The following is a 144179-nucleotide window of genomic DNA, read 5'->3' on the forward strand; positions in this document are numbered from 1 at the left end:
GCGGAAGAAGGCCTAACGGTGTGCGGGACCGTAGCCCAGCTTCATGGAGACGGTTGCGAATGGTCCTCGCCGATACCCCAGGAGCAACAGTGTCCCAAATTTGCTGGGAAGTGGCGGTGCGGTCCCCTACGGCCCTGCGTAGGATCCTACGGTCTTGGCGTGCATCCGTGCGTCGCTGCGTTCCGGTCTCAGGTCGACGGGCACGTGCACCTTCCGCCGACCACTGGCGACAACATCGATGTACTGTGGAGACCTCACGCGCCACGTGTTGAGCAATTCGGCGGTACGTCCACCCGGCCTCCCGCCTGCCCACTATACGCCCTCGCTCAAAGTCCGTCAACTGCACATACGGTTCACGTCCACGCTGTCGCGGCATGTTACCAGTGTTAAAGACTGCGATGGAGCTCCGTATGCCACGGCAAACTGGATGACACTGACGGCGGCGGTGCACAAATGCTGCGCAGCTAGCGCCATTCGACGGCCAACACCGCGGTTCCTGGTGTGTCCGCTGTGCCGTGCGTGTGATCATTGCTTGTACAGCCCTCTCGCAGTGTCCGGAGCAAGTATGGTGGGTCTGACACACCGGTGTCAATGTGTTCTTTTTTCCATTTCCAGGAGTGTATATGACCTGTGTGTAGACATCTAATGCCACGTACCTCCAGAAACCTACCAACATACTGTCGGATCCCTGATAAGCAGTATCGGTGGTGTATTTCGTTCCAAAGACGGACAAACATCCTGTTAAGCAGGCAGTCATAATGTTTTGGCTCATCAGCGTGTAGGTTGTTTAAAGTTGTTAGATGCCTGTTTCGTTGGTAATCCTCAGTTTGACGTCATTTGAGCTTGATTTATGTTTCTGTAACCAACTTGTTCCTTTTTTACTGCGTATGTCCTTTTAAGATTCGAAGCAAGAATTTGCCCCTTTGAACAGTGGTTTTAGTGGCTGATAAAGACCACTGACAATTTTTAAGCAAGTTGATGAGCAATTAGGTGAAATGAATTAATTCTTTGCATTCCACTCAGTTTTAATTGATTGCGAAGCTGCACTGGTGTTTCACTTATGGTATTTTCCAATGTACATGGTTTTTGAGCTATTTATTCGGCATCTTGTTGTTTCTGTAAATTTGTTCTATTCACGTACTAAGAGCTTACTCGTTATTTCGTGTTCCACTAGTTCTTTTTCTGAAGATACAAATGCCTTAAAATATGCTTGAAACTTTACTGTATATTTGACTAAATAAATGTCGTGAGTTTGTTCAGATCAAATACAAATAATTTTAGCAAGGGACAAGAACCATTCACAGCTCAAATCAGTGTTACCACACCCTCTAGCGATATATCATCGTTGACTTTGTAATTGGGCACAATAGTCAGGAACTCTTGCCAACTGCCTCTTCAAATCTAAGGAGCTGCAATATAACCACTTACATTAAATTCCAATAAACACACCATGGCCCTTGGTATAAGTGGAACTGGGGCACGGATGTGGCAGTAAACTGCACCGACGATACCTTCGACTAGATGCCGGAAGCTGCAGAGAATATCCCGCCGACTGCCGGGGCGTGCACCGCTGACTGCTGGCTGCCCAGTCAGCAGCGGCATCGGCGCGGCGTCGCCGCGGGCCACCAACTCGAGACTCCTTTCACGTGCTGGAGCGCGGCGCATAACGAGCACACAGCCGGCGGCGAGCGGCGCGCGCCAGTTTGAATTATGAAGGAGGCGCCAGCCGTAGCGGCTGAATACGCAATCTGCGTTGCAAATACGAGCTCGGTGGGCAGGTTAAGCGGCGGCTGACACGTGGGACCACGGCCGCCGGCGAGGGAGCGCTTGTGCTTGTGGTTAGCCGTCGCCAGTCACACCCCAGGCCTCTGCGGAGCAGTTACCATGTTGCTTACTGGAAAACAACAAACCAAAACCTCCGTGTATGGAATCGCTACACGCGCACGATATCTGGTGATTGTTATCCAGCAGGACAAACAGGCAATCTCACCTGTAAGACATCCAACTTGCAAGCAGCACTGCACCAGAATTACAGAAACTACCAACGAGAACAACATAGCGATTACTACCTTCCACTATGTCCCAAAGATAAAAGTCATAATATTATCTGTGTGTTACATTTTCTGGCTGATATGTTTCGATGAAAGTGAATTTCATTGAAAGATTGCACATTTTCAAAAAAAATAATGTGTTAGGTAATTCTTTTTTTTTTTTCTCGAGCATGTTCGTAATGAACGGCATGAAAAGTTTCAGTACTACAAAAGTTTGCAGACAAGATGCATGCAGGGTATTACAGTTAAAGTGTTTTTCTCTAAATTACGACATATTGGGTTGGTACATAACTTCGTAGCGTTTTTCCACAGATTTATAAACACAACAGATGCACGTAACACAGACGTTAGTCGTTAATAATACGTTATCCTTCATCATTTCCAAGAGTCTGCCAAACCTGATGTAACTTTTCCATTCCGCGATTGTAGAAATTACGTGGTTTACAGGTGAAGAACTCATAGAGCCATATTCGGAACGCGTTTTCATCCGGGAAGAAAGTTTCATGAAGGTTGTTCCAAAGAGAGGACAAAAGGTGAAGAACCGAGGGCGCAAGATCAGGTGGACAAGGTGGGTGTGGAATAACTTCCCAATCCAACTCCTGTATAGAGCTTTTTGTCAGTCTAGCAGAACGCAGGCAAGACGTTATCGTGGAGTAGCATCACTTCACGATATCTACCTGATCACTGTTCATAGACTGCGCCTGCGAGATGTCTCAGTTGTTAACAATAAATGGCAGCCGGCCGGCGTGACCGTGCGGTTCTAGGCGCTTCAGTCTGGAACCACGTGACCGCTACGAGCGCAGGTTCGAATCCTGCCTCGGGGTTGGATGTGTGTGATGTCCTTAGGTTAGTTAGGTTTAAGTATTTCTAAGTTCTAGGGGACTGATGACTACAGATGTTAGGTCTCACAGTGCTCAGAGCCAATTGAACCAATAAATGCCAGTAGCGATGGTCACTCCTCGGGGGTTCAACTTGTAATACGCCACACAGCCGCTGATCAACCAGATGCATCACGTTATCTTTTGAACACGCGCGCAAGTCTTTGTTCAGAGAGTTGCTGCTTTGTTTGGGATGAACCATTCCTTAGTTTTTCTTATGTTAGCATGAAGCCACCATTTTTCATTACCAGAAACGATACACGGTAGGAACGATCAGTGTTTTTCCAGAACCAGTTGGTGATGAGCAGGCAGAGATTTATCCCCATTGCATATACACTCCTGGAAATGGAAAAAAGAACACATTGACACCGGTGTGTCAGACCCACCATACTTGCTCCGGACATTGCGAGAGGGCTGTACAAGCAATGATCACACGCACGGCACAGCGGACACACCAGGAACCACGGTGTTGGCCGTCGAATGGCGCTAGCTGCGCAGCATTTGTGCACCGCCGCCGTCAGTGTCAGCCAGTTTGCCGTGGCATACGGAGCTCCATCGCAGTCTTTAACACTGGTAGCATGCCGCGACAGCGTGGACGTGAACCGTATGTGCAGTTGACGGACTTTGAGCGAGGGCGTATAGTGGGCATGCGGGAGGCCGGGTGGACGTACCGCCGAATTGCTCAACACGTGGGGCGTGAGGTCTCCACAGTACATCGATGTTGTCGCCAGTGGTCGGCGGAAGGTGCACGTGCCCGTCGACCTGGGACCGGACCGCAGCGACGCACGGATGCACGCCAAGACCGTAGGATCCTACGCAGTGCCGTAGGGGACCGCACCGCCACTTCCCAGCAAATTAGGGAAACTGTTGCTCCTGGGGTATCGGCGAGGACCATTCGCAACCTTCTCCATGAAGCTGGGCTACGGTCCCGCACACCGTTAGGCCGTCTTCCGCTCACGCCCCAACATCGTGCAGCCCGCCTCCAGTGGTGTCGCGACAGGCGTGAATGGAGGGACGAATGGAGACGTGTCGTCTTCAGCGATGAGAGTCGCTTCTGCCTTGGTGCCAATGATGGTCGTATGCGTGTTTGTCGCCGTGCAGGTGAGCGCCACAATCAGGACTGCATACGACCGAGGCACACAGGGCCAACACCCGGCATCATGGTGTGGGGAGCGATCTCCTACACTGGCCGTACACCTCTGGTGATCGTCGAGGGGACACTGAATAGTGCACGGTACATCCAAACCGACATCGAACCCATCGTTCTACCATTCCTAGACCGGCAAGGGAACTTGCTGTTCCAACAGGACAATGCACATCCGCATGTATCCCGTGCCACCCAAAGTGCTCTAGAAGGTGTAAGTCAACTACCCTAGCCAGCAAGATCTCCGGATCTGTGCCCCATTGAGCATGTTTGGGATTGGATGAAGCGTCGTCTCACGTGGTCTGCACGTCCAGCACGGACGCTGGTCCAACTGAGGCGCCAGGTGGAAATGGCATGGCAAGCCGTTCCACAGGACTACATCCAGCATCTCTACGATCGTCTCCATGGGAGAATAGCAGCCTGCATTGCTGCGAAAGGTGGATATACACTGTACTAGTGCCGACATTGTGCTTGTTCTGTTGCCTGTGTCTATGTGCCTGTGGTTCTGTCAGTGTGATCATGTGATGTATCTGACCCCAGGAATGTGTCAATGAAGTTTCCCCTTCCTGGGACAATGAATTCACGGTGTTCTTATTTCAATTTCCAGGAGTGTATATTACGCACGATGGCGGAATGATCTTGTCTAATCACATATGCCAGTTCCCGAGTGCAATGACGTGGATCGTTGTGGATTAGTGCGTTTAAACCACATTCATCAAAACCCGAAGGTTTTCCTGAACCTGCAGAGTCACTAATGTCAAAACGAACCCTCCATAAAACGATAAAACCATTTTCTTGCCGTACTCTGTGCAATGGCATTATCCCCATACAAGGCGCTAAAAGGCTGCCTCCTCTGCTGTCACTCCTCTACTGAACTTAAACAGAATAATATATCGAAAATGTTCCGATTTTCCAACTTGGTATTCCATTTTCTAGCGTCCGCGGCTCCAGCCATTATCTCTGAATAACAAAATGACAAAACAGCAACAGTGAACTACCAGAATGACAATCGATAAATAAACCCATATCAACCGAAATAGCAACGTGCAAAACTAAAACATAACGAACTAACGGACCAGCCTAAAGTAAGTGAATGGAATATTTATTTCGACACATAAATGTAAGAAACGTTGCTCTTCCTGTGGAGTTCTGAACATAAAATTCAGGGCCTGCTCTTGAGCAGGCCCTGAAGAGAACGCGATACTCGACCGACTGCCGTGTCATCCTGAGTCATTCAGCATCAGATGTGGAACGGAGAGGCATAGTGTAAACACACAACACTCCTGGCTGTAGTCAAAGTTTTGGCGGCGTTGGAGCCGCTATCTCTCAATCACGTAGCCCTGAAGAGAACGCGATAGTCGACCGACTGCCGTGTCATCCTGAGTCATTCAGCATCAGATGTGGAACGGAGAGGCATAGGGTAAACACACAATACTCCCGGCTGTAGTCAACGTTTTGACGTTGGAACCGCTATCTCTCAATCACGTAGCCCTGAAGAGAACGCGATAATCGACCGACTGCCGTGTCATCCTGAGTCATTCAGCATCAGATGTGGAACGGAGAGGCATAGGGTAAACACACAACACTCCCGGCTGTAGTCAACGTTTTGACGTTGGAGCCGCTTTCTCTCAATCACGTAGCTCCTCAATTGGCCTCACGAGGCAGAATACACTCGGGTGCAATCATCCAACCAAGGAAAAAAAAAATCCGTGCCAGCACTTTGCGTCGAACCCGGGACACCGTATGAGTTTCTGCCGCGTAGATCACTTCTTTTTTATTTATTTACTGACAAAAAACTAATCCGTATTTTTCATGGCTTGTTCTTTTTTTCACTTATTTATTGAAAACAAAATAAATCCGCCTATTCCATGACTTGTCTCTGTCGCCAAGATTTCGTAAGAACGGTACGCACTACTTGCGTGAAAGAAAAGAAAACAAATGTTGTAGCACTTCTGGAAAACGCGCATACGACATTGATACTACACGGACGCCGTCACCCCATTTTCACGGCATTTTGAAGAAGAAGATGAACTTCCGATCTACAAAATAGGTAACTACTATAAATTAAGAGTTCAGTAACATCCTAAAGAGAGTCTTTATAGGGTCGAACCTCGCGCTATATTCGGGCATTCTGTTCATTTCACTTTAAGTTTTCTGCTAGTAGAACAGCAGGTTTTCTTAGTACTTGCAGATGAACATAAACAATCTCGACCGCAGGAAACCTTTATTCTTGTTTTTATAGATATCGGTCAGTTACTGACTGTCTTTAGACTTCATACTGAAATATGAACGTAGAATGGATTTAGAGGGATATTTGAAAATAGTAGTAACGTGTAAATTACATCTTATGTAACAATCAATAAAAGGAGAAGTTATACCCACGATGGTAGGCGGTGGCGGAGAACGGAGCAGGATTTACAAACTCCACGAATGTCAACCGCTAAGGAGAGCAGTGCAGCTGTTGCGATGGTCCACCCACTGGACACAGAATAACATCACCAATAGCAATCAACAGTACAGGACGTAAAACAGTTGTTATAATAAGGTATGTACAGAATGGTAACACAAAAGCTAATAACAAATGAAAACATAGGTGCCTCATATCACATAAAGTGACTGACATAAATACCATTTATCAGTCTGTGATAAATATGTATATAAAAGAGATGTTGTTTTAGTCTTCAGTCCAGAGACTGGTTTAATGCAGCTCTCTATGCCAATTAATCCTGCGCAAGCTTCTTCATCTCCGAGTAACTAATGCAACCTACATTCTTCTGAAACTGCTTAGTGTATTCATCTCTTGGTCTCCCTCTACTATTTTTACGCTCCACGTTTTCCTCCACTACTAAATTAATGATCCCTTGATTCCTCAGAACGTGTCCTACAAAACGATCCCTTCTTTTAGGCTGTGGCACAGATTCCTCATCTCCCCAGTTCTACTCAGTGCCCCCTAATTAGTTACGTGATCTACCCATCTAATCTTGAGCATTCTTCTATAGCACCACATTTCGAAAGCTTCTATTCTCTTCTTGTCTAAACTATTTATCGACCATGTTTCACTTCCATACATGGCTGCACTATAATACAAATAGTTTCAAAAAAGATTTCCTGACCCATCTACACAGGATGTTAACAAATTTTTCATCTTCAAAAACGATTTCCTTGTCATAACCAGTCTACATTTTATACTCTCTCTACTTCGGCCATCACCAGTTATTTTGCTCTCCAAATAGCGAAACTCATCTACTACTTTATGTGTCTCGTTTCCTAATCTAATTACCTCAGCATCACCTGATTTAATTCGACTACATTCCATTTCCTCGTTTTGCTTTTATTGATGTTCATCTCATATCTCCCTTTCAAGACACTGTCCATTCCTTTCAGCTGCTCTTTCAGGTCCTTTGCTGTCTCTGAGAGAGTCACAATGTCGTCGGCAATCCACAAGGTTTTATTTCTTCTCCATGGATTTTAATTCCTACTCCCAATTTTACTTTTGTTTCCTTTACTGCTTGCCTCAATATATAAATTGAATAACATCGGGGATAGGCTACAACCCTCTCTTACTCCCATCTCAACTACTGCTTCCCTTTCATGCCCCTCGACTCTTATAACTGCCATCTGGTTTTAGTACAAATTATAAATAGCCTTTCGCTTCTTGTATTTTACCCCTATCACCTTTAGAATTTTAAAGAGAGTATTCCAGTCAACATTGTCAAAAGCTTTCTCTAAATCTACAAACGCCAGTAACTTAGGTTTGCCTTTCCTTAGTGTATCTTCTAAGGTAATCGTAGGGTCAGTATTGCCTTGCGTTTTCCAACATTTCTACGGAATCCAAACTGATCTTCCCCGAGGTCGGCTTCTACCAGTTTCTCCATTCGTCGGTAAAGAATTCGTGGTAATATTTTGCAACTGTGATTTATTAAACTGATAGTTCGGTAATTTTCACACCTGTCAACACCTGCTTACTTTGGAATTGGAATTATTATATTCTTCTTGAAGTCTGAGGGTATTTCACTGTCCCATACATGCTGCTCACCAGATGGAACAGTTTTGTCATGCCTGGCTCTTCAGTAGTTCTAATGGAATATTGTCTACTCCCAGGGTCTTGTTTAGAGTTGGGTCTTTCAGTGCTCTGTCAAATTCTTTACGCAGTAACATACCTCCCATTTTATCTTCATCTACGTCCTCTTCACGTTCCATAATACTGCCCTCAGGTACATCGCCCTTGTATAGATCCTCTACATACTCTGAGCCGTGTGGCTCGATCAGCGATGTTTCCGCCGCCGGTATGGGTCATTTTCCGGTGGTGTGGGCAGAGCGCGCTGTAGCGCCACCAACCGGGCCGATCTGGGAGCGAGAGGTAAGCTCTAGCAAGTAGCGAGGATTTTGCTTTGGGACGCCTAGCAGTAACGTCGTCTGAGAAGTCTGGCGGACAGTACAGGCGCCGTGCGAGGCAGCAGGAAGAGCACATCTAAAAGGGGCTGTTTACCCGGGTGACGGCGCCGTAACAAATATCGCCGGCGTGGAAGCAGTCACGTTGTTGGGAAGCCGTTGGAGTATTTCGCTTCCTGCATGTTTCCTGGCACCGGGATCTGGAGCGGCTGGCTTCGTCGAACAAGCAAGGGGGTCTTTCTTGTGCTGTAAATTGTGGCCGGAATCGACTACTGGGTTCAGTGCTGTTGACTTCATTTTCTTGACCAACAGTTGCTACTCCTACTGAGTCTGTCCTCGAATGTGTTAAATTTAACTTGCTTAGTACTCAAGGTTCTAGTGAGAGCTGTATGTGACGTGAGGATTAGCATTTACTAGGGCTTGGAGAGCTGATACATTCTGTTTACAAACTGCTACTGTCAGTGTTAACCGCCATTGAAAACAGTTTGACTCGTCCTTGTCTAAGTGCCGCCTGGTTATTGTATTTATATTACACGACGGAGTTAAGATGCCCAATTGCCATAGATATACATGGATAAAATTTTCCCTGGATATATTTTGCTGCGAATTGCAATAACATTACTGTTACGTTTCTATGTGCAGTGACAGTGTGTCTGGGATACACGTATCTAACTCTAAATCAGTAGTTTCATAAATTCTTACAAGTTAAAACGAGGCCAGTTGTTATTGTGTGTTTAAATAGTTTGAAACTGATTCTATTAATGAAAGTACAAGAATTCCTTCAATGACAGTATGTGGATATGGTAATTAATTCTGATTTAATCACAAATTTAAGTGTGGCTATTTGCTGTAAGTCGTCTTGTGTTTTGCATCGGGGGGGGAGGGGGGGGGGGGGAGGAGGTTCGATATACCGTTAGCCTGCACGCTAGTTACTTGCATTTGATTTCGTTTTTTTGGGACTTCTGGTGTTTGTCTTCGTAGCGGGTGCGGCGTTCTGGATTGCGTCCTGCTTGTGCTGCTATGTATTTTCCGCCCCCTTTGCCCGCACGTACCGGCTTAATGTATAATTGGCCTTACACGCATAAGATAATAGATTTGTACTGCATAGCTGATGACCATTAACAGGTTGATTAATTCTAAACATGTGAGCTGTAATGAATTATTGTGTTTCTAGTTACTTAAGGCAGATGTCAGTCTGTTGCAGATACCCACTAGTTCTGGGATTTTTCGTGCCTGTTAGTGACCATTGCTGTTCCTGTTTGGGAGTGGGCGGGCGTCGGCTTCTGGGCGTAGTTTGTTCAATCCCACGAGGTTGCTTGTTCACATGAAATTTTATATTGTATATCCTACATAATAGGATGCCTGCCATTTAAGTAACGTGGTTGTGTGCCATGGTATCCGACATTTTATTGCCTGAATTACTTTTGGCAGTACCAATCACTGCAGTAACGAAAGACTAAATTTCATTTCCTCATTAAATTTTAGTAAATTGTTCTTCAGGTTGATCATAGTTTTTCAGTAAATAATTTTTAACTTATTTCACTAAATGTGTAATAGGCCATAACTGCCGTGGTTTATGAATGTTTAAATTTTGAAGTAACTTGCTCTCACCAAAATGGTAATTTTAAAAATGTGTTGGTTTTATTTGTTATTTGTCTTGTTTAAATGGGCCAAATAAATGTTCATTGCACCTGTCGATGGTGATTGCCTGATCTATCACTTGGTCCAGTCCTATCGCCCCACAGCCAATTGTGCTGAACTTGTCGTTGTGTAAAAGTTGAATTCCATGCTGTGCTGACACATCATACTCCTACCACCTTTCTGCTTTCCCTTGTTTGCTTAGGACTAGTTTTCCATCTGAAGTCTTGATATTCATACAGATGGTTCTCTCTTCTCCAAAGGTCTCTCCGATTTTTCTGTAGAAGTATCTATCTTACCTCTAGTGGCATATGCCTCTACATCCTTACATTTGTCCTCTAGCCATCTTTGCTTAGCCATCCTAGCGACATATGCCTCTACATGCTTACATTTATCCTCTAGCCATCCTTGCTTAGCCATTTTGCACTGCCTGTAGACCTCATTTTTGAAACATTTGTGTCCCTTTTCGCCTGCTTCATTAACTGCATTTTTATATTTTCTCCTTTCATCAATTAAATTCCATATATCTTCTGTTACCCAAGGATTTCTACTAGCCCTCTTTACCTACTTGATTCTCTGCTGCCTTCACTATTCCATCTCTCAAAGCTACACATTTTTTCTACTGTATTTCTTTCCCCTGTATTTATCAGTCGTCTCCTAATGCTCTCTCTGAAACTCTCTATGACCTCTGGTTCTTTCAGTTTATCTAGGTCCCATCTGCTTCACTTCCTACCTTTTTGCAGTTTCTTCAGTTTTAATTTACAGTTCATCACCAATAAATTGTGGTCAGATTCCACATCTGCCCCTGGAAGTGACTTACAGTTTAAAACCTGGTTCCTAAATCTGTCTAACCATTATATAATCTATCTGAAATCTTCCAATGTCTCCAGGCCCCTTCCACATATACAACCTTCTTTCATGATTCTTAAATCAAGCGTCAGCTATGATTAAGTTATGCTCTGCGCAAAATTCTACCAGACGACTTCTTTCATTCCTTACCCCCAGTTCATATTCACCTAGTACCTTCCCTACTATCGAATTCCAGTCCACCATGAATACTAAATTTTCGTCTCCATTAACTATCTGAATAATTTCTTTTATCGCATTATACATTTCTTCAATCTCTTAATCATCTTTGGAGCTAGTTAGCATATAAACTTGTACTACTGTCATAGGTGTGGGCTTCGTATCTGTCTTGGATACAACAATGCGTTCACTAATATTTGTGACCCTGTATTCGCCTGACCAGAAGTCTTGTTCATCTTGCCACCGTGCTTCACTAATTTCCACTATATTTAACTTTAATGTATTCATTTCCATTTTTAAATTTTCTAACCTACCTGCCCGATTAAAGGATCTGACATTCCAAGCTCAAATCCGGAGAACGCCAGCTTTCTTTCTCCTGATAACGACGTCCTCCTGAGTAGTTCCCGCCCGGAGATCCGAATGGGGATTATTTCACCTCCGGAATATTTTGCCCAAAAGGACGCTATCACCATTTTAGCATACAGTAAAGCTGCATGCCCTCGGTAAATATTACGGCTGTAGTTTCCCTTTGCTTTCAGCCGTTTGTAGTACCAGCACAGCAAGGCCGTTTTGGTTAATGTTAAAAGGCCAGGTCAGTCAATCATCCAGACTGTTGCCCCTGCAACTACTGAAAAGGCTGCTGTCCCTCTTCAGGAACCACAAGTTTGTCTGTCCTCTCAAGAGATACCCCTCCGTTGTGGTTGCTCCTACGGTACGGATTTCTGTATCACTGAGGCACACAAGCCTCCTCAGCAACGACAAGGTCCATGGTTCATGGAGGGGATAAGAGATAACCAATCATAATTGGTTATGAAAACACTGATAGTCATCTGTGTGTAGTTTATCGAAAACTCATAGATTGCATGGCAGCAAAGTTGGCGGTTAAACGACGATAATGGTTGCCATGGAGATGGTGTTGTCGGTTGTCGCATCGATGTGCGCCTTGCAGCAGAAGACGATTTCAATGTTGCGACAACGACTAATTGTTACAATACAATGGCGTACAAGTCGTAACATGTGTCGGATTCCCCAGATGACACTGACCAAGCGACCAACTAGACAGTAAGTAAACAGGGGTACATAATACGTAAAGCACGGACAATACAAGTTACATCACAAGAACTAATGAACAAAATATCATTGACCCATCGAGGTAGTCATGAAGATAAAATAACGAACATAATAAAACTTTTAAGTCATTCGTTATAGATCCTTCCGGCTGACTGTAATCTGCTAGGTTCAAAAAAATGGCTCTGAGCACTATGGGACTAAACTTCTGAGGTCATCATTCCACTAGAACTTAGAACTACTTAAACCTAACTAACCTACGGACATCACACACATCCCTGCCCGAGGCAGGATTCGAACCTGCGACCGTAGCGGTAGCGCGTTTCCAGACTAATCAGCTAGGTGTTCGTCAAATATTGATTACGAGACATACTTGAAATGTGTTCCTTGTGAAGTTCCTATTTGTCTGGTCAGTGTACTATTTGTCGCAATCTTTACATGGTATTTTATAAACACCAGAATTAAGACAGATATTGTTGCAGTTTCCATTTGTACATTTCAGCCTATTCTGCAAAATGTTATTAGTAGTAAAAGTTATTGTAATATTGGTGTTCTTCAAAGATTTATTACTTTTGTCAGAAATTAAGCCCATTTATGTCATTATGGTAAATTTGCTATTGGGAGTAGTAAGATTGTTTTCGGACTGTTGCAATTTACGAAACAACTAATCAGTTTCATAGGTGCTTAAAACAGTTGGCTTTGGCGATTTGCTTTAAAATGTTTAGTTCTTTTTCAATTGCATCCGGTACCTGATGTAATTTAAGTATTCTGTGAATCATAGATTTGAAAAAGGCTTTTTTGTATTGTATTTAGAACGATGACATGAATTTGTGTTAATAATTATATTAGTGGCAGTCGGCTTCCTGTAAATGGTAAAACAATGTTCACCACTACAATTGTAAATTGTTAAATCCAAATAGTTAATGCTGTTGTTTTCGTGTTTTACCGTGAAAACAAGATTAGGATGGATTAGGATGGACGTTATTTAAAATGTTAGGTGAGCCCACCTCGTCTCTGGAGTATTTATATGGTAACAAAGTGTACCTCTTATTATACAAAATCTTATCCGTGACCTGTGGATTGTTTTTCAAAATTGTAATTCTACATTATTAACAATGATGTCAGGTATGGTACCTGCCACTGAATTGCGCGTTGCTAATCCGTTTTTCTTTTTGTTTTTTTAAAATAGATTTTGCTGTTGAATGAGACGTAGAGTATTTTCGAGTACTTATAATCTTATTTTGATGTAAATTACATTTAATAATTTCGGTGACTGGTATGTTACTGAACAGGTTCGTAACGTCTAATGAGACAAATCTTGCATCATCATGAATTTCAGTGTTTTAGATTGACTGTGCTAGTGCGTAGCTGCTCTTTACGCTAAAATACTCTGAATAAACATAAAGACTTTTAAAATATCACACAGTCTTTTGTGTGACATCCAGCCGCTCTCGCAGCTCTGAAATCGTCCACTGCTGGATGTCGCATCGCTTAACCACCACCTCTGCTGCCATGCAACCTACGAGTTTGCCACAAATTCCCCACAGATGGCTATCAGTGTTCTCATAAACGATTAAAATTGGTTGACTTTCACTGTATAAATATTTTTATTACAGCTTGACGAAATGATGTTCATGGCGGTCACTTTATATAACATAAGGCACTATTTCCTTATTTGTTATTAGTTGTCATGTAATCATTCTGTATATACCTTATTGCAACAACTGTTCTACGTCCTGTGCTCCTGGTTGGCTATTGCTGATGTTATTCGGCATGCAATGGGCGGAGCATCGCATATTTAAACAGCAGCTGCATTGCTCTCCTTAGCTGTTTACGTTCGTGGATTTCGTAACGCCTGATCTGTTCCCCACCCCCATCTGCCATCACGGATATAACTTCCTCTTTTATTATTTGTTATATAAGATGAATTTTACACGTTACTACTATTTTCAAATATCCCTCTAAATCCGTTCTGCGTTCATATTTCAATATGAGGTCTGAGGATAGTCAGTAACTGACCAATATCGGTAAAAACAAAAGTGAAAGTTTCTAAAGGTCGAGACTATTTAAGTTCATTTTAAAATGGTTAAAGATTGGCGGGCTTCCAATTTGGAACTAAAGAAAGACATTTTTGGCCATTCATTTTAGGGCTAAGTCCTACAATGGCATTTTCAGAGGGTGATCCAGCGAAACGGTGCAGCTACCACGGCTTATGCAATAATGGGTACGACTAGTTTACGTGACAAGTAGAAAAAATTGTGTATTGAATGGAGTTGTTCATAAATCCATCATCGCATGAAAGTTGCACCTAACAGTATATATACCGTGACTGGCAGCCAGTGTGAGGCTACGTATCGGTTACTACAGTGTTCAGGGAAGATTTACTTAAGATTGTTGTGGGACGACTACATCTGTAGAGCTTCGCACTGTCTTGTGAAACGCTTTCTTCCCGCATGTGCATTGAGTGTCTTCATTTTGTCGGATAAATTTTTGTAATATTGTTTAGTAGCTGACATTGGTCACCCTAACAGTGACACCCATGTATTAAAAACATAGGGACTCACCACGAGAAGAACCACGTGTTCACAGTGGAGCTGAGGAATGGACGTTCATGAAGTTCTCAAGGATATTTGTCAGATCTGTGTCTGACATTTTGTTTATTGACTGCTTCTGGAATATGAAAACGAGCTTAGTCTTAAAAGTAACACTGCTACGGGATGAGTGTCTGTAAGTATTCCTTGACAATCAATAAATAAAGCTAATAAAATAAAATTAGTGCTAGAAAAGGCTGCATCACGAGGTATGAAACATGGAGAGTAAGACACAACCAATTAAAAGAAGAGACAGTTATCAATTTACGTACAGAATACTAAGGAACTTAAGCAATATCAATAAGATAAACAGAAATATATAAATTTAGGAAAATGGAGGTGTTTGAGGGGACCTACAGTTTGAGAGTGTGGTGGTACTGCATTTTAACATTAACATTATAATCAAAGCAGTGGCTGTGTACCAGTTTTCACTAAATAATTTTAATATCTGAAACTGATCAAACGTATAAGAGTAATCTGATTTATAGTAAATCCATCTTGTGTTATATCAGTATCTGTCATAAGATTGTATGTACAACACGGCATGTAAACTAAACTAGTTTCTCAACTATTCCTGATTATCATTGTTTGTGGTTCACTAGAAGGTAGACAAAAGCATTACATTTCTCAAACACAAACTCTGAATATGTTCACAAGGCACAAACACAGTACACTATATATGGGGCTGTTACCTCGAACCTTGGTTCAGACCTTCAAGGAGTGTGGTTACTGCTTCACCGTGTTGGTGCCTGGCCGAGTGGTCTAGTGGTGAGGCCTCGTAAATGCACCACAGAATACCTCAGTTTGCCTTGACTCGGCCTTCACTTCTAAATGACGACACGCGGGTTAGATTCCACACTAAACTGTAGGACCCGTTTTCCTGGTAGGATTACTGGGGCAGATTCGGACACGCATGTCACCGAAGTGACGAGGCGTATGAGCCACGCGGAATTATTGTTGCTGCGTTGCAATGTTCATAGAATTAGTAAATGGTCAGTTAGAAATGTGCATACCAGCTCAGTTAAAGAATTTGTCGTTATTGGGTTTTATGATCACGTCAGCACCGCCACAGTTACTTTGAAATTAAAAGTAAATATTCTCACCACACTCACTTACAACACTGTGATCGTTCCTAGCCGTTACTAGTGCACATTATTCTTTTTCTATTAATGACAGTCACTTCGAGCGTGTTATCTTTATTTAAAGAATTCGTAATCACGATCTAACAGATATTATGCCTAAATTCATGGAACTAATGTCTAGAGAAGTGTTAGGGATTTTACTAGTGGTTTTATGGACCAGGTCAGAATTAATGGAAAAGGTCAGGAAAATTTCTTTTTGAAGACATTAATTGAAACCATCGCTTTGCGTTGCAATAGCCATGGGGTTTAGTACTGTTAAAGTGTGGAATCGACAGCAGTGCAGCTGTCAGCTTCCACAGCAAAGTTTGCCTGGGACAGCTGCTGAAAAATCTCCGCTCCCGCTCATGGGCGAACATCGGTTTATGGTTTTTGAAGGCTCTGTGTGCACAGCCACAACAAAATCTCCTTGCCAACCACAGGGTAATCCTCTTTGCATGGAGCGCTACTCGCGGCCGCTCGACACAGCGAATCGTGCAGACCCCCTGTGCGGCAGCAAAACAAGCGACCGAGGCTGCCTGCAGGACCTCGCGACGTCGGCCGTGGACTGTATTACGCGGTGCAGCTGCGTCCCGCGTTTAGACTGTCCATTCACGATCGAATGTTTCGCTGGCTTCAATCAAGCTGCAAGAGAACGGCGCCATCCTCTCTCTTACTCTCTATTTCAACCATTTTTTATTGGTATACTGAGAGATTCACAACTTACGTCTGTCGAAAGCTTCAGGAGTAGCCAAAAAGTAAAATATTTGCATTACTTGGCGTCCTCTGTAATGATACTTTCGGAACATGAGTTGTTCTAAATTGTATAATGCTAAACACTGTGGCAAAAGTCTTTGTTAAAACGTAGATACAAATAGTTATTTTCTAGCCTCTCTGTAGAACATATTGAACAAGGAATCCTTTGAGTGTGAGGTCTCAAAAGGCCAATGATGACTACGGCATTCGCTGCTCCACGTGTTGTCCACCAAACAACCACAAAATTGGTTGTTGTTGTCAGCAGGGGGCGGGACTGGAGGTATCCAATGGTGAGCACAGCATGAGGCTACGGAGCCTAATTGAAATGTTTAGTCGACGAGTAACTAACAGTGCTACAGCGCTAATGGTATTCAAACTTAGCAGAGCAATGGAAACGGTAAACAAAACAAACATTGCATTCTTTCTACAACAACAGTTGTGGAAGTTGACATTTCGTCAGAAAGTAAACCAAGGAATTTCGCAGAGTGAGAAAGAAGTGACAGATGACATATTAGCCTTTCTGCAAGATGAGTCAGGTGAATCTGTGGGGTTGTATATGCCCGACTGTGTGCACAATGTATGTACAAGAGGAGTTCGATGATGATGATGATGATGATGATGTGCTTAACAAGTGAAAGCAATATTAAAACAGGTGTCGAGCCGTGTTGTTCATCATCCTTGTCGGCCAGGGAGCCACAAATCTCTTCTCCAGTGAAACGTAGTGGAAGACAATTGTTGTCCAAGGAGCGGGTATTAAACAAAAAGTTACGTACGAGGGAGATCATAACAGATTTCGAATAATTCCGCGGCAATACGGCCGTGTAGTGCATAAGACGAACTATAAATATTGAAGAGAGGACTAGGCACATTTGTTATAAAAACTGGTTTTTGCGCGTTTCAGGGATGCTCGATACAATTTACAAGATGTACATAATAACCCACTACGTTAAGCACGTGAAACTGTGCGCGACATAATTTACAGTGATTTCAAGGGAATCAGCGGATGATGGCGTTATTTCAAACTGTGCTACGGAATTGGGTCAGATATCGAAATTTCAAACAAAACGTCAACTTGTCGATGCACAGCAAGCTGCGAAATCAGCCCGAAAATTTGTAGATGAGATAAACTTATGGCATCGATCAGAAAGTAATTTGTTTTCTGTTCTGCCCAACCAGGTTTCGAAAGGAATTACGTATGAAAGTAACTCTGGAAATCAGAGGTACCAAGACAGTTGTAACAAGATCACCAAACATCAATGCCTTACCGCATTCGTATATTATGCCGAATTTTAATCTGGATGGTAAATTGGCTAGAAAGTTATTTATTGTGCTGCGAGAAGTTGGAAGTGCTCTTGCAAGGGCTGTAGGGAATATTTACGTCAGAGTACGTAAGAGTGAGGAAATGGGCGTAAGAAAACAACTATGCTACAAATACTATTTTTGGCCAATAGCTTTTCAAAATAACTCTATTTTGTAATTCTTCAGGCTTTCCCGGAGAGGAACTGTCATGTTGAGTAATAGGGTTTCTGCGGGTTATTCGCGTCTTTATTGCACGATGTTTCGACTGCGTGACTCGCAGTCTTCCTCGGGTGCTGTCTGGTGATGATCCCAGTGCGGAATGAGTCCGGTATTTATGTCAGTGTTGCCTACGCCAAAATAGGCTGTGCGGAACGAGTCCCGTATTTACGCCTATATTGCATATTCCAACGTAGGCATAAATACAGGACTCGTTCCGCACTGGAATCAGTATCAGGCAACACTCAAAGGAGTCACGCAGTTGAAATATCGTTCAGGAAAGACGCGAATAGCCGATAGGAACACCACTATTCAGCTCAGTTTTGGTTACTCCTGGTCTTCGTTTCAAAATCATATTCTTTTAGAGCAAACGATCCCTCCTGAAAAGTGTGTGACATTGCAGTTCATACCGCCAGGAACCACTGGACAAATTCAGCCTCTGAACGTTTGTTTTTTTCGTGCCTACGAAACATATTATCGCACTATCTGCAGATAGGTCTTAAAGGACAGCCAGATTCACTACAAGCTCCACGACAGACTATTTCGCATTTGGTTGCATGCCATCAATTCGCCGGCCGCGGTGACCGAGCGGTTCTAGGCGCTTCAGTCCGGAACCACGCGGGTGCTACGGTCGCAGGTTTGAATCATGCCTGGGGCATGGATGTGTGTGATGTGCTTAGGTTACTTAGATTTAAGTAGGTCTAAGTTCTAGGGGACTGATGACCTCCGATGTTAAGTCCCATAGTGCTCAGAGCCCTTTTTGACTGTTCACATAGCGTCGTTTGCAGTTAGTTGTCGGCTGTTGGGATATTCCCGCAAGCAACAACGTGTGTTTTCAATTCCGATGAAGTTAAACTGTTCTTGGTTATTTGAATTGAAGTGCACCGGCAGAGTCGTCTGCCTTGTAGCCGTTAACATTCCGGTCGTCTACCCTGGCCGTTGACGTAAGTTCCGGTTACCTGCTCTGGCTACTGACGTAAATTCGGGCAGTGTATTTTCCTCATTGTGTTGTCGCTGTCCACCACGTTGTGTAGTTTGACAGCTCAATGTATAATTGGTTATGGCGCCAATACCTTCTACGTTGTTCCATTGAACTCCCTGTTGTGTGTGGTCGGGTGAAGCGGAGGTTATCTTGTCGGTGAGTTCGTTGACTGTCCGTCGGTTGGGTCGTCGTTGCATCGTCAATGGTTGGGCCGACTGCCTGCCTCACCTATGCGAGCGTTAGTGTTTGAATTCCAGGCGGACGCTCGGAACTTCTGAGCGTCTTTGGGTGTACCGCCTTTTCTTGTTTGTTCTTGCTGTTTGTATTTGTATGGCTTCTAGCCGATTTTTAGATTAAGGTTGTTTCGCCCTTAAGGCTTCAGATGGTTTGAGACTTCAGCCTAATTTAAGAAATGTTTTACGTAAGGCATTTCGCATTTTTAAAATTAATTTTATTGAGTCTTCAGTGTTTGAATTTCAGCCAATTTTGAATTTATGGTTTTGCTCTTAAAGTGTCAGCTTCTTTGGGCGTTCAGCCTAATTAAGGAACTGTTTTAAGATAAGGCTTTGCCTTTTAAATTTCTGATTTTGGTGGAGCTTTAAGTTATTAGCTTTCAGCCGTTTTTTAAATTAAAGTGGTTTTGCCCTTAAGGCATGAGATTTACGGCGCATTCAGAAGCTAAATATGTGCCAAAATTAAAGCAGTGTTTTTGAAAAAATTTCTTGGCTCTTGTAATGTTTGATCAAAAAAAAAAAAAAAAAGAAAGGTTTATCTTCGAGTGTAACTGACTGCCGCTTTCCACGACTTAAACTACATGTCCTGTCCTGCAGGTTTAGCAAGGCGTCTCACTAATATTTTCCTTGTATCAACTGTTAACACAACACACTCCAGTGAGCCTTGCTAAAAATTGAACTACTGCAGAGATTTTGATACGGATTTCACTAATACACTCCTGGAAATTGAAATAAGAACACCGTGAATTCATTGTCCCAGGAAGGGGAAAATTTATTGACACATTCCTGGGGTCAGATACATCACATGATCACACTGACAGAACCACAGGCACATAGACACAGGCAACAGAGCATGCACAATGTCGGCACTAGTACAGTGTATATCCACCTTTCGCAGCAATGCAGGCTGCTGTTCTCCCATGGAGACGATCGTAGAGATGCTGGATGTAGTCCTGTGGAACGGCTTGTCATGCCATTTCCACCTGGCGCCTCAGTTGTACCAGCGTTCGTGCTGCACGTGCAGACCGCGTGAAACGACGCTTCATCCAGTCCCAAACATGCTCAATGGGGGACAGATCCGGAGATCTTGCTGGCCAGGCTAGTTGACTTACACTTTCTAGAGCACGTTGGGTGGCACGGGATACATGCGGACGTGCATTGTCCTGTTGGAACAGCAAGTTCCCTTGCCGGTCTACGAATGGTAGAACGATGGGTTCGATGACGGTTTGGATGTACCGTGCACTATTCAACGTCCCCTCGACGATCACCAGAGGTGTACGGCCAGTGCAGGAGATCGCTCCCCACACCATGATGCCGGGTGTTGGCCCTGTGTGCCTCGGTAGTATGCAGTCCTGATTGTGGCGCTCACCTGCACAGCGCCAAACACGCATACGACCATCATTGGCACCAAGGCAGAAGCGACTCTCATCGCTGAACACGAAGCGTCTCCATTCGTCCCTCCATTCACACCTGTCACGACACTACTGGAGGCGTGCTGCACGATGTTGGGGCGTGAGCGGAAGACGGCCTAACGGTGTGCGGGACCGTAGCCCAGCTTCATGGAGACGGTTGCGAATGGTCCTCGCCGATACCCCAGGAGCAACAGTTTCCCTAATTTGCTGGGAAGTGGCGGTGCGGTCCCCTACGGCACTGCGTAGGATCCTACGGTCTTGGCGTGCATCCGTGCGTCGCTGCGTTCCGGTCCCAGGTCGACGGGCACGTGCACCTTCCGCCGACCACTGGCGACAACATCGATGTACTGTGGAGACCTCACGCCCCACGTGTTGAGCAATTCGGCGGTACGTCCACCCGGCCTCCCGCATGCCCACTATACGCCATCGCTCGAAGTCCGTCAACTGCACATACGGTTCACGTCCACGCTGTCGCGGCATGCTACCAGTGTTAAAGACTGCGATGGAGCTCCATATGCCACGGCAAACTGGCTGACACTGACGGCGGCGGTGCACAAATGCTGCGCAGCTAGCGCCATTCGACGGCCAACACCGTGGTTCCTGGTGTGTCCGCTGTGCTGTGAGTGTGATCATTGCTTATACAGCCCTCTCGCAGTGTCCGGAGCAAGTATGGTGGGTCTGACACACCGGTGTCAATGTGTTCTTTTTTCCATTTCCAGGAGTGCAGATAGACCGATCCACGAAAAAGGTTTGTGTATATAGTTTATTATCGCTACCTCATATAAGTCGTCTGGTCGTAAATATTTTGTGCTGTCCGTGCGAAGCCGGGACGGGCAGCTAATAAGATACACTATGAGATCCAAAGTATTCGGACACCCCAAGAGCATACGTTTTTCATATTAGGTGCATTGTGCTGCCACCTATTGCCAGGTACTTCATATCAGCGACCTCTGTAGTCATTAGACATCGTGGGAGTAATATGTGGCGCTCCGCGGAACTCACGGGCTTCGAACGTGATCAGTTGATTGGGTGTCAGTTGTGCCATACGTCTGTACATCCGTAGGTCCACTGTTTCCAATGTGATAGTGAAGTAGAAACGTGAAGGGACGCGTACAGCACAGAAGCGTATAGGCCGACCTTGTCTGTCGACTGACAGACCGCCTACAGTTGAAGAGGGTCTAATGTGCTATAGGCACAGACCAGACCATCACACAGGAATTCCAAACTGCATCAGGATCCGCTGCAAGTACTATGACAGTGAAACCTTCCCGTCTAATATTGGACGAACGTTGGCTTGCTGACTGAACGCTGCGTCTCTTAAAATCTTTTAACTGCTGCTCTGTCAAGACTACCTGCTGATTATTACGACGAAACATAAAATGTGTTGTCGCCGTGGCCCTCAGTCGTTACCTGAAATTATTAAGACTGATTCTTACCTTTAATTATTTATACTGGATCGCCATCTGACTGCTACAGCAAACTGTGGAATGAATATACGTACTTCTCATTAACATAATTATAAGCTGCTGGTGGAGTTTCATAATACTTTGTGACTGGAATTCTTTAAGTTGAAGTTAATTTAGATTTGATAAAAGCTGAAGCTCAGTTTAGACTTTTCTTTTAAGATAACAATAAATTCCGTAAAGCATTTACGTGAATGATTTTGGGATAGAAAATTCTTAATGCATTTAATCTGGTAGAAGTTAACTATATTCTGAGAACGATCTTGACAAACAATTACAAGGGGTATAGTTCTTTACAAAAATTCTTAAAAAGTAGCGTTGCGCTACATACCTAATTTTCCATCAAAATTACATAACTATATTCTGAGAACGATCTTGACAAACAATTACAAGGGGCATAGTTCTTTACAAAAATTCTTAAAAAGTAGCGTTGCGCTACATACCTAATTTTCCATCAAAATTACATAACTATATTCTGAGAACGATCTTGACAAACAATTACAAGGGGCATAGTTCTTTACAAAAATTCTTAAAAAGTAGCGTTGCGCTACATACCTAATTTTCCATCAAAATTACATAACTATATTCTGAGAACGATCTTGACAAACAATTACAAGGGGCATAGTTCTTTACAAAAATTCTTAAAAACTAGTATTGCGCTACATATAGCGAGTGGCTGGCGAGCACACCGCTTCTTTCAAAGTGTTAATTCATACCTCGCTTACAGCGACCTCCTCTTATGTCTCGCTAGCTACGACTGCCTCGTCTCACATCTTACTCGCAACTGCTCGCTTCCAACGCTCAATGCTACAAAAGTGCGGTCTCGCCGCCAACAATGGTTTTTGGTGCAGACAATCCCTGCTACCATTACAGATGTATTACTGCGCGCTGTTTCCCGCTCTTTCTCAAAATGTATCTATGCGCGGTTTCCCGCTCTTTCTCAATAATACACAATGCAATTTAATTAACAAAACAATTTAAATAAGAAACAGTTCAGAGAATTACATGCTAAAACAGTTTAAATACGCCTATTACATAATTACATATGCCGCTACTCGGCTTTCTTAAAATTTTACTACGTTGTTGAGTCATATGGACTCAACATAAGTATAAAATTTGATTATAGAAAATAGTTTGAACAAAGTGTATACACAAATGCTGTCATACGAAATGATTTGTCTATCTCTAATAAAGAGAATATGTAAATAGAAAGGGTTTTAGTAGGAATTGTACATCAAGTAAAATTTGGTTCCCTTAAATTTAACAACAAGAATAAGAGTAAATGTGAAAATCAATATACAGATAATATGAAGCAATTGAAACTTTACATTATGAAACATTTAATTCAAATTGGCATCTCCTAGTACCACAATTAAGGAAGGTACAAAAGGAATTGGATAGCATGGTCAAAGCACTGGCAACTGTCTGTGAATGCACTCAAAAGTCTGTTCCTTTCCCTCACATAGCACAACACCAGGTTTCGCCATGTGGTTCCATCATCGCCTTGCTCCATAGTTTTAGTGTACCCAAACACTAAGTACGTCGTCGAATAGCCTGAGTTGCCGCAGCCACATCAGGATTAAGTTCCATCTCCAATGGTCCATTAAGGTTGGTGGTGTGCATCTTGGTATGCAAACACCTATTGTCGTACATCATACTGTGGTGTGTATCTAGGTATGCAGGCACCAATTGACATACATCGGGCTGTGGTGTGCATCTAGGTATGCAAACACCTCGTCGAGAACATCATTGGTTGAAGTCACGTGTTTCACAATTCACTGATTCTGTGCTCAATAACCATGGGGATGCACAGGAATTAAGGTACGGGTAAAATTGTTTTGGCAATGGGTTCACGGACATTGTTGGTACCATAATTTGACTACCAAATAATTTTCCCTATGACAAAATATGTTGTGTCGTAATTTGTAACAATATGTAGTTTTAATTTAAGAATTCTTCCAGAAAATTATTCCCATATATAAAAGACAAAAGTTCCTACTTATTCAGTATTTGATAGTATACAGATTTGTTATAGACAAGTACATTATTACTTATTCTGTATTTACATATCTTAGTTTCTTACATCATTAATTATAAATTTTGTTGACAATGCAATTGCTTTTGCAAGCAGGATACTTTCTCCAGCAGAGCGCAGTTATTCTGTAACAGAATTAGAGACACTATGTGTAATTTACGCTTTTAAGCGATTCCGTCTTTTTCTATATGGCCGACATACAACAATATATACCGATCACCGAGCAATCCAGTTTTTATTGTCTGCAAAACTTACGCACGATAGATTAAGCCGCTGGAAATTATACTTACAAGAGTTTGATTTTACCATTATACACATTCCAGGCACGCAGAATACTGTTGCTGACGCATTGTCGAGGTCCATTCACAATAAACGCATGGAGAAAGAAAATACCTTTTGCTACAACAACCATAGTATTATGTATATTAAACAAGTAGCTTTCGAAAACTTTATATCAGCAGCATTACAGGATATAGAGAGAGAACAGCAGAAAGATGAAACACTGAAAGAGATTGTAACGCTTTTGAAAGACAGAAGTAACGCTACAGTCAGACTTCATAACACTGTACATCAAAATATACTCTTTATTCGATCATACCGAGACGGTAATAATTGGCTTTTATGCATTCCGGAAGGGATCGTAAATAAACTGATATGGTATACACATCTAAGTTATGGACACTACGGAGCGAGGAAATGCTTTCTGATTCTGCGACAAAATTGCCACTTTAATAACATGGAAAAACACATAAGAAAAGTAATAGCATCATGCAAGATATGTCAAAAAGCTAAATCATCAACAGTGTCACACATTCCACCATTGTATCCCATCATACCGGTTAAGTTAAGACACATGGCAGCAGTGGATCTTTTCGGTCCAATCCCCAGAACAAATAATGGTTATAGTTATATTTTTGTAGCTGTAGAACTAACATCCAAATTTGTAACATTTTCTCCACTAAGGAAAGCAACAGCAAGAACAGTATCAAGAGCGTTTGTAAGAGATTTTCTATCAGTAGTAGGACGTGTACAGAAGGTTATTTCGGATAACGGTCCGCAGTTTAGGTCAGACGTATGGAAGAAAATGTTAGAAAGTAAGAACATAACACCTATTTACATATCAAGATATCACAGTTCTTCCAACCCATCAGAAAGAATAATGAAAGAGATCGGGAAGTTATGCAGAATTTATTGTCATAAAAGACATACAACATGGGATAAATATATTTTACAGTTTCAAGAAGTGATAAATGCAATACCCAATGAATCTACGATGCTATCACCAACCGTAATACTGACAAATAAAGACCCACCGAACAAAATTACCGAACTAATTACTTTTCCTAAGACGCGTAGGCTTCGGCATTGTGAAATAATAGACACAGCATTAGCAAACACTAAAAGAGCTGCAGATCGGCGGAAGAAACAACAGAAGCAGGTAAGTCGACTACAGAAGTACGAGATTGGCGACAAAGTACTGATTCGCACTCATTTTCTTTCCAACAAAGGTAAGCACAGATGCCGTAAATTCGAACTTCTGTATGCAGGCCCTTACAGAGTTCGTAATATTCCACACGCTAATGTAGTGCATGTGGAAACGCTACGTAAGAAGAAATCATTAGGGAATCATCATGTATCCAACGTGAAACATTTCTTGACTTAAATTTTTGCATTTCAGCTGACGAAAGGACGGCGTGACACGTAAGTATGCAACAATGGTAGTTTCAGCGCGCTTCAGTAACAAACAAAGCCGCGACACGCAGCGGGCCATTAATATTTCACCGTACCTTAAAGAACACAGCAGTACTTAATGATGCTACGCCAGCCAAGACAAATAAAAACACGAGAAACATTTCCTAACTTAAAGAGAACATGCAGACAACGACACGACGTATGAATTTGTGCACTGAGAGCTCATAAATGAAAGAAATTTTTTTTATAACGTGACATAATTACTTAAGAAAATGTCGATTTTTGCCATAGCTAAACTGATAATATAGATCGTTCATTAATCAATTATTTTAGTGGTAACATTAACATGTACTCTTTATTCAGAATGCAGCATTGTTGTCACACGTCATCAAAATGAAACGTAGTTTTAGTTAGAATAAGGATGTGAATCTTTAGGTCACGCAGATAGCTGACGCTAATTGTCATTACAGAAATTTTATAGGTCATGCCGGGAGCTGACGTGATTTTGCAGCAGTTAATATTATGATAAAGTGTTTTATAGGTCATGCCAGGAGCGGACGAGAAGTACCAGAAGATGTTTATTGAAGTCATGCCGTGCACTGACGATAACTAATACTGAATGTTTTATAATAAGTCATGCCGTGCGCTGACGTTAATTAATGCTGAATGTTTATGACAGGTTATGCAGAGAGTTGACACAGATGCAGAAGAAGAATGTGTATGTTATGTTAGTATATAAGAAATGTATAATGTTAAGAAATAATTTTGCTAGCATGTGACACATTGCAACACTATGGATGGGGACCACACATTACAATGTCTAACCAGAATAATGTTTACCTTAATTTTCAGCTGCAAAAGAATACTTTAAATAATTTTATGACAGTAATTTTATTGTATATTATGACCTGACATTTGACGACTCATAACTGACGACTACACCCCTGAATGGAAGATAAAATTTTAGGACAGTAAGTCAAGAAATGCATTGTCAACAAAATTTATAATTAATGATGTAAGAAACTAAGATATGTAAATACAGAATAAGTAATAATGTACTTGTCTATAACAAATCTGTATACTATCAAATACTGAATAAGTAGGAACTTTTATGTCTTTTATATATGGGAATAATTTTCTGGAAGAATTCTTAAATTAAAACTACATATTGTTACAAATTACGACACAACATATTTTGTCATAGGGAAAATTATTTGGTAGTCAAATTATGGTACCAACAATGTCCGTGAACCCATTGCCAAAACAATTTTACCCGTACCTTAATTCCTGTGCATCCCCATGGTTATTGAGCACAGAATCAGTGAATTGTGAAACACGTGACTTCAACCAATGATGTTCTCGACGAGGTGTTTGCATACCTAGATGCACACCACAGCCCGATTTATGTCAATTGGTGCCTGCATACCTAGATACACACCACAGTATGATGTACGACAATAGGTGTTTGCATACCAAGATGCACACCACCAACCTTAATGGACCATTGGAGATGGAACTTAATCCTGATGTGGCTGCGGCAACTCAGGCTATTCGACGACGTACTTAGTGTTTGGGTACACTAAAACTATGGAGCAAGGCGATGATGGAACCACATGGCGAAACCTGGTGTTGTGCTATGTGAGGGAAAGGAACAGACTTTTGAGTGCATTCACAGACAGTTGCCAGTGCTTTGACCATGCTATCCAATTCCTTTTGTACCTTCCTTAATTGTGGTACTAAGAGATGCCAATTTGAATTAAATGTTTCATAATGTAAAGTTTCAATTGCTTCATATTATCTGTATATTGATTTTCACATTTACTCTTATTCTTGTTGTTAAATTTAAGGGAACCAAATTTTACTTGATGTACAATTCCTACTAAAACCCTTTCTATTTACATATTCTCTTTATTAGAGATAGACAAATCATTTCGTATGACAGCATTTGTGTATACACTTTGTTCAAACTATTTTCTATAATCAAATTTTATACTTATGTTGAGTCCATATGACTCAACAACGTAGTAAAATTTTAAGAAAGCCGAGTAGCGGCATATGTAATTATGTAATAGGCGTATTTAAACTGTTTTAGCATGTAATTCTCTGAACTGTTTCTTATTTAAATTGTTTTGTTAATTAAATTGCATTGTGTATTATTGAGAAAGAGCGGGAAACCGCGCATAGATACATTTTGAGAAAGAGCGGGAAACAGCGCGCAGTAATACATCTGTAATGGTAGCAGGGATTGTCTGCACCAAAAACCATTGTTGGCGGCGAGACCGCACTTTTGTAGCATTGAGCGTTGGAAGCGAGCAGTTGCGAGTAAGATGTGAGACGAGGCAGTCGTAGCTAGCGAGACATGAGAGGAGGTCGCTGTAAGCGAGGTATGAATTAACACTTTGAAAGAAGCGGTGTGCTCGCCAGCCACTCGCTATATGTAGCGCAATACTAGTTTTTAAGAATTTTTGTAAAGAACTATGCCCCTTGTAATTGTTTGTCAAGATCGTTCTCAGAATATAGTTATGTAATTTTGATGGAAAATTAGGTATGTAGCGCAACGCTACTTTTTAAGAATTTTTGTAAAGAACTATGCCCCTTGTAATTGTTTGTCAAGATCGTTCTCAGAATATAGTTATGTAATTTTGATGGAAAATTAGGTATGTAGCGCAACGCTACTTTTTAAGAATTTTTGTAAAGAACTATACCCCTTGTAATTGTTTGTCAAGATCGTTCTCAGAATATAGTTAACTTCTACCAGATTAAATGCATTAAGAATTTTCTATCCCAAAATCATTCACGTAAATGCTTTACGGAATTTATTGTTATCTTAAAAGAAAAGTCTAAACTGAGCTTCAGCTTTTATCAAATCTAAATTAACTTCAACTTAAAGAATTCCAGTCACAAAGTATTATGAAACTCCACCAGCAGCTTATAATTATGTTAAAGAGAAGTAAGTATATTCATTCCACAGTTTGCTGTAGCAGTCAGATGGCGATCCAGTATAAATAATTAAAGGTAAGAATCAGTCTTAATAATTTCAGGTAACGACTGAGGGCCACGGCGACAACACATTTTATGTTTCGTCGTAATAATCAGCAGGTAGTCTTGACAGAGCAGCAGTTAAAAGATTTTAAGAGACGCAGCGTTCAGTCAGCAAGCAAACGTTCATCCAATATTAGACGGGAAGGTTTCAACAGTTAGGCGGGAGATGAGAACTTGGATTTCATAGTCGAGCGGCTGCTCATAAACCACACATCTTATCTCTAAATGACAAACGTCGCCTCGCTTGGGGTAAGGGGCGTAAACATTGGACGATTGAACAATGGAAAAACGTTGTGTGGAGTGAGGAATCACGGTACACAATGTGGCGATCCGATGGCAGGGTGTGGGTATGGCGAATGCCCGGTGAACGTCATCTGCCAGAGTGTGTAGTGCCAATTCGGAGGCGGTGGTGTTACTGCGTGGTCGTGTTTTTCATGGACGGTACTTACAACCCTCGCTGTTTTGCGTGGCACTATCACTGCACAGGCCTACGTTGATGATTTAAGCACTTTCTTACTTCCCACTGTTGAAGAGCAATTCGTGGATGGTGATTGTATCTTTCAACACGATCCAGCATCCGTTCATAACGGCTTGCTTATTCTGCCTGTGGCAGAGTGGTTACACGACAATAACATCCCTGTAATAGACTGGCCTGCACAGAGTCCTGACTTGAACACTACAGAACACCTGTGGGATGTTTTTGAACGCCGAATTCGTGCCAGGCCTCGCCGACCGACGCAGATACCTCTCCTCAGTGCAGCACTCCGTGAAGATGTGCTGCCATTCACCAAGAAACTTTCCAGTAGCTGATTGAACGTATGCCTGCTAGAGTGGAATCTGTCATCAAGGCTAAGGGTGGGCCAACACCATACTGAATTCCAGCATTACCAATGGAGGGCGCTACGAGCTTTCATCCAGGTGTCCGCATATTTTTTACCACATGGTGCATAAGACATTTACTTGACGTTATTTTTCTTTAACACATGTTATTTCTGGTATTGTCCAGAGATCGTGGCGCCACACCAAAGCCGGCAACGCGATCCAGTACCACAGAAAGTAGCGAGGGCTTGCCGCAATCCGCTACAGCCAGTGGGAGGCACTCCAGAAGACACGTCTTCCCTTTCAGTATAGCAGTGCCCTCGCACTGAGGTCCGTGTACTGTCGAGCTTGCAAGAGCTCTGTACTAACAGTCAGCATCACAGTGTAGGACCAACGAGTTGTCAAAGTTTCTGATGAAATTTACATTAGTAAAGGTTAAACATTGTACCTCAAGAGAACGGTTAATTAATTAGTACACCTGGTGACCCTTTAACAGTCACTGGCAGTTATAAATTATCAAGCATTCCAGGGACAAAAAACTGTGCAAAGGTAAATATATATTTTATTCGTTTCTTTTATTCATTTACGTAATAAAGTGAACTAATATTTCTTGTGTTCTAATTTAATCATTCTTCTCCAAGACCAATCAGAGAACCCACAACTAAGACTCGACAAAAGTAGGTTCGTCAGGTCACAACATTGTTTCCCGACAGTATGGGTTTCGAACATTTTGTTCAATGTCAGGTGGCTGTAATGTATTTAAAAGTCGAGCTGTTAGTCAGACCACTAGAATAAGAAACACGTACAGGTCACCTCTGTTGAAGAAACATCGTGCGATACATTTTTCCTTCTATATCATTCAGTGAAGAAAGAAAAGCTAGAACTTGCAAGATTGAGGATTATATCCGATGATGTATCACTTAACATTGCACTTCAGAAAATGGTTTTTCGGGCCACAACGCTCTTTTATGATATTCAGAAGTACTCTGTAAACACTGCCAGTCATTACAGATCTCAGCCTAGCCTCCCTTCAGTTGCTGTTGCACCGAAAGGAGAGAAATATCACCACGTATCTGTGATGTATTCACGAATTCGCAAAGGAATTATCACTTCACACGAGAGGATCACGTAATGCTACACTAGGCTACTTTTCGAACTTACATGAAACTCGTTTTGTACCGTGGCCATGCTAAAATACTCTCCACACAATGCACAAAAATATTTTCCCTCAGAAGCTTCACTTTTCAAGGAGAGCAGTGTAGTTTCGCTTTTGTAATAAGTGCTGACGACGTGATCAGTTTCATGTTAAGAATTTGTGGGTTGCAACGGTGTACCTACGGCGAATTGTGCCTGAAGATCGTGTCAGCTGACTGAAATACAGTGAAGCACCAAAGAAACTGCTGTAGACTTGCCTATTCAAATACAGAGATACGTCAACAGGCAGAAACGACGCTGCGGTCGGCAACCTCTATATAAGACAACAAGTGTGTGGCGCAGCTGTTTGATAGGCTATAGCTGCTACAACGGCAGGTTATCAAGAATCAATTGAGCCTGAACGTGGTGTTATAGTCGGCGCACGAGCGATGGGACACAGCATCTCCGAGGTAGCGATGAAGAGGGAATTTTCCCGTACGACCATTTCACGAGCGTACCGTGAATATCAGGAAGCCCGTAAAACATCAAATCTTCGCTATCGCTGCGGCCGGAAAAGATCCTGCAAGAATGGGACCAACGACGACCGGTGAGAATCGTTCAACGTGACAGAAGTGCAACCCTTCCACAGATTGCTGCAGATTTCAGTTATGCACCATCAACAAATGTCAGCGTGCGAACCATTAAACGAAACATCATCGATATGGGCTTTCGAAGCCGAAGGCCCACTCGTGTACCCTTGATGACTGCACGACACAAAGCTTTACGCCTCGCCTGGGCCCATCAACACCGACATTGGACTGTTGAAGACTGGAAACATGTTGCCTGGTCGGACGAGTCTCGTTTCAAATTGTATCGAACGGCTGGAGACAATCTCAAGAATCCATGGAACGTGCATGTCACCAGGGGAGTGTTCAAGCTGGTGGATGCTCCGTAATGGTGTGGGGCTCGTGCAGTTGCAGTGATATGTGACCCCTGATACGTCTAGATAAGACTGTGGCAGGTGACACGTATGTAAGCATCCTGTGTGATCACCCGCATCCATTCATGTCCATTGTGCCTTCCGAAAGACTTTGGCAGTTCCAGCAGGACAATGCAACACGACACACGTCCATAACTGCTACGCAGTGGCTCCAGAAATACTCTTCTGAGTTTAAACGCTTTCGCTGGCCACCAAACGTCCCAGAGATTAACATTACTGAGCATATCTAGGATGTCTTGGAACGTTCTGTTCAGAAGAGAGCTCCATACACTCGCACTCTTACGGATTTATGGACAGCCTTGCAGGATTCCTGGTGTCAGTTCCCTCCAGCACTACTCTAGACATTAGTCGAGTCTTTGCCACGTCGAGCTATGGCACTTCGTGCGCGCAGGGGCCCTACATGTTATCAGGCAGGTGTACCAGTTATTTTTGGCACTTCAGTGTATGGCAGTGTGAAGTAAACAGTAAACACTGCCATTACGCAGATACTAGGAATCCGTTAGGACATTCGACTAAGACATTCAGCATTGTTTCCCAAAATATCACCGGTAGTATTGCAGAGCACCCTGGTACCAATCGTCATGTAATTGTTAAGTACTGACGAAACTCTAAGACCAACTGAACGTGTTGTCTCTTGGGTCCTTCACTCCTAAAATGCCATGCTGGCTACAAAAATGGCCACACCAGAAAGGCGACATACAACGAATGTCAATCTAGCGTGAAGTGCATGCTTGGACATGCAAATGATTAATTAGCATTTCAACACAAACACACAAAGTAGATGGACGCAACGCCATCTGAACTACGCAGTGGATTTCTCATTTAGTCATTCGCAAATCGCATCTTACTGTTGTATTTTAGGAGATCGTGCTATGCTTCGTGTAACAGGAAACGTCTACCGCCATTCGGCAGAATGCGACGGCATCAGGGTCGTGGCCTGTTGAGATAGGTTTTTCGTTCATTGTTGCTCACGTTGGTCAGAATCTCACAATTGCCACGGGTAAACTCGACGCCATGTAGGTTGTTAAAAGTTCCACACGGCTAGCGCCCGAAGGGAAAAACATATTGTTCGTTCGGACATTCTGGATCACACACCTTGAGTCAGATAATGCCCTTATTTGCAGCAATGCCTTTATCCAAACTGACAGTCACTAGATTTTATAGCATTGGATACAGGAGTGGCACCACATCACCTTTTCAGGTGAGTCACAGTTCTGCGTATTATATCAACCCAATTGACGTGTCCATGAGTGAGACTCTGAGGGGAACGGATGTTACCAGATTGGATTTGTCGTCATAATACAAGCACAGCACCTGGCATGGTGTGCCATTGGGAATACATCATGATCACCGTTGTTCGCGTAGCCAATAATTTAGACAGGATGTGTTTCTTTTTTGTCGTGATGGTATCCTGCCGTCGAAGTCTCTGTGACGCTATGTTTCAACAAGATAACGCAAGTCTGCACATTACCTGTGCTGCCCTGACCTGCTTCGATGAAGAGGGTGCATAACTGTTTCTCTGACTAAACTGTGGCCATGGATTGTCAAGAAGCTGACATGTCACCTCTTATCAGCGCCTGCGATTGATGAACTCTGATTCAGACTAGAACCAGCATGGAATGACATACCTATATCTGTCAATCAAGCTAAGTTCGATTCGATTCATAGCCTGCTTGGTGCCTTAGCTGCTGCCAGAGATAGCAGCTCCATATACTATATTAACATCCTGTGAACCTCCAGATCATGTGCATAGTCATATGCTCTTCACGCATAATAACTAAAATTTCGTTATTAACTATTGACCTGTGTCGCGCCACTTTTAGATTGAGGTTGTAGCGAGTAAGAGGGACTTGATCGATGGGTGTATCTTTGGTGGATGTAACCAGTGGGTAAGCGGATGATGGGGGACGTAGGGGCGCGCATGTGCGGGTAGTGTTCTGCGGCGACAGCGGAGTTACAGGGAGTAGTGATTTGGTCTGCTAGCACTGTCAGCACGGTGTGCTCAGCGAGAACGCTCAGCTGCTTCCGGGTTTGTCGGAGTGCAGGAGAGTACAGGTGCAGCGTAGAGTGCAGATGATAGTCGGCAGTAAGCAACAGGGCTCAGTCTGCCGTCAAGAGCAGTGATTCTTCGACAGGGTTCGTAGCCGGGAGCATAGCGGACGGATTGACATCTACAGTGGTGTCTTGGTTGGGGCTGTTGCCACGACAGCACGGCAGTTGAGCCGTTTATTCAAAGTCACACTCACTCTCGCTGTAGATCCTACAATGGTATTTGACCAGCTTACTTCGAGAGGATTACGTCGTTGTTAGAATAAATCTTTCAAGAATTTACTCGGTTTGTTCTACGTAGCCTACCAGTCTATGTCAGTCTGGTTTCCTATCTGTTATACTGTGCTTTACCAAGACCTCACTGAGAATGCAGCGCAACATAAGCCGTATTTAGAAAATGTATAATATAAAATAATTTATAGCGCGGCCTTACACGTAAGAAAGCGTTGTAATTTATTAAAAGTTGCTGTATAGTTCTGACTCTAGTGAGGACGAACACCGTTGCCATTGTTTCTTTATTTTTTTAAAAAAAAAGCATTTTTTGGATCTGAATGCTTATTCTTTTAAAGTTCATCAGTATCATTTGCTGTACAAATCATTTAAATAGGTCAAGATTAACAGTGACCTTAATAATTGCTTTCGGTTGGAGTTGTTTCTAATTAAATTCATTCTGATCAAGATTATTATTTGCTATAATCCACAGCGGACGTGTTTTATCACAAAAGAAATAACTTTTTATTTAAAATGTTATGGTTTTTGTTAACGTCCTCCGCCCTACCACTGCACCATCTAGTCTCTTAGCATTTCAGCTATCCTACATGACGTCGCAATTTTAGTAATAAGCCGTGAACTTTACGGACCAATTCGTCAAGAGGAGTTTAATGGATGGAAGTCTTACCTGTTCATCTTGAGAAATGCTCGAAATTTGGACAGACGCACATAATCCGACGGATTAGTCTCTCAGAAGTCGATAAACCTTGACAACGTATTCCATGACACATCAGGAGAGACCTATGAACCAGTTCTTTGTGCACAGTGGAGCCTTTCCAATATGACCTTAGCCCCATGCTTTTGTAGCTCTGTCAAGTCACCCGCGTTGCAAAGAATTAACATTGCAGTCATTCATTCATTCTTTCATTGGTGGACCTATCACCTTTTACAGAGTTAGTTTCCATACCACCTGGCAGTGCTGTTACACAATGTACCTCCCGCAGATACGTATTCTGCCGACAGCCAACACTCCAACGGCAATGCCTTGAGCAAGAGTGGGTAATCAACAAATGAACAAAAGATTCCAATTTTCTCGTCAAGTTGTTGGAGCTGCAATAAACTTTTATTTTCAGTAAAACATGTAATTGAAATGTTATTCTATTAGCTAAATCGAACATACAAATCTTTTGGAATTTAATTTTGATACTTACGTTATTTGAACATTGTAGTATTTACCACTGTTATTACTTCTACGTACACCTTTATAAAGTTCATCTCCCTTTAATAAAAATTAAGTTAATTACCAAGGTCTGTATCTATTCGATGTAAAGAAACACCACGTGTCTCTCTCATCTATTATTGGAAAAGTTTCACGTTCTCTGTGCCCTTCAGTCAGAGATTCCGCTGTTCATTCCTCTGTGGAATTCTGGCGAAGGAGTTGGTATTTAATGTCTTTGGCCATTACGTTGCCCTGTGTTTGGTAATGTAGTTCTCTACGCTCTACTATGACATTCTCAGAGCACGCCTCCTTCATCTAGTCGTAACATTTTACATTCCAAAAAAAAATGGTTCAAATGGCTCTGAGCACTATGCGACTTAACTTCTGAGGTCATCAGTCACCTAGAACTTAGAACTAATTGAACCTAACTAACCTAAGGACATCACACACATCCATGCCCGATGCAGGATTCGAACCTGCGACCGTAGCGGTCGCACGGTTCCAGATCGTAGCGCCTAGAACCGCTTGGCCTTTTACATTGCAGACTCAGTGACAACGTATTAAAAGCACAAAAACAAACTTTAGAATCAATTTTTTGTTCTTCGCAAAAACTTTCGTCACTCATTCCCAAATAAAAGTGAAAAGAATGATAAGATTTTAGGTAATATTTACTCACGTCAGGGCAAGGTATGACATGATAGTCCGAACAGATTGGTTCCCGTCAAGTGGGTCATTCTTCCGAGGCTGGAACGTCTATCAACATTACCGTGCTTCTGTGAAGTGAAGAGGAGTGACGCTGCTCTTGCCGCACTCTAGCCTTCAAGCTAGAACGGATGTGACACCAGAGGATGGACAACCTTAATATTCTATCGCATTACAAAACTGAAGAATGCATTGTAATGGATGCACTATCATCTCCCCCTGTAACTACAGCAGTACACTGTTAGGCATGATCCTGCTAGATTCCTTCCTCTGACGAAAATCTTGTAATATTTATACAACTCGCAGGTAGCTAAATATTTTACAAAAACATGTTTCAGAAATGCGTCTTGTACGACAACATTTGGCTATCTAGCACGCAGGGCAGGAAGAATTATGGAAATCTCTAACTGAATCTATATGTGGATTGAGAAGGAGGCCAGAAAAAGAATAGAATTTTGGTGGGAGGAATCGTTGGCCAAAACATTCCGATGGAAGGAAAAGGACAAACGACGATTCTGTACACCCAATAATTTTAGAAATTCCTCGCCGATTAAAACTGTATGCTTGACTCGGGACCTTCTTTCTGGAAATAGTAATTTTACATTGAACAAATTTATATAGAAAGGGGAAGAAGCTTCACTAAGACATTCATACTGCAATTCGCGATTTTCAACAGGTTTTCTATCAGAAAATAGGAAAAAGCCGTGGAATGTAATTAAGCAAGAATTTCCGAAGCAAGTGATAGAATCTCCCAAAGTCTTTATACTAGTACTATTATCTGAGTAAAACTAGAAGTACACCAGTCACAGGAAGTTAGAACTAATCAAAGCCTGAAGTGAAATTGTAGTGTCGTTCTGACATTATGGAACATTTACACTGATTTTGAATGTTAGGCCAACCGTGAGTGTCAACTGAGATAAACAACTGTAACGAGTCCAAATATTATCTCCCAGTGGTCTTTATCTAAACGGGATGTTAACTCCAGTGCCTCAGTGTGCCGGCCAAAGATGCTCGTACTTCGTTTCATGCCCAACAACAACATGGCTAGTGTCGCTAAGAAGGAAAAGAAAGTAATTTCGGGTCCTGCAATCACAAGAGCCTCGCACATGGCATGTGCCAGACTTCTAGAGAAGAAAAAGATGACTTGCGAGAAAAACAGATCTGTTGTACCATTTCAAAAATCTCGTGTGGCATGACATGCTGATAACAAAACTGGTTCTACATTATTTATGTTCTACATTACTTGTGATTTACTCATACATCTCGATATCGTACAAAAGAACTCCGTGAGATACAACGGAAACCAACAAATGACTTAGAGGAGAGCGTAGTAGTTTCGAACATTTTAACCCCTTTCATATAAAATCAATATATGTTCTTGTCCCAATTTTAAATGATACAATTGATTTTCGGCGTGCTACTGACTTTTTCTGAAATTAAATAAATTACCCAGAAAAATAAGGTTTTTCAAACGTGAAAAATGTTCGAAGGTATAATATGCTCATGCGCTTAGCGACACGTATTTAAACATAAATTTAGAAGCGCTACAATCGAGTAAATCTTACCAATACTGTTTTTAAAAGTCTACCTGTTACATTATTACTCTGCTACGTACGAATTAAACTGTTGCAGATGGAGAGAGGGAACTAGGAGTAATAAGGAGATAAAGATGGGAGCTGTGACGTGACACAGAAGATGTAAGTCATAGGCTCTTTCCTTGCACTGTATAGGTTGAGATCAAATAAATCAATAGGTGTAAATGGAATCTCCGCAGAACATCTATAAAACAATATAGACAACATCAAAAGTAAATTGTTTACTGTGGTATCTAAAAGTTATGAAACGGGTATCATATCATGGTTTCATAAAAAAGTAGTGTAAAAATTATTAGTGTTAGTAACAAAAGGGAAGATTGAAAACCAAATATATCTGAACTTAGCCAAAGATCAATATGCCTTCAGATCAGGGAAAGAAACAAGAGATCTAATACTGGCACTGGCAGTTTTGGAAAGAAGTTTAGAAGTAAACAGAAAAAAAATCATATATAGCATTGACAGACCTAAGGGAAGCATCTGATATGGTTGATTAGGAATTACTCCTTGTATATAGAGTAATGCGCAAAGGAAGACTTGACTGGAAGGACAGGCTATTTATTATTGAGGGTATAAAAAAGTCAAGGTACTAAATTGGACATCATTTGAAGCAATAAATAAGCAAAAATCAGAAGTGAAACAGGGGTGCCCTATATCACCTTAATTCTTTAACATGTTCACTGAGAAGGCAATAACATCAATGACAGAAGACAACTCGAATCAAAATTATATTATTCACGTTCACTGCGTCACAATTTTCCGCTGCAATAGTGACAGACTCAGAAGAACTACTAAATAAAATGCTTAAGGTCTTAAATCAAGAGATAACAATACTAAATAAGTACCAATAATCCAAACTCATGGTTGTAGACAAAAACGGAGACGGAGTCAAAGCTGTCATAAAAATAGGCAGCGAGAAACACGAGGAAGTAACTGAAATTCACTGTCTCGGGAACATCGTGGAGGAAAAGATTACAATGCCACAAGAAATTCGAAAGAACAATAGCACTGGCCAAGAGTGCCAGAGTGCCTTTCAAAATATGAACTTCCAACTGAACAAGAACATCGGCTTCCACACTAAGAAAATGGTTCAAATGGCTCTGAGCACTATGGGACTCAACTGCTGTGATCATCAGTCCCCTAGAACTTATAACTACTTAAACCTAACTAACCTAAGGACATCACGCACATCCATGCCCGAGGCAGGATTCGAACCTGCGACCGTAGCAGTCGCACGGTTCCGGACTGCGCGCCTAGCACCGCGAGACCACCGCGGCCGGCCACACTAAGAAAAGATTTGTAAAGACCTTAGTTTGGACTGTCCTTACACACGGATGTGGAAACAGGACGTTAGCAAAGCAGGTGAACCTCTCCTCGAAGCTGCGGAAATCTGGTTTTCGAGGAGAGTACAAGAACTAGAAAAACGAATGAGTTGGTTCTGTAAGAAATAGGAGAGAAGATAGCAATACAGAAAGTTATAAGCAACGCAGAGCAAAACAACTGAACATGTCATTTTAAAATAATATGATAGGTGAGATGGAATGGTCTTCATACATGGAGATGAAGAGGTCTGTTGAAGAGAGGAAGCTGTGGCTGCAGAGACAAGTCATAGAATTTTAAAGAAGAAGAAGACAAACCAATAATCAGTAAACGATACCAAATTAAATAAATGTACGAGTGAAATCCTTTCTCAAATAAAAGCTATTGAAAACCAACAGAATCCTCCATTTACTATTGAGGTAAAAATGTTAAGACATTAAAGAAACAGTTCATATACAAATATCACGTGTTCCACAGTAAAAGGCATTCTTGCATTTCAAGGTACAAGATGATCGAGGAAGTATGGCTTAATTGTCCACACGTTACGTAACAAATTTACCCATGTCGAAAGCAAGTACTTACTAAGTGCAAACTGGTATTAAGACCTGTTAATCCAGCTACATCTCAATCTAAAACCTAATACATACACTCCTGGAAATTGAAATAAGAACACCGTGAATTCATTGTCCCAGGAAGGGGAAACTTTATTGACACATTCCTGCGATCAGATACATCACATGATCACACTGACAGAACCACAGGCACATAGACACAGGCAACAGAGCATGCACAATGTCGGCACTAGTACAGTGTATATCTACCTTTCGCAGCAATGCAGGCTGCTATTCTCCCATGGAGACGATCGTAGAGATGCTGGATGTAGTCCTGTGGAACGGATTGTCATGCCATTTCCACCTGGCGCCTCAGTTGGACCAGCGTTCGTGCTGCAAGTGCAGACCGCGTGAGACGACGCTTCATCCAGTCCCAAACATGCTCAATGGGGGACAGATCCGGAGATCTTGCTGGCCAGGGTAGTTGACTTACACCTTCTAGAGCATGTTGGGTGGCACGGGATACATGCGGACGTGCATTGTCCTGTTGGAACAGCAAGTTCCCTTGCCGGTCTAGGAATGGTAGAACGATGGGTTCGGTGACGGTTTAGAGGTACCGTGCACTATTCAGTGTCCCCTCGACGATCACCAGAGGTGTACGGCCAGTGTAGGAGATCGCTCCCCACACCATGATGCCGGGTGTTGGCCCTGTGTGCCTCGGTCGTATGCAGTCCTGATTGTGACGCTCACCTGCACGGCGCCAAACACGCATACGACCATCATTGGCACCAAGGCAGAAGCGACTCTCATCGCTGAAGACGACACGTCTCCATTCGTCCCTCCATTCACGCCTGTCGCGACACCACTGGAGGCGGGCTTCACGATGTTGGGGCGTGAGCGGAAGACGGCCTAACGGTGTGAGGGACCGTAGCCCAGCTTCATGGAGACGGTTGCGAATGGTCCTCGCCGATACCCCAGGTGCAACTGTATCCCAAATTTGCTGGGAAGTGGCGGTGCGGTCCCCTACGGCACTGCGTAGGATCCTACGGTCTTGGCGTGCATCCGTGCGTTGCTGCGGTCCGGTCCCAGGTCGACGGGCACGTGCACCTTCCACCGAACACTGGCGACAACATCGATGTACTGTGGAGACCTCACGCCCCACGTGTTGAGCAATTCGGCGGTACGTCCACCCGGCCTCCCGCATGCCCACTATACGCCCTCGCTCAAAGTCCGTCAACTGCACATACGGTTCACGTCCACGCTGTCGCGGCATGTCACCAGTGTTAAAGACTGCGATGGAGCTCCGTATGCCACGGCAAACTGGCTGACACTGACGGCGGCGGTGCACAAATGCTGCACAGCTAGCGCCATTCGACGGCCAACACCGCGGTTCCTGGTGTGTCCGCTGTGCCGTGCGTGTGATCATTGCTTGTACAGCCCTCTCGCAGTGTCCGGAGCAAGTATGGTGGGTCTGACACACCGGTGTCAATGTGTTCTTTTTTCCATTTCCAGGAGTGTATTTACATACTTTATATCTGATGTGATGCACTATGTACTAGCATTTTTGCTGCCACTTAGCGCCATACAGACACATATTGTAAATGCGACATTATATTTCTTTCAATAGGCCAGTTTTTGCAGGGAGATTATGGGTATTTATGAGTGGTACATGTGCTTTTTAAGTCCCATAGTGCTTAGAGCCAACATGTGCTTTATTTTGGCAACACAGATAGTTGTACAAGGTAACAGGTAAAGGACTTCGGTAACTGTTGCAAATGCTTGTCAATGTCCTGCAGTATCTTGGCAGTAAACATACAAAGTGCACAAATATACCTGGTGCGCTAAATTTTCTGTTATTGTTTATAGAAACAAAACCACGATAGTGATTGTAAAATTCGTATATTACATATAAGAAGCAATTATTCTTGATACGGAAGATTCTTCTAATGAAGTTAAAATATCGTGCTGACCTCATAATTCCCAGCTTCACTCACTGTTATAGTCCGTCACATACGGTTTACTGTCTGAAATGTGCAAACAATTCTTAATCATCTACAGAACGATGAAATGTTTTGCCAAGTTACGCATGGTAATCGGTGCAGGCGGCATGTGTCTACAGGCAGTGTTGTGTTGGCAGAAGAGCCAACACCGTGTTACTTGAGGAGGCCTAAATGCACGCGTTTTAGCTCACGGAGGCTGGCATGAGGAGGGAAGAACTGTACTGACGTGAGGCCTGGAACATGACAAGGAATTAGAATTCAGAAAGCGGACGTAATTAGTTTGATGTTTAACTTTAATCCATCAATTATGAACGTCGCTCTTGACTGTAGATGATTCACAATATTATCTGTTCAGATTATAGTAACAGAATATGGCGCCTTGCTAGGTCGTAGCAAATGATGTAGCTGAAGGCTATGCTAAACTGTCGTCTCTGCAAATGGGAGCGTATGTAGACAGTGAACGATCGCTAGCAAAGTCGGCTGTACAACTGGGGCGAGTGCTAGGGAGTCTCTCTAGACTAGATCTGTCGTGTGGCGGCGCTCGGTCTGCAATCACTGATAGTGGCGACACGCGGGTCCGACGTATACTAACGGACCGCGGCCGATTTAAAGGCTACCACCTAGCAAGTGTGGTGTCTGGCGGTGACACCACGGGCAGTCTGGCTGAGATTCTGCACCTAGGCAGTACGGAGATCACTGATGTCTCCACTGCGATAATCAGATATCTCCACATACATCACGTGGTGTATTCATTTAAAATTTACAGAACGTAGATGTTTCTTTCTGGGTAATATGTAACTCACTTGGGAAACAGAAGGCGAAAACAAATTGTTTTGTAATAATAACAAAGATACAGCATAACAATTATAGAAATCTCAGAAATCAATTATGTAACCAAAGCAAAGTAAAAAGCATAGAATCTTGAGACACCCCTGTGATATGCACAGATCTGAAAACTGGATTTCATTCGAAAAGCAAAAGGCAACTATGTTGGCATCTTGAGTTAAGTAGCAGCGGAAAGAGAAAGAAAGGGGAATAAAGAAGAAAACGTGAAAATCTACTTTCTACATGGCAAAACTGAACAGTAAATAGAAAAAACTTTGGTAAAGTATGTACAGTGACCATTTAACTGAATAAGTGACGCATGCTGCACTATCTTTGTGCCAGAGGAGTACAGGGACACCACATAGAAATCTGATCAAAGTGTCAAGCTCAATTCCCAAAATGCACAAAAATCAGTAGCCGATAAAGGAAAATCAAATGGTAGGTAAACCTGATGTGCTACCCTTTAGCAATATCACACTTCCTTCAGACATTAATCCATTCGTCATGCAGCTGCAGAAAGAAAACACTGCACAAGTTTATCTACAGGAGCGGAATTTGCCGGAAAATGCTTTACAGCACATAACAATATTAAACACACATCTCAGTGCGTTATTTATGTGCCCTCTACTTTAATCGGAGAACTGTGTGTGTTAGTTATTCGATGTGAATGATGCCTCCTCGAAAACTCCATTTTTCGACATGCTCTCCTAGGAAACATTGTCGTGGTCTCAGTTAACATCTTTTGCACTGCTTGGTTGCGTTTAGTGACTGAAGTATTACGCAGGATATTGTCAAACAGACATCAGTCACAGTCCAGAGGTTATAGGTCTCTACGCTCTCCGGCGCGCAGTCATGTTTGAATCATACTATGGTTTTCTACACATCCAGCGTACAAATCATTTGTTCCTCCTTTTGAAAGTTCATTCATCCGGTAGTTGTGTATCCGTAGCACGTAAATTCGTGGTGTCTCACAGAGTTTTTTCATTATTTATTATGGAAATAATAGCAGAGTGTACACAACGTGAAGGAAACACATTGAGAAAATTAAGAAACCGCGAAGAGAACAAAGAGATGCGTAGCAACTGCCTAACTCTCGCCTTAACTTATTCTGAACTCGGACAACGCCGTTGGTACTAAATCACTTGTATATCATTCCCAAGCAGTTAATTTAACGTTATGTGAAAAGTTTCGCCATTAGTTGGATGCGACAGGGGAGAGTTTTATTCCCTTGCAAGTCCGGTCATTGACTTCTGGACCCTGGCCCTCCGCTTCTCTCATTCTGGCAAAATTCAACTTAGTATTTCCTTTTACTTTTTACAAACATTTCTGAAATATTTTACATGTCTAAGAACGTGTCAACAGTTTAAACATCATTTCAGAATTACTTATTACCACACAGTTATAACTTCGTGAACTTTACTTTGCTATTTAATATGTATAGAAACCAGAAGACAGGCTATAGATGTCCTCATTAACAGCTGTACAGCTATGTTCCTTTATAAATAATTTAAAATTGCGGCGTAATGCTTAATAAAAAGGAATAACTAATTCTGCGATCACTTCTGTCCCTACACTAAGCAAAACGAACAATAGGAATGCAAACCCATCATTCTCAACATCGGTAGACGCACAGGTCCCACAATGTTGTGTATTTTTTCCAGGCAGTTATCTAACGACTAAAGTGACATGTTAAGGACATTAGCTAAAAAATATCTGAAGACTAAATATGCTGAGAAAATTGAAATAACAGTTGAAGTTACACAGATCTATCACAATTAATGCAGAGTATAAATCTATTTTTCTACATGTGTCTCTCCCTGTGTGTGTGTGTGTGTGTGTGTGTGTGTGTGTGTGTGTGTGTGTGTGAGTGAGTGAGTGAGTGAGTGTGTGTTGATACGAAAATACACATTTTCTGTTATGAAAATTCAGTGTCTATTATGCAATGTTTCTTCAAACTAGAACCAAAACATGTTTATTGCGGTTCATTATATGTTTGTTCATGTTAAGTTCAACTTAAATTCACTGTGTCTCATATCACTACAATACATGTGGAGAAAAGTAAGTGAACCGATCCAGAGGTTTCCTACAACAATGGCGAAGTGTGTGATATACGCAAGAAACACTGTCGGTTTTACATTACTGATAAATAAAATGTAATATATTGTTGGCTGGGATTTCATCTATGGCTTTAGCGGCTTAAGCTGGAAGTATTTTCTTTATTCGTTCTCTTCTGACTCTGTGTTGTTGCTAAGTGTAGCTAGGAAGCTGAGTGGACAAGTGTTGAGCTATAATTCGAAAGGTTCTAAGTCCGACCCTTTCCCGGTGTTCAACTTTTTTCCCTCGGTTATCGATTCTTTCCCTCTGTCATTGCTAATGAAGTAAAACTTTGTGTCCACTACCCACTGTGAGATTGACTGCCGCCTGGTGACGTCATGGGCACATGATGCTATAAGGAAAAGATAGAGGCGGAGCAGAGAAAATATGGACTCATTCTAGCGACGATACGGGCCGCAAATATGGAATTCCAGTGACATAAGTGGCTTTGATAAAGGGCAAAATGTTGTAGCAAGGCAGCTGGTCGGTTGCTGGTGTGCTAGTGTCTTGCGCATCTGCGGAAAGTAGTTGGTGGATGGTGAAAGTACGAGTAAGCGACAAGGTGCTGGACGACCATGCCTCATTTCCGACGTGGAGATCGGAGGCTTTCACGATCGCTCTTAAAGCACGATAGGCTATTTTCTATGACAGATCGGACGACAGAGTAAAATGCTGGTGCAGATGCAAGAGTTTTGGAGCGCGCCGTTCAGCGCATATTGTTAAACATGGGGCTCCGCAACAGATGACCCCTAAGTGTTCCCATGTAGAACAAACGGCAATATTATTCTGGACTTAAAAATGGAGCCGGCCGGGGTGGTCGAGCGGTTCTAGGCGCTGCAGTCTGGAACCGCATGATAGCTACGGTCGCAGGTTCGAATCCTGCCTCGGGCATGGATGTGTGTGATGTCCTTAGGTTAGTTAGATTTAAGTAGTTCTAAGTTCTACGGGAGTGATGACCTCAGAAGTTAAGTCCCATAATGCTCAGAGCCATTTGAACTTTTTTTAAAATGGATGGTGCCATTTTGAAGCATATATGGAGTCACCAACGCGAGTACGTTACAGCAGAAACGCGCAGTTTGAATTCTGGAATTATTTACAGCAAAAGAGGCAAAATACACCAGCTCTTCTACATAAATTGACAAAAATAAATCTAAGGGTATAAGATCTGCAGATCCTGATGGCCGAGAGCAGAACAGAGTTTCGTCATGTCTACTACGACCGATCCAAAAGTTTCAAGATGGTTCAAAAATGCTCGAACCTCCACGTCTCGATGTGGCGGTGCCTCATCTTCCTGAAACATGTAACCCATGGAATCCGTATGAAGTTCTGTAATCAATCGTTGCTCAAGCATGTCCAGGTTTGTTAAAACGCTTTCCTCGATGTAGAAATGTGGGCCATACACGCAAAACACGTTAACTACCGGTGAGTCACGCTAATGTTCATTACATATGTAAGATTTTCTGTTCCCTGTATTTGGATGATGTGCCGGTTAACATGGCTACTTCTGTAGGAGGTTGCCTCATCGCTGAAAATGAGAAGTGCAGAAAATGTTTCTTTCCCCATGGCTTCCAATATGTTGTTGTTGTGGTCTTCAGTCCAGAGACTGGTTTGATGCAGCTCTCCATGCTACTCTATCCTGTGCAAGCTTCTTCATATCCCAGTACCTACTGCAACCTACATCCTTCTGAATCTGCTTAGTGTATTCATCTCTTGGTCTCCCTTTACGATTTGTACCCTCCACGCTGCCCTCCAATACTAAATTGGTGATCCCTTGATGCCTCAGAACATGTCCTACCAACCGATCCCTTCTTCTGGTCATGTTGCGCCACAAACTGCTCTTCTCCCCAATCCTATTCAATACTTCCTCATTAGTTATGTGATCTACCGATCTAATCTTCAGCATTCTTCTGTAGCACCACATTTCGAAAGCTTGACTTCTCTTCTTGTCCAAACTATTTATCCTCCATGTTTCAATTCCATACATGGCTACACTCCATACAAATTCTTTCAGAAATGACTTGCTGACACTTAAATCTATACTCGATGTTGACAAATTTCTCTTCTTCAGAAACGCTTTCCTTGCCATTGCCAGTCTACATTTTATATCCTCTCTACTTCGACTATCATCAGTTATTTTGCTCTCCAAATAGCAAAACTCCTTTACTACTTTAAGTGTTTCATTTCCTAATCTAATTCCCTCAGCATCACCCGACTTAATCCGACTACATTCCATTATCCTCGTTTTGCTTTTGTTGATGTTCATCTTATATCCTCCTTTCAAAACACTGTCCATTCCGTTCAACTGCTCTTCCAAGTCCTTTGCCGTCTCTGACAGAATTACAATGTCATCGGCGAACCTCAAAGTTTTTATTTCTTCTCCATGGACTTTAATACCTACTCCGAATTTTTCTTTTGTTTCCTCTAGTGCTTGCTCAATATACAGATTGAATAACATCAGGGACAGGCTACAACCCTGTCTTACTCCCTTCCCAAGCACTGCTTCCCTTCCATGTCCCTCTACTCTCATAACTGCCATCTGGTTTCTGTACAAATTGTAAATAGCCTTTCGCTCCCTGTATTTTACCCTAGCCACCTTTAGAATTTGAAAGAGAATATTCCAGTCAACATTGTCAAAAGCTTTCTCTAAGTCTACAAATGCTAGAAACATAGGTTTGCCTTTCCTTATTCTTTCTTCTAAGATAAGTCGTAAGGTCAGTATTGCCTCACGCGTTCCAGTATTTCTACGGAATCCAATCTGATCTTCCCCGAGGTCGGGTTCTACTAGTTTTTGCATTCGTCTGTAAAGAACTCGTGTTAGTATTTTGCAGCTGTGGCTTATTAAACTGATTGCTGGGTAGTTTTCACATCTGTCAACACCTGCTTTCTTTGGGATTGGAATTATTATATTCTTCTTGAAGTCTGAGGGTATTTCGCCTGTTTCATACATCTTGCTCACCAGATGGTAGAGTTTTGTCAGGACTGGCCCTCCCAAGGCCGTCAGTAGTTCCAATGGAATGTTGTCTACTCTGGGGGCCTTGTTTCGACTCAGGTCTTTCAGTGCTCTGTCAAACTCTTCATGCAGTATCGTCTCTCCACTTTCCTATTCATCTACATCCTCTTCCATTTCCATAATATTGTCCTCAACTACGTCGCCCTTGTATAGATCCTCTACATACTCCTTCCACCTATCTGCTTTCCCTTCTTTACCTAGAATTGGGTTTCCATCTGAGCTCTTGATGTTCATACAAGTGGTTCTCTTATCTCCAAAGGTCTCTTTAATTTTCCTGTAGGCAGTATCTATCTTACCCCTCGTGAGATAAGCCTCTACATCCTTACATTTGTCCTCTAGCCATCCCTGCTTAGCCATTTTGCACTTCCTGACGATCTCATTTTTGAGATTTTGTATTCCTTTTTGCCTGCTTCATTTACCGCATTTTTATATTTTCTCCTTTCATCAATTAAATTCAATATTTCTTCTGTTACCCAAGGATTTCTACTAGCCCTCGTCTTTCTACCTACTTGATCCTCTGCAGCCTTCACTACTTCATCCCTCAAAGCTACCCATTCTTCTTCTACTGTATTTCTTTCCCCCATTCCTGTCAATTGTTCCCTTATGCTCTCCCTGATACTCTGTACAACCTCTGGTTCTTTAAGTTTATCCAGGTCCCATCTCCTTAAATTCCCACCTTTTTGCAGTTTCTTTAGTTTTAATCTACAGGTCATAACCAATTGATTGTGGTCAGAGTCCACATCTGCCCCTAGAAATGTCTTACAATTTAAAACCTGGTTCCTAAATCTCTGTCTTACCATTATATCTATCTGATACCTTTTAGTATCTCCAGGGTTCTTCCATATATACAACCATCTTTCATGATTCTTAAACCAAGTGTTAGCTATGATTAAGATGTGCTCTATGCAAAATTCTACCAGGCGGCTTCCTCTTTCATTTCTTAGCCGCAATCCATATTCACCTACTACGTTTCCCCGTTTCCTTCTCTCCCTTGTCCTACTACCGAATTCCAGTCACCCATGACTATTAAATTTTCGTCTCCCTTCACTACTGGAATAATTTCTTTTATCTCATCATACATTCCATCTAGTTGGCATATAAACTTGTATTTCTGTAGTTGGTGTGGACTTCGTATCTATCTTGGCCACAATAATGCGTTCACTATGCTGTTTGTAGTAGCTTACCCGCATTCCTATTTTCCTATTAATTATTAAAACTACTCCTGCATTACCCCTATTTGATTTTGTGTTTATAACCCTGTAGTCACCTGACCAGAAGTCTAGTTCCTCCTGCCACCGAACTTCACTATACCCACTAACTTTAACTTATCCATTTCCCTTTTTAAATTTTCTAACCTACCTGCCCGATTAAGGGATCTGACATTCCACGCTCCGATCCGTAGAACGCCAGTTTTCTTTCTCCTGATAACGACATCCTCTTGAGTAGTCCCCGCCCGGAGATCCGAACGGGGGACTATTTTACCTCCTGAATATTTTACCCAAGAGGACGCCATCATCATTTAATCATACAGTAAAGCTGCATGTCCTCGGGAAAAATTACGGCCGTAGTTTCCCCTTGCTTTCAGCCGTTCGCAGTACCAGCACAGCAAGGCCGTTTTGGTTATTGTTATAAGGCCAAATCAGTCAATGAACCAAACTGTTCCTCTTGCAACTACTGAAAAGGCTGCTGCCCCTCTTCAGGAACCACACGTTAGTCTGGACTCTCAACAGATACCCCTCCGTTGTGGTTGCACCTGCGGTACGGCTATCTGTATCGCTGAGGCACGCAAGCCTCCCCACCAACGGCAAGGTCCATGATTCATGGGGGAAGGTGGCTTCCAATACTGTCGTGGAGTAATTCGTACATTTGACGTAGTCTTTCTGTAAAACTAGACTTACGAATATTTCATTTTCAGTTTCGTTTTGAGAACACGCCGAACCGTTCTTTGCAGCGTTTGCAGCTCCCTGCTGATTTCGTACGTCGATTTCAGTGATCTACGCTCAAACAAAAGGCAAATTCTTTCGACGTTTTTGTACTGATATACATGCCTGCCTTTTACTTGTTTCTTTGGACAAAACATCAGGTCTATAATCAAGTTTCGGTTCTGGTAGACAACGGGAATCGGGTAGAGGATGTTACAGTTCGTTACTGCTCATATCCCCCACCCCTTCTCCCAACTCAACTCGTTGTCAGCCCCACGTTTGACGTGCCACATGTCCCTATGGTTTAAGCAGTTATAATAACAATAAAACTTATTTAAGAAATAAATATAATAATACTAATTCGTTTGCATGAGTGTTTAGTACATCACTTTAGCATAACTGCAACAGGAGGAAATGCATCATCTGAAAAGCTTCATCCGAAAATGCAAGAAGCGCATCTATGACGCAATTTATTGATTTATGAACTATAATAGCAACAACTTTCCGATTCCCCGTTAATATTGCACTGGAAAAATAAGTTATCCTATCTCACAATAGAGACAACCTCGAATTTTACGCGATCTAAGAAAAGAAGTGTATACTCGCCATTATCAGTATTTACCTTAGCACTGGTTTTGCAGAGTATCACTATACAAGCGTATAAAAGGAGGAAATGCTGGTTCTTTCCCAGTTCGTCCGGGGAAGTCGGTCTTTGTCACATTTGTTTAAGGGTCCTTTATGCGCTGAGATATTTTCACCAGTTTGCCTGTACAGACAGTGTTCGCACAGACAAATCGTTGTCTGTGATTTAACCACCGACCGAAAAATTGTCTGAGCAGACCGTGTTCGCAACGACCGCCTGCACATCTGGTCTGCAGTATTCAGTTCGCATTTACACCTTCCAACCATAATCAGCTAACAAGCAATCCTGATCAGTAGGTTGAGAGTGCAGAATATTTCCTGGACATGGCCAAATAAAGCAAATTTCCTTATAAGATAATTACTCTGCCTAGTTTTATTACGTGAGACGTAATAAAAAGGAAAACCTTACACTTGCCGGCTCCACTGTCGACACATGACCCCTGTCACATTTCGTGTTGTCAGCAGGTACGGTCAGCCTTTCCTGTCCGGAACGTGCCACATCTCATGTCGCAAGCCCATCTACATGGTGGGAAATAGTCCTGCGTGACCGAGTAAGCGAACACAAAATACGAGATGGGGCGAGCACAACCTAACTGGATAGGCTGCCCACACTGCTTCTTGTGATCCTGCATAGAAGCCGTGACCGTATACGTAGCACGTAACTTCAAACACACTGCACGTGTCATTATCCGTGTGAGACTGCAGCCAGTACGGGAGTCTCATTTGTGTTGTGTCTCTCTCTCCGTAATCATGCAGCGCGAGGAAGCCAGTGCAGTAAGACGTAAGATTGAAACCAATGTTTACACATTGAAGAAGCGAGAACGTCTAAAAAGCCAAGTAGGGAGTACACTTCTGTTGGTTGTAGACGAAAACAGTGCGCCTACTGGCTACGTATCGTGCATAAACTGCTCCACATTATTGTGTTCCCAATCGGGAACCACTCATTTAAAAAAACACAGTTGCAAGAAACCTCACAAAGATACAGCTCCTTCAGGGATACCGGCAGTAATAAAAATAGTGTTACAGTAAAGTGTGTTACAATGTATGCTAAAGATATGGGATCTTTTACTGCTGTTTCCGGTGAACGTTTCAGAGAACTAGGCCAAGAATTAATACATCTAGGTGCGGGTTTTACTGCTGTTTCCGGTGAACGTTTCAGAGAACTAGGCCAAGAATTAATACATCTAGGTGCGGGTTATAGAGAAGTTAACGTGGCAGATGTCATGCCACGTCCCTCTACTATAAGCAGACATGTCAAATAACAAGCTGATGCAATACGAAACAGCATAATGCCTTCTGTTTTTGCGGAAGTTATTAACAAAACATGTGCTGCGACAGTTGATATGTGCACTGATTCGCATAACAGGTGCACTATTTGACGCTTACAACACATTACATTAACACAGATTGGTCTCTTGTGAACAATGTTTTATTTACAACAAAATTCCCGGATGTTAAGAAGACAAGAGTAAATATTATGAAAGAAATTGAAAAGAGGATGGCTGATTTGGACATTTCGCCGGACATGTTGCACAGTTTTGTTTTTGTCTCCGACCAGGGTGCCAATGTAATAAAGTCTTTGGAAAATCATGAAAGGATTCCTTGTGCTGCTCATTGTGTAAACACAGCACTTAGCCAAATATTCCATGAAGATAACTTCTTGTTAAATCATGCCCCCAAAATCGCATCAACAATAAATACTGCAAAATACATTGTAACGTACATTAAGAAAAATGGCCTCTGCTCGCTGGAACAGCTTGTACACTATGCTGGAATCCTTACACGCTCAGTATAACGAAGTTGCTGCTTTGCTGACGGAAAAGGACTCCACTTACAGATTGCAAGAATATGATAATGAGCTTGCAGGAAAAATTGCTCATATTCTGAGACCATTTCAAGAGGCCACAGACGAATTAGAAGGCGGAAAATAATTGACAATCCAGTTAGTTCTTCTTTGGTTTCACAAACTGCAACAAATTTGCAGTGTCAATGACACTGACTGTTAGGTGAGTAATTACTGAAGTTAATAGCATTGTTTCATTATGATGCGCAATAGATTTATAATTAACTAGCGTAACTGATGTATACTAACACATATATATTTTTTAACAATAAGTACAAAGGATTAAAAGTCGAGTCTTGACTTTTGTTTGTGAGAAGGCTGTGATCACTTCCAGACATAAAATTGCTACGTTTCTCTGGCCGTTTTTCCGTGATTTTAATATGCTTGAAATAAATGAAAAGCAGGAAATTCTTAGCAATGTGCTGCTTACGCAGGTACAACATGCAATCATTAACATAATCGTTTTTGCATAGTTAGGGTTCAAAATGGTTCAAATGGCTCTGAGCACTATGGGACTTAACATCTTAGGTCATCAGTCCCCTAGAACTTAGAACTACTTAAACCTAACTAACCTAAAGACATCACACACATCCATGCCCGAGGCAGGATTCGAACCTGCGACCGTAGCAGTCGCGCGGCTCCGGACTGAGCTCCTAGAACCGCGACACCACCGCGGACGGCCATAGTTAGGGGATAGTGTATTATAGAGAAATGGGAATGTTATAATTCGTATATTTCATTAACGAAAAATACTGCGTTTTTACGGGAACGTTTCGATGATTTCCACATCAGTTCTGTATTACTTATTATCATAGATCCTTCAAGTACTGTGTCATCACCACCCAGAAAGAGAGATCGTTTCAAGGAATGGAGGAACAACAGATCATCCGCAGCAAATCTCTACATTTTAATGCACCCCGGGGATGATGACCACATTTTAAAGTGGTGGAGCAGACATGAAACAGATCTGCCAGGTCTAGCGGCAGTTGCAAGACGTATTTTATGTACCCCAGCAACAAGCGCACCGAGTGAAAGGTGCTTTAGTAAAGCCGGCATGTTACTAACAAATCGCCGCAGCCAATTAAATCCGTAACGCGTTAGTAACTTACTGCTAATCAACAATAACTATAATTTTGTTTCTGTTGCAAACAAGTGAAAAGTATGACAAGTTACGTCTGTAAATGTTTAATGTTCTTTGTATGCTTTCTTTATGAAAATGGTTGTCTTCTAGATTACAGGGACAGCACTTATTTAATGTTTCCTATAAATGAAAGGAAAAATATATCTCCAGTTTGGAAATGAGACTCGTCTTCTATCCGCGATTGTATTGAAATATCATTTTACTTTCCAAGTGCTTTATGAATTTAGCTGTGTCACGTACCCGTTCTTGGAAACGTTACTTTCGTATTAAAAGAGAGAGAGACAGTGATAAATATTCTGTGTGTGTGTGTGTGTGAGAGAGAGAGAGAGAGAGAGAGAGAGGCGTTGGATTTGTACAGTACAGTACCGTGCAGCGAGCCGGGGCGAGCCGAGGTGAGACGTCAGCGGTGACCGGTCATGCTCGGTTATCCGCGTGTCCGGAATCCGGACGTCAGACATGGGGCGAGTACGTGACCGAGCCGCATCGTGTGGGGCCAGACACGAGCGGCTCGGTTCCCCCAACAGGCGAGCCGTGAGCGGTCAAACATTGAGCGTTGCAGCACTCTAGTGGATAGTCATGCGCGATAGCCGCCTGGTCTCAGGCGTCTTGCACGGTTCGCGCGGCTTCTCCCATCGGAGGTCCGAGTCCTCCCTCGGATATGGGTGTGTATGTTGTCGTTAGCATAAGTTAACTTAAGTTAGATTAAGTAGTGTGTAAGCCTAGGGACCGATGACCTCAGCAGTTTGGTCCAACAGGAACTTACCACAAATTTCCAATCTTTTCCTTTTTAGATAAAACTACCACACTTAATGAATTTCTTTATTTATTAAACCGTTTTGGCAATTATTATCATCACGTATCTGCGGTTGAGATTAAAGAAAAGTACAGAACGACATAAAATAAAATTTGAAGACAACGTTCCCCTTCGCTCTAAGCTATAATTATGACTTAGTATATTTTTTGAGCTAAGTTGTTAGTTAGCGTCACGATTGGCCATAGGTTTTTAATACTGACACTAAACCTTGTTTTGCAGATTCTAAGCTATTTCGTAAATGAACTTTTTAAATATATATTTAATGTGGATTTTGCTTGATGTTACATACGGAACACCTGTTGCTGCTTCTGCTCCTTTAATGTTATTTGCAGATATCTGCTGATGGCCGCAGCCAAAGTGGACTAGTAAGTAAAGAAATTTATCAACATATCGACGTCTAAGTCCGAGCTTAGCTCGGACCACAACGCTGTGCTCAGAACACCGCACCAGAGTACAGCTTGTGCCACCTATCGCTCAAAAACTGAGCTCAGTTTTCTATGACAACAGTGTGAGGACGCCTTGCTACCTGCGTGTCTTTATAGGTGATACCTTCTGTTGTCAATTTCTAAAATAATTATAGAGAAACAGTGGCGAACGTAAAAGATGTTGCCGTGACTGTCTGAGCCAATTTGTGTTCGCTTTGTCGTGAGTTTCGGACGTGCACTCGTTAGGTCTAGATGTATGCTACAAACATATCACGTATGTGAAGTGTGCAAGATAATTTGAAAGCCTGGTACGGAGAGGGGGGGGGGGGGCGGAGGAGAATTCAGTAATCCTGAATTGGAGGAACAAATATCTGAAGAAGACTAATTTTCGGGTAAGCTGCGGTCTACAATTTTTCGTCGTTAATATTGTTGCTATAGGTGCTGCTGCTGTAATTGGTCTAATTCTGTTGTATCTGTCTTAACCACGTATTTCTATAGACGACTCTCATGACGAAACAGAATACAAAATGACGTAGGATTCCAAGATTTTATTGCGCAAGAAAAGACAGTTTCCTGCCAAACCAGGCACAAAAGAAACAAACTAGTATTGTCCTGATTGCGACACATGTCTCCCCATGTCAAAATACTTCAGACTTTCCCATCCAAGGCCGATTACGATTGTAATTGTTCAAGTCCTCACCACAGTTATTTTTAGTAAGGATGGATTATAATTCCTGGCATCATTATTGTAAAATATTTGCTCTACCAAACAATTAAAATTAAAATGAAAAATAAACTTTCAAGCAATGTCTTTTTTAGAGTGCATTTCCCTTTAACATAAAGGGAAACCCGGGGTAGAACGGGGTACCGGAGCAGAATGAAGATGCAGGTATTTTCGTGTCAAGGAGGTGCTGCCAGTGATCGGCAGTGAGTAGAACTAGTTCAGACAGTTACTGCTAAACATTGGCAGCCATGTTTGTTTGGTTTTCGTAAGCGTTAGATCTTGAAGTTTTCGTTGTGCTAACTTTTGGTCCTGCATTGTAACTTCTGGCGAATTGGAAGCAAGAAAAGGTATACCTACTTATTCACAATACGACTATTGTTAGTAGATGCTTAAAACATGTTTAATAATCTTTAGTTTCATGTGGTTAAATGATAGTTTTCGTATCTTTCTTTAGTGGCCTTACCTCCATAACCTAAACCATGTACCTAGGGCGGATTGGGAAGTCCCCCATTCTGCCTCGCTACATTTTTAACAAAGAGATAGCTTTTATTAGGTATGTAATCTATTTGCTTTCGATTTCAGGTGGTTCGAGTATATAAGAGAAAAACAAATAGGCAGTCATGGTCTACTGAGGCCATGAACAATGTTGTGGAAGCAGTTATTTCTGGCCATTGTGGGTATTTGAAGGCTTCAAACCAATTTGATGTTCCCCAGACTACTCTGGAAAGATACATTTAAAAAAAGGAAAACCCTGACTACAAAGTTGATAAAATGACTGGGTAGTTTAAAAACGTATTTACAGAAGAACAGAAACTTGAGCTCGTTAAGTACTCAAAAAGTATGGAGGCTAGGTTATTCAGCTTAACAATCAAAGACTTGCGTAATCTAGCTTATCAGTTGGCTGTAACAAATGACATTGTTCACAGATTTAAACACGAAATTGCAGGCGAAGATTGGGCCAACGGAATCCTTAAAAGACATACTACTTTATCTGTTCGCATACCCGAAGCAACATCTGGTGCAAGAGCCATGGGTTTTAATAATGTAGCTGTCGATATGTTTTTTCGTTACTAACAAATGTAATTGACAAACTCAAACTAATGGCCTCTCAAATAATTGATTGTGATGAAACACGCATTTCGGTTAACCCTAAAAACCAATCAAAGATCGTAGCCTGCAAGGGGAAACGTCAAGTAGGATCGTTAACATCTGTAGAAAGTGGCGAAACTGTAACCTGCCTCATTTGTATGTCATCAAGCGGAGCTCACATGCCTCCAGTGCTTATTTTTCCACGAAAGAAAAAGCAGAAATAATTTGAGTTAGGACTGCCACCAGGAGGTTGGACTGAGGTCCACAGCGCGGGATTAGCCGAGAATTCTAGGGCGCTGCAGTCATGGACTGTGCGGCTGGTCCCGGCGCAAATTCGAGTCCTCCCTCGGGCATGAGTGTGTGTGTGTTTGTCCTTAGGATAATTTAGGTTATGTGTAAGCTTAGGGACTGATGACCTTAGCAGTTAAGTCCCATAAGATTTCACACACACATACACACACAAAGCACCGGATGGATGACCACAGAGTCATTCTTTGTATGGTTTCGAAAGTTTGTGGAATTTTCAAAGTCATCAAAAGACTTCCCAGTTCTTCTTGTATTAGATAGCCACTCACAACCAAGAACATTGACGTTATAGACTACGCGAGGGAGAGTGGCGTTTCGTTGCTATGCTTACCACCACATTGCTCTTACAGACTTCAGCCGCTAGATGTTTCTTTTATGAAGCCTTTAAGTCTTCATTATAAAGATGAGCTTCGAAAATTGCTAAGAAGCAACCCATGGAGCGTCGTAACTCTTTCAAGTTTCAACGCCTTTTAGTTCAGCTTTCATCAAAAGTGCAACAATCAAAACCGCTATTAAAGGTTTCGAAGCTACTGGAATATGGCCCACGGACCCATCCATATTCACCGATGCAGATTTCTTCCCTGCAGACACAACTGACATCGGACTTGATAGGCAGTCAGATAAAGAGGTTATTATATCTGGAGCTGAACAACTGGAATTGCCTTCACCTAGCACGCCAGCTAAAAAGTCGACGCCAACGGGTTGGATAATCAAGCTAGCAAGCTTTCAGCGAATTGTAACAAAGAACTGCTGCTTAAGTGTGACAAAGTTATTGAGGCTAATTGTTCTGGTCCTGGGTGCTCTTGGATGACAACTGACAACACGGCCTCCTCATTTCATATTTCACCTGAAATTCTGATGCCCTTGTCAAAAGTTAACGAAAGCACGAAAAGGGCGAAACGTAAAAGGGGGAAGACAGTTGTTTTAACTGATGCGTCGTACAAAAAAGAGTTAGTCATTATTGAAGAAAAGAACTTTGCCAAAGAAGAAAGAGCAAATAAAAAACTATTTGCGAAAGAGAATAAAATTGAGAATTCAAAAAAGAAAGGAAAGGGCCTGAAGATAAATGGAAAAAGGAGAGAGCATCCAATACTAACGAGAGTGATTATGAGGAAAATTCCGACTGTAAATGTTTATATTGCGGTGAGTTTTATTCAAAATCAGTTGAAGGTTGGGTCGCTTCTTCCCATGAGCAAAAAATGGGCATATGATTCTTGTGCAGGAATAGATAGCGAAGATGATGAGTCTCTCCTCGTGTGTGGATTTTGTAAATAGCCTTAAGAATAGGATACAGTACATGCAAACTGTAGTTTGACATTAACATTCACTTTAAACTAAATAAATACCGAGCAAGCCAATGTTTTCTGCCTTTCCGATAATTTTATGCGTTTTTATAATCACTTGTACTTGTACTTACCACCCCAATCTGCCCCATGCATGGTGTAGAATGGGGCAAATGACACACCTTTCTGTTTTTGAGTGAAAAAAATATTGTTCTTTTATTTTATAGCAATTTTCTTGTATTTTTGTGATTAATACATCATAATGTGTTCATATAAAAATTGGTAACTCTCATATTTAACACTTTTACAGTTTTAATCAAAGTTTTCAACTCTGTACCCCGTTCTATCCCGGGTTCCCCAAAATCACTGAAAATGTGCCAGTGACATTTTAAATAATAACATAAATGGATGGTTTTGTGGACCCGAAATTTTTGTAAGTGGCGTTATCTCGATGTGTTAAGCTATCTAGACTGTTTTATTCACAAATGATTAGCTGTGAAATTTTGAAATTGGTATATGTGAAAATATAGACGCTTTGAATAAAATGTTTTCTTGGAGGTGGTGTCATGACACCCTTGATCCCCTTTGATCCGAGCCTAGTCAATACCCAGTTTCTTCAAACTGGCGATATCATCTTCGAATGTCGTTGACATTTCTAGTTGTTTTATTGTATCGCTGCGCTGGCGAAATTTTCTTTGAACTATAGTGACAGAACAATAACTGCTTTGTTGTAACTTCAGAATCCATTCTGCTCGGGATCTCTTTTTCACTTACGAGAGACAACTTTACTTAGACACCACCGCGCATGCGCGGGCTGCTGATTCGCTGCGCTTGTACAACACTCGATTGCGCTAATGCTAAGCATTAAATAGTTACAACCGTTTGAGGTCGCTATACTCATTTTGTATTATCCTGTATGCGCTCCGGTGAGCGTAATTATTAGGTGGTGAGTTAGTTTGTAGCGTTTCTGTTTTGCATGTTGCTATATGTTTAATTAGCTATTGTCATTTTTATTTGCAGTTCACTATTTCTATTTGAGTTTACATTTCGTCATTCTGTCGTTTGGAGACCGTGAGTGGAGCTGTGGTCGCTATCTAAAGGAGTGTCAAGTGTAAGATTTCCGACGTATTCTTCTGGGCGAGTTCAATGGAGAGGTGACAGCAACGGATGCCTAAGCCGCGTGTGGGGACAAATACCAATGGACGGGGCATTTTTTTAGGTGGAACCTTTGACGTTAGAGGTTCTGCACATTCAGTAAGACCTTCGAATTTTGACGATAATCGTTTAAATGTACTAATCCATAATGATCCACGTCAGTGTACTCGAGAACTTGCAAATGGGATGAATTGTGGTCATTCCACCATCGTACAACATTAGCATGTGAAACGTCCCTTTAGAACAATTGTACATGACTGTGCTTAAACTGACACACAATATTTTTAGCGCAACGCGATCTGAGTTTCAAAAATCCCTACAAAAGAATGGCCCTGACTAACATTTACCTATACGTTTCACAAATCACTTACCTCACAAAAATCTTGGTTACTGGAACTACCGCAATACAGCGAGCGCCACTACTGCCAGCTAAATAAAAGATTCAAAGTACGGAAGGCACTAACTACTGATAGGGATAGTTAGCAAATGAAAGATTTTAATAGAGAACAAACAATGTATTTACCTTAATATCATCAAAAGTCATAATATACATAGCAGTTCATGACATCCAGTCTTACAAATTTCAAAACTCCGCCATTTCTCTCCCCACATCCACCACTGCTGGCGGCTCACCTCCAACTGCGCAACTCTACGCGCTGTTCACATCCATATGCCCAACACTACAATGGCAGACAACAATGCAAACTTGCCACACACTGCACACAGCACAGCCAGTGATTTTCATACAGAGCGCTACGTGGCGTTACCAATTAGAAAACCTAAACAGCCTACTTACACATGCAATGAGAAAGGTTCAAAAATCGGGTGTGTGGATACCGCATGCTCTAAGCCAAAATCGCGAAAATCACTGGATGGTCCTATGTGCATCTCTGGTAGCTAATCATCAACTCGCTCTTGTACAACACCGACCATTCGTAACCTGTGTCGTTACTGGTGACGAGGAATGGTGTCTTTTATGCTAACGTAAGAAAAGGAAGGAATGGTGCTGCCCAAACAAAGCAGCAACTCCAAGCACAAAGACTCGCACGCATGCGCAAAAGATATTGTCGTGCGTCTTGTAGAACAGCGACGATGTGATGAATTACGAATTTCTTCCCCAGGATGTAACCGTCAGTGCTGACATTTGTTGTCAACAACTGAAACGTCTTGCAGACGCAACCCAAGAACAACGACCAGGAAGACTGCGTGAAGTGATGCTACTCAAAGAAAAAGGCCTCTCGCATTCTGCTACACAGACAAAGCCCTATAACCCGAGTTGGGTTGGGAAGTCATCTCGCACTCATCTCATTCATCTGATCTTGCGCCCTCAGATGTTCAACTTACGCGCGCGTTATCGAACAACTTTCAAGGAATTTCTTTTCCGGACAATACGCTCGTAACATGGATCCTCAAAATCACATGATTTTTACAGTCGCGAAATCCAAAAGTTAGCACAGCGATGGGTTCAAAAATGGCTCTGAGCACTATGTGACGTAACTTCTGAGGTCATCAGTCCCCTAGAACTTAGAACTACTTAAACCTAACTAACCTAAGGACATCACACACATCCATGCCCGAGGCAGGATTCGAACCTACGTCCGTAGCAGTCGCGCGGTTCAAGAGTGTAGCGCCTAGAACCGCTCGGCTACTCTGGTCGGCACAGCGATGGGAAACTGTTGTAAATAGTGAAGAAGAACGCATTATTGAAGTATCTTACCAATAACTGGATCTTCCATCGGTGCTTGGTAAAACATGATAGTATTATGTGCTGCAAAATTATATTTACTAGGGCACGAATCGGCTTTCGGCTTCTCAGGCCATCTTGAGGTGACAATTGAATGTCACAAACACAGATAAACATGATGTGCGACGTACACAGGCATTATTTGTACAGAAGTTACAAAATGACAACGTATTTACATAGAAAAATATTGCAATAATTACATTAACTAAAAAACATGGGGGTAAACAAAGTTTATATTTGTAAAGACAATAACAAATGATGAGATACAAAATGTCATTCCACCATTTTATTTCTCATCATTTGTTATAGTCTAATAAAAACTTTATCATCTTTTTATTTAACGTAATTATTACTTTTTTCTATGTAAACACTTAGTCGTTTTTGTACTTTCTGTACAAATAACAATCTGTTTATCTGTGAAATATATACTACTGGCCATAAAATTGCTACACCAAGAAGAAATGCAGATGATAAACGGGTATTCATTGGAAAAATATAGTATACTATAACTGCCATGTGATTACATTATCACGCAAATTGGGTGCATAGATCCTGAGAAAACAGTACCCAGAACAACCACCTCCGGCCGTAATAACGGCTTTGATACGCCTGCGCATTGAGTCAAACAGAGCTTGGATGGCGTGTACAGGTACAGCTGTAATGTAACGTCCACTGTTCAAAGTGCCGTCATTGGCGAACAAGAGGTGACCGAGACGTGTAACCAATGGCACCCCATACCATCACGCCGGGTGATACTCTAGTATGGCGATGACGAATACACGCTTCCAATGTGGCTTCACCGCGATGTCGCCAAACACGGATGCGACCATCATGATGCTGTAAACAGAACCTGGATTCATCCGAAAAAATAACGTTTTGCCATTCGTGCACCCAGGTTCGTCGTTGAGTACACCATCTTAGGCACTCCTGTCTGTGATGCAGCGTCGAGGGTAGCCGCAGCCAGGGTCTCCGAGCTGATAGTCCATGCTGCTGCAAACGTCGTCGAACTGTTCGTGCAGATGATTGTTTTGCAAACGTCCCCATCTGTTGACTCAGGGATCAAGACGTGGCTGCACGATCCGTTACAGCGAAGCGGATAAGATGCCTGTCATCTCGACTGCTAGTGATACGAGGGCGTTGGAATCCAGCACGGCGTTCCGTATTACCCTCCTGAACCCATCGATTCCATATTCTGCTAACAGTCATTGGATCTCTACCAACGCGAGCAGCGATGGTGCGATACGATAAACCGCAATCGCGATAGGCTACAATCTGACCTTTATCAAAATCGGAAACGTGATGGTACGCATTTCTCCTTCTTACACGAGGCATCAGAACGCCGGTCAACTGCTGTTTGTGTATGAGAAATCGGTTGGAAACTTTCTTCACGTCAGCACGTTGTAGGTGTTGCCACCGGCGCCAACGTTGTGTGAATGCTCTGAAAAGCATATCATTTGCATATCACAGCATCTTATTCCTGTCGGTTAAATTTCGCTTCTGTAGCACGTCATCTTCGTGGTGTGGCAATTTTAATGGCCAGTTGTATAATTAAATCGAGACCCTAAACTGTCGAGAGGTGTTGATATACATCAACGGGGACGGTTGAAAATGTGTGCCTCGACCGAAATCGAACCCGAATGAACAGGTAGCATCCTCATACTTCATATGTCAGCACGTTGTAGGTGTCGACACCGGCGCCAACCTTGTGTTAATGCTCTGAAAAGCTAATCATTTGCACATCACAGCATCTTCTTCCTGTCAGTTAAATTTCGTATCTGTAGCACGTCATCTTCGTGGTGTAGCAATTTAAATGGCCAGTAGTGTAATTAAATCAAAACCCTAAACTGTCGACAGGCGTTGATATACATCAATGGGGACGGTTGAAAATCTGTGCCTCGACTGGACTCGAACCCGAAAGGACAGATACCATCTTCATAGTTGATATGTGTTTATGTGTGTTTGCGACATTGTGTTGGTACCTGAAGAAGGCCTGAGAAGCCGAAAGCCAGGTCGTGACCAAGTAAATATAATTTTACAGAACGTTAGCAAGTGTTTCGCTTTTTAATTCCTAAATTTCTGTTATACACTGCCTACCATTAAAATTGCTAAACCACGAAGGGTAATACGGAACGCCGTGCTGGATCCCAACGGCCTCGTATCACTAGCAGTCGAGATGACAGGCATCTTATCCGCAACCATCTGCACGAACAGTTCGACGACGTTTGCAGCAGCATGGACTATCAGCTCGGAGACCACGGCTGCGGTTACCCTTGACACCGCATCACAGACGGGAGCGCCTACGATGGTTTACTCAACGACGAACATGGTTGCACGAATGGCAAAACGTCATTTTTTCGGATGAATCCAGGTACTTTTTACAGCATCATGATGTTCGCATCCTTGTTTGGCGACATCGCGGTGAATTGGAAGTGTGTGTTGGTCATCGCCATACTGCCCTATCACCCGGCGTGATGGTATGGGGTGCCATTGGTTACACGTATCGGTCACCTCTTGTTCGCATTGGAGGCACTTTGGGCAGAGGACGTTACATTTCAGATGTTTTACGACCCGTGGCTCTACCCTTCATTCGACCCGTGCGAAACCCTACATTTCAGCAGGATAATGAACAACTGCATTTTGCAGGTCCTGTACGGGCCTTTCTGGATACAGAAAATGTTCGACTGCTGTCCTGGCCAGCACATTCTCCAGTTCTCTCACCAATTGAAAACGTCTGGTCAATGGTGGCCGAGCAACTGGCTCGTCACAATACGCTACTCACTACTCTTCATGAACTGTGGTATTGTGTTGAAGCTGCATGGGTAGCAGTACCTGTGCGCGCCATCCAAGCTCTGTTTGACTCAATGCGCAGGCGTATCAAGGCTGTTATTACGGGTAGAGGTGGTAGTTCTGGGTACTGATTTATCATGATCTATGCACCCAAATTGCGTGAAAATGTAATCACATGTCAGTTCTAGTGTAAAATATTTGTCCAATGAATAGCCTTTTATCGTATGCATTTCTTCTTGGTGTAGCAATTTTAATCTGTTGGGTTCATTAAACTTACGGATAAACGCTACGAACTTCTGCACCGATCTAATAATTTCATCGGGATGTGTAATGGGACAATATTTCACACGGTTTCACCTCAAAAAGACAAATTCTTGCAGAAGATATGTGTGCTCGGACTCCGTGTTGCTTGCAGGGGAAAGCAGGACCCAGGTGGCTGTATAATGGTGAAGAAATAGTGCGGCGGCGTGATCTGCTTGGCTGTGCGGCACGCGTCGCCCGCTGCGGGATTCGGCAGAGGCGCCGCCGCCGCCCAGCGTGCGGGCCACGGCCGCGCCCGTACGGCGCTGCGTGACCCGGGCGCGCAGGCCGTCTTCATGAAGAATTCACGCCGCCCCGCCGCCCCAGCCAGCCCCGCCGCCGCCCAGTGCCGGCCACCGCTTCGCCGCCCAACTCGGCGCGCAGCCTCCGTCAATCTCGTTAGGCGTTTCTCCTGCCGGCCAGACAGTTGGCCGAGTTAGCGCGCCTAACGAAGCGGCCCGGAGTTAGCAGCCGGGATTATTGACTAAACTCGCGCCGTCCTAAGCGCTCGTGTTCTGCCGCCAGTGTCAGCGTAATGGGCCGCGATACTCCCCGGGGACGGCCGAGTTAACGAAATAATATTAACAGTTTTTAACGTTCGCCAACTTCTCGGCAATTTCTGGCGCGTGGATATTGAATCGAAAATGGAGTGGATTTCTTATTTCTACAAATTTTAAATTTGTTCTGCGTATAGGTACTAACTGATTAGTAAGATAAAATTTCGTTTATCTTCTCGTTTATATTTCTATGGAACATTCAACACATTCAGGGTGAAATCGAATAAACGGTTGTGGAAATTTCGTATTTGGTCTGCTTCCGTGAACTATACGGCCTCTACTACGTCATCTCCCTCCATCAATCAAACTAAGCCGTAATATCGGGGAACACAGTATCAATAAATAGCAACCGATAAAACTATGACATTTAATTGGTAATGATAATAATCCGTTGTGATTAAGATTTATTTTTCCAATATAAATGGTTTGTGAAAGCCTGTGACATGGAAAATAATTGGTTTCTTCCTAAATAACTTTACTGCTATTAGTCACGATTTTGCTTGATCGGTTCCCGGGAATTACGCCGAATAATGTTGTAGAAACCGCACAATATTTCAGCGAGACAACTGCCCGCCATCTTCAGGTGCTACCTGCTGCTATTATCCGGCGTAATTCCCAGGAACCTATCAAGCAGATGCAGCCCAGGAAAAGCCTCAAACAGCACAGTCACGATTTTGTTTTATTCATATTTTACATGAAACTTTTGGGAAATGATTCCCATTTCCAAGAGCGTTTTATATATGTATTCATATTTCACAGGTCACAATTTAGGAAATGGGTACTTTCTTCTGTTTTCTCATTGTTTGAAATAGCAGCAAACAATGGCTCTCCTCATACCTAGTGCACTCCATAATGCACAAAAAGCGGGAACAACAGGTGTACACTCTTCTTTACCCTTGTCCTTGATCAACCAATCTCAAGAACGTAATAAATGGTGCACTGTTCCCTTCTTAGGAAAAGTCTCACTGGATGTAGCCAGAAAGCTTGAGCCTAGGAACATAAAAACATCATTTTTTATGCACAGCACTGTTGGACACTTCTTGCCCAATGGTAAAGACAGCACTCCAGTTTTGGAAATATATAAATATATAAAATTACTTGTGACTGTGGCAAATTATATACAGTACAGGTCAGTCCAGCATGGCAATATGTACCCGCTTGAAAGCACACCACAGTAGTTGGAAACTTAGAAAAGGAAACTCTACTTTTGCAGACTATCTGCTTAAAGAAGGCCATAGTTGCAACGTGAAACATGAAATACTACACCACATCCATAAAGGAAGGAAGATGAACTATCTTGAAATTTTGGAAATTAATAAACACACGTCCATCAACCCAAGCTTAGTACTGAATGACTAGACGCAGTGCCCTTACTCGCCATTTCTCACTGCAGATACTACTCATAATCCCTTCCAGGTCATGTTGTGAATTATCCCTCTTACTCACATGCCTCATTTTCCTTTATTTCAGTTGCTATAATTTCTCTCTGTGTGTTAAAAGATTTTACTTTGTAAAATCACAGCTGCTTCACTCACCTACTTAATATCATTATTATATTATACCTGTTTGTAATTTAGAACCAATAAAGGACAAGATTATTTTGTTCAGGCATATCTTTGGAATATGTAACCAAAGTTTATTGTTTAATAATTTTCTTCTATTTACAACTGCTGTAGAGCCTCTATAGTTCATTAGTTAATGTGTCACATATATTAATTAAAGAAACCAACACCACATTTGCCTTGAAATAGTCCTCCTTATTTTATTCTTAATTCTACCATTAACATCTTTCACCTGTAAATCGAGATACTCTAGTTTAAAATCTTTGATCAAGCCGGAAACCGGTTCGTGTGACAAATAATACATACATTTTTTATACCAGATGGAACAATGTTATAACGATCGGAGGCTCCTGGCCGAGATTAAACATGAGAGCCAAAAACAAAAATTAAAAATCTATTATGAGCACCCATTTAAAGTGTAAGTAATATGATAAAAGGTGAAGGGGGGAGGAGGGCAATTGAAACCTTGCCAAAAAGGCACAGACGAAACTGGAGGTGCTGACATGTAAAAGGGCAAATCGGAACTGTACATCCAATGAATCACTGGAAATGTCAAAGAACCATCTTCGATTAGAGTTGATTATTTCCTCGAACAGGACGTTGTGAGATTATTCGTACGATGTTTATAAATTTCAAGTTCTTCAGGTATGTCTAAACCTATACCTTTTGACTCAAAATGCAAAATGGACATCGCACTTTCAATTGCTCTAGAAAATGATTCTCGTTATTTAAGTGACAGCCAAGTGCAGTAGCGACATAATTCTGCTCTCTAAATCAACTACTGAAGTCAAGACCACATATATACGATCACATGATCCACATACAATTGTGTAAACACCTGACTTCGAAAATTTCTCTACGTTTTGGTCTACTGAGGTGCGTAAGACGGAACTCAGTTTCTCCTGTGTGAAGCCAATCCGTACTTCAGATTTTCTAATAGCATTACCGATTCTTTCACAAAACTGACCTGAATATGAGATGGAGGCATATCATATCCAATGTTGTCATCAACTGGAATAGGACTGGAAGCCCGCTTATCAAAAACAGGTTTGCCTATGTTACGAAGAAACTCTTCCGTACATCTATTGTCCAAACCCATTTGCACAGTAACGTCTGTATAATATTGCACGAAAAGATGCTCGTTTGCGTGCGCAGAGGTGGCACGAATCAGCACCAGTGATTACGTTTGTAAAAGTAGGCTTGCGAAAAATTTCTAAACGAAAACCTGTATCATCCCTTTTAACTGTCAGCTCAAAGTAGTTGACGCACTATTTCAACAATAAATTGTGCAAATAGATTTGGACAATGGGTACACAGAAAAGCTTATTCGTAACAAGGGCAAAACTGTTTTTGGTAAGTAGACTTCTAGTCCTGTTACAATTGTTGACAACTTTAGGTATGCCTGAGCTTCGGAGGCGAACATTACTGCAATAGGGATGTCGATAAATTTATTTCAATAGATGCCTGATGACGGCAAACGCAAAAACGGTTAATACTCAATTAATAAAGTCATTTTGCATTCAGTCAATGACTTTTCTCTCAGCGACCTACTCAGTAAGTAAGGATGAGGCCGCTAGAGCAGTCGATATATCTATTGCCCTATTAAGCACCATAGTGCTCATACTTTTACACCGTATGATTGAAAATCAAAATATGTTTGAATTTCACTACAAGACAACTATCTCGTGTGTAATTTCATTTCGGCGATACGACGGTCCGACCCCTCAGACCCCTCCTTTGGCTGTCTCCTTGAGTCCTTTGATCTGGTGTAACAAAGAACAGAATTCATCCGACCGGCTGACACTTTTCCATTGATCTACATTCCGGTTTCGAAGATCCCGTGCCCATTGCAATCGTAATCGATACGTCGCTGGATGGACGTGGGAACACGGAGTCCCATGTTAAACAAAGTGCGCAGTGTGTTAAAATCCTAAACACATCCATATTTGCCTTACATGCAGCTGAAGATGAACATCAAGTGACAGAAATAGTACACAATTGGTAGATACTTCACCTGGCCAACAAAGGCAAGAGAATCGAACTATGAGAAGAAACTGAAATTTATTCTCACAAATGTGCATCCCCAAATCTAAATGACTAAACAGGGTGGCTCAGGGTGGCTCACCAGTATGTTTCTAAGAAGTTTCATAATTTATACACATACCAACACACCAAATTGGGCCCGAAAAAACAATAGTTCTAATAATAAATAACAGACATATGTTTCTGCTCTCTGACATGTGAGCCCATACACTGTATGTAGTAACTTTGTATAATGCATGTCTTTTGTTCTGCCTTATTAATTCGAAATGTCAGTCCATAAGGTCAGTTATTACTTATGGTAAATATAAATGCTGTATTACTTCCATAATATTCAACATAATGTAGTTAACAAGGCGTATCGGTTGTTAAAGTCATTTAAAAAAAAGGTCTGTAAAATAATTAAGACTAGCTCAGTACACTGCATGCTAAGCAGTTTAAACTCTTTAGTCAACTGAAGCTTAAATTACATTTCAAGAGCAGCAATATTTTATGTAGTCATCCATCTCACTTCAGCAATGTTAACCTGTAAGCCAAGTGTAACTTTGACTTCAGACGTATTTTCGATGTAACAATCATGTCAGTCGGCGACCTAGTGAATGTTGCGCTAACTTTGTGCATCAGACAAAGAAAACGTGTTTGTTCCACTACGATAAATTCGGAAAATTGGAGTGACAACAAGCAGAATAGGAAGTGCGCGTATCTGGTAATAAATTGTAGTACCTAAACAAACTGTTACTCTGTTCAGTTGATGTGTTAATGTGTTGCTGAAGAAGATTTAAAATTATATATTATTCCAATTGAAGGTGGGCGAAAGCCCACGACTCGAGTTGGGTTAAACAAAAATATGTAAAAGAACGTGGGTGGTTGTTGTATTCCTTAAAGTAATACACCGAATGAAAAAAAAATTGCAACACCAAGGAAAAGTTGTGCGATATAAATGAAAGTTGGTAGGCGGGTTTCTACTTCTGGAACGCGCTAGTACGCCACACGAATACGGAAATCAGATATGCTTTAAATACACGCTGTAACAGTCGTGAGCATTAGTTACCTCTGAGACAGCGTGGTGAGTTGATGTTGGTCAAGAATGCCTTTAACGCGACAAAGACACTGCTATCAGCATCTCAGTGAGTTGGAGCGAGGTCGTTAACAGGGTTACGAGGAGCTAGATAGTCCTTCTGCAATGTAACAAAGAGCCTTGTCAAGAATGTAGCCATAGTACGTAATTACTGGCACCGGTGGTCACGAGAATGTACGGTTGCAAGAACACTTGACTTCAGACGGTCACGTGACAGCACCGAGACAGAAGAGGCGTTCGGCGTATGACTCTGGCTCATCGTACTACATCTGTAGCAGCAATCTGAACAGCAGTTGGCATCACAGTGACGTAACGAACTGTTGAAAATCGCAGTGGGGTCAAGCGCGAATTCATTGGAGGGCACGGTGCAGGTTTGTTGCGTTTTCTGATGAAAGCTGGTTCTACTTCGACGCAGATGATGGCCATGTGTTGGTCAGAAGGGGGACAGTTGAGGGCCTGCAACCAACCTGTCTGCTTGCTAGACACGCTGGAGCTACACCTGGAGTTGTGGTCTTGGGTGCCATTTCGTATGATTACAGGACGACTCTCGTGGTTATCCCACGCACCCTAATTGCAAATTTGTACGTCAGTCTGGTGATTCGAACTGTTCTGCTGCCATTCATGAACAGCAGTCCAGGGGGTGTTTTCCAATGGGATAACGCTCGCCCACTTACAGCTGTTCTGACCTAATATGATCTACAGCGACATGTCGCCTTTGCCTGCCCGATCACCAAATCCATTTCCAATCGAGCACATAAGGGGCATCATCGGACTACATACTGACACAAAGTGACGTTCGGTACCTGTACAGCATAATGCATTCACGTTTCCATTCTTCTATTCAACACTGGTGGTTACACGTGTTATTAATGTACCAGCATATCACGTTTGCAATGGCTTATCTCGCACTTACGTTAATCAGTGAAACTGTAGTGCTACACACTTAAGTGTGTTACCCAGACAAATGTATTCCCGAAAAATAATTGTTGTTGTTGTAGCCTTCAGTCCTGAGACTGGTTTGATGCAGCTCTCCATGCTACTCTATCCTGTGCAAGCTTCTTCATCTCCCAGTACCTACTGCAACCTACATCCTTCTGAATCTGCTTAGTGTACTCATCTCTCGGTCTCCCTCTACGATTTTTACCCTCCACACTGCCCTCCAATGCTAAATTTGTGATCCCTTGGTGCCTCAAAACATGTCCTACCAACCGATCCCTTCTTCTAGTCAAGTTGTGCCACAAACTTCTCTTTTCCCCAATCCTATTCAATACCTCCTCATTAGTTACGTGATCTATCCACCTTATCTTCAGTATTCTTCTGTAGCACCACATTTCGAAAGCTTCTATTCTCTTCTTGTCCAAACTAGTTATCGTCCATGTTTCACTTCCATACATGGCTACACTCCAAACAAATATTTTCAGAAATGACTTCCTGACACTTAAATCTATATTCGATGTTAACAAATTTCTCTTCTTCAGAAACGCTTTCCTTGCCATTGCCAGTCTACATTTTATATCCTCTCTACTTCGACCATCATCAGTTATTTTACTTCCTAAATAGCAAAACTCCTTTACTACTTTAAGTGTCTCATTTCCTAATCTAATTCCCTCAGCATCACCCGATTTAATTTGACTACATTCCATTATCCTCGTTTTGCTTTTGTTGATGTTCATCTTATATCCTCCTTTCAAGACACTGTCCATTCCGTTCAACTGCTCTTCCAAGTCCTTTGCCGGCTCTGTCAGAATTACAATGTCATCGGCGAACCTCAAAGTTTTTACTTCGTCTCCATGAATTTTAATACCTACTCCAATTTTTTCTTTTGTTTCCTTTACTGCTTGCTCAATATACAGATTGAATAACATCGGGGAGAGGCTACAACCCTGTCTCACTCCTTTCCCAACCACTGCTTCCCTTTCATGCCCCTCGACTCTTATGACTGCCATCTGGTTTCTGTACAAATTATAAATAGCCTTTCGCTCCCTGTATTTTACCCCTGCCACCTTTAGAATTTGAAAAAGAGTATTCCAGTCAACATTGTCAAAAGCTTTCTCTAAGTCTACAAATGCTAGAAACGTAGGTTTGCCTTTTCTTAATCTTTCTTCTAAGATAAGTCGTAAGGTCAGTATTGCCTCACGTGTTCCAACATTTCGACGGAATCCAAACTGATCCTCCCCGAGGTCCGCATCTACCAGTTTTTCCATTCGTCTGTAAAGAATTCGCGTTAGTATTTTGCAGCTGTGACTTATTAAACTGATAGTTCGGTAATTTTCACATCTGTCAGCACCTGCTTTCTTTGGGATTGGAATTATTATATTCTTCTTGAAGTCTGAGGGTATTTGGCCTGTCTCATACATCTTGCTCACCAGCTGGTAGAGTTTTGTCAGGACTGGCTCTCCCAAGGCCGTCAGTAGTTCTAATGGAATGTTGTCTACTCCGGGGGCCTTGTTCCGACTCAGGTCTTTCAGTGCTCTGTGAAACTCTTCACGCAATATCGTATCACCCATTTCGTCTTCATCTACATCCTCTTCCATTTCCATAATATTGTCCTCAAGTACATCACCCTTGTATAAACCTTCTATATACTCCTTCCACCTTTCTGCCTTCCCTTCTTTGCTTAGAACTGGGTTGCCATCTGAGCTCTTGATATTCATACACGTGGTTCTCTTCTCTCCAAAGGTCTCTTTAATTTTCCTGTAGGCAGTATCTATCTTACTCCTAGTGAGATAAGCCTCTACATCCTTACATTTATCCTCTAGCCATCCCTGTTTAGCCATTTTGCACTTCCTCTCGATCTCATTTTTGAGACGTTTGTATTCCTTTTTGCCTACTTCATTTACTGCATTTTTATATTTTCTCCTTTCATCAATTAAATTCAATATCTCTTCTGTTACCCAAGGATTTCTAGCAGCCCTCGTCTTTTTACCTACTTTATCCTCTGCTGCCTTCACTACTTCATCCCTCAGAGCTACCCATTCTTCTTCTACTGTATTTCTTTCCCCTATTCCTGTCAATTGTTCCCTTATGCTCTCCCTGAAACTCTGTACAACCTCTGGTTCTTTCAGTTTATCCAGGTCCCATCTCCTTAATTTCCCACATTTTTGCAGTTTCTTCAGTTTTAATCTACAGGTCATAACCAATAGATTGTGGTCAGAGTCCACATCTGCCCCTGGAAATGTCTTACAACTTAAAACCTGGTTCCTAAATCTCTGTCTTACCATTATATAATCTATCTGATACCTTTTAGTATCTCCAGGGTTCTTCCACGTATACAACCTTCTTTCATGATTCTTAAACCAAGTGTTACCTATGACTAAGTTGTGCTCTGTACAAAATTCTACTAGGCGGCTTCCTCTTTCATTTCTTAGCCCCAATCCATATTCACCTACTATGTTTCCTTCTCTCCCTTTTCCTACACTCGAATTCCAGTCACCCATTACTATTAAATTTTCGTCTCCCTTCACTATCTGAATAATTTCTTTTATTTCATCGTACATTTCTTCAATTTCTTCGTCATCTGCAGAGCTAGTTGGCATGAAATTTAATTACTCTACATTAATTATTTTCTGGTGTAGCGACAGCCACGGAGCTCAACAACCAGTAAAAGTGACAAATTCAGTCGGGAATGGTGTCACAAGTTAATATAATCGAGCTTTCCTTCGTCATGAACATAATTTGTAAAAGAAAAGAAAGGAGGCAGTCTTTCAAACGCAGGAAAGAGGTTAATGTACACTATTTACTAAAAGTATACGAATAAAAATATCAGTGCCTCCACAGACAAGAGCACACTGTGCCACAACGCAGCAGCGTAACTTGTTATGTCAAACTAAGAAATATATATTATTGTCAACTCGGTGTCTAATGGTTAGGTACTGAGAAGACACATTGAACTACAGTAAGAGAAGACTGGTTAGAATTTGAGGCTACTGCTGTTTGATGTCTCATCCACCTCTTGTTTTAGCTTACGAATACACCCAGCGGTGCTTTTTCACTTTTTTTAAAAAAAGGACAGGAAACTACAATGTGTTAATTAATGATTTAGCACATTTACAACAATAGGTTGTGGCTTTATAACAGCGAAGCACTGCTTTGTTCTGCCAGAGCAGGTGGAGCGCCAGCTGGCAGTGGCAGTGCGCAGTTCTTGGTCAGCGTCCAGCGCGGGACTGTGCTTCTCTATCTAGCATCTTTGGCCACCGATCAACCACGTCACAGTTTTCTGAAAGCGTTGACCGAAATCGAAACATTATTTGTCTAAAATCTGTGAATGATTTTCTTGAATGTCTTCCCAGACACACTCCAAAGCTTCTGTCCTCATAACGAATCACGTATGTCGATGGAATTTGTCTTTCCAGAGAGCACATGACGAATTTGCTAGGTACGATGACATGGTTACGACCACTTTACTTATTTTCTGCTTTTAAATTCCTAGCGAACTTTAGAGTAGCAAATATTGTATAAACCATGTAAAGATCGTTGGGTCTTGCCCACTCGTCTCGTATAGGATGCATAAGGGATGCTGCGTTTTCGGAATGCTATACAACAGTTCAAGCAAATAACATTAGTAGTTTCTATAAATCAAATTGCAATACTTATTGAATGTACAATGGTGTCGCAAGCGATGGGCGACATGCAACATGAATCAGAGTCCTTGCTATACACAATGTTCAAACTAGCAGTGAATGTGGATCACTACAACCTGATGTCTTAGCACTCTCTGCTAGGTCGCACAAATATTCGGCGAATCCTGTCCACCAATGCCCATATACTGAGCCGATCTGAGCAGCCGAAGCTGGCAGGAGCGGAGCTTATATTCACTTCGGCTTGAGCGCGCTCCTATCGTGATGCGGTCCTATTCCGCGCACCATTGGCCGACGTCGTTTCACCGCCTTCTCTGGTCTTGCGTTCTCCGTCTTCGTTTCGGCCAGAACAAAAGTAACGACTATCTCTCCTCATTTTGTAGACACTTCTCCGTTGTTGCCATAACAGCAAAGTTCTGTTTTAGCAAACTCTTTGAACCATTCTAAAATTTGAAGGTTTGTCAGGTTCTACGTGAATTTCTATCACTGTTTCGATGCAGAGAGCAATCACAACTTGTGTTGTGATTGCTAGTGGGCTACTGCTACGCCGCTCTATACCTAGCCCCCGGCTGTACCGTCACTGGTGCTCGCCGCATCGCTACAGATGGGAATATCATGACTCTGCGATGCAATAATGTGTAAAAACAGTGCCGGGCGATGATGGCTGATGGCAAGTACAGATCAGTTTGAGTAGGTGTTCTATAGACGCTCTGGCCGAAGTATCTATTTCGTTCGTGGCGGCCGAGGGCCTGCCTTACCCCCAGCGTGAATCAGATGTTGCCGTTAAGGCCGCTGGGATGTTCCAAAAAGTCGTCAAGTTTCACGCGTCCGTGGAGCCAAGTGAGGAACAAGTCATCAACTTATTGGAAGAAACAACTAGGCCTTACTGGCGCCGTATCTAAGGCAATATAATCAAAATTTTGCATGACGAGCTTTACAACAGCTGGAGCATGTTATGTTACATGTTGAAACTCTTCAGGATGTTGTTGTTGTTGTCTTCAGTCCACAGACTGGTTTGATGCAACTCTCCATGCTACTCTATCCTGTGCAAGCTTCTTCATTTCCCAGTACCTACTGCAACCTACATCCTTCTGAATCTGCTTAGTGTATTCATATTTTGATCTCCCTCTACGATTTCACCCTCCACCCTGCCCTCCAATACTAAATTGGTGATGCCTCAGAAAATATCCTACCAACCGATCCCTTCTTCTAGCCAAGGTGTGCCACAAATTTCTATTCTCCCTAATTCTATTCAATACCTCCTCATTATTTATGTGGTCTACCCATCTAATCATCAACATTGTTCTGTAAACCCCATTTCGAAAGCTTCTATTCTTTTCTTGTCCAAACTATTTATCGTGCACGTTTCACTTCCATACATGCCTACACTCCATACAAATACTTTCAGAAACGACTTCCTGACACTTAAATCTATACTCGATGTTAACAAATTTCTCTGCTTCAGAAATGCTTTGCTTGCCATTGGCAGTCTACATTTTATACCCTCGCTACTTCGATCATCATCAGTTATTTTGCTCCCCATATAGCAAAACACATTTACTACTTTAAGAGTCTCATTTCCTAATCTAATACCCTCAGCATCACCCGATTTAATTCGACTACATTCCATTATCCTCGTTTTGCTTTTGTTGATGTTTATCTCATATTTTCCTTTCAACACACTGTCCATTTCGTTCAACTGCTCTTCCCAGTCTTTTGCTGTCTCTGACAGAATCACAATGTCATCGGCGAACCTTTTATTTCTTCTCCGTGGATTTTAATTCCGACTCCAGTTTTTCTTTTGTTTCCTTTACTTGTTGTTCAGTATACAGATTGAATAACATCGGCGATAGGCTACAACTCTGTCTCACTCCCTTCCCAACCACTGCTTCCCTTTCATGTCCCTCGACTCTTATAACTGCCATCTGGTCTTGTACAAATTGTAAATAGCCTTTTGCTCCCTGTATTTTAGTCCTGCCACCTTCCACAGCTTTCTCTAAGTCTACAAATGCTAGATACGTAGGTTTGCCTTTCATTAATCTATTTTCTGAGATAAGTCGAAGGGTCAGTATTGCCTTACGTGTTCCAACATTTCTACGGAATCCAAACTGATCTTCCCCAAGCTCGGCTTCTACCAGTTTTTCCATTTGTCTATAAAGAATTCGTGTTAGTATTTTGCAGCCATGGCCTATTAAACTGATAGTTCGGTAGTTTTCACATCTGTCAACACTTGCTTTCTTTTGGATTGGAATTATTATATTCTTCTTGAAGTCTGAGGGTATTTCGCCTGTGTCATACATCTAGCTCACCAGATGGTAGAGTTTTGTCAGGGCTGGCTCTCCCAAGGCTATCAGTAGTTCTAATGGAATGTTGTCTACTCCCGGGGACTTGTTTCGGCTTAGGTCTTTCAGTGCTCTGTCAAACTCTTCACGCAGTGTCATATCTCCCATTTCATCTTCATCTACATCATCTTCCATTTCCATAATATTGTCCTCAAGCGCATCACCCTTGTACAGACTCTCTATATTCTCCTTCCACCTTTCTGCTTTCTCTTCTTTGCTTAGAACTGGGTTTCCAACTGACCTCTTGATATTCATACAAGTGGTTCTCTTCAGTATACAAAATCTATTAAATCTGAGAACAGGAGGGCAATAAATCAGTTAAAAATTCAGAATTTTGGGAGACTGTAGAAATACATGAACTGGATAGATGTTTACAATACTTCTGACTCAAATGGAAGATACGAATCATTCAGTAATGAAGTTAGTTCGCCATTTGAAATTTGTTTGCTCCTAAAGGTAACTCAATACAAACAGGTCTAAAAATAAACCATGGATTACACAAGGAATAAAGATATCATGTGGGATTAAAAGGAAAATGTATCTACCATCTAGAAGCAGCTCTGATATTAGCATTATAAAATACACTCCTGGAAATGGAAAAAAGAACACATTGACACCGGTGTGTCAGACCCACCATACTTGCTCCGGACACTGCGAGAGGGCTGTACAAGCAATGATCACACACACGACACAGCGGACACACCAGGAACCGCGGTGTTGGCCGTCGAATGGCGCTAGCTGCGCAGCATTTGTGCACCGCCGCCGTCAGTGTCAGCCAGTTTGCCGTGGCATACGGAGCTCCATCGCAGTCTTTAACACTGGTAGCATGCCGCGACAGCGTGGACGTGAACCGTATGTGCAGTTGACGGACTTTGAGCGAGGGCGTATAGTGGGCATGCGGGAGGCCGGGTGGACATACCGCCGAATTGCTCAACACGTGGGGCGTGAGGTCTCCGCAGTACATCGATGTTGTCGCCAGTGGTCGGCGGAAGGTGCACGTGCCCGTCGACTTGGGACCGGACCGCAGAGACGCACGGATGCACGCCAAGACCGTAGGATCCTACGCAGTGCCGTAGGGGACCGCACCGCCACTTCCCAGCAAATTAGGGACACTGTTGCTCCTGGGGTATCGGCGAGGACCATTCGCAACCGTCTCCATGAAGCTGGGCTACGGTCCCGCACACCGTTAGGCCGTCTTCCGTTCACGCCCCAACATCGTGCAGCCCGCCTCCAGTGGTGTCGCAAGAGGCGTGAATGGAGGGACGAATGGAGACGTGTCGTCTTCAGCGATGACAGTCGCTTCTGTCTTGGTGCCAATGATGGTCGTATGCGTGTTTGGCGCCGTGCAGGTGAGCGCCACAGGCACACAGGGCCAACACCCGGCATCATGGTGTGGGGAGCGATCTCCTACACTGGCCGTAAACCTCTGGTGATCGTCGAGGGGACACTGAATAGTGCACGGTACATCCAAACCGTCATCGAACCCATCGTTCTACCATTCCTAGACCGGCAAGGGAACTTGCTGTTCCAACAGGACAATGCACGTCCGCATGTATCCCGTGCCACCCAACGTGCTCTAGAAGGTGTAAGTCAACTACCCTGGCCAGCAAGATCTCCGGATCTGTCCCCCATTGAGCATGTTTGGGACTGGATGAAGCGTCGTCTCACGTGGTCTGCACGTCCAGCACGAACGCTGGTCCAACTGAGGCGCCAGGTGGAAATGGCATGGCAAGCCGTTCCACAGGACTACATCCAGCATCTCTACGATCGTCTCCATGGGAGAATAGCAGCCTGCATTGCTGCGAAAGGTGGATATACACTGTACTAGTGCCGACATTGTGCATGCTCTGTTGCCTGTGTCTATGTGCCTGTGGTTCTGTCAGTGTGATCATGTGATGTACCTGACCCCAGGAATGTGTCAATAAAGTTTCCCCTTCCTGGGACAATGAATACACGGTGTTCTTATTTCAATTTCCAGGAGTGTATTTAAAAGAACACTACAAAATACTGAAGCAATTTTTCCTGAAATCTAAGGAGCTTTATTAAGAGAAAATGATCATTTCGTCAGCAACAAAATAAAATCTATATTGGGCACAGTGAAGACACAGACATGTGGGGCCAGAAAGGAAGAGGAACAGACAGCTCTAAAAATAATCGAGACATTCGTAACAAGTGCATGTAGGTTGCAAACCTCTTAAACAAGTACTTTTTTCCTGTTACTGACAGCTTATCGTCATCAGATTCAGTAAAGAGTGTAATGGAAGTTGCATCCATCATAAAATCCTTACAATCAAAGTATTCTGACAGTTATGATAACATATCAACAAAGTTAATCAACGAGTGTTCATGTGAATTTGAGGTCTGTCTTAAGTTATTTCTCTAATCAATCTCTTACCAGTGAAACATTTCCAGACTGGCTAAAATTTGATGAAATTAAGCCCCCTTATAATAAGGGGGATAACGAGGTACCGTCAAACTATCGACCAAGTACACTTTTGCCGGGCTTTTTAAAACATTTTTTGAAAATTATGTGCTCAACCATTTCCTTAAGCATCTGACTCCAAATAATATGTTGTGCAAGTCAAGGTTTCCAATATAGAGAAGGCTAATTACTTATAAAGTGAGAATGTACTTAATTTATCAGATACCTAATACTGGCATTTTTTGTCACCTATGAAAAGCCTTTGATTGAGTTACAGCATTCCCTTAAGTAAATTAGAATATTATGGTGTCACTGGCGGTGCTGCACTAGTCTTTGCGAAGTAACAAAGAGTGTCGTTGCGAAATTCGTATGGAATAAGCAATCAGTCTTCGTCTATTGGGAATTAATCGCAGTTGTTCGTCAAGGTTCCATCTTGGGTCCATTGATTTTTCTTGTGTACTTTAACGACCTTTCGCCTGTTGCATTGCCAGATGCTACGTTTGTTACGTTTGCATGTGATAAAAACATAGCAATAAATAGCAACTCAAGTACAGAATAAGAAATAGTTGTTAGTCAAATTTTCACTGACATTAATAAATGCTTTAAAGCTGTCATTAAACTTTAAAAACACTCACTATATGCAATTTTGAACCAATAAGAGATTTCTTCCCAGCATGTGTATAACATATGAAGTCATGCAGATAGATAAGGTTGGCAGCGTTAATTTTCTGGGATTACAACTCGATAATATTCAGTTGGGAAGGCCATACCACAGAGTTTCCTAAGCGCCTGAACAAGTCTGTATTTGCATTGCGATTGATGTCAGATGCAGGAGATATGAATATAAAAAAACTTCCTTGTTTTGTTTTCTTTCATTCTATTATGTATTTTGGGACCATATTTGAGGTAACTCGTCAAATCGAGTAAATGTTTTTATAGTGCACAAGCACGTAATAATCCCATTTTGTGGTTAAATTCAAGAACGTCATGTAGAAACCTGTTCGAGGAACTGGATATTCTAACCACTGTTTCTCAGTATATTTATTCTTTATTGAAATTTGTTGCAAATAATAAGTCTCTATTTCCAACCAATAGCTCAACAAACAATATCAATACTAGGAATAAGAAGAATCTACATAAAGAGCTAAAATACCTTATCTTGGTCCAAAAAGTGTCCAATATTCAGGAAAACAAATTTTCAATAAATTTTAAACGACCATTAAAAATTTGCTCTCAGATAAAGTACAGTTCAAACAGAGTTTGAAAGACATTTTGGTAGGTAACTCCTACTCTGTAGATGAATAGCTTAACAGGCACTGTTAGATCAACTTAAGTAAAAACGTCTGTTAGATTTCAGTTTCGGCAGCACTTGGTCACGACAGTCAAGTTTGGCATTTTGTGTATGATAAATTTATTAAAAGTTCATAACTATGTTTCGTTCTGACAGTGGATGAAGTATGTAAATATTAGCAGTTCCATTTTACTGTAATATATCCACATATTTTGACAATCTGCTGACAACTGATCAGGGAAGTGAGTTTTATATTCAAAGGTTCTACATTTTTATGTTATACTGTCTGACATGTTCCACATCCACGAGAATCATTTGTTTTGGGTTTTAATCTAGTCTAATCCAAAATGTGCTTCCCATCGCAACGTCGTCCTTGTGATCCTAATACTGGCCGTTGTACAGGAAATAAGAAGACGGAAGAGTGTTCCTAAATAGCGCGACCACGCCATTTACAAAGAATTGGGCTACTAGGTCCAAAGAGTCTTTGATAGGCACATTCGTAAACAGCGCCACCATATAAAAGCTTACCACAATGGCACCCTCACTTAGTCGAAGATGGTTAATTCGGATAATGAAATCGACTGAATTTTTAATACACACATTAAAATGTTTTGCGTCACCTCGGATCCGAGAGTTCCGGAACTTGTACAGAATATTGAAATACATATCATTTCCGCCCTTTTTATTGCTCATAAAAACCAGACATGCATGTTGTACCACCATACAGCGAGACATTCAGAGGTGGTGGTCCAGATTGCTGTACACACCGGTGCCTCTAATACACAGTAGCACGTTCTCTCGCGCTGATGTATGATTGTATTCATCGTGGCACACTATCCGCAAGTTCATCAAGGCGCTGTTGGTTCACATTGCCCCACTCCTCAACGACGATTCGGCGTAGATCCCTCAGAGTGGTTGTTGGGTCACGTCGTCCATAAACAGCCCTTTTCAATCTATCCCAGGCACGTTCGATAGGGTTAATGTCTGTTGAATATGCTGGCCACTCTAGCCGAGCGATGTCGTTATCGTGAAGGAAGTCATTCACAAGATGTGCACGACGGGGGCGCGAATTGTCATCAATGAAGAACGAATGCCTCGCCAATATGCTGCCGATATTGTTGCACTATCGGTCGGAGGATGGCATTCACCTTTGAAAGGTGGCTACACTGAATCACAGCGCCAGAGATTGCGCCAAAGAGTATTATTCAGCCGCCTCCACTGGCAGTTGCCGCTGAGAAGTTGCTGAGTGCAGTAGTAGTTCTGAGGTAGGCGTGATCTGTGCTTGTTGAGACGTCGGTAGATTACTAGTTGTTCTGTTGGGCAAGACACCATATGTTATTCGATTGGGGATGTTGTAATGATCAGAGTGTATTTTTCGTCAATATATATGAAGGTAACGAATTTTATATTTTTATTTATTTCAAACTTCCTAACTAACAATGCCTCTTGCTCACAGGTGCAGTCAACAAAGCATCCGGCTCGTGTTCATTTATTAGAGTGTAATTCTGGTTCCTATGTGCAATCATAGTATTTCTGGTTTTTTTTAATTACTTCATTGTAAATGGCGTTTAAAGCATCTTGTATTGAGGAAGAACCGTGCCAGATATGTACGTTGAATCACACTTCCACACACAGAACAGTTACACTTATGCTTTCTTGTCTCGTAGCTTTTATAGTTGCTGGGGACTTAATTAATTAATTGTGTTAACGGAAATTTCCTTTCATTCTTTGTTGTTATTCTGTGCAGTCAGATTGCGTACTAATATTATTCAGGGCCAACCGGTTACGAGACTGCGTAACCGGACAAACAAATACTAAAAATTAAAAATATTTGCATTATATTTAATTAAGCCCCCATGCACCTTCCATGATCTATGCGGCGCACGTCGCCCCCACATCATGCTGCCCCAAAACAGCAGGGGACCTCCACCTTGCTGCACTCACCGGACAGTGTGTCTAGCTTTCAGCCTGACCGGGTTGCCTCCTAACAAATCTCCGACGATTGTCTGGTTGAAGGTATATGCAACACTCATCGGTGAAGAAAACCTGATGTCAATCCTGAGAGGTCAATCCAGCATGTTGTTGTGTCCATCTGCACCGCGTTGTATTGTGTTGTGGGTGCAAAGATGGACCTCGCCACGGGCGTCGGGAGTGAAGTTGCGCATCATGCAGCCTACTGCGCACAATTTGAGTCGTAACACGACGTCCTGTGGTTGCACGAAAAGCATTCTTCAACATGGTGGCGTTGCTGTCAGGGTTCCTCCGAGCCAAAATCCATAGGTAACGGTCATACACTGCAGTAATAGCCCTTGGCCGGCCTGAGCGAGGCATGTCATCGACAGTCCCTGTCTCCCTGTGTCTCCTACATGTCACATCGCTTTGGTTCACTCCGAGACACCTGGACACTTCCCTTGTTGAGAGCCCTTCCTGGCACAAAGTAACAAGGATGACCCGCGTGAAGCTGAAATACAAAACTCCTTTTTCCAAAGCTGTTTCACAGAGGAAGACCGCACTGCAGTTCCTTCTCTAAATCCTCGCACAAGCGAAAAACTGGCTGACATCGAAATAAGTGTCCAAGGAATAGAAAAGCAACTGGAATCACTCAACAGAGGAAAGTCCACTGGACCTGACGGGATACCAATTCGTTTCTACACAGGGTACGCGAAAGAATTTGCCCCCCTTCTGACAGCCGTGTACCGCAAGTCTCTAGAGGAACGGAAGGTTCCAAATGATTGGAAAAGAGTACAGGTAGTCCCAGTCTTCAAAAAGGGTCGTCGAGCAGATGCGCAAAACTATAGACCTATATCTCTGACGTCGAACTGTTGTAGAATTTTAGAACATGTTTTTTGCTCGAGTATCATGTCGTTTTTGGAAACCGAGAATCTACTCTGTAGGAATTAACATGGTTTCGGGAAACAGCGATCGTGTGAGACTCAACTCGCTTTAGTTGTTCATGAGACCCAGAAAATATTAGATACAGGCTCCCAGGTAGATGCCATTTTCCTCGACTTCCGGAAGGCGTTCGATACAGTTCCGCACTGTCGCCTGATAAACAAAGTAAGAGCCTACGGAATATCAGACCAGCTGTATGGATGGATTGAAGAGTTTTTAGCAAACAGAACACAGCATGTAACCGTAGGCTTCCGCGGCCGTTGTCAATGTCAATAAAATACTTCTGGGTTAGAGACCGCATTGTCATTTATAAAATTCCAACGTTTCGGCGTCTGTTGCAAGACGCCTTCCTCAGGGTGTGTTGCTAACTGCTGAATGAGCGCAAGTGTGGGTACATATATACTATGGAAGAGTGTTGTGATTGGATGTGAGGATGAGGAGGAAGGGTACTAGGAGTTCGTTTTATTGGCGTTTGCATTGCGTCTCGTTATTGGCGGAAATAGGCGTTTTCCATTGGAGTTTCCTTTACTGCCTGCCATTGGTGGAAATCGGCGAATAGGAGACTTAGCGGCGACTGCAGCGTAGCGTTGTTTACTAACTGCCTAGTATCGACTAGGCCGCGTCAGCGCTCTGTGTACCATCCTCCGCTGTGGCCTACCGCACGCCTGTTGCTTTGCGCGAGCTGTCCTTCCGCAAAGCTGTCACAGCAGGCAGCCAAGACGCTGGAAGTCTGTACCCGTCTTCTCTGTTCATATTATAGGGTCGCTTGGCTATTTCTATAGCCTCTCTAATCTTCCTCCTCAAACTAAACGGCCGTTTCGCCAGTACTCGGGCCTCTCGAAATTCGATGTTCATCCTGCACTGCTCATGATGTTCTGACTCCGCTGATTTGCTATATTGTTTGAGGCGGATATATCTCTCATGTTCAGTTAGCCTCGTGCTTATTGGACGCCCAGTCTCACCTACATACACCAGTCCACATTCACACTCGATTTCATAAACTCCGGCGGCATGAAACTTGTCAATTGTATCTTTTGTCGAGCCCAGAATGTCTTTTATTTTGTTGTTGCTACGAAAAATCGGCTTAATACCTGCCCGACGGAGAATTTTGCCCAGACGTTCAGTAACCCCTTGTACATACGGTAGCACGGCGGTGTTCTGTGCTTCGTTCTGTATTTCCCTGTTGCCCTCCTCCTTCGGCGCCATGGTTTTGCGTATCAGCCTCATGTCGTAGCCATTAGCTCCAAAAATGGTCCTGAGGTTCTGCAGTTCAGCTTGCAGGTTGTATTCATCGCTGATCCTGTAGGCTCTCTTAGTTAAAGTTCGCAGGGCCGAATTCTGTTGCATAGGATGGTGGTGGGAGGATGCTTGCAGGTACCTGTCAGTGTTGGTGGGCTTCCTGTAAACTCTGTGTCCAAGCTTCCCGTCTGGCTTACGATAAACTTCTACGTCGAGAAAAGGCAATACCCCGTTCTTTTCAATCTCCATGGTAAAATGAATTTTGCTGTGCTGCTGGTTAAGATGTTCGTGGAAGTTCTGAAGCTCTTCTTCTCCGTGTGGCCAGATAACAAAGGTGTCATCCACGTATCGTAGCCAGCATTCCGGGCGTAATGGCGCGGACAGGAGTGCTGTTTCTTCGAATGCTTGCATAAAAATGTCTGCTGCAGCAGGCGAAAGAGGGGAACCCATAGCAACACCGTCCGTCTGCTCGTAAAAATCCCCTTTCCACCTAAAATAGGTGGTCGTCAAACAGTGGCGCACTATCTCGCTGATGTCAGGTGCCATGCGTTCCTCTAAGATGTTCATGGTGTCCGTCACGGGTACATTCGTGAACAAAGATTTCACGTCAAAACTGACCATCAAATCCGTATCAGAGACACGCTTGTGTTTCAAAAGTGCTATAAAATGGGCGGAGTCCTTGACGTATGCATCTGTATGTCTCACTAAACGTCTAAGCTTCGGAGCCAATTCTTTCGCTAATTTGTAGGTCGGCGAGTTGTTACTACTCACTATCGGCCGTACAGGGAAGGCTTCTTTGTGGATCTTTGGTACCCCATATATTCTTGGTGCCTGTGGCACCTGTGGAATGAGTCTACTGGTCGTGTCAAAATTCATCCTGGTTTGCTTCAGCAGCGCTTGCGTCGATTTCACTATCTTGACCGTCGGATCCCCCTTAAGTTTTTGGTAAATGGGTTCCTTCAAAAGATCCTCCATCCGCTTATCGTAATCTACTGTGTCCAACACTACGGTGGCATTTCCCTTGTCCGCCTGTATTATCACAATCTGAGAGTTGTTCTTCAGCTCCTTGATGGCCTGACGTTCCTCTTTACTGATGTTTTGCTTCGGAGGCTTTGCGTGAGCCAAGACTCGTACTGTTTCTTGTCGGATCTTCTCTGCTTCTGGTTGTGGTAGATGGCGTACCCAGGCCTCCACTGATTCGATAATGTCTTCTTTCGGTACTAGTTTTGGTGCGATTGCATAGTTCATCCCTTTCGCCAAAACTTTTGTGGCTGCATCGCTCAAGGTGTGGCTGGAGAGGTTCACCACTGTTCGTCGCGTATCCAAAACTGGTCCTTCATCTCTTGTTTTCCGTTGCAATTTGTCGAACTTCGTCACCTGGCGACTGGTGGTACATTCACTTGATCTGGCAGCTTGCTGGAAGGTTAACCTGTCGACCTTGTGCCAGTCTTCCTCATCCAGTTTCCCACTCAGAAAGAGGTACAGTTCACACAGTTTTATGTTGTTCACGTCGAGACTACCACGAATGTGATGGATCCTTTCCCGCAATAAAGCTTTTCTGGCCTGTGCACAGATATTCCTGGCCTTGTACGATTTTATGTGGGACGTCAGCCGTAAAAATGTTGGTACTACATTGGCATCCCTACATCTCATCAGGAACGCAAGATCATTCAGCAGTTTACCTCTTTTCAGCCTCAGTGATTCGAGCTGCCTGATGTTTGCGTAAATCTCCTGCCCATACAGGTGCGTTAAATGTAACCGAAGGCTTCCGCGGCCGTTGTCAATGTCAATAAAATTCTTCTGGGTTAGAGACCGCATTGTCATTTATAAAATTCCAACGTTTCGGCGTCTGTTGCAAGACGCCTTCCTCAGGGTGTATTACTAACTGACAAGGGAAATGCCACCGTAGTGTTGGACACAGTAGATTACGATAAGCGGATGGAGGATCTTTTGAAGGAACCCATTTACCATAAACTTAAGGGGGATCCGACGGTCAAGATAGTGAAATCGACGCAAGCGCTGCTGAAGCAAACCAGGATGAATTTTGACACGACCAGTAGACTCATTCCACAGGTGCCACAGGCACCAAGAATATATGGGGTACCAAAGATCCACAAAGAAGCCTTCCCTGTACGGCCGATAGTGAGTAGTAACAACTCGCCGACCTACAAATTAGCGAAAGAATTGGCTCCGAAGCTTAGACGTTTAGTGAGACATACAGATGCATACGTCAAGGACTCCGCCCATTTTATAGCACTTTTGAGACACAAGCGTGTCTCTGATACGGATTTGATGGTCAGTTTTGACGTGAAATCTTTGTTCACGAATGTACCCGTGACGGACACCATGAACATCTTAGAGGAACGCATGGCACCTGACATCAGCGAGATAGTGCGCCACTGTTTGACGACCACCTATTTTAGGTGGAAAGGGGACTTTTACGAGCAGACGGACGGTGTTGCTATGGGTTCCCCTCTTTCGCCTGCTGCAGCAGACATTTTTATGCAAGCATTCGAAGAAACAGCACTCCTGTCCGCGCCATTACGCCCGGAATGCTGGCTACGATACGTGGATGACGCCTTTGTTATCTGGCCACACGGAGAAGAAGAGCTTCAGAACTTCCACGAACATCTTAACCAGCAGCACAGCAAAATTCATTTTACCATGGAGATTGAAAAGAACGGGGTATTGCCTTTTCTCGACGTAGAAGTTTATCGTAAGCCAGACGGGAAGCTTGGACACAGAGTTTACAGGAAGCCCACCAACACTGACAGGTACCTGCAAGCATCCTCCCACCACCATCCTATGCAACAGAATTCGGCCCTGCGAACTTTAACTAAGAGAGCCTACAGGATCAGCGATGAATACAACCTGCAAGCTGAACTGCAGAACCTCAGGACCATTTTTGGAGCTAATGGCTACGACATGAGGCTGATACGCAAAACCATGGCGCCGAAGGAGGAGGGCAACAGGGAAATACAGAACGAAGCACAGAACACCGCCGTGCTACCGTATGTACAAGGGGTTACTGAACGTCTGGGCAAAATTCTCCGTCGGGCAGGTATTAAGCCGATTTTTCGTAGCAACAACAAAATAAAAGACATTCTGGGCTCGACAAAAGATACAATTGACAAGTTTCATGCCGCCGGAGTTTATGAAATCGAGTGTGAATGTGGACTGGTGTATGTAGGTGAGACTGGGCGTCCAATAAGCACAAGGCTAACTGAACATGAGAGATATATCCGCCTCAAACAATATAGCAAATCAGCGGAGTCAGAACATCATGAGCAGTGCAGGATGAACATCGAATTTCGAGAGGCCCGAGTACTGGCGAAACAGCCGTTTAGTTTGAGGAGGAAGATTAGAGAGGCTATAGAAATAGCCAAGCGACCCTATAATATGAACAGAGAAGACGGGTATAGACTTCCAGCGTCTTGGCTGCCTGCTGTGACAGCTTTGCGGAAGGACAGCTCGCGCAAAGCAACAGGCGTGCGCTAGGCCACAGCGGAGGATGGTACACAGAGCGCTGACGCGGCCTAGTCGATACTAGGCAGTTAGTAAACAACGCTACGCTGCAGTCGCCGCTAAGTATCCTATTCGCCGATTTCCACCAATGGCAGGCAGTAAAGGAAACTCCAATGGAAAACGCCTATTTCCGCCAATAACAAGACGCAATGCAAACGCCAATAAAACGAACTCCTAGTACCCTTCCTCCTCATCCTCACATCCAATCACAACACTCTTCCATAGTATATATGTACCCACACTTGCGCTCATTCAGCAGTTAGCAACACACCCTGAGGAAGGCGTCTTGCAACAGACGCCGAAACGTTGGAATTTTATAAATGACAATGCGATCTCTAACCCAGAAGAATTTTATTGACAGAACACAGCATGTTTTTATCAATGGAGAGATGTCTACAGACGTTAAAGTAATCTCGGGCGTGCCACAGGGGAGTGTTATGGGACCATTGCTTTTCACAATATATATAAATGACCTAGTAGATAGTGTCGGAAGTTCCATGCGGCTTTTCGAGGATGATGCTGTAGTATACAGAGAAGTTGCAGCATTAGAAATTTGCAGCGAAATGCAGTAAGATCTGCAGCGGATAGGCACTTGGTGCAGGGAGTGGCCACTGACCCTTAACATGGACAAATGTAATGTATTGCGAATACATAGAAAGAAGGATCCTTTATTGTATGATTATATGATAGCGGAACAAACACTGGTAGCAGTTACTTCTGTTAAATATCTGGGAGTATGCGTGCGGAACGACTTGAAGTGGAATGATCATATAAAATTAATTGTTGGTAAGGCGGGTACCAGGTTGAGATTCATTGGGAGAGTCCTTAGAAAATGTAGTCCATCAACAAAAGAGGTGGCTTAAAAAACACTCGTTCGACCTATACTTGAGTATTGCTTATCAGTGTGGGATCCGTACCAGATCGGTTGGCGGAGGAGATAGAGAAGATCCAAAGAAGAGCGGCGCGTTTCGTCAAGGGTTATTTGGTAACCGTGATAGCGTTACGGAGATGTTTAGCAAACTCAACTGGCAGACTCTGCAAGAGAGGCGCTCTGCATTGCGGTGTAGCTTGCAGTCCAGGTTTCGAGAGGGTGCGTTTCTGGGTGAGGTATCGAATATATTGCTTCCTCCTACTTATACCTCCCGAGGAGATCACGAATGTAAAATTAGAGAGATTAGAGCGCGCACGGAGGCTTTCAGACAGTCGTACTTCCTGCGAACCTTACGCGACTGGAACAGGAAAGGGAGGTAATGACAGTGGCATGTAAAGTGCCCTCCGCTACGCACCGTTGGGTGGCTTGCAGAGTATAAATGTAGATGTAGATGTAGAACAATGCGGATGCGATCGAACTGCGGCATTGAACGTCTAGGCATGGTTGAACTACAGACAACAAGAGCCGTGTACCTCTTTCCTAACGGTATGACTGGAACTGATCGGCTGTCGGACCCCGTCTGTCTAATACGCGCTGCTCGTGCATGGTTGTTTACATATTTGGACGGGCTTAGTGACACCTCTGAACAGTCAAAGCCACTCTGTCTGTTATACAACATTCACAGTCAACGTCTATCTTCAGGAGTTCTAGGAACCGGGGTGATGCAAAACTTTTTTGATGTGTGGATAATACTCACAGGGTTACACATGTGGGGCGAGGAGACTGGCCCAGTACTTATCCAGTTTATATGCTGGTGGGCCAGTGGTGGATATGATGAGGCGGAAAGGTGGGTAAAGCAAAGCATTAGGTGATGTAGCTGCCTGTGGGGGGAGATTCTTGACCATACCATCTTACGCCGAAAAATGCTTATGAAGCTTCTATAGCTTTCTTATTATTCTGGATGTTGGGTCACGTGGGAGTTGCCGGTCAGGAAGGACTTCAATGCTTTCATCATTGAGGGGTGCGCCCAGGCCATTCTGCTCAGCCAAGGTCATGATGGGTGCTCGTAGTTTTGCTTTGGTGAGAATACAGCCCCTTACATGCTGTATTTCTTCAGCTGCTTCACCGAGGAGCGTGCAGACTGCCTGTTCGACGCCACTTATTATTTCACAGTCAGAACTGTCCTCCGGTGAAGGTGCGAATTTGGGTACTTCCTTGGGTGCTGAAATTGCGTCGGTGCTTATGTCTGTCACCGTCAAGTTGATGACAGTTCGTTCTGAGGAGCTGTGGTCCGCAGTATGTTGTTGTTGCGAAACGTGGCTGAACTTTCGTCTCTGCGTCTCTGTAGTGCGTCCCTGTAGTTCGTTTCTGTAATGACGTGTGGTGAGAAACCATAGCTGCGTCGACCCAGTCCGTGAGCGTCCATTATAGTTACAGACGTAAGGCCATAGCAGCTCGTCCATCTATATCGAGCTGCTGCCTAGTGTTGTGTATCCTTTCTTGTAGTAGGGCGAAGCTGTTATGACGAAATATCCTCCTGGTGGTGGCGGCGTTGATGTGATGGGATACCACAGCAAAGAGTTGAATAGTCTTCTTGTCTCAGAGCAGAAGGAAGGCTAGCTAACTCATTAAATAAGGCTTCTTGATGTGCAATTTCCCCAGAGGTTTAATGCCGAACCACAGTTTCTCCCCATAGAGGTACGTACAGTAAAAATGCATTCTCGCGGCGATAACACAATAAAATGTTTTCGGATCTCTTGTCGTTACATCTGATTAAAGTTTCATAAGCTTTCGACCAAGAGAACCGTGGCCTTTGTCAAATAGTCTGTCTGCCAGTGGGTTGCTCGACGCCCTTATATACGCTAGATGCCTGCCGTGACGTCACTAATGCTCGCCACGTCGCCTTATATGAGCATGTTCAATGTGCTCGCTTTAACTTCGCAATCGCGTGACTCGACACCGTGATGAGATGCAGGGCACCGTCTCTGTTTTATTCCCATGGTTTCATTAATTACACAATCCCAGAAGCTGTTAGTGAGAGCCAGAACAGAGATTACGTCAAATTTTACCCGGTTACCATTTTGTAAAGTATGCTTCTTGGACTTCGCTGATGTACTGTATTCCGATAAAAAACGAGCTCGAGAAAATAAGTTTATCGAGACGGACAGTTGTTGGCCGAATTGGTACGATGTCTTATGCCACTGAAAAAAGTTTGTGCGCTCATGTTACCAATTCGAGACATTTGTGATAGCTTTGGACGAGAGCACTGATTTGTCAGACACAGTTCTGTTAGCAATTTTTGTTTGTGGCGTAGACGTGGAGTTCGACGTAACGGAAGAATTATTAGCATTACAGCCAGTAACACGAACATCGTTTCTTTCCCAAGGGTGTTGCAGAATTTTGCATCGGAAGTTTTTAAGGCAGCTGGCCGGCCGCGGTGGTCTCGCGGTTCTAGGCGCGCAGTCCGGAACCGTGCGACTGCTACGGTCGCAGGTTCGAATCCTGCCTCGGGCATGGATGTGTGTGATGTCCTTAGGTTAGTTAGGTTTAAGTAGTTCTAAGTTCTAGGGGACTAATGACCACAGCAGTTGAGTCCCATAGTGCTCAGAGCCATTTTTTTTAAGGCAGCTGTTGAAAACGCCGTAAGTAAAGAAACACTCTTCTCTACGTGTAAATAAATGTAAATATCTGAAGGTGGGGGGAACATAAAATGAATGTACTCCCAAAAAAGCGTGTTTTGAGTGACGCTATAGTTTTAACTTTACGTGCTAGGAGCGCTGCTGTTACGTCAAATGACTAGTTTGCCCGCGAGGTGAAGTAAGTAGGTGAATAAAGTCCACGGGTCACCAATGTTTGTCCATGCCTACCTTAAGAGCTATGACCACTTGTTGATCCTTGCTACCGTGAAGCACATCTCTTCTACAGAATAAGTGCCCATAGCTCTTAACGTACGCCTCTCAGAGCCAATATTAAATTGATCTTTTTCCTCCGTTTGGATCATACTACCACCTTAAGAAGTATGGAAAGCAAAGAGCTTACAGTAGAAGAAGTGCACTGTTAGAGGTATGAGAACGAATGCCACTTACAACTGCATCATTTGTGGACCAGGATCCAATACCTTAAATTGGTACATTTACCCTGCTCCATCATCCATGGAAGTTTGTAACATCATTACGAGGTGAGTTCGAAAAGTAGGGCCTTTCACTTGTAAGTAAATGTGTGCAACTCAGATTAAATTTGTACCATTGTTGCGCCGTCTGCTGATTGTTTAAAATGTCGGTGTTTGATTCAGTAAATGTTTTTGGTGAAGGTAAATCACAATGGCTTCGAAAATTGTTGATTCCACCAGTTGCCAAGCGCATGCTGTAATTCGATTTTTGTGTGAAAAAGAATGTACAGCTGCTAAAATTTATCAGGAGCTGTGGTACATTATGGGACGTACAGCAGTAAGTCAAGGAAAAGTTAGACAACAATCTCACGGCTTAGCAAATAGTCGTACAAATGTGCATAGTGATATTTGCATTGGCAGGCCAAGTACCGACACAGATGTGTAGCGAGTCGGGAGGTGCAATGACCGCTACTGAATAGCGGAAGCAGTCTTGTCGCTAGTCAGGATCACCGGCTGGGGCGATCTGGGTTCGTATGATAGCGAGGAAAACAGGTGCGACTCCAGAACACAGCGGTCTTCTGGGGTCCTCTGGCTTGCCGAGGGAGAATGGAAGATGTAGCAGGGGTGCAGAGAAACAATGGATGAACAGAACAGTTCTTCATTAGTTTCCTAAATTCAATCATTTGGGTGCCTCCTCGTCTCTGAAGCGGCGTGGCTTAATATTTCCTCTCAGCGTATCAACCGAGGTGAGCGAAGCATACAGCCTGCGGCGCATACACGCTGCCCGGGAGTGACCCACTGAAGTGGCGTATCTGGCACGCCAGACGCAAAGTCTACACAGCGGTTTCCAACCCCGCCTCGGAGCTGGCGGCTCATGGGAGGCAGCATAGGCATCTCACGTTGTAGCCGGCGGTGTCCTTATGGCGCGACGACATGCCGTGCCGCCCAGGGAGGTGAACCTAGGACTTTGGGCTATGGTACTGCGGCATAGTCACGGCGTAAACTCCAAGGCTGTGTCAGTAGATCTCGTGACGATAGAAAACACATGCTAGGCAACTTGAATGACCATGCAGTGCCAATCACCTACTCGACTGTGCCAGTGGTTCAAACGAAGCTGGCTGTGCGCAAGAGGCCACACTTCTGAGTTATGCGAAAGCATCTCGAACACGGGGACCAGGGTTTTGGTACGGGTGTCATCACACGGAAGGAGGTGGACGAGAAAGTGGCCCAACAGTGAAGGGTTGCTGCGCGACAGGTGTTCATCTGCAGCTGCCGATGCGGACGTTGACCTAGTTACGACTCTGAACTGTGGCATTTTTATGCTGTTACACTTCCTCCCTCTTAAAAAAAAATCTGGTCCTCCGGACTGCTACTGCCTGAAATAGCATCACCAAAATCTTGCAACTGATTTAATATCTGTCTCGTGTTCATGCTAAACCTGCTCGAGTAACTTTCATTCTTTGGAGTCCCTTTTTTCTCTTCACTCAGTTTATTATCTCACAAGACAGAGTTTCTATGAAGTGTTTATTACAAATCTGTCACTGTTACAGTACATATATTTTGGCGACTAATTTCGAACTGACTGGTTCATTCTCAAGCCTGACCTATCGAGGCTGCAGTGAAAGTGCCTGATCTTAATGACAACTATCTAAAATTGGCAATACGTGCATTACACAGTGATAGCAGATAAATGTCTCAGTATACATATGCTCACTTTACAAGTCAGAATCAGTTTTGATGTTTTTCCAACGAATATATGTGTTTTAAAGGATGGGAAAGGCCTACAGTGGTTATATTTTAGCATGGAATGTCTTGCATCTACGGCTACAATTTACACTGCAAAAGAACTAATTATTGCTTTCCTACATAAATTAAACCAATATTAACATAAAATATGAAAACCTTGAAGATTGCACCATCCTGCGTCCTCTGAGTCACCTCTGGTGTGACAGTATCGTGGTGCGATTTCTCAGACCGACAAAGCTAATTCACACTCGGAACATGTCCCTATGGACTGCCTGCTTGATGTTTGCATACTCCGTGACCAGCAAGATCCCCAGATCTGTTGTCCCCCATGTGTAAGACAGTTTCAGACGTCTACTTTTTCCCAGTATCCAGGGTATACGGCTAGTTTCCCACAGCCCGCAACGTCGCACTGCTATGCGGGTCGCCGCTCCAGCTCAGCGGGCACACCGGCAGAAGTCAGACGAACTTCGCCTGGTCTGCAGGAAGCAGGCTATGCTCGGTTCATCATAAGAACAAACCGGATGTAAGCATTACGCCATGTATTCTTCCGCATTTACTTGAATCCCATTGGATTTCGTTTCACGTGGAGCGGAAGCCAAGTTGTGAATAGTACAGTCAAGCACGATCTTAAGGGTACGTTTTATGTTGTGTTACTCGCACATAGACTGAGTGATAACGCGGAGCCGGCCGGAGTGGCCGAGCGCTTCTAGCCGCTACAGTCAGGAACCGCGCGACTGCTACCTTCGCAGGTTCGAATCCTGCTTCGGGCATGGATGTGTGTGATGTCCTTAGGTTAGTTGGGTTTACGTAGTTCTAAGTTCTAGGGGACTGATGACCTCAGAAGTTAAGTCCCATAGTGCTCAGAGCCATTTGAACCATTTGATAACACGGAACAGCAGCTTTCCCGGTGCATTAAAATTTGATACCACTGGCCAGCCAGCGGTCCAGCTAACCTGCAATGGTATGAACAGCTGCAGCTCAGACGTAGAAAGAGACGAGTAGAGAACAAACATAGCTTCAATGCCATTTAGTTTTTAAAAAGAATGAAATAATATTCGGCAAAACTCCAGCACTACGGCGCACTTCTAAGATGACCAGACGGAAAGCATAAAATGCTCTCTTTCTCACCTAATATTCTAATTACAAACAAAAGTGATGAAAATTCCTAACTTAAACAAAGGGCAATTTTTTTGAGCGAGCTACGTGTGATGCAAAAGCGTACTGCAGCGATTTCACTGTACTGTTGAATGGCTCAAATCGTTCAAATGGCTCTGAGCACTATGGGACTTAACTTCTGAGGTAATCAGTCCCCTAGAAGTTAGAACTACGTAAACCTAACTAACCTAAGGACATCACGCACATCCATGCCCGAGGCAGGACTCGAACCTGCGACCGTAGCGGTGGCGTGGTTCCAGACTGTAGCGCCTAGAACCGCTCGGCCACCCCCGCCGGCTGCTGTTGAATATTGAAGCCAATTGAGGTATTAATTATAGTGACTCGTAAGGTAATCTCTTAGCTTCTTGCTTATCCGAATGCGAGGAATACATTTCAGTTCTGGAAGTGTCTCCTGCTACGTTGATAACGAGCCTGTCAACAACAGAATCCACGAAGCCAACTAGGCGTAGCATTTTCTCTTCTTTTATGACGAGCCTTCTATATCCCGCTAGCGTTCGGCAGTGACGAATAAAAAAGCTGCGTACGTTAGTTCCAGTACGTCTGTCAGCTTAACAGTCTTGTTACTTCTGGAGCAAAATCCCGTAGCTTGGCTTCACATCAGTTTCGTTGGGTTCATACTGTAATGGTACAGTGGCAAATGTAAAAATGCAACATTTGTACAGTATGCTCGATGCTGTGAAAATGATTGCTTTCCATGTTTCTATGACACTTGTGTACATCCGTGGTATAAAGCAATGGACATAGTCCAAATAAAAAGTATCTAGTTTTTCATTTTTGCATTAAAAATTAAATTTCTCTGATTGCTTCATTTCAGCAACCTTCATTGACAGTCTTTCATAAAATAACGATAATTTAATATCTGAAATGGAAACAAGAATTTCGCGTGGAGTATGTGATTAGAAACAAGCCGACGTGCATTATTCATAAAAATGATGATGATTTTTATAACGAGGAGATGTAGGTACTTCAAATTGAACGAGGAAAAAACTGGTTTGAGAGAGCTGTTTTCTTTTCCATTTTTGTTCGTTGTTGTTCGTTGTATTTGATCGTAGCGGACACCACATGGCATCCGTTGAAGTTCGTTGTTGATCCTTTCACTCAGGTATTTTTTATTTTTTTACTTGGAAAGATTAGCCAGGTTGCCGACCGAAAACGCTGAGCTACCGTGCCGACTGGCTTTGAACCAGCGAACCATGAACCATGAACTACAGAAATTATTACTGTACTCTCCTTCAGATACCGATATATTCCCAATCTACGTTTCAGTCTTTACGGTACATAATACTCCCTCGGAAAACTTCAGAGCCGATTATCACTGTATATGTATGAAAAATATTATGAACAATCTATTTCTTGGCACTTTTTAACCATGTTCCACACGCGCGTTTCACTACGGAACTGTAAGCAGTCATTTTCATACTTCGTATTAACAGCGCGACAATCAGAGCTCAACAATGCAGAGGCTGTGACTGTACACGATTTTTTAAATAAAAGCTACATAGCTAAAGCATGATAAGAAATACGTTGATGGCTGTTAATACATTCGAATGCCTTATTCATTTAATGTAGCTTAGTAATAATATATCTCATACACAAGTAGGTTAGGTTAGGTTAGTGTTGTTTAACGTCCCGTCGACAACGAGGTCATTAGAGACGGAGCACAAGCTCGGGTTAGGGAAGGATGGGGAAGGAAATCGGCCGAGCCCTTTCAAAGGAACCATCCCGGCATTTGCCTGAAACGATTTAGGGAAATCACGGAAAACCTAAATCAGGATGGCTGGAGACGGGATTGAACCGTCGTCCTCCCGAATGCGAGTCCAGTGTGCTAACCACTGCGCCACCTCGCTCGGTCATACACAAATAGGACCCACTTCCAAGTGTTATACGTGTGCTACGGCTTTTGACCAATCATCGTGTTTTTGTTTGTTTACAACACATTTATTGTTATGATGAACGGAGTATGGTTCAAATGGTTCAAACGGCTCTGAGCACTATGGGACTTAACATCTGATGTCATCAGTCCCCTAGAACTTAGAACTCCTTAAACCTAACGAACCTAAGGACATCACACACATCCATGCCCGAGGCACGATTCGAACCTGAGACCGTAGCGGTCGCACGGTTCCAGACTGTGGCGCCTAGAACCGCTCGGCCACCCCGGCCGGCGAACGGAGTATAGTTCCGAAGGCGCGCACAAGAGCGGTAGAGGCCGCTACATATACGGATCTTTCGGTGCATCTGCCCCCTCCCCCCCCCCGCCCATTTTTCTCAGTCATTCCGAGCACACATAGATAGGCCAGTAGCTACCTAGCAATCACGTGCCATGTGCCGCCGTCCGGATTAAACGTCGCCCTTGTCAGCCGGGACCACCGCACATGGCGACTCGCTGCTGCGGCTGTGGACTCTGAGGTTGGAATTCCTTTAATTTTCTGCCTACTGTGTGTTGTATAACAAGATAATCGCTTTTCAGAGGATAGCCTCACTCAAATCATTTATTTACGATGTTTTCCAATAACTTTAAGCTGTCAAATAAGTCATTCTTTTATTTTCAAGAAGATTTTTTTTTTGTCTGTTTGGAACTGCTAACAGACCACAGAACTTACGTTGGTGAACATAAATTGATTATGTCAATAACTTGATTTGTGTGTGTAATCATTGACTTACTGTAAAAGTGCCCCAAGGCGGGACACTTCATTATCGAAGACCAAATACAATAGTTGTGGGCTTCCTTCCCTCAGAAGAGGACAGAATGACTGACACCCTTCTCAACCGAATCAGTGAATCAATCCAGACTGGAGGATTTGCAGTGTCACACAGACAAGTGGGCTCATACTACCAAGGTCTTTATAAATTTGGCTTGGTTTAATCACCACAATAACACCACATTTTTTCTCAACCCGTTACATTTCATTTCGTTTTCTCTCCCCTTATGGGTAATTCCCTTTTTTTGTCAGGCACTGTATTATCGTACTTCCACCCACGCCGGATTTTACGATTAATTATGATATACCCTGTATATAGGCGTTTATTTAGTGAAAGGACAGGTAATTGGCTGTGCGCTATAGAAGGATCCATCCCGGATTTTACTTGAAGCATCCAGGAAAGCACAAGAAAGTGTGAGCGAGGATGTCCAGATGGGCATTACAGTATCCATGCCTCCGAATACCAGGCCCATCTGTTAATAACAGCACGACCCTGTTTCGTTTAACTCTAACACACGTTGATGTTTTCTTTACGGATCATAGCAATCAAGCTATTTCATAACTAAAAGTCTAGTAGCACAATGTTCATTCATTTCTCAGAATCAATCTCTACACATATGACATGATTTTACAGTTTATTCTGTCTGTTGCAGTTTCCCATTTGCTTGTTTTAAGTACGAGTGAGATATTTTATTATTACTTACTACTGTTATATTTTTCTCTCAAACTCCTATTACCGAGCGATGTGGCACAGTGGTTAAGACACTGGACTCGCATTCGTGAGGACGACGGTTCAAACCCGCGTCCGGCCATCCTGATTTAAGTTTTCCTTGATTTCCCTAAGTCGTATCAAGTAACTGCCGCCATGGTTCCTGTGAAAGGGCGCGGCCGATTTTCTTCCCCGTTCTTTTTAATCCGATGTGACCGACGACGTCGCTGTTTGGTCCACTCCCCCGAATTAACCAACCAACCAAATTCGTATTTTGTGTTATTTCTGCAACCTTGCACTACGTACAAGCTATTGATCAACACGTGTCTCTCATCTCCCGTTTTAAATAAGTGTGCTTTACGCAATTTACTATACAATATTATTCTCTGCTACAAAATAATGCCGGCCGAGTGGCCGTGCGGTTCTAGGCGCTACAGTCTGGAACCGCGTGACCGCTACGGTCGCAGGTTCGAATCCTGCCTCGGGCATGGATGTGCGTGATGTCCTTAGGTTAGTTCGGTTTAAGTAGTTCTAAGTTCTAGGGAACTGATGACCACAGCAGTTAAGTCCCATAGTGCTCAGAGCCATTTGAACCATTTCACAAAATGGTGTTTTGATTTTTTCTTTATTATTTCGTGGTAAATGTAAGTTCAATTTCTATCTTGTTGCATAGTCCTCGCGAGTGCTGTCTGCACAGCAATTATGAATGTTTTGTGAAAACAGTGTTCCTGTTTTATACGTTTGTCCCCCACTCCCGAGAAGAAAGGGACGAAGGAAGATTGGATTTAACGGCCCGTCAACATGGAGGTCATTACAGACGGAGCAAAAGCTCGGATTGTGTCAAGAATGGGGAAGGAAATCGGCCGTGCGCTTTCAAAGGAAGCATCCCAGCTTTGACGTGGAGTGATTTAGCGAAATCACAGAAAACCAAATACGAGCCCAGTGCGATGAACAGTGGTTACTGCGCACCTGTTTAGTCTGGCATCTGCTTTTCATACTCTTTGTTTTATGTTTTCATTCCGCTTAAGGTCGCTCCGGGTAGTTATTCCTACATATTTTATAGTAGTCACTGTTCCCAGCAGTTTGTCATCTATAGTGTTATGTACAGGAATAGATTTTTTTCTCCTATGTATACGCAATAAGTTGCACTTATTTACGTTCAGTGTCAACTGGCAGTTCACGCACCATTCGTCGATACTCCGCAGGTCTTTTTGCAGTTCGCTGCAGACCTGTAACGTTGTTACTTTCTTATAGACAACTCCGTCCGCACAGATAGATGAGTGGTCAGCGCGACGGATTGCCATCCTACTGGCCTGGGTTCGATTGCAGTCTGAGTCCCCATTCAGGGACTGGGTGTTGTGTTGTGTTTTCTTCATCATTTCATCCCCATCCGGCGCGCAGGTCGCCCAATGTGGCGCCAAATGTAATAAGACCTGCACCAAGGCGGCCGGGCAGACACCTGCACCAAGGCGGCCGGACAGAAGGAGCCTCCCGGCGAATGACGCCGAACGCTCATTTTCATTTCCATAGACAACTCCTGGAAACAGTCTCTGTCTATTCAGTTCTATTGAAAGCGACGTGTTGAGTTCTGCCTGCGAGGAACTTTTGAATCTGATCCGTTAGTCGCTAAGCACGAAATTTCTTTACTTAACAGTAGTACGGGACTGTATCAAATGTCTTCCTGAAGTCAAAAAACAAGGCACCAATTTGAGCGCCGATGTCTACAGTAATATGGAACAGAGTGAGTTGAGTTTCACAAGATCTCAGCATTCGGTATCCACTTTATAGGAAAGATTTTTGCTCTCTAAAAACGTCATAATACATGAACATAAAACACATTCCATAATATTCTTCAAGAGATTGACGTCAGCGACATAGGCTTACGGTTATACGCGTCTATTCTACGACCCTTCTCCGAAACAGGCATGACCTGCGCTTTTTCCAGTCGCTAGGCAATCACCGTTGCTCCAGCGATCTACGATAAACTGCTGCTAGAAGAGGAGTAAGTTTTTCCGGATAACCTCTCTAGAATGTTACACGTAACTCAACTGTTCCAGTTACCTTTCCACTACTAAGCGATTGTAATTGCTTTTCTATTCCACCATCACTCATCTCAAAATCTGCCATTTTGACGTTCAGTAGAGGAAAAAAATTTTGAAGCTCGAGTTCATTATTTCGGCTTACTCTCTGTCGTTTTCCACTTCGGTGCCAGTATGACCACCGACTGACAGAACAGACAATTTCGATCGGCTTACTGACTTAACGTAAGACCAAAACCTGTTAGGGGTTTTAGTCAGATTGTTTGGCTCTATTTTTCTTTCAAAGTTATAGAACACTGCTCTTGTTGCTCCCCTTACGCTCATTTTGGTTTCACTCAGTTTCTGCTTGTCAGATAGTGTTTGAGTTCTCTTCAATTTGTAACGCTCTCTTGGTTTATGTAAAAGGTTTCTAACATGGCGATTAAACTACGGCGCACCTCCTTTTACAGGTGCGAATTTACAACAAATTGTTGTATGTACAGTGCTGAAGTAGTACTATATTACTTGTAAAGGTAGCCACGAGTTGAGAAACCAAGGGTAGATTGGAATTTGTTGCTGAGTTGACCAATAAGACGTGCATTTCACGTTATGGTCCAAGCTCACTAAAATTTTCAAATCCATTTTTGCTTCAATGGAAAGCGTATAGCGAAAATCACTATATGGTAGGGGGATAAGACGTGCATTTCACGTTATGGTCCAAGCTCACTAAAATTTTCAAATCCATTTTTGCTTCAATGGAAAGCGTATAGCGAAAATCACTATATGGTAGGGGGATGTCGGTGGGATATACACTCCTGGAAATGGAAAAAAGAACACACTGACACCGGTGTGTCAGACCCACCATACTTGCTCCGGACACTGCGAGAGGGCTGTACAAGCAATGATCACACGCACGGCACAGCGGACACACCAGGAACCGCGGCGTTGGCCGTCGAATGGCGCTAGCTGTGCAGCATTTGTGCACCGCCGCCGTCAGTGTCAGCCAGTTTGCCGTGGCATACGGAGCTCCATCGCAGTCTTTAACACTGGTAGCATGCCGCGACAGCATGGACGTGATCCGTATGTGCAGTTGACGGACTTTGTGCGAGGGCGTACAGTGGGCATGCGGGAGGCCGGGTGGACGTACCGCCGAATTGCTCAACACGTGGGGCGTGAGGTCTCCACAGTACATCGATGTTGTCGCCAGTGGTCGACGGAAGGTGCACGTGCCCGTCGACCTGGGACCGGACCGCAGCGACGCACGGATGCACGCCAAGACAGTAGGATCCTACTCAGTGCCGTAGGCGACCGCACCGCCACTTCCCAGCAAATTAGGGACACTGTTGCTCCTGGGGTATCGGCGAGGACCATTCGCAACCGTCTCCATGAAGCTGGGCTACGGTCCCGCACACCGTTAGGCCGTCTTCCGCTCACGCCCCAACATCGTGCAGCCCGCCTTCAGTGGTGCCGTGACAGGCGTGAATGGAGAGACGAATGGAGACGTGACGTCTTCAGTGATGAGAGTCGCTTCTGCCTTGGTGCCAATGATGGTCGTATGCGTGTTTGGCGCCGTGCAGGTGAGCGCCACAATCAGGACTGCATACGACCGAGGCACACAGGGCCAACACCCGGCATCATGGTGTGGGGAGCGATCTCCTACACTGGCCGTACACCTCTGGTGATCGTCGAGGGGACACTGAATAGTGCACGGTACATCCAAACCGTCATCGAACCCATCGTTCTACCATTTGTAGACCGGCAAGGGAACTTGCTGTTCCAACAGGACAATGCACGTCCGCATGTATCCCGTGCCACCCAAAGTTCTCTAGAAGGTGTAAGTCAACTACCATGGCCAGCAAGATCTCCGGATCTGTCCCCCATTGAGCATATTTGGGACTGGATGAAGCGTCGTCTCACGTGGTCTGCACGTCCAGCACGAACGCTTGTCCAACTGAGGCGCCAGGTGGAAATGGCATGGCAAGCCGTTCCACAGGACTACATCCAGCATCTCTACGATCGTCTCCATGGGAGAATAGCAGCCTGCATTGCTGCGAAAGGTGGAAATACACTGTACTAGTGCCGACATTGTGCATGCTCTGTTGCCTGTGTCTATGTGCCTGTGGTTCCGTCAGTGTGATCATGTGATGTATCTGATCCCAGGAATGCGTCAATAAAGTTTCCCCTTCCTGGGACAATGAATTCACGGTGTTCTTATTTCAATTTCCAGGAGTGTAGATGGCGTAGCTTATACGCGATATGGTCTGCACGTTCGTTGTCCCTTGCCATTACCGGTATCCTTTGCAGATGAATAAGTTGACTGCCGCAGCTCCTTCGCTCTGTTGGGACTTCTCAGTATATCATGTTACAAGGGATTTACTGTATATCTTTCGGCTGCCCTCCCAAGAGACCATAGGGCACTCGTCGGGTCAGTACACATTTCGACCTTGTCGAATTGTATATCGACTATTGAAAGGATACCTTGAGAAATGTCAATTAAGTCCGTAGTTAATACCGACACTTCTATAGGTGACGAGAGAGATTGTGAACACTGCTCATTCATCAAAAACGCGTCTGCTGCAGAGACGTACGATTTTTTGTAAGCATCCGTAAACAATTTGTACCAGTCACGCCAATAATGATCCAATTTTGACAATGTAGAAACTCAAAATTCACGCGAGGATACGGATCCTTTGGTTGTTTCCCAGTCATATACACCACATTGTATTGAGAAGAGATATCGTTTGTCTGACAAACATATCTCCGCGAAAGTGATGTTATCATTGTGTTGTAGTGTTCCCAAGATATCACCATACTACACTGACGGAAAAAAAATCGTATCACCAAGGATGAACTGTGCGACATAAACGAAAGTTAGTACGTGAGCTTCTATGTCTGAAAGATAAGGTTTACTCAGATTTCGCACCAGCTGCGTGAGAGTGTGTAAGTAGGCTTTTTAGGTTTTTTTATTGGTAACGCCACATAGCGCTCTGTATGAAAAATCACTGGCTGTGCTGTGTGCAGTCAGTGGCTGGTTGTCATTGTTGTAATACTCGCCATTGTAGTGTTGGGCAGATGGATGTTAACAGCGCGTAGCGTTGCGCAGTTGGAGGTGAGCCGCCAGCAGTGGTGGACGTGGGGAGAGAGATGGCGGAGTTTTGAAATTTGTAAGACTGGGTGTCATGAGCTGCTATATATATTATGACTATTAAGGTAAATACATTATTTGTTCTCTATCAAAATCTTTCATTTGCTAACTATGCCTATCAGTAGTTTGAATCTTTTATTTAGTTGGTAGTAGTGGCGCTCCTTGTATTGCAGTAGTTCGAGTAACGAAGATTTTTGGTGAGGTAAGTGATTTGTGAAAGGTATAGGTTAATGTTAGTCAGGGCCATTCTTTTGTAGGGATTATTGAAAGTCAGATTGCGTTGCGCTAAAAATATTGTGTGTCAGTTTAAGCACAGTCATGTATAATTTTTCTAAGGGGACGTTTCAAGTGGTGCTGGTAGCGCAACTATGAGAACCCAAATCAGGTTTGCTTTAAGTACACGCTGTAACGATCGTGAGAGTTATTTACCTTTGAAATTGGACTTGGTAAGTTGATGTTAGTCAAGAATGCCTTTAAGGCGACACAGACGCCATTATCAACACCTGACTGAGTTTGAAGGAGGCCGTGTAATAGGGGCACTAAAAGTTGGCTGTTCCTTCTGCGATATTGCAGAAATACTTGTCATGAATGTAGTGACTGTCCTTTATTGCTGGCAGCGGTGTTCAACATAATGTAGTTCGCAAGAAGAGCGAGTCCGGACAGCCACATGCTACTACCGAGAGGGAAGACCATCGTGCTCGGCGTATCGCTCTGGCGCATCGAATTGCATCTGCAGCCGCAATTCGAGCAGTGGTTAGCACCACTATGACACGACCAACTGTTACAAATCGGTTACTTCAAGGACAGCAACGAGCCAGACGCCCTGCAGATTGCATTCCACTGATTCAAAACCATCGCCATTTGCGATTTCAGTGGTGTCAAGCGAGTGCTCATTGGAGGACAGTGTCGAGGTTTTTTGCGTTGTTTTGAAGAAATCTGGTTCAACCTCGATGTCAGTGATGTCCGTGTGTTGGTTAAAATCAACCTGCCTGCGTGCTACACACACTGGACCTACACCTGGACTTATCGTCTGAGGTGCGAATTCGTATGACAGTTGGAAAACTTTTGTGGCTATCCCACTCACCCTGAGTGCAAATCCGTACGTCAGTCTAGATATTCGGCCGGTTGTGCTGCCGTTCATGAAAGCAGAAGAATACCGTTCGCCCACCTACCGCTGTCGTAACCCAACATACTATACAGAGTGCCGAATTGTTGCCTTGGCTTGCTTGATAAACATATATGTCTCCAGTCGAGCCCGTATGGAACTTCATCGAACGACAATTCCAGCGTCATTCACAAACGGCTTAATCGTCCCTGTACTGACCGACTTAGTGCAACATGCATGAAACTCGATCCTACACACTGACATCCGACACCTGTACGGCACAATGCATGCACGTTTGCACACTTGCATTTAACATTCTGGCTGTTACACCGGCTATTAATGTACCAGCATTTCACATTTGCAACGGTGTATCTCACGCTTACATTAACCTGCGATCTTGCAGTGTTAATTACTTAAATATGTAACCTAGCGAACGTGTTACTGAATTTCATTATTCTAGAATAATAATTTTTTGGTGTTGCGATTTTTTTTCGTCAGTGTATTTGATCTTGATAGGAGGGGGTTGAGTATCTTCATCCAATGTCAGAGTTTCAGATCCAGTAATCGAATTAATTTCCACTGCATTGAATAACTGATAGACTGTCTCACCCTCAATATGTGTCGGCCACAGCGTGGTTTCGTCTCGTAATGAGTGTAGGAATGGCTCTTCCGCTTGCATGGCAGAAATGTATGTCATTGTAGACTCCACACGTTTCTGTTACAGTCATGTCAATTTTCGTTGTTTATTGTGATACATCATGTACAAGATTGTTTTTGTTCTTAATCTGCCCTACCATGACGTGTCCAACATACCTGTAAAAGCGATCAGCGAATAAAGTGCGCAGGCTGGATGGGTGAGGTTTTGTGTTACCATGTACAAAAGAAAGAAGCCTAATCGATGCATACAGCTCTCAAAGGCGCAACCAGTCTGAAATACGAGTTCCCAGCTCTCTTGGAAACCATTGTACTCTTTGCAGCAAGTGCGTGGGCGCACCGTTTGTGTCTAGCGACCTACAGAAACACTGTGAGCTGAGAACAGACGAGCATACTACTAGGGTCGTCAGGTGCTTTTGGCTTCACATCAATAGAAGCCTTTTGTGTAGTTCTGGAGACTCGCCCTATCGATATCAGTATCCGCCGCAGAGCAGCGGCTGAAGAGGAGCACAGACGAGGAGGTTCCAGAAATAACATGGGAAAACATTGTAGACGTGCGTCAATTAAACAACTGGTGCCTTAAGACATGGTACCGGGAGTAGGGGACGATGGACAACGAGCGTCGCGCTTTCTCCTTCTTACCCAGTATACGGGAGCGGCCGAATCTGATGCATGACCGGTCACGCCCCATAGCCACCACATTTGAATCGCGTGGACCTTAGCCAGAGTACTACGTACACGTGCGGGCCATATAGTTCTCCTGAACACGTGGCATTACATTACAGCGCCTTCACACATGTAATCTCTGTAAGAGAATATAATGATACGAAAGAATTATTACGCCACCTAGACAACTGGTGTGCTCCACGTAACATAGCTGATAAGGTTTCAATAACACTGTATGACGCCTACAGACAAGAAAATCCGTCGGTCAGATCTCGAACAGACACAAACTCGAAAGCAGCCACAGACACAGATATAGATGCAGACGCAGAAAATGACACAAACACAATAGCAAAGTGAGACACTTAAAATATATAATTATAAGTTAAGCAGACATGGCACGTTATTGGTTAATATATCCAAACTTCGTTTTAAATATAATAACTAAATAATGTTAGGGGAAAACGGCTAATGTAAGCAACGAGACAATCATTACACCTAAAGAATACGACATAGGAGAGGCGAGGCTCGAAGTTAAATTTCCGAGACTTCCCTCCAGCCTATGACCCTGCTCATGAACTCAATCATACAACATAAAAGCACCAAAAAATGTTGAAATGTGTGTGAAATCATATGGGACTTAATTGCTAAGGTCATCAGTTCCTAAGCTTACACACTACTTAACCTAAATCATCCTAACGACAAAGACACACACCCATGCCCGAGGGAGGACTCGAACCTCCGCCGGGAGCCGCATAGTCCATGACTGCAGCGCCTCAGACCGCTTTTTTTATTGTTCTCATTTCGTTCAATATTGTTTGTTGCATTTGTTCGATGAGGACGTCTCATGACACCCGTTCAAGTTCAGTGCTAAGCTGTTGACTCAGTTTTTTTATTACAGAGGGCAGCTAACCCTCTGACCGAACACGCTGAGCTACCGTGACCGCTCGGCTAATCCCGCGCGGCATAAAAGCACACTTAGAACGTGTAGAAGAACATTTATATATTAACACAAATAGTTGTGTTGGGTTGTTTTGGGGAAGGAGACCAGACAGCGAGGTCATCTGTCTCATCGGGTTAGGGAAGGATGGGGAAGGAAGTCGGCCGTGCCCTTTGAAAGAAACCATCCCGGCATTTGCCTGGAGCGATGTAGGGAAATCACGGAAAACCTAAATCAGGATGGCCGGACGCGGGATTGAACCGTCGTCCTCCCGATTGCGAGTCCAAGGTTTAACCACTGCGCCACCTCGCTCGGTAAACACAAATAGTGCAGTGGGTATTCCCTACATTGTAATAAGTAGTGCTACTTTCTTAGACAGTAGAAACAAATACTCACAGAGTCACACACGATGTATTTCATTTAGTAATATAAGAAGATAAAGTTTGTACCCTACTTCACATTAGAGAGGCTCGGTGTTCCTGCCCAGGCCCTCTTATATGAAATAGCAACACGGAACATGATTTATAAGAAATGATAATTAAATCGACACCATAGCTGCGAACAGGCGTTGATATACATCACTAAGGATATGTTGAAAATGTGTGCCCCGACCGGGACTCGAACCCGGGATGTCCTGCTTACATGGCAGACGCTCTATCCATCTGAGTCACCGAGGGCAAGGAGGATAGTGCAAGGGATAAGTCCCTGCAGGCGCACAATCCTCTCTGCCCTCGGTGGCCTGCCATGTAATCAGGAGATCCTGGGTTCGAATCCCGATCGGGGCACACATTTTCAACGTGACCCCAGTGATGTATATCATGTATATCAACGCCTGTTCGCAGCTAGGATGTCGATTTAATTATCATTTCATCCTAGAGAAGCTGCACGGTCATCAATGGTATCTGTTCTTTTGGGAACAGATATTACCTTCATATGATTTATGTGTAATTTTTTGTTCCAGCGGTAAGGATGATGTTGATCACCATTTGCTGTCTCCCAATTATTTTATTACAAATTACTAACACTTATTGTTTTATCACTCCGTTTCCTACAACTAATCTAATTTTCTTTGTAGCTAATTGTTATTACCCTTGTTTTATTGTTCAAAACAAATTTTGCTGCTAATGAACGTAAAACTGTATTAGGTACAACTTGCTTTCTAAACTATCAGGCAGCAGGACTTAAAATATGCAATAAATGAAATGAATACTCAGTGAATTGAATTGGTATCGCTCCTGTCTCCGCGTAGACAGCGGCAGCCGTAAGGGCGAGACGGCGTGGGTGGAGGAGCGGGCGCCAGCTGGGCAGTGTTCTCCGTTTGCCGGCCGCCGCCCGCCGTGTCTTGCCCGGACTCGGGGCAATTACGCCCCAGTTAGCGCTTCGCTGAAGGTGATTTAATTGCTCGCCCGCGGCCGACAGTTCGTTCCGCGCGCCCAACTTGTGCCTGCAGCGCCGGCCGCGCGTAACTGGAAGACGAGCCGCGGCTGAAGTTGCTGCCACGTCGCAGCGGGCCGGGGCCCGCAAGCGCCGTGTTTAATTACGACCAACAGCCGCCTTCCCTGTCTTCCCGTGCAAAACAATAATTGCAAGCACCAGAGATTATTTTCAGTTGCTGTCTCACCCGTTCCTTGTGACCTCTCTTCTGTTCTTACACTCAGAAGGGGAGGCCACGACGTTTCGATCCCAGATTTACTTCAAACTCAGTACGTCTTTAGTAATCCATTAAAGCAACATAAAGTGCAAGTAGTGGCGTCCATCATATACGCTACTGGACATTGAAACTGCTACACCAAGAAGAAATGCAGATGATAAACGGGTAGTAATTGGACAAATATATTATCCTAGAACTGACATATGACTACATTAGCAATTTCGGTGCATAGATGCTGAGAAATCAGTGAACAGAACAACCACCTCGGGCCGCAAAAACGGCCTTGATACGCCTGGGCATTGAGTCAAACATAGCTTGGATAGCGTGTACAAATACAGCAGCCCATGCAGCTTCAACACGATACCACAGTTCATCAAGAGTAGTGACTGGCGTATTGTGACGAGCCAGTTGATCGGCCACCATTCACCAGACGTTTTCAGTTGGTGAGAGATCTGGAAAATGTGCTGGCCACGGTGGCCACCGCAGCAGACGAACATTTCCTGATTCCAGAAAGGCCCGTACAGGACCTGCAACATGCGGTCGTGCATTATCCTACTGAAATGTAGGGTTTCGCAGGGATTGAATGAAGGGTACGGCCACGGGTCGTAACACATCTGAAATGTAACGTCCACTGTCCAAAATGCCGTCAATGCGAACAAGCGGTGACCGAGACGTGTAAGCAATGGCATCCCATACAATCACGCCGGATGATACGCCAGTAAGGCGATGAAGAATACACGCTTCTAATGTGCGTTCACCGCGATGTCACCAAACACGGATGCTACCATCATGATGCTCTAAACAGAGCCTGGATTCATCCGAAAAAATGACGTTCTGCCATTCGTGTTCCCAGGTTCGTCGTTGGCGCTCCTGTCTGTGATGCAGCGTCAAAGATAACCGCAGACATGGTCTCCGAGCTGATAGCCCATGCTGCTGCAAACGTCGTCGAACTGTTCGTTCAGATGGTTGTTGTCTTGCAAACGTCCCCGTCTGTTGACTCAGGAATCGAGACGTGGCTGCACGATCCGTTACAGCCATGCGGATAAGATGCCTGTCATCTCGACTGCTAGTGATACGAGGCCGTTGGGATCCAGCACGGTGTTCCGTATTACCCTCCTGAACCCACCGATTCCATATTCTGCTAACAGTCATTGGATCTCGACCTACGCGAGCAGCAATGTCACGATACGATAAACCGCAATCGCGATAGGCTACAATCCGACCTTTATCAAAGTCGGAAACGTGGAGGTACGCATTTCTGCTCCTTACACGAGGCATCGAAACGTTTCACCAGGCAACCAGGCAACGCTGGTCAATTGCGAAATCGGTTGGAAACTTTCCTCATGTCAGCACGTTGTACGTGTTGCCATCGGCGCCAACGTTGTGTGAATGCTCTAAAAAGCTAATCGTTTGCATATCACAGCATCTTCTTCCTGTCTGTTAAATTTCGCATTTGTAGCACGTCATCTTCATGGTGTATCAGTTTTAATGGCCAGTAGTGTAACTGATGTGTCAGTGCGCAGGTGTCGGAATGACGAGCACCGCCTGGTGTGCAGTTCGGCGAGAGGTGTCTGGTTCTCGGAGCGACTGTTGTTGTACCTAATTACCCGTACGACTCCTCATCAGATACCTACTCAACTGCTCCTCTTCCCGAACGCGGGATACTTCCCGCAAGCGAAGAGGGGATTCAATCCCATGAACGTCGTCCCTCTCACGGTAAGGTAATTTTAGAGCTACAGAATGATTTTAAGTTATTAAGAAAATTAAATTATTTGGAAAGGTAAATTACATAATGTGGTAAAAGCAGTGAAGCCCCAGGCATTTTTGACACCAGCCGCCTCTGCTTGCACTTTGTGCCCTACCACAATGTCCACACGCCACAACGGGTCTTCTTTGACCACAGCAAAGGTTACACTACTGTTGTGATTATGTTGTGCATCACGAAGTGAGTGTGTCTCTGTGGGAACTGTGGCTGATGTAGGTTAGGTATGCTGTTTTCACGTTTCTGTCGTGCAGGGAACAGGCGCCCAAAGTGGAGCGCAAGTGTGCAGGTTCCTTTCTGCATATCGAGGGCTGTAAGAGGAAGGGGCAGAGAACGGATTTGGGACTCTATTTTGGAAATTATCTATAAATATGCACATCTGCTTGACTGCTGGACGGCGCTGAAACCACCGTCACTCCGAGAACAAGGCGTTAATTCAAGTAAACAGCCTGACAACCTAACAGACTCACGTTATGTGGTGACCGTGCAAGGTATGTGCTAAGGTGTGATCAGGGTAGCTCCATAAAATAGTTGGTAGTTGTCAACCGCAAGGTGGAACGACTATAATATCTTTGAGTAGGAGGATCTTTGATGGTTAAGAGAGCCGGGCGCGTGCAGTAAAAAACCAGGGAGTCACTGGTAGGTGCCCGGAGGAAGCAGACGTGTAGTGACATCGTTAAGGTAGGCCGCAGCCCCTGACCAAACTTTAGTACGTAAAGATGAGAAGATATATAATCATTCCAAATTGGTTTTTGTTACATAATGTTCAGAGTTAGGATTTGTATGTCCAAGGTTTGACGCAGTAAGCGTTTTGTAAAATTTTTTGTAAGAATGATTCGTGCTACGAAAATGTTTGAAATAGTAGGTTTTTGTGTATGACTTAAAATTTTAACAATATATGTATTGAGATCAGTACTGCGTTTAAATCTAACAGCCTGAATCATAATCCACATCCTTTGCTTGTATTGAATATGAAAATGAGTAGTAAAGTAAAGTTACCCACCAATGAAGGAACCAAGTAAACATCAGGGCCAAAAGTTAATTTTCCAGAACCATCTTAATGCCATTGCACAAACGGCATTATTCTCTTGAACTTGATTGCTGAGTCAAATACATGTTGCATTTCTGGCAAGATGGAGGAGTGCAAGAAACAAGTTCACAGACGCAGTCAGATGCAGGTTTGTTGAATAATTAATTTAGAACAATCTTATCAATGATACTTTCACTGAATAAAAGGATACAATTTTGGTTAGATACTTTCAACCGCCAACGCCACTTTATTTTCCGTCGCCCTGCACAACGTTAGAATTACTATCTGCAGGAAATGGTGTACAGTACCACACATAGGACAGTTACCACAGAGTGTCACAGAAACACTAAAATCCTGCAACTATAGCATCTCCTTCTATGTGAAGAGCGTATTTTCAATAGCAGAGATAAGGCCCAATTACTAAACATCAGTGGGGTATACAAAATTATTTGTCCATGTTGTGATAAGTTTTGTATTGATCAGTCAGGCAGAAACATAGCAGCTAGGCTGGTTGAACATGAACGCAGCCAGACGTTGTAGAATTATGATGCCACTTTTGCTGAGCATGTACTAAGTGAGGGTCGCAGCTACCAGTCACAGTCCCATGTCCTTCACTTAGGAAACAGAGGACAAAAACGCAACCTGATGGAAATCCTGGAAATCAACGGACGTCTAGCCCACAGTCCTCATTTAATATTAGCTAAGCAAACACAGCTCAGTACTTCTTTTCTTCTAAACTTCATTTAATCCTTCTTTTCCATTACTTACCAAACTGTATGTTCCTTCCTATTCCTCAATTGGCCCGTTTTTATTTATTTTCATTTTACTGCGATTGTCTATGAAGTCCACACCGTCTGTTGTTATAACTGTCAATTTCATCTTTTACTCTGTTTCTGTATCAGGTTCTGTACGTAACACCTCTTCAAGCTAGTCTTTTCAGATACTAATTTTATTTTACTGCGATTGTTAATTTAATGTAAATTGTTATACGCACACTGTTATCAGAGTTTAGTGTTAATAGTTTCTAGTTTGGTTCACAATATTTATTTATTGTTCAACTTTTACCTTCCTAACTATATTACCACCGCGCTTTCGATGTCATTTATTGTGCGTGGCTCAGTTTATACGAGTAACGTGTGTTTCAAAGATGTATAAAAATATTATAATTACTTTGACGACGATAGTCAGTTAAAGAGTGATGGTGGCCTGTAAACCGAAAACCAGTTAACTAAATAAATTAATTCCGTAGAGCATACACCGTATTGGGCTTCTCATTTATTAGGATGTTTTACCAACAAGCTACGGAAGAAACGGTTACCTTTAGAAATACGGCTTAGTACAATCATAGTCATATCTACAAGTGTGTGACAGTTAATTTATCCAAGTCAATAGTGGCTGACTTCTGTGTCTTTGCACTGAACTATTCGAGAAAATACAGCGTTCAGAGATATTTAGTACATTTTTATTTACGCCAAAAAATGTTACGCGCTGTCACCCTTCATCTGGTGCAATACGAGGGCAATTCTAAAAAAAATTCGGTCAATTTATATGAAAAAGCCAGCACATTAATAGCGTTTTATTATATACAACGTTCAGCTACAACTGTCAGCTATTCTTTCTACATAACTGCCCCCTAGAAGAAGGTACTTGTTATACAGAGGACGAGTTCTTCAATGCCACTGTTGTGCAATGGCGTCCTGGAAAGTAATGCCTCAAAAATTCTTATGTGAAAACTGTTAAAGGTGTTTAAATGCAAAAAATTACCATTCTACATCTGTATTCCTTCCCAAAATAGTTAACCTGGCGACGAATAAATTTCTACCAACGGGAGACCAGTTTGTTCATACCGTTACTGTAGAATGTTACACTTCGTTGACGCAGCCACTGCCTCACCCCCGTTTGAATTAATTCAGTACTACCAAAGGGAAGTCCTTGAAGGTGTTCTTTAAGTTTTGGGAACAGACGAAAATCGAATGGGGCCAAGTCGGGACTCTATGGAGGATGATCGATGACAGGGAATGCAAGGAGTCAGATTCTTGCAAATCTCGCAGCCCTCGTGTGTTGTCTGATATTGTCAAGCTGAAGGAGGGGATGCTCCATGTGTGTATGAATTCTTCGAATTCGTTTTTAAGTTTTCTGTGGGGCTAGTAGTCCGTTGCAGAGTTTATGGTGGTGCCTTTACACATGAATTCCAAGCGTACCACGCCTTCAACATCCAAGAACACTGAAACATCCTGGCAGATTAAATCTGTGTGCCAGACCGAGACTCGAACTCGGGACCTTTGCCTTTCGCGGGCAAGTGCTCTACCAACTGAGCTACCGAAGCACGACTCACGCCCCGCCCTCACAGCTTTACTTCTGCCAGTATCTCGCCTCCTACCTTCCAAACTTTACAGAAACTCTCCTGCGAAACTTGCAGAACTAGCACTACTGAAAGAAAGGATATTGGGGAGACATGGCTCAGTCACAGCCTGGGGGATGTTTCCAGAATGAGATTTTCACTCTGCAGCGGAGTGTGCGCTGATATGAAACTTCCTGGCAGATTAAAACTGTGTGCCGGACCGAAACTCGAACTCGGGACCTTTGCCTTTCGCGGGCAAGTGCTCTACCATCTGAGCTACCTAAGCACGACTCATTCTGGAAACATCCCCCAGGCTGTGGTTAAGCCATATCTCCGTAATATCTTTTCTTTGAAGAGTGCTAGTTCTGCAAGTTTCGCAGGAGAGCTTCTGTAAAGTTTGGAAGGTAGGAGACAAGATACTGGCAGAAGTAAAGCTGTGAGGACGGGGCGTGAGTCGTGCTTGGGTAGCTCAGTTGGTCGCCAGCACAGTAGCTCAGCGTGTTGGGTCAGAGGGTTAGCAGCCCTCTGTAATAAAGAAACTGAGTTAATCGATCAACAACGAACTTAAACGAATGTCTGACGACGTCCGCCCCGAGCAGATGCAACCAACGAAAGTAAACAAAAAGAGATTTAAAAAAAGTTGGTAGAGCACTTGCCCGCGAAAGGCAAAGGTCTCGAGTTCGAGTCTCGGTCCGGCACACAGTTTTAATCTGCCAGGAAGTTTCATATCAGCGCACACCCCGCTGCAGAGTGAAAATCTCATTCTGGATCCAAGAACACTGTTAGCATGACTTTATTTTTGCTGATGGCATGGCTGTGAACTTTTTTGCGTCGGTGATCCTTTGTGGCGGATCTCTCTTATTTTCGGGGTCAAAATAGTAACCCCAAATTCCATCACCTGTCACATTGTTGTCAAGATACCATCACCATCCAAGAAGTTGTTGACAGATGTCCAGTCTCCTCTGTTTCGTGTCAAAAGTGAACATTCGAGGACCCACCATGCCAAAAGTTTTCTGTACGGCAGTTCAGCACTGGTGGCCTGTACACGCTCTAGTGATATTGCCACAATTACCTGAGAGCTGTCTCTGTGTTATTAGATGATTTTCTCTGATGATTTCATCAACCCGATTCCGATGAGTCTCGTCGGTTGCGGTACGCCGCGCAGAGTGGCCGCGCGGTTAGAGGCGCCATGTCACTAATCATGCAGCCGCTCTCGCCGGAGGTTCGAGTCCTCCCTCGGGCATGGGTGTGAGTGTTGTCCTTAGCGTTAAATTAGTTCAAGAAGTGCGTAAGTCTAGGGACCGATGACCTCAGCAGTTTGGTCCCTTAGGAATTCACACACATTTGAACATTTTTTGGGTTGCCGTAGGCGGTCGTCCACTCGGATTTCCGTCACATACGTTGAGGTTAGCTCCACCGTTTCCTTCGTTACGAATACGAACAACTCAACGTCACACATTATTGATGTCGATACAATCGTCACCGCACACAGCTTTCACTCTTCTATGGATTTCAATTGCAGGCAAGTTTTCTGAAGCTAGAAACTCGATAGCAACACACTGTTTCTCTCAGGCGCCGTGTAACTAACCTTTTTCTACGGGTTATTACGTTAAGAGTGGGAATGGAAATGCTTATTGACTGTGAAATTAACGTGAGAATATTAGGGTCGCCACCGACTCTAACCATACAACTAATCAAAGGGTTGGCCGAGTCGGAAAATAAATTAATTTGATCACAGACCAAAACTTCCCAAAGGTGTTCTATAGGATTCAGGTCAGGACTCTGTGCAGACCAGTCCATTACAGAGATGTTATTGTTCTGTAACCACTCCACCGCAGGCTGGGCATTATGAAGAGGTGTTCGATCGTGTTGAACGATGCAATCGCCATCCCCGAATTGCTCTTCAACAGTCGGAAGCAAGAAGGTGCTTAAAACATCAATGTAGGCCTGTGTTGTGACAGCGCCAAGCAAAACAACAAGGAGTCCATGAAAAACACGACCACACCATAACATCACCGCCTCCGAATTTTACTGTGGGCACTACGAGCGCTGGCAAATGTCGTTCATCGGGAATTCGCTACACCCACACCCTGCCATCGGATCGCAACATTGTGTTACATTATTCGTCACTCCACACAACGTTTTTCCGCTGTTCAATCGTCCAATGTTTACGCTCCTTACACCAAGCTAGGCGTCGTTTGCCATTTACCGGCGTGATGTGTGGCTTATGAGCAGAAGCTCGACCATGAAATCTAAGTTCTCTCACCTCTCGCCTAACTGTCATAGTAATAGCAGTGGATCCTGATGCGCCGCGCACAGTGGCCGCGCGGTTTGAGGCGCCATGGGCGGCTTGAGAAGCCCCTCCCGCCGTAGATTCGAGTCCTCCATCGGGCATGGGTGCAAGGGGGGGGGTGTGTTGTTCTTAGCTTAAGTTAATTTAAGTAGTGTGTAACTCTAGGGACCGATGACTTCAGCAGTTTGGTCCCTTAAGAATTCACACACATTTGAACATTTTTGATTTGATGCAGTTTGGAATTACTGTGTGATGGTGTAGATAGATGTCTGCCTATTACACATTACGACCCTCTTCAACTGTCGGCGGTATTGTCAGTCAACAGACGAGGTCGGCCTGTACGCTTTTGTGCTGTGGGTGTCCCTTCAAGTTTCCACTTCACTATCACATCGGAAACAGTGGACCTAGGGATGTTTAGGAGTGAGAAAATCTCGCGTACAGGATTATGACACAAGTGACATCCAATCACCTGACCACGTTCGAAGTTCCTGAGTTCCACGGAGCGCCCCATTTTGCTCTCTCACAATGTCTAATGACTACTGAGGTCGCTGATATGGAGTACCTGCTGTAAGTGGGAGCACAATATGAAAAAAGTATGTTTTTTGGGGTGTCCGGAACTTTTGATCACATAGTGTATATAAGAAGTGACTGGTTGCTGTATATAGTCAAGAAATGTGTGGGAATTGTGTAAAGAATTAAAAATCTATACTCAAATTCTAGAAAGGGGGAACCCTTTCTCTTGCCGCTCCCACCACCAACTCACATCATTCGTGACGTCTGTATCGGAACTATTTCTGTACGTAATAGTACTGTGTCTATTGTCGGGTGAAACTTCGCCTAAGCAGACAATCACGCAAACAACTAAATTACGGACGCTGTAAAACAAAGAGAGCATATAGCATTGCGCCTCAAACCTTCGTGATAACTAAAAAAATATCTGCAGCGTGTACGAGCATTATGCAGTATACGCTAGCAAATAACTATCTCCCTAGTGACTCAATAATGCTATTATTTCTTTTAACCTCTGCGCTGTTAATTACTCTGAAACGCGGACAATATCTAGTGTCTCTTACTGTGTCTCGCGTGCTTATTGTCTCACACAGTCCCGACATTGTTGGTAATTTAAGCCGTGAATTTTCAACTGCTTCGCAAATATTGGCTGGAAAGCCGGAGTTCACGGGAAATAAAAACGCGCATCAACACTGGCAACGTTGTGCGAGTCACAATGGCGCAGGCCGCCGGCAGAGCCGCGAGTTATGAGCGTTTTATTTGACGTGACTTCTGTTTACTGCCTGGCGGGCAGAACAAATCTCTTCAATCAATAGCCGCCATTTTGCGCCAGATGCCAGGCCGCGCCATGCCGTTGTTATTTTAACACACGCGGAAAGAGAACATCCTATGCCCGGGCCAACCAATTACTCTGAATCGCTCCGCTAATCTCAAATTATAGAGCGGTTTAATAGATTATCGACGCGGACGTGACCCGCTTTGCCGAAGCAGGGAATGTTATTACTTCGGCCTCGTACGCGGAAAGAATTTTAATCGCGCTCCGAATTTAAATCTCATTCCGAAATTAAATAATAAAATAGTTAACTAGCTCGTATATCGCTGATTTTTGTGATTCATTGTTCGCTTGCTGTTGTCATGTGATTGCGTACAGATTTTGTTAATAACAGGTAATGCCGAGTGTTCCGTCCGGATGTGACATGTATTTAATATCATCAAACATAGCAGCGTTCCATTTCATCGCACAAAACAGCATAACACCTGATTGTCAGACAAAAAAAAAAATCTACCGAAGACTAGCTATAGGGAAATTCTCGCCAGCTGCTACGAAACTGCTAGAGCTCTTATATCCCATTGTGCTTGCGGAGTCTGGAACGTGAACCTGTGTTCGGAAACGTATCCTTTTGCAAGCCACGTAACGAACAAAGAACCGAGCAGAACTCGTATTCGGGAAGTCAGGCATGTGCAGATATGATTCCTTCGAAAGGATATGGCGTATTTCCTTCCCTGTCCTTAAGAAAAGCGAGACAGTTCTCCCTTATTAGTGACTGCGTCTTCGAGTAGATATTAAACTTTAGTCTGCCTTTTTCCCTCTGCCACTACAAGCGGAAACAATTGTGGTAACGCGTTTGAATATCCCACGCAAGCTAGTGATGGTAACGTACGTCGTAAAATAATAGCCAGCTAAAGAACCGCAGATACGAGGGTGGCAACTATTTGTTTACAGCTCGTACAAAACAGATACGTGTTTCACAGTTTTATTGGCTTTCAACGTAGTCACCAAGGTTGTGTATAACCAGTTGCAAGCGTCGTGGAAGTCGTAGGATACTGTTAGCAGTGCCACTTGTGTTGACAGTTCGAGCTTCGCAGTCTATTGCCAGACGAATTTGTAGCAGTTCTGAAGTGAATGCCGTGAAGTGTTTCCTTCAGTTTCGAAATCGAGTTGAACTCACGAGGGCTTAAGTCAGGGGAGTGTAGTAGGTGGTATAGCACTTAGCAGCCCCATCAGTCAAACAAACCAGGAACAGCTTGCACTGTACGTGCTTGAGCATTGTCCCGCAAAATGATGGTCAGGTCCTGCATAAAGTGTCATCACTTCTGTCTCTATGCTGTTCATTTTTGGAACACAGCTTACGACCAGCTTAGAAACAGAAGTGATGACACCTTCTGCACCACCTGACCATCATTTTTCAGGACAATTCTCAAGCATTTCTAGTGCAAGCTGTTACTGATTTGTTTGACTGATGGGGCTGCTATGTACTATAACACCAACTACACTCTCCCGACATAAGTCATCGGGAGTTAAACTCGATTTCTATACTGAAGGAAGCACTTCACGGCATTCGCTTGAGAACTGCTGTAAATTCGTCGGGCAATATACCGTGCCGCTCGAACTGTCAACACAACTGGCATTACTAAGAGTATCCTACGAGTTCCACGTCGCTGGCAAAGGGCTATACACAACGCTGCTGACTACTTTGAAGGTCTGTGAAACCTTGAAACACGTTTGTATTTTGTACGAGATGTAAATAAATAGTTGCCACCATCAAAGTTCCAACCCTCGTATTCTACCTTGCGCCTCAGGTTGCTGCAGCTTCAGATTATTAAGCTCAATGGACAAAATACGAGGAACAGTCACATTAATGTGGCCTCCGCCTGTGTTCGACGTCAACGTGCAATAACCGCTCACAGATGGCAGGTGGCAGCAGTAGCAATGGAAGGTGTGTAAAACATATTGGGAGACGCGGAAAAAAGTGCAATTGTTGTCGTAATGCGGAAACGGAGCGGTTTATCTGACGCCCAAAAGGGCATGTTCATTGGTTTTAGGACCATGGGTCAAAACGTTACCGGAAGGGCTAAGTGCCTCTGTTCGCATACCTCTGTGGTGAAGGTATACCGTGCATGGCAAAATGGCGCTATCAAAACCGGCACCGAGGGAACTGTGGTGCAACATGGGCCATAGATGACAGGAGTGAACGACTCCTGCACTGATGTGTACGGCGCATACACGAGCAATTGTTGAGCAACTGAGAGTCCCAATGAATCTAGGGGCTACAAACAGCGTCTCCCTAGCGACCCTACAGCGAACGTTGGTGGGTATGGACTTCTCCAGCAGAGACGTGCAATTGTTGAGCAACTAAGAGTCCCAATGAATCGAGGGGCTACAAACAGCGTCCCCCTAGCGACCCTTCAGCGAACGTTGGTGGGTGTGGACTTCTCCAGCAGAGACGTGCAATTGTTGAGCAACTGAGAATCCCAATGAATCGAGGGGCTGCAAACAGCGTCTCCCTAACGACCCTTCAGCGAACGTTGGTGAGTATGGACTTCTCCAGCAGAGACGTGCAATTGTTGAGCAACTGAGAGTCCCAATGAATCGAGGGGCTACAAACAGCGTCTCGCTAGCGACCGTTCAGTGAACGTTGGTGGGTATGGACTTCTCCAGGAGAGATGTGCAATTGTTGAGCAACTGAGAGTCCCAGTGAATCGAGGGGCTACAAACAGCGTCTGCCTAGCTTCCGTTCAGCCAACGTTGGAGGGTATGGACTTCTCCAGCAGAGGTCTGGTTCACAACGAAGGCAGGAATTTGTACCCCAATACTGCAACTGGACGTCGAATGAGTGGCGACAGCTGGCCTTTCATATGAACTACGTTTTACGTCCAGACATGACTGAAAATCGTTCTAGAGACCCTCGACCATTGTAATCACAAAAATAAAGACGCCTTTAAAAATAAGTAGTTGGTCGCGAAATAATATTAACAGGATGTTTCTGGGTCTTTTTTTTATTATTCATTACGCGTTTCGTACTCTGCCCATCTTCAGATGACCCATTGATACAAAGTGAACATACAACTTTAACTGTATGGAATTGTAAAATTTATGTAGCTTTTCCAGAATGAGATTTTCACGCAGCAGCGGAGTGAAAATCTCATTCTGGAATCATCCGCCAGGCTGTGGCTAATCCATGTCTCCGCAATATTCTTTCTTTCAGGAGTGCTAGTTCTGCAAGGTTCGCAGGAGGGCTTCTGTAAAGTTTGGAAGGTAGGAGGCGTGGTACTGGTGGAAGTAAAGCAGCGAGGACGTGCCGTGAGTCGTGCTTGGGTAGCTCGGTTGGTAGGGCACTTGCCCGCGAAAGGAAAAGGTCCCGAGTTCGTGTCTCGGTCCGGCACATAGTTTTGATCTGCCAGGAAGTTTCTTATGTAGCTTTTGACGTTACTTGACAACTTTGTCAAAGTTCATGTCCACTTTTATTAAAGAGTTCAAATGGTTCAAATGGCTCTAAGTACTACAGTTTTTAACATCTGAGGTCATCAAGATCATCAGTCCCCTAGACTTAGAACTACTTAAACCTAACTAACCTAAGGACATCACACACATCCATGCCCGAGACAGGATTCGAACCTGCGACCGTTGCAGCCGCGTGGTTCCGGACTGAAGCGCCTAGAACCGCTCGTCCACAGCGGCCGGCTATCAAAGAGTCATCTGAAGATGGACCATTGGCAATTTAATCTCAATGTAGACAAGTGTAATGTGCTGCCAATACATAGAAAGAAAGATCCAATATCATTTAGCTACAATATAGCATGTCAGCAACTGGAAGCGGTTAATTCCTTAAATTATCTGAGAGTAGGCATTAGGAGTGATTTAAAATGGAATGATCATATAAAGTTGATCGCCGGTAAGGCAGATGCCAGACTGAGATTCATTGGAAAAGTCATAAGGAAATGCAATCCGAAAACAAAAGGAAGCAGGTTACAGTACACTTGTTCGCCCACTGCTTGAATATTGCTCAACAGTGTGGGACTCGTACCAGATAGGGTTGATAGAGGAGATAGAGAAGATCCAACGGAGAGCGGCGCGCTTCGTTACAGGATCATTTGGTAATCGCGAAAGCGTCACGGAGATAATAGATAAACTCCAGTGGAAGACTCTGCACGAGAGACGGTCAGTAGCTCGGTACGGGCTTTTTTTAAAGTTTCGAGAACATACCTTCACCGAGGACTCAAGCAGTATATTGCTCCCTCCTACGTATATCTCGCGAAGAGACCATGAGGATAAAATCAAAGAGATTAGAGCCCACACAGAGGCATACCGACAATCTTTCTTTCCACGAACAATACGAGACTGGAATAGAAGGGAGAACCGATAGAGGTACTCAAAGTACCCTCCGCCACACACCGCCAGGTGGCTTGCGGAGTATGGATGCAGATGTAGAGCCCGAAACGCATAACGAATTTTAAGAAAAAAGTGTCCAGAAACATCCTGCGACTAATATTTGATCGACAGACTAGCTATTTTTATTGTTGCCACGTTTCACGGTTCATCAGACAGACGGCCTCGGTGTGTACGACATAAAACGTCTGAAGTCAAACTCCCTGCAACAATCGTCGCAACTTTAAGGTCTGGGGAATGCCTTCGTGGCATTTCGTGGGTGATTTCGTCAGTCTGGAACGCACAAAGAATCAACACAAGTTAGCATCTATCCTTGGGGACCATGTCCATCCCTGCATGCAGCGTGTTTTACCTCTGCACAACGGCATCTACCAGCAGGACAATGCAACGTGTCACACAGCTCGCAGTGTACGTGCAGGGTTCAAAGAGCACCAGAATGAGTCCACTGTACTCCTCTGGCCATCAACCCCCCCCCCCCCCCCCCACAAGATTTAAATCTAATTGAGAATCTATGGGACCTCCTCGACCTAGCAGATCGCGCCACTGATCGTCAACCGAGAAAGCTGGCGCAGCTGGCCACAGCGCTGGATTCGGCTCGGCTCCACATCTCCGACAGTACCTTCCAGAACCTCACTGACTCTCTTCCTCAAGTATCGCAGCACTCCCCGCTCCAAATGGTGTTCATTCAAGCTTCTGACACACGGACACGTAAATGAGAATGGACACTGTATTAGTCACTCGCGTAAAAAAGTGCAAGGTCGCATAGGAGCACTAAAAATTGTGTAAAGCTACTGCGAGGAGGTCGTGTCTCAATGATCCTGATATTTTTGCTCAAAATAGGGTGAAATTATATCGGCTATTTCGCGAGAAACTAGTTGCAGCTGCTACGTAGCGTGACTTTGTTACAAACTTCGACTGCTGTTGTAGAGCAATTTATAGTTGAGGAATGCTGTTACTGAAAATAACATTGATAAAAGTTAACCGTTTGTCAAACCCGTTTATTGCAAAGATTATCGTTATTATTCGGAGTGTTTTATTAGATTTTAAAGGGGAATCTTGCTACAACGAAACCCTTTTGTGCATTTCACTGCTTACCATTATTAATGATGAAATAACTCAGAATTTTCCACAAAACCCCAGTATCAGTATTTACAGCTACAACGAAACCCTTTTTTGCATTTCACTGCTTACCATTATTATTGATGGAATAACTCAGCATTTTCCACAAAATCCCAGTATCAGTATTTACAGCTTGGTCAGGAGCCAGTACAACTTTGTCTTGAGTATTCGCCTTCTGAAAACGAATAACATTGTCTTTAGGCATCTGTCAGCAGTTCTGAAGGGGAAAAAGAGGAGTAAGTTCTTTAATCAAACCTCAAATCTTTATAGACGTATTCTTTGCAAGAATGAAACGTTACTTTTAGGACAAGAATAAAATTAGCAAGAGATTTAGGGTCATCACTTTTTCAATCAAATTACAGACGCTATTCAAATAGAAATTAAGATACTCATTTTAACTTAATAAATTTACATTGAGCTTGAGAGACTAAGCAAGTCATCAAGTAAGTCATATTGTAATGCAACTTTTCACAGTTGTTGTGTAATTTTCTTATTAGATTGCAACACAAAACTTCACATTGTCACAGATAAGTTTTGGTTAGTAAATTGTATCTGAAATGATGATGATGAAGTCCCATACTCCGTGACAGAGCTTAGGGGAATGATGCGGGAGACCCGCACCGCCATACTAGGCAAGGTCCTAGTGGAGGTGTTTTACCATTGCCTTCCTCCGATCGTAATGGGGATGAATGACGATTATGAAGACGACACAACAACACTCAGCCATTTCGAGGCAGGGGAAAAAAATCCCTGACCCCGTCGGGAATCGAACACCCCCCCCCCCCCCCCCCTCCGCGAGACCACGAGCTACTTGAAAAGATGGTAGCGCAAATTGTTCTACTTATTACTGCACTGTTGTCTGTATCTACTGTAACAACAGTAAATATCAATTTGAAAGTTTAAAGCTTGCGTTTAAGTCCCTGCGCACTTGTGTGTATTATGCAGATTATCTTTCCCAGTCGCTCAGAGTCTACTATTTTGACAAAGTACGCTATATTGTCTACCGCTTGGAACAATGCACGATGTATCTATGGTACAGTCCACTGCAGTACATAATTTTACCTAGAAATATCTCGCATTCAAGGCTAGAGTTTATATATGACGTCTTAGTAATGTAGAAGACGCTAAACTGCCGATTTCTTCCATAACCTGCATCATCTTTCTGCACACATATCAACCACACGCAGAGCAAATTAATATGTGAGTTACACACAAACATTGCCAGATAGCGACTGTGTCAGCTGCCGTCTGCTTGTTGAGCATCACACAAATCAGCCTGTGCTCAAAAGTATCCGAACAATCTCAGTTATTTAATAATCATGCGCTGTTGCTCGCCATTCAAAGTACTTGTTCTGTAGTGATGGTATCATGATATAAGTAGTTGCTCTAAATACAAATTAATATTATTATTATTCCAATCTCACAAATTTTGTCATCAAAGTGCTAGTAGAGACCAGCCGCCGCCACCACCACCCTAGCAGAATAAGAAGACACGTAAATAGTCTCATTGTCATTTTCAGCTAATTTTTTGCTATTGTTACCGATTTTTTTTCAAATACTGATATCTTTATTCTAAATACCGTGAGGATTTCCGCCGTCTTGAAGTATGCTTTTATCTTACACCAAACGGAACTTCCACTTCTTCCAGCTGTTCTTCATGTAAAGGTGCTTTTTCTGTGAAGAACATACTACATACTTCGGACACAATCTGGTTTATTGGCTAAACCAGACTACAACTGAAACTCAATTTACAACTCGAAGTAGTTTTTGAAAAATTTCTCTCACCAGACTCTCTTTTCTTCGTTCTACATCCTCAGATCTGTGTTGACGAAAGCCATTAAACTTCGACAGATACGGCGCTACAGACTCTGAGCGACTAGTTGCGATGATTAAACTCATCAAAAGGATAGCTTTAGCCGCCGCACAATGCCCGAGGAGCGCCTCAAACGTAATAATCCAACCCCAACAAACCCAGAACCGTCTCATACCTTAACTAATGATAATACTGCTACTTAAATTTAGCTAAAAGCCAATTATGAAGATTACTCAATTTACGTAGGGTACAGGTGTTTCACAAAACCCCTGAAATATTAATCAACTTATCTGTACCCTTACAGTGCGATACGTTAAGCAGTTATTGCAATACCCTATTTAACAACAAAAACTGTAAATTTTAAAGAAACATCATAGCGCGATATATAAATGAAGTATCTTAGCGCCCGCTGCTTCGCTCGCGCTAGCGTAATAATTACATTAAAAATAATTTTGTAAGCATATGTTAGATCTACTGAAGAATTAATGTAGTAATCAGCTTTTTCTTTTCCTATGCAAATCTGACAAAACCCGTTTGTCGAGGTGGCTGCTAAATAGCATTCTTTGATTTAGTTCACAAACTGCAACGCCTTCTAAACATCTCACGCTAATTAAGGCTTCCGATTCTGGTAGCTGGAGTCAAAGGTTTTTGTTAATAATGCCTTTTGCGTTCTTGTGGTGTTACTTCCACAGAAACTTTCATCCCCTAACACGTATTTTGTTATATCTAACCTATAAGTGAAATAACAATTTAGATGGATTCACTTTTTTTAATATAACGAAATATTATCTTAAAAATATTCTTCCCATGTTTCGTCTTCTTGGGGGCTGAATTTTCAAAAAGAGTGAAACAGGTTTTCCTTATTTTCTAACAGAAATGCCAAATACAAATTTTCGTACATTTAGCTTTGAGAAGGCCTTCATAAGGAATAATTTCGCAAAACTTTTCATCGCCTTTTTTACTCCCACAAGGGGTTGAATTTACAAAAACACTGAAATGTATTTTTTTTATTTCTAATTGAGAGGTGTACGAAACAAATCGTCATCAGATTCTTGCGTTATAGTTTTGTACGCAATTTGATCATCACAACCTGTTTCATGCAATCTACTCACATGTAGAAAGAAAACCACAATCATTTCGAGATTCCACAACGAGCTATAATTGATTCCACAACGAGCTATAATTCAAGTGGTGTCTACTTTACAATTAGAGGTTATGAAGTATGAAATAAAACCTATTTTTTAAACGCGCAATCGTGGCGACAATAATTTAAAAAAGTTATGAGTCCATGAGAATAGATTCCTATTAGTCTTATGAGCAAAATCGGTGTAGTTTTGAGAGAACTATCTGCATCCAAACTTTAAGCAGTTATAGCACTTCTTGTAATAGAGCCGCTACTCTCTCTTCCAATATATCGAAAAACAGTTACCGCCTGCCTGTTGTCTTTGAGCATATTACATACACCGTAAGGCTCCATTGGGGTTGGACGCCAGTGCTCGAAGTCCTTTGTGCAGTTCTGTACAAAGTTTTTTCGTATGTACTGAAGGAAGACCGTATTCAGCAAACTACGAATATTAATCATACGAGAGGACTCCTGTATTGTTCCTTCATAAGGGGTGTAAACCAAGGAATATTTCATTCCTCTTACGGTTATCACAGTTTTGCACGTCAAATTCATCCCTTCCCTTACGACAGGACATAGTCATTTTCTTTGCACATGTCGGAACACCGACATACTTTATAAGCCTGCTTCTCAAGGCGACTGTATGACGCATCATCTACTACTAAGTATAATACTTAACCAATAACTGAACGTTGGCGATACTAAACAATACTGAGCAAAATCAGCGATGAGTGGACATGTCTCATAATTTTTTTCCTTGTGCGTGGTACTACTGTGTCTTAGAAAGAGGGGCTTAATCGTCTTACCAGCCACCAGATGTTAAAAACACGATCGCAACGGTCATGTTAGTGTCAAAAGCGGTCTTGGTTCTGTAGGTACTCACAAGTATCGCTAACGACATCTATGTTAAAAATTATACAAGCCATATAAATCGAGGTACGGCATTACCCGCGAATGAAGTGGTTGTTCCACTGAAATACTGCGATTCTGAATATTGGCGGTGATCGCCTGAGTGTGCATTAACAGACTGACAGTGCGGTTACACGTCGCCGACGGTGTAAGCTCGCAATGAAATCACCGAATTTAGGAAATGATTCGGCTAAGGAATGTGGTATGAAGCCGGTATTTGCAACTCCTCATGTTGCCGCTAGATATTTCTCCAGTATTTGTCACGCATTCTTTCTCGATGCCATGTCAAAGGTTCTGCGATATATCCACTGGGTTACGGTAATGGTTGATTGAGAACGATCGCATAAAGTAGATGGTGCGCTGATTGGAGTCATAAGAATTGTACACTGGCTTTTCAGATCCCTAGTGTTACACTTTCCAGCAGAAATGCTGTCTGTGATTTCGAATCAATCTTTCCATTCAACGACATACCTGCGTTGAATCCTGAGGAGAAGTCTTTAAATGATTACAGTCACTGGTGAATCATATTTCTGGCACTCTCATTTCTCGAAACGAGACACATTTTTTCGAACCTATCTGTTACAGTATAATTCCAACGTGTGTAACTGCTCCTCAGGCTATGTCCCGCCATCCCTGCAGCTTTGCGCATGTGATCGTTCCGATTTAAGTTACAACTGAGCAGAAGTTGGGGAGAGCTATATCTACGACATTCTACAACCCGTGAGGAAAAAAGAGTGAGCCGAGTCAATGCGAAAGGTCTGTGTTTTGAGCACTTGGTAGAAATGGGAACACATTTTTGTACCCCTGCCAACTGTGTACGATGTGTGAGATCAGGCCAACTTGAGGTAGTTTTCCGACTTGATAGACTACACGTGTCTCATATAAAACTGTTCGTCTCGACTTGCTACCTCAATATGCTACCTCAAATTGGCCTACAAAAACTACGTAACCTACAGCCCATGCGCGTCGAGCGAGTTTTTCAACATTCTGGCGCTCTCTTCGCACAAACCATTAGTTCTAGAGAAAAAAATTAATATAACTTCTATCCATTCTGGATTTGGAACACTGCGACTGTCTTGTCAAAGGTTTCAGGAATTAATGCAACTAATCTCCGTTTTTTCTTCAATATTTATTTATTCATGACCGGTTTCGAATCGCCTGGCGATTCATCATCAGATGATACAATTTAGTTTGGAATATTGTGGGGGTCGTGCAAGAATATAAAAATTGCATAACCCCCACAATATTCCAAACTAAATTGTATCATCTGATGATGAATCGCCAGGCGATTCGAAACCGCTCATGAATAAATAAAAATTGAAGAAAAAACAGCGATTGGTTGCAGTAATTCCTGAAACCTTTAAAAATGAGTAGGTCCTTTCTTGTAGGAAATTTAATGTAGTTTAACTTTGTACTGAGACACGTTTTCGCTGGAGAGTGCGGTTTTCGAGTTATTCAAGATAAACGTACAAAAGTGATATTAAATGTGTTCTATCTCGGAAACCATTCGGAATAGGGCGTACGTCCATATGAAGTTTTCTGTTGAGAATCGCTAATACACTCCTGGAAATTGAAATAAGAACACCGTGAATTCATTGTCCCAGGAAGGGGAAACTTTATTGACACATTCCTGGGGTCAGATACATCACATGATCACACTGACAGAACCACAGGCACATAGACACAGGCAACAGAGCATGCACAATGTCGGCACTAGTACAGTGTATATCTACCTTTCGCAGCAATGCAGGCTGCTATTCTCCCATGGACACGATCGTAGAGATGCTGGATGTAGTCCTGTGGAACGGCTTGCCATGCCATTTCCACCTGGCGCCTCAGTTGGACCAGCGTTCGTGCTGGACGTGCAGACCGCGTGAGACGACGCTTCATCCAGTACCAAACATGCTCAATGGGGGACAGATCCGGAGATCTTGCTGGCCAGGGTAACTGGCTTACACCTTCTAGAGCACGTTGGGTGGCACGGGATACATGCGGACGTGCATTGTCCTGTTGGAACAGCAAGTTCCCTTGCCGGTCTAGGAATGGTAGAACGATGGGTTCGATGACGGTTTGGATGTACCGTGCTCTATTCAGTGCCCCTCGACGATCACCAGAGGTGTACGGCCAGTGTAGGAGATCGCTCCCCACACCATGATGCCGGGTGTTGGCCCTGTGTGCCTCGGTCGTGTGCAGTCCTGATTGTGGCGCTCACCTGCACGGCGCCAAACACCCATACGACCATCATTGGCACCAAGGCAGGAGCGACTCTCATCGCTGAAGACGACAAGTCTCCATTCGTCCCTCCATTCACGCCTGTCGCTACACCACTGGAGGCGGGCTGCACGATGTTGGGGCGTGAGCGGAAGACGGCCTAACGGTGTGCAGGGCCGTAGCCCAGCTTCATGGAGACGGTTGCGAATGGTCCTCGCCGATATCCCAGGAGCAACAGTGTCCCTAATTTGCTGGGAAGTGGCGGTGCGGTCCCCTACGGCACTGCGTAGGATCCTACGGTCTTGGCGTGCATCCGTGCGTCGCTGCGGTCCGGTCCCAGGTCGACGGGCACGTGCACCTTCCGCCGACCACTGGCGACAACATCGATGTACTGTGGAGACCTCACGCCCCACGTGTTGAGCAATTCGGCGGTACGTCCACCCGGCCTCCCGCATGCCCACTATACACCCTCGCTCAAAGTCCGTCAACTGCACATAAGGTTCACGTCCACGTTGTCGCGGCATGCTACCAGTGTTAAAGACTGTGATGGAGCTCCGTATGCCACGGCAAACTGGCTGACACTGACGGCGGCGGTGCACAAATGCTGCGCAGCTAGCGCCATTCGACGGCCAACACCGCGGTTCCTGGTGTGTCCGCTGTGCCGTGCGTGTGATCATTGCTTGTACAGCCCTCTCGCAGTGTCCGGAGCAAGTATGGTGGGTCTGACACACCGGTGTCAATGTGTTCTTTTTTCCATTTCCAGGAGTGTACTATCACCCCTCAAAGCATGTACATTTCCTCCTGGCTCACCCTGTATCAAACTGTGAAATTTCTTTAACATTTAAAGCCTTTATGAGAGTGTATTCGTTGTAAATATTGCGCTTTGGTAATCTCTATGTATAAAAGGCAATGACCCGACTGATTGACTCACTCACTCACTGACTCATACTCGCCCAGCCGCAACCAGTTAGGATAGAAACTTTAAATTTGCAGAGGTTGTTGGCCATATAATATAGGCGTCGTTTGAGAAGGGGTGAAATAGGGAGTGAAAAGGTTTTTGAAAATATGTCACTATTAAGGCAATTTTGAAGCTAGACCTACAAAAATAGGTATTTAGTTTCTCGGTAAGGCAATGGTAAAACGAGACCTGCCATAGTGTACAAAACAGCTACGTCCTCTTGAATTATAGCTTGTTGTCGAACATTAAATGATCGTTTTTTCCGACATGTGAGCTAATGGCGTGAAAGATTCTATTTTCTAATGTTATTTCACGTGTCTAAAATCTTTGTAATACATACGTGCATGACAGTTTATTTACAGACAATGGTATGAGCGCAAGAGATGCTTTCAGGTCGTGTACATCGTCCATTAAGCTGGAAGAAATTGCTTAACATAGATGTTTTTCTTCTGAGTTTAAATTCTCGCTTTTTCTATACTCCGACGACCGTTTTGAAATATCAAGGACATTCTGCGGTGATGGGCAATTTTCGCATCAAAATGGTTGAATTTCTTTCCCGATTTTACGTAAGTGAACATGTCTCTGCTCACCATCTGTGATCGGCGGCGGTGCACTTCGCTGTATGTCGCAAATTACTGAGATGCGAATTGTATCCTGCAGTTGAACGTAAAACTATACAGGTTATGCCCATAAAACTAAAAGGAAATGGACTGTGCCTATTTTTATGAAACGAGAATATTTATTATAGTCGCGATTGTGTTTTCCTTTTTTAATAGTTGCTCTATTATAGGAATCGCGTTGATGTTAAATACAAAAGCTACAGTCAAGTGCTCAGAACAGCGTGGTGGTCGAGTTCCGTAAGAGGTGGCAGGTGTCCCTTTAGACTAAGAACCCACAGTCGGGATAGTTCTCAGTTGTCACGGTTTTGTTCTGAGGGATGCCGCTGTCGTGCTCTAGTGTATGAGTAGCTTTTGTCAGAATCGATAATGCTGACCACCCAGAAGTGTGCTCGCAGGGGAGCACTGTACTGAAGACACTGCGGTGTAAGGCTGTGATCGCTTTAGAGAGAAGGCTTCCTATTTCCCAAGCAGCTGAGGGGGGTTGGGTTGTTTGGGGAAGGAGACCAGACAGCGAGATCATCGGTCTCGTCGAATTGGGGAAGGATGGGGAAGGAAGTCGGCCGCGCCCTTTCAAAGGAACCATCCCGGAATTTGCCTGAAGTGATTTAGGGAAATCACGGAAAACCTAAATCATGATGGCCGGACGTGGTATTGAACCGTCGTCCTCCCGAATGCGACTGCAGTGTCTAACCACTGTGCCACCTCGTTCGGTCCAAGCAGCTGACTTTTGAAAAAGCCATCTGGAGCATTCTCTGGAATTTCGTTGTTGTTCCAAAAGGGTCCATTCTTTCCGAGATAAGTTTAACAGGTTGCAAGAAAGACTTGTGTTGGCATTAAATACAACTGTTCTCCATTGCAGAATGGCAAGTTGCTGGGGGCGATGGGGGCGTGTCTTTTGGACGTGGTCGCTGGACACAGACGCGCTCTGACCAGCGGGGGGGGGGGGGGGGGGGAGGGAGATGTATAGGAGTCGTCGCTATATTTTAGACAAACAAGTTGCGCTTAAGGTAGCCGTTCTTTTGTCTCCTATTGTTTAGTTGAATATACACGCTTTTGTGTTGGCGAAGCAGCATCGCTTGAAGGCAGCATCGCCTGAAGGCAGCGGCCAGCCTTTGCCGTAAGGAGATCCGGCACAGCAGATGGCCATTTGAAAAAGTCTGCGCCCCCTCCTCCTCCCCCTTGTAGGTGGGAGGATGGATGCATGGAGGGAGGGGAGGCATCAGGGGAAGTTAGAGGGCCTTTATTTTTGGTAGTTTTTGAGTGACTATCGGTGAGAATGCACGTTCAGCTACCGTCCCCTCTGCAGTTTTTAGGACAATGACTTTCCCTAGTAAACATGATGCATTACGGTTCATATGGCTCTGAGCACTATGGGACTTAAAATCTGAGGTCATCAGTCCCCTAGAACTACTTAAATCTAACTAACATAAGGACATCACACACGTCCATGCCCGAGACAGGATTCGAACCTGCGACCGTAGCGGTCGCGCGAGATGCATAATGACCCATTCATGATGAGTGCTGTTTTTTTTTCATGACGATTGCGAATTGTAATTAAAAATGTGATACGTTTTTTTCTGTCAGTTGTGGTAGTGTGTATTGGCTTTGGTTACCTGGGCTGCAGGGTGCTTTTTGAGCACGCGTCTGTAGCGAACTATGACATCAAACAACGGTAGACATTCTATGCTTACAGGTAATACACTTTTTAAACTCCCCTCTGTCCATCACCAACATCTCGTCACTTGATCATATTTCCAGCCAAAAAGAATAAAAACGGTATTTTACACCCCTGCCTTTTCCCCGCTAGCTTGTAGGCAAAGGACTGAGTTTGCGAGTCTCTGTCACTAATTTGGATTGTTATTTCGAAATTTTTTCCCAGCAGGATAATATCACTTGTATGGTATCATCAGTTTTTTGAGTCGTATTGCGATTTGAGGCCATCCTTGTGTAGAGCTATTCATGTAGTGTAAATTAGGCTCAATCTTTAAGATTAATTATGTAAGTAGGACCTACCTTTATTTCATTTTCCCAGCCAAAGTAAATACAGTACACTAACCTTACCTTCCTCTCCTGCATCTGGACAGTTTCAATGTATTGGAGGCTGCACTTCTGCTATCCATGTAGTAGAACCAGGGTGCGAGTCCCAAAAAGGGCACCGCCATTTTTAATTTCCGTCAATTCCAAGTGCCTCTGGTGGTATAATTTCGTTAGGGACCAGAGTTTGAGTCTCAGAAGTGGTACCGCCATTTTTAATTTCCCGCCAATCCCTGGGTGGGGGGGGGGGGGTGGAGTGGGACATCAGCACAGCCCTGCGACAAAGAAATTCCCACCAAAATTCGGAATTCCCATCAATAGGGTACATGAGAGAGAGGAGAGGACGGTGAGAAGGGGAGGAGGGAGTTGGTTGAGAAGATCACATGATGTCATCTGGAGGTTTGGGTGGGCGTGGTCGGGTGTGTAATTAATTGATGAATTTAATTAATTTGTATATCCATTATATATCAATATTGCGCTGATGCCGCCATACCTCTATTACTGTTGCAGACATAACACGCATGTTAGTTGCCAGTAACGTCCTATCCATCTACATAAATAACAATCATTTGCCACAGTATGAAAGTTCATCATCTGAGAATGCCTTGGCTGATTTGGATGGTTTTTTTATGTTCATTACTGTCAGGATAAGGTCTGTACGAAAGAAAACTTTTGAAAAATCCACCAGAAAAGTCGGAAACCAAAATCAGCTGTGAAAAATCATCAGTTGAGAATTGCTTGCCCGATTTTTTTCTTTTTTATGTTCGTCACTGTGGATGGTAACAAAAGGAAAATAAAAAAAAATTGCGTTCAGTGTGATAGTTCTGCTGTCACAATTTTTCGTAACAAAAAATCAATTTCGCAGTACTATATAAATACATATGTAAAATATGAAGGGCAAACGTTGCCGCCGAACATTTCGAAAAGTTCTTGACTGATTTTTACAAATTTTTACACAAAACTCTAACGAAAGTTTGTGTGGACATTGGCAAATATTTTTGTAATATATATATATAATATATACATTGGGAAGTGCAGTTTTCATAAAGATTGAAAATTCTTGACCAATTTACTTCAAATTTTTACACTACACTCTAACATTCGGGCAGACATAGGCAGATAAGCTACGTATTTTTGTGATACTTATATGTAATATATATGTATATATGTAATATATAAAAGGGGAAGCGTTATTACCACAAATCTCTAAAAGTTCTTGCTTCATTTACTTCTAATTTTTACACGAAACTCTGCTGAACATTCAGAAGCACATAGAGAGAGATGTGGAGGTGATGAACAGAGAGAGTGGGAGAAGGTTATGTACGGGGAGATGGGGAGGAGGAGATGTATGGAGACAGAGGGTGATGAGATTATGAGCAAATGAATGTAGGATGTATATGCAATTCCCATATTTAGTAATTGCGAAGTATTGCTGGGTCACAAGTACGTGATAAATGTAGAAACCCCACCATTGGATGGGAATGGTAGAGAAATGTAATTTGTTAAAAAACGAAGCAACAACTGCGGTGAACTGCATACACGCAACCTACCTTTGTAGGTGGCTGGCGAAGGGACGACATGCTGTCAAGGTGTCTGCGGGATATTAATTATATACGTTAACTCTCTGGTCGCAACAGTCAAGTTCCAAAACAAAGAGAGAGCACTAAGCGGCCGTTAAACGATACATACATCTGCGATCGCCGGAAGCAGGGGCTTGATAAGTCGCCGACATCCGACGGTGTACTGCAGCAAAGTAGTATTAGACACACTCTAATATTTTTATCACGTATCCCTCTGACAATCGGAAAAATGCCTATTGTCTTGTCTTGGAAGATGGAAACGCTTATTTCTAGATGATTATTTCATTAACATTCGTTGATAATAGTACCCTCGCTAATTTAAATTTCGAGGTTTGCAACGTTGCTGTTACCTGGACTTTGGAAAATAAGTATTTGGTAGCAGCAAATATTTTGTTGCTTGCGAAAATGTGAAAATGCTGCAACATTCCTTAAGCACTGCTAACTAGCTCTGTAGAAGGCTTTCTCTAAATCAGTCACATAATGCTGTTTTATTAGAAAGAAAGCTGCTACTCACCGTATAGCGGAAATGCTAGCCGCATATAGGCACAACAAAAAGTCTCTCTAAGTTCTGCAACAAGCATCTCCGCTATATGTTGAGTAGCAATTTTCCTTCTCATAATACTGTTACATTCGTAACATTCCATCCTGGATTTTCCATAGTGTGATTTCCACATAATGCTGTGTCAGATAGACTTGTTATCAGTAGGTTCGATCAACACGTGAGTGTTATGGAGATGCTTCATAAACTCAAATTGAAGTCCTCGCATAGAAAACAATGTTCTTTTCGCGAAAAAATTATCGAGAAAATCTAGAGAAATGATGTATGTAGTTGACTGCAGAATGACACTACTAGAGGAAGTGGTCAAAATTTTGGCTCTGATTTAAATTTTGACTAGCTAAATATTTAGTACAGGGAGGTGTGCAGCCTAGCTGAAACAATATAAGACAGTGCTTCAGGCCACGTCAACTGTTCTGCAAAACCGCCACGTCAGTTCATTGTCGCAAGCGATTGTAGTCAACGTAAACTCAATTTCGATCACATTAAAACCTTTGCAGGTATGCGTTAATTATTTTGTCATACAGTTTCTGTGTTTACGAGTCATGTTCTGTCTAGCATGTCGTGTTAAGGCAAATATTAGCTTCCTGAATACCTTTAGTCTGATTAGCTACTATTTTTGTGTGTCGTAATTAACTTAACAATTATGTAGCACTGATGGCCTAAATCCGAGCAGTTACCAGTAGTCAAAGTTCGAACTATAGCTAGATTTTTTGACCATTTCGTTAATATGACTAACTTGTGCCGTTTCTGTTCTACAATGCCGAGAACAAAGTCAAAACATATCACGCATGGAAATAGAAAGAAACTGAATGAAAGAAATGTGACCAAGACAATTCGTGCAGTCAGAACTAAAACTGTGGCGACATTGAAAGCTGCTAACGATCGACGTTACAGGCAATTAGCAAAGCTGTTTCTCCTTCAAAAGTAATTTCACAGTAAACTGGACGACACTTGTATAAGGTGCAGAATTGAAAAGAATCTGTCTTACTTAATTCACACAGAACAGAAAGTTTATGGTATCACGCTCAGTGACCTACGTCATGTGGATTAGCTGTTATCTCCAAGAATGGTCTACAACATATGTTGAAGAACGGAGAGACAGGAAGAGCTCGGGCACATGTATTTTTGCAAAATCCCTGTAGCACTTCTTTTTTACATGCTCTGGAATTTAATAAAGAAAACGTTGAGCTTTTGTTTCATATGGGGGAGGATGCTTACGTGAAACACAACAAATGACATGAAGCTGTAGGATTTGTCTGATAAGCTGAAGCCTTGAAAACAGTGTGATAAAAACGTACTACTAAAGAAAAGTTTTCTACTAATCCTCGCAAGCAAATTTATTAAATATCTGCAAGATTGTGAGGAACTTAATTTTTTCCTTGATTAGTTTCTAATTACCTTTCAAAACTTAAAACATTATTAAAACTTTATCACAAACATATATCTCGTTTGTTACGAGAATACAACGGCTGTGTGGGATATATATAAACATTACTTCTGTTAAATTCCTTCCTTCTACAACTGCCTCAGAACAATGAAAGGCTTTCTTTCGTTTTTAGAGAGGTTTCGCCTTGAATAAACACACTTTTTGTTCTTCTTTTTACCCAGACATGTGGGTTCGTCATTTCTTCTTTATTAAATGAAAGGAAAACTGCTCTTTACTATATGTACACTACCGGCCATTAAAATTGCTACACCACGAAGATGAAGTGCGACAGACGCGAGATTTAACCGACAGGAAGAAGGTGCTGTGATATGCAAATGATTAACTTTTCAGTGCATTCACACAAGGTTGGCGCCGTGGCGACACCTACAACGTGCTGACATTTTTCCAACCGATTTTTCATACAAAAAAAGCAGTTGACCGGCGTTGCCTGGTGAAACTTTGTTGTGATGCCTCGTGTAAGGAGGGGAAATGCGTACCATCACGTTTCCGACTTCGATAAAGGTCGGATTGTAGCCTATCGCGATTGCGGGTTATCGTATCGCGACATTGCTGCTCGCGTTGGTCGAGATCCAATGACTGTTAGCAGAATATGGAATCGTACAATATGCGTTAGATGAGTATGTGCCAAGCAAGATCGTAAGAGATGGAAAAGAGCCACCGTGCTACAACTACCGAGTTAGAAAACTGCTGCGGAAGCAAAGGGAACTTCACAGCAAACATAAACATAGCCAAAGCCTTGCGAAGCGAAATGTAGTGTGAAGAGGGCTATGCGAGAGGCGTTCAATGAATTCGAAAGTAAAGTTCTATGTACTGACTTGGCAGAAAATCCTAAGAAATTTTGGTCTTATGTCAAAGCGGTAGGTGGATCAAAACAAAATGTCCAGACACTCTGTGACCAAAATGGTACTGAAACAGAGGATGATAGACTAAAGGCCGAAGTACTAAATGTCTTTTTCCAAAGCTGTTCCACAGAGGAAGACTGCACTGTAGTTCCTTCTCTAGATTGTATAGACGAGAGAGGGATAGAGAAACAATTAAAATCGTTCAAAAGAGGAATGGCCGGTTGACCTGATGGGATACCAGTTCGATTTTTTACACAGTACGCGCAGAAACTTGCCCCCCTTCTTGCAGCGGTGTACCGTAGGCATCTAGAAGAGTGTAGCGTTCCAAAGGATTGGAAACGGGCACAGGTCATCCCCGTTTTCAAGAAGTGACGTCGAACAGATGTGCAGAACTATAGACCTATATCTCTAACGTCGATCGGTTGTAGAATTTTGGAACACGTATTATGTTCGAGTATACTGACTTTTCTGGAGACCAGAAATCTGTAGGAATCAGCATGGGTTTCGAAAAAGACAGTCGTGTGAAACCCAGCTCGCGCTATTCGTCCACGAGACTCATAGGGCCATAGACAGGGGTTCACAGGTAGATGCCGTGTTTCTTGACTTCCGCAAGGCATTCGATACAGTTCCCCACAGTCGTTTAATGAACAAAGTAAGAGCATATGGACTATCAGACCAATTGTGTAATTGGATTGAAGAGTTCCTAGATAACTGAACGTAGCATGTCATTCTCAATGGAGAGAAGTCTTCCGAAGTAAGAGTGATTTTAGGTGTGTCGCAGGGGAGTGTCATAGGACCGTTGCTATTCACAATATACATAAATGACCTTGTGGATGACAGCGGAAGTTCACTGAGGCTTTTTGCAGATGATGCTGTGGTGTATCGAGAGGTTGTAACAATGGAAAATTGTACTGAAATGCAGGAGGATCTGCAGCGAATTGACGCATGGTGCAGGGAATGCCAATTGAATCTCAACGTAGACAAGTGTAATGTGCTGCGAATACATAGAGAGATAGATCCCTTATCATTCAGCTACAAAATAGCAGGTCAGCAACTGGAAGCAGTTAATTCCATAAGTTATGTGGGAATACGCATTAAGAGTGATTTAAAATGGAATGATAATATAAAGTTGACCGTCGGTAAAGCAGATGCCAGACTGAGATTCATTGGAAGAATCCTAAGGAAAGGCAATCCGAAAACAAAGGAAGTAGGTTACAGTACGATTGTTCGCCCACTGCTTGAATACTCCTCAGCAGTGTGGGTTGATAGAAGAGATAGGGTTGATAGAAGAGGTAGAGAAGATCCAACGGAGAGCAGCGCGCTTCGTTACAGGATCATTTAGTAATCGCGAAAGCGTTACGGAGATGATAGATAAACTCCAGTGGAAGACTCTCCAGGAGAGACGCTCAGTAGCTCGGTACGGGCTTTTGTTAAAGTTTCGAGAACATACCTTCACCGATGAGTGAAGCAGTATATTTCTCCCTCCTACGTATATCTCGCGAAGAGACCATGAGGATAAAATCAAAGAGATTAGAGCCCACACAGAAGCATACCGACAATCTTTCTTTCCACGAACAATACGAGACTGGAATAGAAGGGAGAACCGATAGAGGTACTCAGGGTACCCTCCGCCACACACCGTCAGGTGGCTTGCGGAGTATGGATGTAGATGTAGATAGAGGAGGGTAATACGGAACGCCGTGCTGGATCCCAACGGCCTCGTATCACTTGCAGTCGATATGACAGGCATCTTATCCGCATGGCTGTAACGGATGGTACAGCCACGTCTCGATCCCTGAGTCAACAGATGGGGACGTTTACAAGACAACAACCATCTGCACGAACAGTTTGATGACAGTTGCAGCAGCATGGACTATCAGCTCGGAGACCATGTCTGCGGTTACCTTTGACGCTGCATCACAGACAGGAGCGCCTGCAATGATGTACTCAACGACGAACCTGGGAACACGAATGGCAAAACGACATTTTTTCGAATGAATCCAGACTCTGTTTAGAGCATCATGATGGTAGCATCCGTGTTAGGTGACATCGCGGTGAACGCACATTGGAAGCGTGTATTCGTCATCCCCTTACTGGCGTATCATCCGGCGTGATGGTATGGGGTGCCAATGGTTACACGTCTCGGTCACCTCTCGTTCGCATTGACGGCACTTTGAACAATGGACGTTACATTTCAGATGTGTTACAACCTGTGGCTCTACCCTTCATTAGATCCCTGCGGAACCCTACATTTCAGCAGGATAATGCACGACCGCATGTTGCAGGTCCTGTACGGGCCTTTCTGGATACAGAAAATGTTCGACTGCTGCCCTGGCCAGCACATTCTCCAGATCTCTCACCAATTGAAAACGTTGGTCAATGGTGGCCGAGCAACTGGCTCGTCACAATACGCCAGTCACAACTCTTGATGAACTGTGTTATCGTGTTGGAGCTGCATGGGCAGCTGTACCCGTACACGCAATCCAAGCTCTGTTTGACTCAGTGCCCAGGCGTATCAAGGCGATTATTACGGCCAGAGTGGTTGTTCTGGGTACTGATTTCTCAGGATTTTTGCACCCAAATTGCGTGAAAATGTAATCACATGTTAGTTCTAGTATAATATATTTGTCCAATGAATACCTGTTTATTATCTGCATTTCTTCTTGGTGTAGCAATTTTAATGGTCAGTAGTGTATATATGTAATTCCCGTTTTTAAGAAATGTATTCACAAATTTTGTATGTACCTCGTTAGCGCATGCTGTGGTTTTTGTAGCTTTCGGTATTCTGCATTTCAGCTGTTTTTCTTTAACTGTAGGTCATCTGCAATCCTAGAAAACTTATTGCGGAAAATTTATTTACATCGAAAACGTTGTGGTTAGCATTATTTATGTAAGTGTAAGCAAAGTGAGCTTTAACCACAAGATGTCAAGGTTTTCTGTTTAACTGTACACCATCTTAATGGTAACTTGAGATCTTTACTTTTTTAACGAATAGAGGGTTTTGCTTATATCAGCAACTACACCTTAACTCAGAAAGCCACTTGGGCTGTATAGCGGAGGGCAATCCTAGTACCGACGCCATTTCGCATCCTGTCTTGTTCTATTCCCAACTTGACCATCGTAGCTGTTTCCCGAAATGTGTGTAAAAGAAAGTAACAAATTTCTGGTTGCTTTAGGAATGTACGCACTTGGCATTTTAATGAAAAAAAAACTCTGCGTAGAACACAGTGCCTCTCTTGTAGCGTGTATTACCGAAATTTGATAACCATCTTTGTAATGCTCTCGCCCTACATGCCGCATGTATACAAGGACAAAGGTTCGACAAAAATATGGAAACACTGCGATAAATGAGTACTGGAACATAAACGCAGATGTTGGCCAAGTCTGCAGGGCGCGCTGTTGTAAGAGCGTTGTTCAACACGCATTACCTCACTTTTTTTTTTCTCAGAACATGTTAATTGTTAAGAGTCAGTGAAAATATACAGCAACATGTCTTGTCCATATCCTATATTTCTATGTAGTCTCCATCACGTACTATGGCCGTACGCCAACGTTGTGGAAGACCATGTATTCCCTGCTAATAGAAGCTCTTGTCCTGTAGGGGTAGCCTTTTTTTCACCGCATGACTGACACTCTCGTCATCTTCTAAGTGTATTCCAGTAACAGAAAGGCCTCTCCGTCGGTCTCAAAACGCTGCAACAATACAGATGAAATGCCCTTTCTTTGAATCTTGTGGTCCTCTGTGAGCATTCGTGGAACCCATCGTGAGCACCTCTTCGAATATATGAGAGTCTCGATCATTGTAGTCGCACCTCCAATGCTGACCGATAACTGTAGAGCCAATTTTCGAGTTGTGATGCGCCGGTCGGCACGAATAATGACATCTGCAACATTCAGCATGTCTGGAGCAGTGGCTGTGACAGGACGTCCCGAGGGTGGCTGACCATGGGGCTCTTTTTCTTCATTTCCTGAGACTGACTTTCTTTACCCATCGCCCAACTGTACTCCTGTAGCCATACATCGCACGCAAACGTTTATGGATGTTCACCTCGGTTTCTTTTTCTGCACACAAGAATTCAATGACAGCACGCTGCTTGTAGTGTGTGCCGTATGTAGACGCCATTTTGACGCTGTACTACAGCTCTCCCATCTGTCAGCATGGTTCGAAACTTCACCAACGTCCAGAACAAACATCAAATGTGAAGCACCAACAAGGACGTTTGTCTATGTATATAAATATCATTAAAAAAAAAAGTGACTCATTCCTTATAGAACGACCCTCATATTTGACCAGAGCGGCACATGTGCGACCTCGAACAATACATTGCATGTGTCAGTCGTGGTCAAAACAGTATGTTGGGTAACTGTGACTGCATTATGTAGGAGGTAAGTGGTTTCCAACTTGGGCAAATAATTGGTGCTCGTATCGTAGGTGCTTCCGTAACGAAGGGAAAGAAATGATTGATGTTTTAAGATGATGATGATGATGGTGGTGATGATTTTGATGCTTGCTTTGTGGGGCGATCAACTGCATGGTCATCAGCGCCCATACAAAGTTTTACACACTGCAATTTTTTCACACATTCCAATCGAGCCGCTGTCACGAATTATGATGATCATGAGGAGGATGAAATGATGCGGACAACACAAACACCCAGTTCCATGCAGAGAAAATCCCCAACCCGGCTGGGAATCGAACCGAGTTGCGGACGATGTTTCTAGAGGAGTCGTATGGAAGATACTCTACTGGCCATTAAAATTTGCTACACCAAGAAGAAATGCAGATGACATATGTGTATTCATTGGACAAATATACACTCCTGGAAATGGAAAAAAGAACACATTGACACCGGTGTGTCAGACCCACCATACTTGCTCCGGACACTGCGAGAGGGCTGTACAAGCAATGATCACACGCACGGCACAGCGGACACACCAGGAACCGCAGTGTTGGCCGTCGAATGGCGCTAGCTGTGCAGCATTTGTGCACCGCCGCCGTCAGTGTCAGCCAGTTTGCCGTGGCATACAGAGCTCCATCGCAGTCTTTAACACTGGTAGCATGCCGCGACAGCGTGGACGTGAACCGTATGTGCAGTTGACGCACTTTGAGCGATGGCGTATAGTGGGCATGCGGGAGGCCGGGTGGACGTACCTCCGAATTGTTCAACACGTGGGGCGTGAGGTCTCCACAGTACATCGATGTTGTCGCCAGTGGTCGGCGGAAGGTGCACGTCCCCGTCGACATGGGACCGGACCGCAGCGACGCACGGATGCACGCCAAGACCGTAGGATCCTACGCAGTGCCGTAGGGGACCGCACCGCCACTTCCCAGCAAATTAGGGACACTGTTGCTCCTGGGATATCGGCGAGGACCATTCGCAACCGTCTCCATGAAGCTGGACTACGGTCCCGCACACCGTTAGGCCGTCTTCCGCTCACGCCCCAACATCGTGCAGCCCGCCTCCAGTGGCGTCGCGACAGGCGTGAATGGAGGCACGAATGGAGACGTGTCGTCTTCAGCGATGAGAGTCGCTTCTGCCTTGGTGCCAATGATGGTCGTATGCGTGTTTGGCGCCGTGCAGGTGAGCGCCACAATCAGGACTGCATACGACCGAGGTACACAGGGCCAACACCCGGCATCATGGTGTGGGGAGCGATCTCCTACACTGGCCGTACACCTCTGGTGATCGTCGAGGGGACACTGAATAGTGCACGGTACATCCAAACCGTCATCGAACCCATCGTTCTACCATTCCTAGACCGGCAAGCGAACTTGCTGTTCCAACAGGACAATGCACGTCCGCATGTATCCCGTGCCACCCAACGTGCTCTAGAAGGTGTAAGTCAACTACCCTGGCCAGCAAGATCTCCGGATCTGTCCCCCATTGAGCATGTTTGGGACTGGATGAACCGTCGTCTCACGCGGTCTGCACGTCCAGCACGAACGCTGGTCCAACTGAGGCGCCAGGGGGAAATGGCATGGCAAGCCGTTCCACAGGACTACATCCAGCATCTCTACGATCGTCTCCATGGGAGAATAGCAGCCTGCATTGCTGCGAAAGGTGGATATACACTGTACTAGTGCCGACATTGTGCATGCTCTGTTGCCTGTGTCTATGTGCCTGTGGTTCTGTCAGTGTGATCATGTGATGTATCTGACCCCAGGAATGTGTCAATAATGTTTCCCCTTCCTGGGACAATGAATTCACGGTGTTCTTATTTCAATTTCCAGGAGTGTATTATACTAGAACTGACATCTTGTTACATTTCATGCAATTTGGGTGCTTCGATCCTGATTAATCAGTACCCAGAATAACCAACTCTGGCCGTAATAACGACCTTGATATTCCTGGGCATTGAGTCAAACAGAGTTTGAATGGTGTGTATAGGTACAGCTGCCCATGCAGCTCCAACACGATACAAATAGTTCATCAAGAGTAGTGACTGGCGTATTGTGACGAGCCAGTTGCCCGGCCACCATTAACCAGACGTTTTCAATTGGTGAGAGATCTGGAGAATGTGCTGGCCAGGGCAGCAGTCGAACATTTTCTGTATCCAGAAAAGCCCGTACAGGACCTGCAACATGCGGTCGTGCATTATCCTGCTGAAATGTAGGGTTCCGCAGGGATCGAATGAAGGGTAGAGCCACAGGTCGTAACACATCTGAAATGTAACGTCCATTGTTCAAGGTGCCGTCAATGCGAACAAGAGGTGACCGAGACGTGTAACCAATGGCACCCCATACTATCACGCCGGATGATACGCCAGTAAGGCGATGAAGAATACACGCTTCTAATGTGCGTTCACCGCGATGTCACCAAACACGGATGCTACCATCATGATGCTCTAAACAGAGCCTGGATTCATCCGAAAAAATGACGTTCTGCCATTCGTGTTCCCAGGTTCGTCGTTGGCGCTCCTGTCTGTGATGCAGCGTCAAAGATAACCGCAGACATGGTCTCCGAGCTGATAGCCCATGCTGCTGCAAACGTCGTCGAACTGTTCGTGCAGATAGTTGTTGTCTTGCAAACGTCCCCATCTATTGACCCAGGGATCGAGACGTGGCTGCACGATCCGTTACAGCCATGCGGATAAGATGCCTGTCAGCTCGACTGTTAGTGATACGAGACCGTTGGGATCCAGCACGGCGTTCCGTATTACCCTCCTGAACCCACCGATTCCATTGGATCTCGACCAACGCGAGCAGCAATGTCGCGATACGATAAACCGCAATCGCGATAGGCTACAATCCGATCTTTATAAAAGTCGGAAACGTGATGGTACGCATTTCGCCTCCTTTCACGAGGCATCCCAACAACGTTTCACCAGGCAACGCCGGTCAACTGCTGTTTGTGTGTGAGAAATCGGTTTGAATCTTTCCTCATGTCAGCACGTTGCAGGTGTCGCCACTGGCGCCATCCATGTGTGAATGCTCTGAAAAGCTAATCATTTGCATATCACAGCATCTTCTTCCTGTCGGTTAAATTTCGCGTCTGTAGCACGTCATCTTCGTGTTGTAGCAATTTTAAGGGCCAGTAGTTTATATGTCGCATAGAGGCAAAGCGAATAATTAAGAGGACGACAGTTGTAACAGTCACTGCAGAATTGGATGTCGCACTCGCGAAACCTGTCAGAACCAATACAGCACGAAGAAACTCCATAAGCAGGGAATAGGAAGGTGAGCTGGAAACCCACAGCCACTTATCAGTGGCGTAAATGCCCGTAACAGAATGCTAAAGACCTACGCCGGGACTATGGTGCGATGGAAGGAAGTCATTTGGTCAGATGAGTCTTGTTGCACTCTGTTTCCAACTTCTGGCCGAGATTACGTCCCATTAGCGAAACATGAGGGGGGAGGGGCGATACGATGATGACTTCGCCAGCCAAACCATGGTATTCCATGGACCCTATTGTTACTTTGCAAGGTCGCATTACTGCCGAGGATTATTTGACCGTTTTGGTTGATCAGGTCCATCTCATGGTACTATGTCTGTTCCCGTATGGTGATTCTGTGTTCCAAGACGACAGAGTCCTTGTTCAAGCAGCTCACATCGTGGACTGGTTTTGTGAGTACGAGAATGATTTGTCGCATCTACACTGGTCACGACAAT

This window comes from Schistocerca gregaria, chromosome 5, assembly GCF_023897955.1.
Source record: "Schistocerca gregaria isolate iqSchGreg1 chromosome 5, iqSchGreg1.2, whole genome shotgun sequence".
NCBI classification, from domain to species: Eukaryota; Metazoa; Arthropoda; class Insecta; order Orthoptera; family Acrididae; genus Schistocerca; species Schistocerca gregaria.